The sequence below is a fragment of the Panthera pardus genome, unplaced genomic scaffold (assembly GCF_024362965.1).
Source record: "Panthera pardus isolate Hobbes unplaced genomic scaffold, ASM2436296v1 HiC_scaffold_8, whole genome shotgun sequence".
Lineage (NCBI taxonomy): Eukaryota > Metazoa > Chordata > Mammalia > Carnivora > Felidae > Panthera > Panthera pardus.
Window position 1 is genome coordinate 1771520 of NW_026527013.1, and position 138464 is coordinate 1909983.

The window sequence follows — 138464 nt, forward strand, 5'->3', positions numbered from 1 at the left end:
CCAGCACCCGGCCTGGCCACGGGCCCGCCCTCCCTCCTGTAGCACCTCTGGCGGCTTCAAGCCAGACACGCGGAATCCGCTGGGAAAGGCTGTCACCCCTGACTCCGTTCCCAGAGGCATGGCTCTGGGCTTCTGTGACAACAGGTTGCCACGGAGTGACGCCCAGGGTTGGCACCAGCCCCACACTCACCCGAGGCAGGTGCTGGCTTCATGTGTCTGTGCGTCGGGCAAGGTGAATGGCGTGTGGCCCTGCCCCCATAGCCCACGGAAGTCTGTCTCACTCCGGGGACAGGACTGACAACCAACCAGCCACGCTGGCCCCCGGCCCCACCTGCGCATCTCTCAGGTCCATGGGCCTCTGTTCCCTTAACCCACACGCTCACCCGGCCCACCAAGGGTGTGTGGGAGGGGGCACGCAGGAAGGCAGGGAGGAGGGGAGTCCTGAGGTGCCCAGGACCCTGCCCGTCTCCCAGGAGGCACGGCGTCAGGTGGCAGGAGTTAGAGCTGCCCTGTGATCCCCGGTCAGACGCTCCAGGCTGGCGGGCTCCTCTGTTAGGAACAGAGCCAGCTGGGAGCAGAGGACGCAAGTCTCAAGCCTCCGGCTGGGCTCAGTGGCTCAGATAGGCCATATTCCTGTCCTGTACACAGGTGGGAGTGTGCGGGGGAGGGGAGGGTCCCAGCCCGACCCCCTCTGGGTGCCCGGGCCCCAGCGCCTGTGCGAGTCCTCAGATCCCAATGCCAGAGGACGACATGGCCACACAGCTTTGGTAAGTAATTATAAGAGCAGTATTTTTAAAAGTGGTCGCGGTGCCTCGGGCTCAGGGCATAGGATCTGGGGCGCAGCCCCTCCGTGCACAGGCGGAAGCCCAGGGCCTGAGCACCCCCGCCTGGGTGACGGGGGGGCTGGGGGACCGCCTGTGTCCGGCGGGTGGGCGGTGGGCAGTTCACCACTTGAGGAAGACCATGCCGGCCAGGACAGCGTAACCCAGCACCAGGAAGAGGACTTTGAGCAGACGGTCACTGTTCTCCTCCAGCTCCTTCGCCAGGATCTCAAAGAAGGTGACGAAGAGGAACGTGCCGCCCGCCAGGCCCTGCAGCAGCACCGAGGCCACGCTACTGGGCACACCCTGTGCGCTCTCGATGCCCAGGCCGACGCCGATGCCCAGGGGAATCATGGCGCTCACGGTGACGGCCAGCTTGGCCGCGTCCCTCAGGGCCATGGAGCACCTGGCCATGCTGATGCCCAGGGCCACAGCCACCAGCGTCTCGTGGACGGCCACCCCCACGAACAGGCTCACCACCTTCTCGCCGTCCTCCTGCAGGCCCAGGGCCAGGCCCTCGAAGATGGAGTGCGCCGACAGGGCAAACACCAGGCTGAGGAGCCGCAGCGGGCTGGAGCGCGACAGCTCCTGGACGCTGAGCCCGTGTGCGTGGGGGTGGGGCTCCGCGTAGAGTGCATGGCCCCGCGTGCCCCCCATGAAGGGGCTCTCGTACTCCGAGTCGCTGCCAGCGTCCGAGCCGGCGTTGAAGGTCTCCAGATCGATGAAGGACGGCTTCTCCTTGCGGAACGTCAGGATGAGCTGCTCCAGGAAGACGGTCATGAAGAAGCCCAGCATCACGATGGTCTCGGCCAGCGGGTAGTCGGTGCTGATGTGCCCGAGACTCAGAACCTTCTGGAGCTGGAGCGGAGGATGTGTGAGGGAGGAGAAGGGGGAGAGGGGTTCAGAGGCGGGAGGCCTGGACACTCGCCACCAACACAACAGGGTCCCCAGATCTCACTGATCAGCTAGCAAAGCACAGAAGCCCCCCGTTCACACAAGAGGCTAAAAACGGGGGAAGGTGGACTCACCCTTTGGTAGATTTGGAAAAAACAGCAACAACAACATAAAAATAACCCTATTACAAAGGGGGTCGTGAGGCTTTTCGTGACATCTACTAAATCGGCCCAATAACATTAACTGTGCTGTCGGGGGCTGAACCGTGGTCCCTAAAGATACGTGCACGTGGAACCTCAGAACGTGACCTTCCCCGGAAGAAGGGTCTTTGCAGATGTAATTAAGGTGCTCCCGGCGGAGAGATTCGTATCTTAAAGGTTCCCAGCCTGCAGAATCTCCAAACTAACCCTACTTGGAGAGAGGCGATTCCGTGACAGTGAGGCTGTTAGGGTGGGCCCTGAGCCGACAGGACTGGAGTCCTTACAGGAACAGGAAAGACACGGGACCACCACATGAAGAGGCAGGAAGGAGAGAGGCCTGCGAGGGACCCAGGCCTGCCGGCATCTTGGTCTCGGACTTCCAGCCTCCCCACTGACCAAGAGTAAACGCCCATGGTCTGAGCTGTGGTACACGGCTACGGCAGCCCCAGGAAACTCACGCATCAGGATCTTGAGACGAGATCATCCTAAATCAGGGCGGGCTCTAAGTCCAGCAACAGTGTCCTTATGAGACACAAAAGGAAAGGACACACAGAGACACGGGGAGATGGGCATGTGACCACGGAGGCAGAGACTGGGGTGATGTACCTACAAGTCAAGGAATGCCAAGGATTGCCAACAAACCTCCAGAAGCAGGGAAAGGGCACAGGACAGATTCTCCCTCACGGTCTCAGAAGGACCCAGCCCTGCTGACACGGTGATCTCAGCCTTCTGGCCTCCATCACGGTCACAGCAACTGGCCTTTGCAGCCCTGGGGCCTGCGTGGGGTTTGCTTGCACAAGGCACCCCGACCTCCTGGGTGGACAAGCTGGGAACGAGGGAGACTCCTCAGACATCCACCTGCACCCCAGCAGATGCCTCGAGCTAGCCCCGTCCAGTAGAGCTTTCCAGTGACAGAAAGGCTTTCTGTCTGTGCTGATACCGATACGGAAGTCACTAGCCGCGCGTGGCCCATGCGGACCTTAGGCGTGGCCGGTGCAGGACGGGCATGTTGAACCGTGTTTCATTTTAAGTCACTGAAACGTGACTAGACAGGCCTACAACAGGCTGCCACTCCTCACAGCTGGGTCGGGTGGCCCCTGCTCACGAGGGTGCGTGCGCACTCCACGCTGGTCCGGCCTGGGGGCTGCAGGGTGAGCTGTCGGCCGTCTGGACCGCTCCCCCTCCACTTTCACTCACGGCTGCACAATGCTCACGTGCACACGCAATTCCCGAGGGCTCCACCTGAGCCAGGCGCTCCAAACTATGCTCGTGGCACCCCTTTCTTTCCTGTCACAGCCTTCGTGACAGCCCGGGAACACACACACACACACACACACTGGGGGCTATCCTGCCCCAGGGCACACCTGCAAAGTCTGAGGACATTTTGGTCGTCACGACTTGCGACGGGTAGTGCTGGCATTGGGGCCAGGTCATTCTCTGTCGGGGGCCGTTCTGGGCACCAGAGGGAGGTGGGAGAGGGTGTTGAACAGCATCCCTGGCCCCACCCACCTGATGCCAGGAGCTCCGCCAGTCGTGATGACCTCAGATGTCTCCAGACATCATCCAGTAACCCTGGGGGTAGGACGCCCAGGTGAGACCCCCTGACCCAGTGACCTGCCATCACTCAGTGTCCCCTGGCGGCAGAGTCGTCCCCCACAGGGGAACCCCCGCTGCAGCAGAGGCCGTGTTTTGCAGAGAAGCCGCTTCATTCATTTGCCAAACATCTCACAGAGGCCTGCGTGTGCTACACCTGGGGAGACACCAGCACGTGGGGAGCACTAACCCCCCACCCCAGGGATGAACACGGATCAGATCAGATCGAGGAAGACAAGGCAGACGCAAAAGCCACAGTGTGCAGCACTGCTCTCTGCAGGGTGACTGTGCCAGCTGAGGCTGGCCAGGGGCCGCAGGGGAGGGGCCTGACCCGCCAAGGCTCAGGTGTGGGCAGGCGTGCGGCATGGAGTGGCTCTGGGAGGACCATGGAAGGGCCACATGCACCATCACAGCAGTCTGGGCCTGAGGACTCTGAGATTTTATCCCCCCTGGACGCTGAGTGTGTGAGTCTCCCACACTGTGAACAGAGGAGCACGAGGTTAGCAGCGGAAGGCCACAGGAACGTGTCAACTCACAGCTCTGGACGCCCAAGTTGCAGGCACCGGCTGTGGCCTGCTGATGACACATGCGGCCGTGTTGGGGAGGCCCACGTGGCCAAGTCCTGAGGGCAATCCTCTGCCAGCAGCCGGGGAGAAACTAGGCCCCTGGGTCTGACAACCGGAAAGGGCTGAACTTGCCTTACCACCACATGAACTCAGAAACCGACCCGTCTCCTCAAACCCTGAGGTGAGACCACACCCCACGGATACCCGGAACGCTGTCTGAGAGAGCCCGGAGCAGGGGACCCAGCTATGTGGTGTCCAGACTCCAGCCCCACAAAAATTGTCATAATAAACACGTATCCGGTTAACTTGTTAGGCAGCAGCAGCTAACTGATACAGGTGTTGAAGAGAGGCCCGAACTCCCAGCTTCAGGACAAAGTGTATGCTGGCCATGGTGGGCAGTCTGCTCAGGTAGCAACGGGTGAGCTCGCCAGCGGGGAACCCTGTGTCTAGTTCAAACCCCCGGCTTACCAGACAAGGCCCAGAGAAGAGAAGCAAGCAATGTGCGGTCACACAGCAAATCCATTTCCTGTCACTCTTACAGCGTCAAGGCTCCACCCAGCTTGGTGGCTTTAGTGAAAAAACGTCAGTGACCCTTGGCCATAAGGTGCCAAGGGCGGCGCCTACCCCCGGGGACCCCTTACCTTTTCCCTCACGGCGGGCAGGAGGGCATTGAAGCACGTGGCCAGAAAGACCCCGCCTCCGAAGGTGTTGCAGAGCGAGAGGATCTTTTTTGAGCGATGGGCCTTCTCAAAATCCGTCTCGATGATCTTCACTGGGAGCAGGGAGCCAAGCAGCATGAAGAAGAACACGCCCACCATGCAGAGGACTTTGGCCACCAACAACTTCATCATGGTGGTGGCCCAGGCTGCTCCGGTCACCGCAGGGCCAAACCATGTGTGGGCGCACACTTCCGTCCCACGATGTGCTACTGGGCCCAGCCACGTGGCTGGGGGCTCATGCCTCGGGACATCCGCTGTGAATGCCAGGGGCAACCGCGTCAGCTGTTGGATCATCTGCCCAGCTCTAGTGACCAAGCCCATCACCCCCAGGACCTTGCTCCGTTCCAGGCCTGGCCCGCATCCCTGCCTTCCGCAGGAGTATCCACGGCTGCACTGTCCAGTATGGGAGTCACTGGCCACGTGCGTCTATTTAAGCTAAGGAGAACTGAATGAAAGGCAAAATTCGGCTCCTCAGTCACACCAGTCATACTGCAAGTGTCTAATAGCCACACAAGTGCCGTCGCCACCATACTGGACAGCGCAGACAGAGAACGTCTCCATTGCTGCAGAATGTTCTATCGGGTGGTGCTGCTCCACTGGTTTCCCACTGCCCGTACGTGAAACCAAGCACCACACCCTGTACAGAAGGCCCTGCACCATCGGCTTCACTCACCCCACATGGGCTTTTGTGGGCCTTGAATATGCCTAGCCCGTTCCTGCCTCAGGGCCTTTGTATGGGTTGTTCTCTTGTCCTGGAACATGTCTTCCCCCTGACCTCCCGATGATGTTTTTTTCTTTTAGGTCACTGCCTCCAGGATGCCTTGGAAGGGCCTCCCCTGGCGGAGCTGTGCCCTAAACTGTATGCCTTGTACCCACCGCGAGTCCTGGTGCAGAACAGATGCTCAGTAACCACTGGCAAGCAAACAGGTGAGCTGAATGAAGCATGTGGACCTCTTTACAGGACTCCACGAACCCAAGTGGAGCAGATATCGCCCTGGACTCAAAAGCGTCACTGTTAGTACGAGGGCCCTTGGCTGCTCCTCTGTCCCTTGGTTTCCTCCTAACCTCCCAGCTCTCACTGCCCACACCCCACTTCACTGAGGTCTTCAGGTCTCAGCTCGGATGCCACCGGATGGAGGGGCCTCTCCCTCCCCTTCCCTGGCATGAAGTTCTGGCATTATTTGTGCTACGGGAAACTGCATAACTCAGAGTCCCTGAATGCGCTCTCTTGCTCAGGGCTGCAAGCTCCGCGCGGGCAGAGAGCCTGTCTTGCTGGAGGCGGGCCCCCCAGCAGCACCCACTGCACAGTCAGGTCGACGGCGGGCATCGCGTAAATCCCTGCCGGGTGTCCAGATACCCCGGTCTGTGCAGTGCGGGTGGGGAGGGGGGCTGTGCGCTCTCAACCCGGGGGCTGATGGGGGTGGGACCAGGACAGCACAGGCGCATTCATTCATTCACTCACTACACACCGAGCGTCTCTTGTGTGCCCGCGCTGCAGCGGGGGCCCCGGGGAGGGCGAGGCCGAGGCCGAGAGGGCTCCGCCGGGGAGGGAGCAACTCGCGCTCTGCCCGGGGGACTCGAAAGCTAATTACTACAGACAGACCTCGCCGATCAGGGGGGAAACCAGCCTCGGGGCCGCAGCCGGGCCTCCGCTAACGGGCGGCCGAGCCGGCCAGACCCCGAAACGCCCCGCCCTGGCACCCAGGCCCCCGGTCCCCGGCCCCTGTCCGCACGCACCTCCGCCGGGCCCTCGCCCGCCCGCCGGCGCCTCCCGCCGCTCAACCGCCGCGCGGTCTCGACCCCACAAGCCGTGCTCCTGTCCGGCCCCGGCTCCGCGCGCGGCAGCCCACGCCCCGCCCACGCCGCTGCTCATTGGCTACCCCGAGCGCCACGGGCCGAGTGCATCGTGTCCATTAGCCGCTGTGGTTGCCACTCATCCTGTGGACCCCCCCCCCCCCCCGCCACCCCCGCCACCTCTCCTACCGGCATGGGAAAGTAGTTTCCTGTTTCTGAGCGGTAGGTACAGCCTGCAGGTGCCTCCGGCGGGAAACTCCAGCCCTAGAGGAATGGTTCCCGTACGACTTGGCTGCCAGAGCTGTCCAGGGGTGCCTGGTGCTGAATCCCGCTCTAGGGAGGTTTGGCCATTGATGGGAAACCATTTGCTACGGGAGACTGTCTCTCCCTGAGCGTCCACGACGATGGTGTCCTTCCCTTCAATTTAAGACGCAGATTCATCTGTGTCCACATCCCTGCCTTCTATGTGTTCCAGGGCCTCTAGTAGAAGAACATCTGTGAACAAACCAAGATCCGCCACCCTCCCCACACCCCGCCAACTTTGGAGCTTACATTCTAGGAGAAGACACAGAAAATCATCAGTAAACATAATAAGTAATGGAATTATGTCGGAAGGTAACAAGTGCCCTGGGATAAAAGGGCCAATGAGGAGCTATCAAAAGTGCTGGGTATGGGTTGCTATTTTAAGTGAGATGCTTAATGTTTGAGCAAAGGCGAACACGGAGAAGTTAGTCCAGCGGGTGTATGGAGGCAGACCGTCGCACACATAAGGGACTGAGAATACGGAGGCCCTGGCAGGTCTGTGCAAGAATGTCAGTGTGGCCAAAGCACAGGATAAGAGGACATGGGTCACAAGAGGCCTTGGAGGGAAATAGGGAGCGGTTGCAGTTTTGATCAGAGACGTGACAGATCCAGCATCTTTTAACACAATCATTTGGTTATTGTATCAATGCTGCTAACAGGCCAAATGAGATGAAGACTGAGAATTGTTGACAGTTTTTAGACAGAGAGAAGATAATACTTTTTTAAAAAGCTTGTTTCACTGCCCTATAAAAACAACCAGAGTTATGTGCTCACTTCGGCAGCACATATACTAAAATAATAATTAAAAAAATTTTAAAAGCAATAAGAGTTATAAAAGAGAAGACTGTATTCATTTGTTTACTGAAGTCTTGTCAGCATACTATGAGCCAGGCATGGAGAGAGCTGCTAAGAATAAAGCACAGAGTGCCACGGTGTGGACAGACCCAGAGGACACTGTGTGCAGTGACAGAAGACAGACACAGAAGGTATGTCCTGTGTGACTCCACTCACAGGGGGTCCCTAGAGGAATCCCATCCACAGAGACAGAGAGTAGAAGGTGGGATCCAGTGCTGGGACAAAGAACGGGGAGTCAGTGTTTCATGGGGACAGAGTCTCAGTTTGGGGAGATGGAAAGTTCTGGAGACAGATGGTGGGAGTGGCTGCATGACAGTGTGAGTGTTGCCTGATGCTGCTGAGCTGTGCCCTTAAGAGTGGTTAAAATGGTACGTTTAATTTTATGTATATCTCACCACAACTAAAAAATTTTAAATTTCTTTTTTAAATGTTTGTTTATTTTGAGAGAGAGATAGAGTGTGAGCGGGGGAGGAGCAGAGAGAGAAGGAGACTGAAAACCCCAAACAGGCTCTGCATTGACAGCTCAAACGAGGGGCAAAACCCCACCAACTGTGAGGTCATGACCCGAGCCAAAGAGTCAGATGCTCACCTGAGCCACCCAGGCGCCCCCCCCCAAATTTTCATTAATGGAGTATAAAACGAACCCTAGGTCCTCACAGTTCACGATGGGCAGATTTCTAAGATGGTTCCACGTGATCTCGACATCCTAGTACCCATGCCTTTGTGTGATTCCCTCCTTGACTCTGGGCTGCCCCTGGTGACTTGATTCTAACAAACAGAATATGGCAGAGGAATGGGATGTCGTTTCCCTGACTGGGTTACAAAACACCGACTTCCGTCCTCCTAGCACAACTCCATTGCCTTTTCAGCTTGTATGGCTTGACGAAGCAAGCTGAGATGCTGGAGAGGCCCACACTGCAAGGGGCTGAGGATGACCGCCGGCCAACAGTCAGCAGACCTTCAGTGCAAGAGCCTGTTAAATTACTGGATCCTGCCAACATCATGAATGATCATGGAAGGGGGTCCTGTCTCAGTCATGCCTTCCGATGACTGCTGCTCAGTGGGCACCTTGATTATAGACTTTGAGAGACCCTGAAGCTGAGGGCCTATCTAAGCTGCACCTGGATTCTTAATCCACAAAAACTATGGGATAACAAATGTTGCTGTTTCAAAGCCACTAAGTTGGGGGGGGGGGTAGTTTGTTAGGCAGAAGGTAACTAGGTAATGCACATACGTAAAGGAAAAACTACCGACTGTACTAAATGCCCTGAAGAGGGGGGCCTGGGTGGTTCAGTCGGTTAGCCATCTGACTTCAGCTCAGGTCGTGATCTCACAGTTCATGGGTTCAAGTCCCGCGTTGGGTTCTGTGCTGACGGCTCAGAGCCTGGAACCTGCTTCAGATTCTGTGTCTCCCTCTCTCTCTGCCCCTCCCCCACTTGCGCTCTCTCTCTTAAAAAAAAAAAAAAAAAAAAAAAAAAGCCCTGAAGAGAGTTTTGTGTGCGAATTAACCAAGTCCACTGTGGGTGTGGGTGTGTGTATGTGTGTGTGGAATGTAGGGCACCAGAGGACAGTTGGTATAAACATAGATAAGAACTTGCTGTATTTGAGGGACTGGGAAGCTGGGCTGTTGTATCATTGCCTGCCCACGTGGATACATAAAATTACAGGGGCACCTGCGTGGCTCAATTAAGTGTTTCACTTCTGCTCAGGTCATGATCTCACCATTCATGAGTTTGAGTCCCATGTCAGGCTCTGTGCTGACAGCTCAGAGCCTGGAAACTGCTTCAGATTTTGTGTCTCCCTCTCTGCTCCTTCCCCACCCACCCCCTCAAAAATAAACGTTAAAAAATTAACCATCATAACGTTATGCTCTAAGAAAATCTGCCCACCTCAAGTCATATTCTAAATTTTCTCCTATGATCTTTATAATTTTGCCTTTAAAAAAAATTCCATTTTACACACATTCAAAAACAGGCCACACTAACCCATGGCAATAAACACTAAGGCAGCGTTACCCTTGGGGGATATGAGGGGAGATGGGGGAGATGACTGGGTTCTGTTCTTGGCCCCGGTGCCGATGACAAGGGCATGCTCCCTGCATGAAAATTCATCAGGCTGTTTGCTCATGATGTGTGCACTTATGTGCATGTGTTACGCTATGAGGAAAAGAGTTAGCAGCCTAGTAAGGAGGGAGAGAAGAGTGGACCCCTACATCTACCTGACCTTACAAAGAGCTTCCGACAGCCACGAGCCGAGCAGAATCTGTGGTTCCATTCTCCGACCTGGGCACAGAAGGGATCTGTATCTCCAACCCTATATTGTACCAGGCACCCCAGGACGGCGGCCTTGTCATGGCACAGCGCCCAGCAGAAAGTCCATGGCTATGAGGATTTACAATCCTGAAAGGGAACCAGGTCTGAAAGCACAGCTCTGACCCCTAGGGCCATGGCAGTTTCTAGCCTCCCGCCCAGGTGGTTTCAGAAATGGATGTAGCCTCGTTCTTTCTGTCCAGAGGCCGCGCGCCAGCCCTGGGATGGAGGCACACGGGAGGCCGTGGTGCCGGTGCGCCACCTGGTGGCCCGAGCGTCTCACCCACGAGAGTCCCTTTGAAATCATTGCTTTTCAAAAGGGAGAGGAGGTGGAGGGGTGCTGGGAAAGCCAGCTCAGTTTGGGGTTTTCAAGTCACCCAGGTTGACGCACAAAGTTTGTACTGCAGACTTACAGGAGCCCTCTAGAGCCAGCAAACAGACTGATTTTGTGGGGGCAAACTGTTCAGGACAAGTTTACATAGGGCCCACCAGGTGCCGGCAATACCGAGGGTCGTCCTCTGGGGGTGTGCCGGGCACTGCGGGGGGCTGGTTGACATCCCTGGCCCCAGCCCCTTGAGCTGTGACAACCCCCCACACCCGCCACGTCCCCAGACACTGCCCAGTCCCCTAGGGGAAGCACTGACCGCAGGAGACCCCTCAGCGTCCTGGGACGGAAGCTGGGTGGGCTTGCAGCCCGGCACCCAGGAGCCTGGGGGTGCAGGACCGGGAACAGACCCCCATTTCCATCTGCTGCTGCCCTGCATCCCAAAGCTCCATCCACTCCCGGGAGCTTTCTCCAAGTCACGACTTATGCTAACTCTGTGCTTAATTGCCGTTTTTTTCTCCCCCTCAACGCACCTCTGACAGCAATGTTCAGAAAGATCCTATTTCTACCTCGTGTGGGATCGGGCAGTAATTAAGCGTGACACACTTCTTGTCAAGGCACACGGAGAAGCTGCCAGCTTCTGGGAGGAGATGTTGACAGCCGCTCCTTTTCTTCCCCTCATCCCACTCTGCCAGTGGTTCCAACACAAAGTTTCTGGAGCTTTCCTGAACACTTAGGCTGGGTGTGGGGCCGCTCAGGGACGGACACACAAGACAGAAGAAATGAGATTATGTGGGAAGACCGAAGACATATGTAGATGTTTCCAGAACGTATGGCTGGTATTCATGTGCCAGCCAGTGCTTCTGAACAGGGTTCTCCAAACAGATGCATCAGCACCACTTGGGCTGCCCACGTGAAGGCCAGAACCGATGGGGGCTGGCGAAGCAGCATCCCTGGCCCCCACCTGCTCCATACCAGGAGTGTGGTTGCCACGGCCACAGCCATCCTGACGCAGACCGGTATCCCCAGGGCAGGGCCGCCCGGGTGAGCCCAGAGGAGCCTCACGTGCCCTCGGAGATGCGTGCTAACCTCGTGCTCACGAGAGGGGTGCTCCCCAGGGCAGCCGCAAACCTGGAAACTGGGTCTCTCCACCCATGGATGGAGCAGGCCACCCGCAGAGTGGGGTCCCCAGGCAGTCCCTCCTGACACAGAGCACTGGGGTGGGGGCCGGGACGAGCCGCTGGCAGGACAACTTCCCTTGCCTGCAGCAGTTATAAAGGGAGGCCCCGGGGGTTACCCAAGGGAGAATGGGTGGACTCTCAGAACACACTAGAGAAGGAACATGGAATAGTCTCCCTGTTCTCGAGAGGCCAGGAGTCCAGGCTGGCCCCTCAGGGGAGGGTTATGGGAGATGAAAACAAGGGAGAGAAAATACAGAACCAGCCCAGAGATTCACTGTTTCTGGAATCGTCTGTGATCTCGGACATAGAAACTGCTTCCAGCCTCGTCACACCAGGCGTTGACAAGATTCACACCCAGCATGTGCCAGAGGTAGGAACTCCAGGCTGGGGGCTTCTAGAAACTGGGGGCAAGAAGGTAAGGGTGGCGCCAGAGGTCAATGCAGAGCTGAGCAGAGGTCACGATGTCTATTTATTCCCCACACGTTATGCTTGTCACCATGGCTAGCACTCAAGAGTTACGACACATCTTGCCAGACGCAGGACGGACCGCGGCGGCTGGCAGTGGCCCGTCTTCCTACTAGTTACCTACAACACACAGGGTACTGGGTCTGCTCGCAGACAGCCGACGACACCAGGGAACCTCGACCGATCCAGTTGTCAATGTCGCTGCTGGTACAGCGGGGCCAGTGGACCTGCCCCCCAACCCCCACCCGCCGCCCCCAGCAGAGGCCATGGGGATGTCTGAGGTGGCCTTGTGTCCTGGGCAGGTTGCCCACCCTGGAAGCAGCTCTGGTGGCACCAGGGCCCCCCGCCAGCCCCCAGCCCTGAACAGGACAGAACCTGCCAAGAACCTAGACATGCCGGCCAGCAGGGTCACCTGTGGGCAGAAGGGCAGTGGGGCTGGGACACCCAGCTGGGGACGGGCTGGAAGGTCATGATCTGCCCCCTGGGGTCTGTCGGTCACGAGTACTGGGATGAAAGGGTCAGAGGAGAAGAGATGCGTGTCCATCAAAATGCTCAATCGGAAGTCCCGGTACCTGGTCCTGTGCGCCCCAGGACGGTCCCACCCCTGCTCCCGCTGGGGCGCGAGGCAACGGAAATTGTCATCGAGGAAAATGCATCTGAAGAGCTCCTCACGCGAAAACCCGCAGAGGGGCAGGGCAGACACTGGCGCCCAGACCGCGGCTGGCAGTGAGCTCATCCGAGCAGGGCGCGGCTGGGGAGGCCAAGGTCGACTCAGAAGTGTCTTCTCACCGGGCTGCGGAGGCCTCTGAAGACAGACTGCGGGGGGCTGCAAAACGGGGCTCTGAGAGCCACGGGTGTCCCTGACGTGGCTTGACATAAAACTGGCTGCTTCCTGGACAGGGGCTCGAGAACGACCCCCGCCCTGGAACAGTCTAAAAAATACTTTAGTGACTGGGTTTTCTGGGAGCTGGTCTGCATTCACAGCTTGCTGGCTCTGTTTCGAGAGGGGTCTGGGGGCCATGGGAGACTACAAACAGGGAAGGAAGGATGAAGGGCAAAATAAAAATAATAAAAATCCATCTTAACATGCAGGTCCAATTTCTTTTTCTTTTTCTCTCTTGGGCAGTCCAAGGGGAGAAGACGGCAAAATGCGAGAAGGCTTCCAGTCGGTGGGAAGGAGCTGGCGATGCTGGGAGGGCTGTGGGGAGAGGACACGAGGGCCCAGTCAGGGTGTGGTGGGCACGAGGCCAGACTTCGGGGATGGGGGTGGGGACGGCTGCGGCCCAGGCGGCACCAGCCCTGTGACGCTTCAGCCTAAATCTCTGTGGTTCCGTGGCCCCACGGCCATGTTCAATGGGGTGAGGGGAGGCAGCACCACGTCAGCACAGACACAGAACTGCGCTGTAGGTTCTGAGGCCACAGACAGGGAAACATTGGCAGAGGTGTTGTGCAGATGAGCTTACGACATACAACAAATGCAAAATTGATCTTAACTATGTTTCGTTCTATTTTTTAAGAGTGCTAAAAAAAAAAAACCAAAAAAAACTGGAAAAAAGTGCCCAAATAACTAACATTAGGTGTCGTGGGCAGAGAGATCAAAGTTGTTATTCCTGCTTCTTAATATTTTTGTCTTTTAAAATCCTTAAAACTGTTTTTTTGTTTATTTTTTTAATAACTTCTACACCCAGCACGGGGCTGGAGCTCCCGACCCTGAGATTAAGAGTTGCACACCCTGCGACTGAGCCAGCCAGGCGCCCCCGTCCTTCAAAATTTTTAATAGAAAAATCACAGTTAAAGGAGAAATGGGATGATAGAAATGCCCAGGCCGCTGGACGGAAGCCCACTATGCCAGGAGGCAAGGCTAGTGGACACAGGTTGAGGCCAAGGGCCCCTAGGGTGGCCCCGGAGCCAGCCAAGGTGGCCAGGAGCCCTCCGGAACACCCCATTTGTTTTCCAGCTGTCCCTCATTAACATCCACTCACCACAGACACACATGCAGAGAAGCCCAGGGGAGCACGGGAAGCAAGGGGCCGGGCTGGCCTGTCATCCCACCCCTGGAGACCTCCCTGGCCATCGTGGTGGCCGCCCACTCTCTGCAGGCCCTCGGGCAGCAGCCCTGCCCGGGAGTGGTGGGCTTTCAGCCCCTCTCTGTATAAAACCCACCCACAGAAGGGAACTGGGAAAGGAGAGGCAGGATTCGAGCAGAAGCACCTCGGAAAGGGGCCCGATGGCCCCAGACACCACCCCCAACCTCGTGCACCCGGGTCGTCAAACAGAGGCTCTCACCCCTCACGGCCACAGTGGACTCGCGTGGGCCATCACTCCTGCTGGTCATCGTTGCTGGCACTGGGGGTCCGACTTCGGATCTGACTTCGGAGCTGTTCTATCAACTCTGGATTCTGCTGCTGCATCTGCTGGGCGAACTGCTGGCCGCTGCAGGAGGGGCGTGCCCGGGCTCAGCTGGTGGCCCCGGGGCACCCTCCCGGCCACTTCCTAGGCGCGTGCCCCCACAGGCAGTGTGGCTACTCACTGGGTCCCGGTAGCGGGGTCTTATCGAGCACCCAGGGACACAGCACTTGCGCTTTTGTTCTCGAGGGCGGGCCCCCACCACCCCAGAGTCCCACCAGGCACGTCTACTCACGCCTGGATGAGACTGGCCAGGTCATTCTGTGAGGGGCTGGTGCCAGGAGTCCCCAGGGGGTTGTGGCCGCCCGAAATCATCCCGGACATGCTGCAAGGAGAGAGCCCACGATGTGCACAGACAGCCTGGCCTGCCCGTTCCGGCTGGGCCCTGCTCCTCCAACGCGAGCTGCTCTCTGCCGCCACCTGGCGGCCCCTCGGGGCCCAGAGCTGCCCAGCCCACCCGTCCTCTGACAGCGGCTGCTGTGAACGCCACCGGCTCACTCGGGAACACTCGTTTCTGGCTTAAAGACAGTGGTCCTCACGACTGGGGGGCTCCTGGCAGTGAGGGGTGGGGGCTGACCAGGCGTGCTGTTTAGCCCCCACGGCACCTGGTACACACCCACCCCCGCCCCCGAGTGACGGCCCCAATGTTAGCAGTGCTGCGTTCAGAAATTTTGCTTTAAGATTTAACCACAGCCCGGCAATTCTTAAGTGACACAGAATCACCACACCACACAGCAAGTCTACTCCTGGGCGTTGGCCCAGAAGAACTGAACACAGGCGCTCACACACGACGCTCAGGGAGGGAACCAGACACGAGAGGCCACACGGGGTGTGAGTCCACGTGTGTGAAACGTCCAGAACAGGCTCGTCCACGGATGGGAAGGGGGTTTGTGGGGGCCAGGGACCACGGCGGGGGGGGGGGGGGGTGTTAAAATGCCTATCTTGGGGACAAAGACTCTTTTTGGGATAATGGAATGTCCCGAAATTAATCAGCGAGGATGGCTGTACAACACGTTGAATATGCTTAATGCCTCTGCGTTGTAAACCTTGAAACAGTTACAACAGGCAGGTTTTAAGTCACGTGTGTCTTGTCACAATGGAAAATGTAACCACAAGAAGGTCAAAGGCACACGGTTGTCACTTACAGCTGCTGAACTTGGGGGTTGTTCATCAGGTTTGACGCCTGCAGAAAGGAACACATGATCAGACACAGCAGGCGCCCAGGGGCTCCTGTGCACACGCTTCCCAAGGGCGCTCGGCCTTCCTGACGCGCTTCCATCCCACGTAAGACTTGTCTTTAAAGAGACTCCCAGGCACCTCGTCATCTCCTACTGGCTGCTTACTCTTTGCTGTGCAGATGTATCCAGATCCGTTTTTCCGCCCAACGGATCTGTCAGCACAGTTGGCCTCTTCTGTTTCCTCAGTTACTATTACTACCCTGCACGCCTGCGTTTAAACTTAACTCCCCCTGAGGGTTCTCTCCCTAGGACCGACTTCAGGACGCGGCTGAGTGGGCAGCTAAAGCGGGGTCTTCCTGACGTGGCTCAGGAGGGCTGGCTAAATTCTGTGAAGGGCCAGGGTCAAGGTTCTCGGCCTTATGGGCCCATCCCTGCCCCAACCAGACAGCCCTGTGTCGCCGTCACTGCACGGGTGTGGCCGTGTGCCGACAAAAATACAAAGTGATGCCGGGCCCATTGCCATGCCTGGCTGGCCGCCTCCTGCTGTAGTGGGGATGCTTCTGACCGCCGGAAGGCGCAGGATTTCCCTCCTCTGGACACTTGGAAACCCTGGGCCCTGTGGCCACTGTGAAAGAACTTGCATGTGTGGGACCAGCCCCAAGGACACAGGCGGGTGCCTGCCTTCAAAGGACAGCGCTGCACAGAACAGGTGCTTCGGGACTCAAGTCTCTGGCGTGGGAAGCTGGGACCTCCACCTTGGTAGCATCCCGGGCTCCTCGGTGTCTCCTCCTCCGAGGAGCAGGTGCAGCTGTGAGGCTACCAGGGTCTCCACAGTGTGAGGTGGAAACCGAGCTGGAGAGAGGGATGCTGTTTTCCTGGGTCACGCGACCGTGAGAGGCAGGACCCAGTCTGTCCTTTGTGCTCCATACTGAGGGGGTCTCACTGGGGGCGATGCTGCCCTAGCAACAAGGGCGGTGTCTGGGGACGTCTGTGCCTGTCACGCTGGGGGGCTCCTGGCATCAAGGGGTGGAGCCGGGGATGCTGCTCAGCCCCCAGCACCCAGGTCATGGCCCCCAGAGGAGCCGGAACCCACGAGAGAGGGGGGAGTGCGGATTACCATGCTCATGAAACTTGGATTGTTCAGCAGGCCAGCAATGTCAAAGCTGCCGACACCTCCTGTCTGTGGGGAGAAAAGCCCTGGTGAGTGGTCACAGGACCACGGTGGCCGGCCCCGCCCCCAGGAACCAAGAACTGAGACACAACACCCCACACGGGGCCTGTCCAAATTCTAAGAGGCATACGGCTCAGACATCCCACCAACCAAGCAGCCAGGCCTCGAGGCCAGAGAGCACTTCGTGAAAGGCACAAACCAGTTATGAATGTTTACAAGAGTGCCGTCCTTCACGTTCTAGCGTTCTGATGTCTTGGGCCCCCGTGAACCCTGGAGGACGGTCCCTCAGGGTGAGCAATTCCCAGAGAGAGTGAACAGTCACCTGCAGGCCACCTTTAGTGCACGAGCCAGTCAGCCATTCCCCAGGGCCTGGCATTCGGCCACCAGGGCTGGCCCCCATTCCCCAGACTCTGCTGGAATTGCTCGCCTAGCTGATCCTAAGCCTGCATCCCCTGCCTCCCTGCTCCTCCCCCAGAAACCACCACAGGGGCACTGGCCTCCTGGCCGACCCTGGAGCTCCTGTGTGTGGCCCTGCCTCCCGTTTCCGGGGCCTGTGGGGATAAACTTTTTCCTTTGGGACAGGCATTTCTGTGTCTTTGTCTCCTGCCGGACTGGATTAAGCCGCCAGCCCTGAGTGTCTCCCTGGCCTGCCCGCCAGGGCCCTCTCTTCCCCGGGGCCACTCACGGGACTTGGCGTCTCCCTCAACTTCAGCTCGGCTATCTTGAGGTTCGACTTGTAGGTCTCGTTGTCGGGGTCCAGCTCCAAGGCCTTCTTGTAATAGGCCACTGCCTCGGTGTGCTTGTTCAAACTGGAGAGCGCGAGGCTAGGGGGAGAGGCACCGCGACGTGGGGGAGGGTCTGGGAGGCTGCCCGAAACCCCAAACCGCTCCAGTGTCACTGTGGCCAGCGTCCGGTGGGAATGGCATGCGAGAGCCATGGGGGCCGAGAGTACAGGCATACGAAAATTCAAAGGCACAAGGGCTGGTGCCCCAGAGGGACCCACGCAAAGAGCTTGAAGGCCCGAAGCAGGGGGCCAGAGGGCGGGGTGGTCAGATGTGGCCTCTGTTCCTGGCACAGAGCTCTTAGAACCCTAAACTTCCTACGTCATAGGCGTCTCCTGTCCTTTGTAACGAGCCCCTTGAACCCCATCTCAGTTTATGCCAACGATGTGACTCAGGGTGGGGACCAAATTTCAGATCTGAGTTGGGGGGAATCTCATGGCCCCCAAACTTCTAGGAGGGAGAAGGCTGGAGAGGCTATACAACTCTTCAACAACGAGATCTGGAGAAGGTCCCCGCTGGTGAAGGTAACCACGTGCTGCGAGGGAGGCCACCCCACTCCAGGGGGATCCCCTGCACCCTGCCCTGTGGACCTCTTCGTCTGGCTGTTCACCCGTGTCCCTCGATCAAGCAGGAAGCACGGGCGTGCTCCTGAGTCCTGCGACCTGCTCTCGCAAACCACGGAGGCGCGAGAGCGAGAGTGGCAGGAGCCCAGACAGCGGGCGGATCAGAAGTATGGAAGGCCCAGACGTGAGTGGGGCCGAGTCCTGACCCTGTGGGGTGTGACACTTGGTCTGGGGAGAGTCAGGACTGAAGCGAACTGCAGGGGTGATGGGAAGAGGAGGAAGCGTGGGACGCAGGGGAGGGGTCTGGGAAGACAGACACCACACACCGTACGGGCGCACTCACCCCATCCGGCCGTAGGCTTTGCTGTAGGACGGGTCTATGCAGATGGCTCGCTCACAGTCCTGCACGGCCCCTGCGTAGTTCCCCAGTTTGCTGTAGGCCGCCGCTCTGGGGAGACAAAGCACAGGTCAGGGGTCGTGTGCCTGGCTCGCTGCCACAGAGGGGCCTCGGCTTCCCCGTCTGTCAGGCGGGGCGGACGCGGGGCTGCCGAGGCTTCTGCCTGCGGAGCAGCTGTGCCGGGGCCGCGGCAGCCTCCCGGGGAAACCGAGGCTGAAGGAGGCAGAACAGATCGGCCCCACCCTGCCCCGCACGGGGCGGCGCCACCGTTGGAGGGCTGGTGCCTGTTCTGCGTCAGGGAGAACCTACTAGAAAAGAACTGATCCGCCACGAGACCCCTGTCCACGCTCTCAACTTGCCGCATTTGATAGTTTTTCTCACTGGGCGTTTTTTAATATTTCCCCTTTACGCTTCCCCCAGTTTCTGAAGTACAGAAAGACATCAGCTAGAAAGCACGGAGCGGCTACGCTGGCAGAAGCGGGGTACAGGACTCTGTACGACATGCCTACCTTTTCTGTCCACCCGTTTGTGTGATCGCCCCAAAAAGAGAAAGACATTAAAGCTAAAGCAGTTTCACCCTGGAGACCACGCGGATGATGTCCGGTGCCCCCTCCGAGGGTCTCTGTTCTCTGCTGGTTCCTGTGCCTTTCACACGAACGTGCGATTCTGTCCCACGTCCCATCCAGTCCCTCTCGTCACCAAGAACCACTCGTGAGCAAGAAAGTCCCTACTGGGAGGCTGGGGTGATACGGCGTTCCCTTCAGAAGCACGAGCCAGGGGTGCCTGGGGGGCTCAGTCGGTTAAGCATCCTACTCCTGGTTTCGCCTCAGGTCATGATCTCACGATTGGCTGCGCTGACAGCATGGAACCTGCTCGGGATTCTCTCTCTCTGCCCTCCCCCCCCCCACCCCCCGCGTACGTTTTCCCTCTCTCTCTCTCAAAATCACTAAACATCAAAAAATTTAACTAAAGTACAAGCCAGATGCAACTCTTCACAGTTGGCGACAATGCTGATGTGAACACAGGAATGAAACGCCACCCAAGCGTTGGCTTATCTCTCGTCGCAACACCCGCATGGAGGATGGTGCTCCCTAATTTTAAGGCCGCTGTCAACGCTTACTGACGCACTCCTGGCCACCTGCCACTGACTGCTTCTCAGGGGCTGCGGTGTAACAACCCCTAGGGCACTGTTCGGACACCTCTCCTGGTCTCCCGGGGACACGCGAGCTGCCTGCCCAGGCCCCACGTGAGTCCCCGCCCCGCGTGAGCCCCGGCTGGTACCTGTTACAGAAATAGACGGCGTTGGCGGGGTTCAGCTCGATGGCTTTCCCGTAGAAGTGCACGGCAGCTTCAAAGTTTTCCACTTTCATCTGCTCGTTTCCTAAAAACAAGGGAAAACTGGTGACCCCCGCTGTTCACACGAGACCCGAGGGCTCTGACACGCGGGCTCCGCTCTCCCGGGCGTCTGTGGGAAGGCGTGAGGAGAGCCTCGGGCGGGACGCAGCGCTCAGTCGCTCGGGGCGGTGGCAGGGGAGAAGGGAGCGGCTGCGTCCGGCATCTCGGGGCTCATGGCCCAAGCCAGCACCGAGGACAACTGTCGCTGCTTGTGACATCTGGAGACAAGTCTCCGATACCCTCACTTCTGCTTCTCCCCTCAGAAACAGCCAAGTTTAATGAGATGTAACTCACGTAACATAAAACTCACATTTTCAAAGTGTGCAGCTCGGTGGTTTTTAAAATATTCAGTTGTCCATCACTGTAGTCACTTCCAGAACATTCCCTCTCCCCTAAAGAAAGCCCCGTCCCCATCAGCCATCGCCCGCTCTCCTCCCCCAGCACCCGCAAACCCCCCTCCTGTCCACGGATGAGCCTCTTCTGGACGTTTCACACACGTGGACTCACACCCCGTGTGGCCTCTCGTGTCTGGTTCCCTCCCTGAGCGTCGTGTGTTCAGGGTCCATCTGCTGGGCGGCGGGTGTGGGCGCCTCGCTCCTGCTGGCGGCCGAGTGATGTTCCTGACTATGGATGTGTCACGTTTTGTTTATCCCTTTTACTGCTCTGTGGACATATGGGCTGTTCTCCCTTTTTGCTGCTGTGGATACACGCCTGCATTTTTCCCGGGCCCACAGCTCTCCCCAGGAGACCACGCCATCGGGTGACCGCATACTGTCAGAACGCCTTCCACGGCGACGGCCCGCTTACGCCCCCACCAGCCGCGTCGGGGGCTCCACCCCGTGCACATCCTCACATCTGCGTGTTCTGCGGCCCCCGGCCCCCGAGCCCCTGTGCCGTGGTGCTGCGTGACAGCAAGCCCCCCGGCTGCCACACCCTGGGGACCGGCCCGCCTTGTCTCACCTTCGGTTTTGAGGCGCTCTGCCTCCGCCGAGTCCTCCTCTGAAGGCGGAGTTCGCTCAGGGCTCCTCAGGTCCTGCGGCGCCTCCTGGGTCCGAGGCAGAGATGAGCTGTCTCAGGGGCGGCCCTGCCATCTTCCTCCTCCCAGCCCCGCACCTCTGGCTGTCCTCCTGCTCAGGCCGCCTGAGAGGGCAGCTGAGCTCCGAGCGAGACGCCTTGGGCCAGGTGGCCGGGCCGAGCCCCCATCCGCCCTGCCCACAGGCCTGGCACTGGCGCTTGTTACACTTGTTCTGGGAAGCCCAGACGCTCACCCTGCCCGCGGCGGCTGCTTCAAATATTTCCGGAAGAGTCTGAGGGAGAGCGAGGTCGCTGTCCTCCACGGTCACCCCAAAAGCAGTCTCCAGGCACTGGATCGCAACTGTGAGGGAGAACAGAGGTGTTTTCTTCTGAACACAATCCCGACTTTGTGACTTTGGGGGTCAGATGGCCTCCCCACCCTCAGCCCCACGTGGCTTCCAGGCACCGTGGGTGCCCTACCCCCTCTTTCAAGAGAGCCTTTCTCTGATCGCTGGAGTCACACACATGCGGTAGTGGTGGAGAACGTTCTGGAACCTAACCTCGATGAAAGATGGGTAGTGACGAGAATACCTGCAGGAGACTAGGGTCTGCACGGCGGGAAGGAGGGAGGGCGGTGGCCCACACGTACCTTCCAAGCTCTCCTGGGCGTCGGACGAGAGCCCCCCGTGCCGCAGCTGGTCATGCAGGAACCGGATAATGGCGTAGGCCAGGCGCTTCTTGTTATCCATCTTGTGAAAGGAAGAGACAACGCCCGGGGGTTCTCGGGATCTGTGGACCGAAGCAGAGGGCATGCGGGCAGTGCCCCTCCCCCCCGTGCCTGGGGTACCTGGTGCTCTATGCCCCTGGACTGCTGGGCCCTGGCTCACCAGGCCTGGCCCTGAGGAAGCCGCTTCAGGCACACGAAACAATTTAATCTGAATGACAAGTGAGGGGAAATGGCTACGACCCCCATTTCACGGATGAGATGCTGGGGCTTTCATGGGCAGAGGACTGCTCCAGCCTCCTGCCTCCTTATTCTAAGTTTTTTTTCAGGTTTACTTATTTTTTGAGAGAGACAGAGACAGACAGAGAGACGATCCCAAGCAGGTTCCATGCTGTGAGCACAGAGCCCAACTCGGAGCTCGATTCCATGAGATCAAGACCTGAGCCAAAATCAAAAGCAGGACGCTCCAACAACTGAGCCCCCCAGGCAACCCTGCCTCCTTACTGTGAAGAAAGTGACGTGGCCTTAACCGTCACCACCCTTTCGCAGACTGAGTGGCACACGGGGGCTCCCAGGGGTGTGGAGGGCCAGACTGCCAGCACTACTCCTGCAGGTCTATGAACCCCGAGTTTTGAGCTAAGCACAAGGCGGACCACAGTCCCACCTGCTTTTCCATTCAGGCTGAGAAAACAAACTGACGGTTCTCCTAGTCCTGACACCCCCGAGGGATACGAGGGGGTCGGACAAGTGTTGCGGGGGGCAGGGAGCAGTGGGGGGATGGGCTGGGGTAGGGGGAGGGCCCAGAGGCACCGGTCCCTTTCCTGGCAGCCAGAGAGCCTTTTCTTGGTCCCTCCACGATGTGCTGGATTCCCAGGCCAGGAGTGACCCTGCCCCAGGGACTGTGGACCAGGTTTGGGGAAATCCGTGGCCATCACAACGGGGTGCTCCCAGTGTTGAGTGGTGAGGACCTGGGATGCTGTTTAGCCCCCTGGCACCGAGGATGTCCCCGTGATGGGAGAGCTCTCTGGCTCCAGCATAAGCAGTGCCCAGGGGAGAGCCCTGGTGTGGAACGATCTGGTGGGAGGGGTCCGCCACCTGGAGGCCTATGATGGGCCAAGCACTGTACATAACACCATCTCCTTCCCTCTGGACCATGACCTCCACGGTCGCTCCCACTGAGAAGGGCACCAGGTGGGGGGTGGGGGTCCACAAGGAGCAGCCGGCCCGAGGCGGCTCAAGTCCACCCGTGCAGCCAGAACCCGCAGCATGAAGCACCTTGGTCTCCCCAAAATGCCTCTGTGCCCCACAGAACCAGAAGAGTCAGTCATTAGGCCCCAGGCTCTACAAACTGGCTGGCATCAGACTCAGATGATGTGAATATGCAGACGGCTGGTCGGGGCAAGCGCTGTCAAGACCCCTGGCGCTGGCCGGCCTCAGAGACCTCTCTCTGTCTCTGGTTCACGGGAACCTACGTCCATCAACAGCTGCTTCGTTCGTAAAGGTGGGGGAACCAGACACGAGAGGCCACAAGGATGTGACTCCACGTGTGTGAAACGTCCAGAACAGGCGCATCCATAGACAGGAAGGGGGTTCGTGAGGGCTGGGGAGGGGATGGCTGATGGGGACACAGTTTCTTTTTGAGGTGGAACGTTCTGGACTTAGAAAAAGCTGATGGTTCCACAGCAGTGTGAATCTACCAAAATCCGCTGTTTTAAGGTATACGGGTTATATCTCAATTTTAAGTAAGGAAAAAACTTAAAACACTTGTTGTATAAAACTGGCGAGGGAATTAACACTAAGGCTGGTAATGAGTGCCCCCCTCCTCCCCACCCGCTCCCATTTCTGGACACAATGACCCTTTACCCAGCAAGTGCCTTTGGCTGAAGAGCCTCCCCAGGACTGCAAGGTCTGGGATCAGGATGGGCCGCCAGAGCCTGTAGGACAGCCAGCCAGTCCCGTCCCTGAAGACCTTCGGAGACACAGAGGGACCCACAGAGATCAACCACCACAACCCACTCATCTCGGGGGAAGCCTCAAAAGGGGAGTCACGCTCCCCAGCTAAGAGGGCACAGAGAGCAAACCAGTCTGCTGACCGCCAGATCTAAAAAGAACAGACACATGCTGCCAAAAACGTCAAAATGTTTTCATTTTAGGTATTTGTTTTGACAGCATTATTTACAATAGCTGAAAGATAGGGGCGCCTGGGCGGCTCAGTCGGTGGAGCATCTGACTTTGGCTCAGGGCATGATCTCGCGGTTCGTGTCGCGCCTGCTGCTGTCAGCTCAGACCCTGCTTTGGGGCTTCTGTCCTCCTCTCTCTCTCCGCCCCTCCCCCGCTCAAGCTCTCTCCCTCAAAAATAAGTTATCACACACACAAAAAGAGTAGACTGAGGAAGGAAATCCGGTCTTTAGCAGAAGTCTGCCCCCCCGGACCAAGTGGTGAAGCTGGGGGCGGGGGGTGCTGTGTACGAGACTATCAAGGCTCATGGAGGCAAGGGTTCAAAAAACTAAAAGACCAAGTCACCCTCCTTTCTGTGCCCCTGGCCCTTGGAACCTCAGGGCATTTGCACATGAGGATCCCTTGTCCCCACTGGATTTGAGGCACTCTGGCCTGATCTCCCCAGGGTGAGCTCTCACTGCCGGCTTCCTGGGCTTCACCTGGTCTGTCGCTTGATCTTCTCCCAAATGGTGGCCCCTCCAAAGGGATTCACTGTCAAGAGGTCAGAGCGCCCCCTGGAGCCTGCCCTGGGCCTGGTATATGGATGACAGGCCAGGGAGGACAAGGGCCTGGAGTCAGCCTCAGGCTCAGCCATTTCTGCCCCATGCCAGTTTCAGGCCACTTTCCCCACTCCTAAGCTAAGGACTGCTTTGTCCCAGCCGACACCCTCACTTTCCTCTCCCATGAGATGGGGTAACAGACATGTCCTTAACAGCTGTTCCAAGAACTTCTGACCTACAGGGCGTGTGGGTGGCTCAGTCGGTTGAGCATACGACTGGCTCAGGTCCTGATCTTGTGGTTCCTGAGTGTGCTGTCAGCACAGAATCTGCTTCAGATCCTGTCCCCACTCTCTGCCCCTCCCCAACTTGTGCTCTCTCAAAAAATAAATGTGGAAAAAAAAAAAAGACCTAACTCGGGTTTTCTCCACTATTGCTATCCGGGATAAGATCATTCTTTGCTGTGTGTGTGTGGGCGCGCGCGTGTGTGTGGCAGGGGGATGTCCTGTTCACTGCAGAGTTTAACAGCATCCCTGGTCTCTGTCCAGTGTACCCCGAGGCGGGGGGCAGAATCACCCCCCAAGGGACACCCCCAGGAGTCTCTGTGTTCTGTAAGCATCTGACTACTGAGGTCCTGGGATGCTGCACATAATAGAAATACGCACAAACAGCGGAGGGAGGGAGGGTGACCCACAGGCACCGGGGCGGCCCTGGTTTGTACCCTCTGACCCCTGGGGACTTACTCTGGTGTCTAGTGTGGGCAGGGACTAGCCTCAGTATTTTCCCAAATAATCAATGCAGGGTCTCTCCCGCTCAGCACTGCTGACCTTGGGAGCAGGTCGCTCTCCATGGGGATGTCCTGAACACGGTGGGGGTTCAGCAGCATCCCTGGCCCCATCCCCCTCGATGCCAGGAGCACCTCCTTCCACAGTGGTAACAACCACAGATGTCCCCAGACATGGCCAAACCCCCCAGTGAAAGTCACTGGAAGACTCTAAGTCAGTACAAGTCAGACTTTTCTGGCCAAATGACTTTGCCGCACACTTTCTGAAAACCTGCTTGCGCAACATTTTGGGTTTCAGGCCTGCAGCAGAGGGAGCATGGGTCCGCTACCGAGGACTACTTCCGCAAGGTGCGACAAGGACCCACAGGGCCTCTGACACAGGTGGTCCACGAAACTGTCGCTTCTTTGCGAGACAGTTTGCAAATCTCACTTCCACGCAGGGGTTTTGGGACGAACGAGCCTTCTGCTTGCCACAAAGTGAGGCCCAGCAAAACACAAGGACAGCACTTTCCCTCGACTCCTACCAGGCACCCGGAACAATCACGACTTGTAGGGTTTTGGCCACTGGACAAAATTCTCAAAGGCAGCCCGCTCTCTGAACAGTGAGTGCTTTATGAGCTCTCAGGAAGCACCACGGAGGGCCCAGTTCGGGTGAGCCTGGTGAGGGGGGACGGACAGAGTCCCAGGGTGTGGCAGGGTCCTGGGGCCAGCTCCGCTGGTGGTCCTCACCATCCTTCCGCCTCTCAGTCCACCTTTTCATTTCATCATTAAACGACGAAAAAATCAGCCTCTATTCCTTTTATTTCCGAGCCTAGATCTGGTGAAAGGGAAAAAAACGGCATGCCTCGCTAAAAGGAGCAAGGCCTTGGTGCGCCTGGGTGGCTCAGTCAGTTAAGTGTGCAACTTCAGCTCAGGTCATGATCTCGCGGTTAGAGGGTTCAAGGGTTCGAGGGTCACGTCGGGCTCTGTGCCGACAGCTCAGAGCCTGGAGCCTCTTCGTCTGTGTCTCCCTCTCTCGCTGCCCCTCCCCCGCTCATGCTCCGTCTCTCAAAAATAAACAAACGTTAAAAAAAATAAAAAGTGAGGCCTCCCCCCCACCTCGGGAGCTGAACCGCCCGCTGCCGCTGCCGGGGGCTTTCCGCCTCCATCCTGAAGCCAGAGCCCTGCTCACAAACAGCAGTGTGCAAAGTCAGTGCTCTACTCCTGTGTCTCAACCTAGCACACCTCCAGTGTCCGAGCAGGGCCATCTCAAGGCTTGACCCCACGACCCTCGCCGCAGCCCTGTGTTCTTCTAAAATGCCACCAGAATGCCCTGTATGCTTTAAAACCGTCAAAAGCCCCCCGAAATGTCATGCGTGTGGGCGTGAGGCCCTCTGCCAAACCCTCAGGGGCTCCACTCAAACACAACTGCTCCAACCCATCTGGAAACTCTAACTCCCTTCAATACCGAGCCGCAAGGTTGCTGCCTCAGAGCCAGACGCCCTCTTTTTCTGGCAAAGTCCAAGTACCAGTCTTATCACTGGCTTAGTAGGCTTTGAAACTCCTTGGTCTGTCATCTGTCCCCTGCCCTTGCCCCGACTATGAGCCACTGGACAGACACCTTCCCTTTGAACCCCAGCACTGAGCAGTGTTTGACCCATATAGTCTTGGGAAAATGTTAGATCCCCGTCAAATTCAGAGCCACCTGACCAAGTTCTTTGGGAAGAGCAGAAGAGACAACAAACCTTGGGTCTTGCCTCCCTACTAAAATTCCCTTTATTCCTTCAACCCTCTTCCCGAGTATTTCCCACAGGGGCCAGTGCTGGCTCTTGGCAAAAAAAATAAAATAAAATAAAAATGTAGGATCCAAGTTAAGACCCCAGCTCTCCATCTGAGGCGGAGCTTCTAACCCTATCTTTGGAGTTGGCTCATCCTTCCAATACGACCAAATTACAAGCCTCAGGCAAAATCCTTGGAGCGTTGAGCACCTTCCAAGCCCGGGCTAAGTGCAGTTCACACAATGGCTTATGGAGGGGATAGGTGATCACTTTCTGAAAAGGGCCCAAGTAAGCTTCCCGGGCCACAGGGTTTCTGTGGCAACCACGCAACTTTCCTCTTGGGCAACAGCAGCCACAGTTAAGGGGCCTGCGATGGAGGCGTGGCTTCGTTCAGGAAAACAGGCTGCAGCTGGGTCTGGCCCCCCAATCACAGTTTGCTGAGACCTTGGCTTGTCTACCCCATCCCCATTTTACAGAAAAAAACACGGACACTAGAAAGATGGGGTGCCGCTCAAGGTCACCCAGCTAAGACACAAACCCGGACTTTTGAACCCAGCAGTCCGACTCCAGAGCCTCAACTCCAAGTGCTCTTTCCTCTCCCCACAAAACGTGCACAGGATATCTTGGGGTTCATCTCACCAACCCCACGTACACAGCTCATGCGGGCGAAGACTCGCTGCTCTAGAGCAGGGCTTAACTTCTGCACCGAGGGCACGGTGGACCCTTCATGGACTGTCCTAGGCACCGCAGGGTGTTGAGCATCACCCTGGCCCCACCCACTCGGCGCCAAGATCACACCCAGTCGTGACCACAAATGTCCCCCAGACACCGCCCTGTGTCCCCCAGGGTGACAGAACCACCGGTCTGGGGAGAGGAAAAGCAGACAGAATAATCAGAGATGGAAAACTAAAGGGCACGGGAAGAGCCTGCAGCCTGAGGGATGCGGGCTGCGCACACGTTTTCTGACACCTAATAAGAAACCCAGCGGTTCTCCAGTATGCTCTTAACAAGCAGCAGGAGCCCGGTCACAGAATGTTCTGTTTACTTAACCTCAGAGTGACCCTAAGAAGCGCATTCTCCTACGGCCCCTATTCTAGAAGGAAAGCGCTGCTCAGAGAGGCAAGCGACTTCCTCAAGCTCACACAGCCAGCGAGAGGTGGTGGGGCTGATCCTCAGCCTGACTCTTCCCGCCTTTAGGTCAATATACAGAAGCCCCTGGGTGTGAAAGACCTAACACCTGCTGAGCCCACTGAGCTCTCGCTTTGCGCGGGTCCCCGTGGCTTCAATCTTCCCGAGGGCCACCGCCCCCACCCACAAACATCAGACAGGGACCGTGACTACACCCGTTTTACAGAGGGGGCAAATGAGGCTCCGGGAACCCAAGAGGCTGGCCAGATCAGCCAGGTGGAGAGTGGCGGCGCTGGGACAGGACACCGACCGGAGCCCCACTAACGGGATACCTGATTCAAAGGGACCGTATTTCCGGGCCGAAGACACCTTCGTTGCTTGCGGGGCACTTTCACTTGCAGTTTCACCTCGAACCAGCACTTGCCGGGCCTCGGGTCCGGGTGAGGCGGACCAGGACTGGCGAGGGCCTGCCCGACGCCGCCCTGCCTCAGTTTCCCCTTCGCGCCGCCCACTCACAGCACCCAGCGGACCGCGGCCACCCCAGCCCCAGCCCCAGCTCTCTTTACGGGCCTTTGAGCCCCGGGAGCTCCAAGCCGCGGACCCTAAGCCCGTCTGGCTCAGCACCGAACACCCCCCACTCACCTCACTGGCGGCCGAACGCCGACCCGCCGACGGCTGCGCCTGCGCACCGCAGCGCTACCCGGCCCCGCCCCCGGCCGCGACGCTTGCGCGGAAGGAGGCGGCGCTCGTTGGCTTTCATTCTGCGCAGGCGCGTCAATTATCAAGACGGGCGTGGGGAGAAGTGACGTCATTCAGACGTTGGGGGGGGGGGGGTTGGGAGGGGCTAGCTGGTCGTTAGGGCAACTGACCTCTGCGACCGATTGGAGGCCGGAAATCAGGACTGTCGTTCCCTCTCGAGCGGTAACAGCGCGGTGCATCGTGGGACAGTGGCGGACTCCCGCGCGTTTGGCAGAGCCGGTCACGTGGCACCGAGCCGGCCACGTGGGGTGGCTCAGTTTGGTATCTGGCGCCCAGAGCAGCGCAGGGGCTCTGTGAATGCCAGTGACTGTTACGCGCTATGTTTTACGTTTATTCAGCCACCCATCCACCCGCGCGGCCACAAATGCATTCTTTCATTCATTCCACCTATAAGACGTAAAGGAATACAGATATATTTGTTTACAGCAGGTGCCTAATAGTCTGCAAATGTTTTGCAAAGCAACTATCAAAACCAGGAAAGTGCCTGCTCTCGTTACTCCTACTGGGGTTGACGAACTCGTAAACTAGTATGTAAATTAACACCTTTCGCTTGATGATAAAACAGCGTGCGGTGATTATGATTGGGGAGGTAATCTGGCTGTGATGGTTAAGGAAGATCTTTCTTGTAGATGTGGATTTGGAGGATGAGGCAAAAAACTCCAGGTATGGGGTGCCTGGGTGGCTCAGTTGGTTAAGCATCTGACTCTGGGTTTCGGCTCAGGTCTTGATCTCATGGCTCCTGAATTAAAGCCCTAGGCTCTGGGCTGACAGTATGGAGCCTGCCAGGGATTCTCTCTCCCTCTTTCTCTCTTCACCTCCCTCACTTAAGCACTCTCTCTCTAAAAAATAAATAATAAAATAACCTTTAAAAAAACCCTCCAGGTATGGAGAACAGTGGAAATGATTATTAAGTAGGATAAAACTTGCTGTGCTTAATAGAGGGTGAGCGATGAGGACGGTCTCTAGGAAGACCCAAACTGACCACCGTTAAAGTTGCGAGAAGGGTTCTCCGAATTCACTTTTATCCTATTTAAAACGCATGCATGTTTAAAGCCCGGGGATTTAATTTCTTTTGCAGAAATAAGGGGAGTGTGTTTTTTGGCCATTTTAGTTCTGGTATGTTTTTCTTCCTGGGCGCCTTAGATCGAGATTTCGTTTTTCGTTTTAATGGACAATAGTTACAGGTTAGGATACTGCACCGTCTCAAAACACCTGTTGTTTGAACTGGTGGATTCATTTTCTGAAGCTTTCCCGATTTTTTTAAAAAAAGTGTGTTTAATTGATTCACCGGATTCTGCTGGTACTCGTGGAGCGCCTCATCTTCGTTAGGTGCAGGAAGCTGGGCAGGATGCTGGTTGGGATAATCTACAAAAAGAGCCTGAGACGAGTATGGTAAGGGATCACTAACGTGATCCTTAGGTGAAGGGAAAATCTGCAAAAGTAGCCAAATACACAACTGTAAGATAGAAAGGTGACAAGCACGGATTAACACTGAGGCTGGAAGCCCAGACAGAGAACTACCGGCAGAAAGAACCGCATGCACACAGATTTTGAAGCAACCTCTGTGTGTGGTTTCCATGGAAACGTCCCTCCCGGGCCTCCCCGGAGGTTCCGCCCTCTCGCCGCGAGAGCCAATGATGAGCAGGGAGGGCTCCAGCGCGTGCGCAGAGTGCGATAGCGTGCCAAAGCCCCTCCACGGGTGTGTGGGCGGTGCTGGGGGCGCGCGTGCGCTCTGTTCTTCGGCGCACGCGCGCTCCCAGCATTCAGCGGGCGCGCGGGCGGCGGGCACCTCAGTCCCGGCTGCTGCGGCCCCTGAGCGGACCGAAGCGGCAGGTCGCCGCGGCTGAGGCGGACCGAGGCGGACCAGGTGGAGGAAGGGATCGCCGGTGCACACCCGCCCGCCATGAAGCCCCCCGCAGGTACTGGCTCGCGCGAGGCGGGGCCCCGCTGCCCGGACCCCGGCATCCCCTCCAGCTTCTCGCCTCCCGGGGTCGCGACTTGGGCCTAGGACCCGAGCCCAGTGACCCCCGAGTGACTGGAGCCTGGCGGGGATGGGTCGGTGAGCCGGAGATCCTGTTCCCTCGGCGGCCGAATGAATGGACCAGCTTTCCCAGCGCTTCACTCATTCAACAAACTCCAGGTCGCGGCCGCTAAGGGCGGGTCGGGCCCAGGGGGTGCCGACTCCAGGGGAGACCCTGAGTTCTAGGCGGAGTTCCAGAGTCGGAGACAGGCGTTCAACCAGCAGGAAAGCAAGCGAGCGCCTTAGAGAGTGGTCAGTGGTGGGGCTGAGGGCGGTCCTGAAGGGCTTCTCGGAGGAGGCGGCGTATCAGCCAGGACCCAAAGTGGAGAAGCGGCGGTGCCGCCAAGACCTGCGTGAGGCCTGTCCCAGGTGGCCGGAGCTGCGAGGGTAAACGCGTTTGCGTAGCAACAAGTCATTCTGGCTGGAGCACAGCCCTGGAAGGGCAAAGGGCGTCGTGAAAGGGTTTTCGTTTTGGGAGGGATAGGATGTGCGTGTCGGATTATAGAAAATTCCCCGGGGGTCGTATGATGCCTCCTGGCATTTTCTCTTGCCGGTTTGTCTTCCCCCAGTTCTTTCTCCCAGCTGGCTGCGACGATAATTGCATTTAATGGTAAATCACAACTAGGGTTATTCGGGGAGTGTTGTCTGCCTTGTGTGCTGTAGGGTTGTTAGCTTGGAGACCCAGCTCGGGGGTGGGGATCTGTAGATGCTGCAGAACGGGAGCGTCTGCTCCAGCGTTTCCAATCCTAGCTCCCTCCGGGAAGTTTGGCTGACAGTTCTGGCTTCCACGGGTCTCCCACCTTTCCTGAGCGTCTGGAGCCCTCGGCTACCAGTTAACCCAGACCCACAGCTTCTCTCTGCGGTTCTGAAGTCCAAAATGCTCTGCAGGCACAAAGATTTTCCGGAAGCTCGAAGCAGTCACGTGGCCAGAATACCTGGCCTGTCTTGGCCTAAGAGACTTTTTTTTTTTTTTTTCTCCCACGTAGCAGATGTCAGTGGTCCTCAGCTGGGGAGATCGTGCCTCCCCAGCGGACACTGGGGCAATGTCTGGGGACATCTGTGGTTGTCATGACTCGGGGTGCTCCTGGCATCGAGTGGATGGGCACCAGGGGTGCTGTTCAACACCGTACAGTGCCCAGGGTGGCCTCCACCCCAGAGCGTGACCCAGACACAGGTGTTGATAATAGTGTTAAAAGCCCTGTCCTAGGGATGCCAAACACAGCACCCTGCGAAGATCCGCCCCCCTTTGTCCAGGACCACTGTGGCCCTGCTCCCCTCCCCGCCATGCTGGAAGGGGAAAGTGGGGCACAGGTGGGTGTTTCCTGGAACGGCTTCTGCGTATTCTGCTGGGGGCTCACACAGGACAGGCCTCTGTTCACTAACTCGACAAGTAATTGGGGGAAGGTGTAGCCATCTGAGCCCTACAGGTGCTACAGGGATGCCAGCAGGACATTCAAGAAAGGAAGATTGGCAGGGTCGGGGCTCCGGGCAGAGGGGGCAACCTGTGGGAAGGCCTGGGAGATACCTTGAAGAAAGCCAGTGTGCCTGAGCACAGGGAAGTTGGCAAAACCAACTGGCCAAACCTGCCGTGCAGGACCCAGTGGAGTCGGGATGATCTAGACCAGGGGTCAGCAGACCAGCCTGTAAAGGGCTAATTAGTTCAGTCTTGGCAAGTCACATAGTCTCCTTCTTCGTCACCTTTACCTTATGGGCTGTGCAGAGACAGACTTTGCCAGCCTCTGATATAGACTCCAGTAAAGGTTGGGCTGTAATCCTGAGTGTAGGTGGAGCCCTGGGAAGGGAAAGGGGCAGCCCCACCTGCAAATGAGATGTTTAGAAAGGCGGGGTGCACACAGCATACTAGTTCGCAGCGTTGGAGCTGAAGTCCGACTGCACGGGCTTGAGCCCCCACCTCTGCTGCTTGCTGGTGTGGGATCGTGGCACGAGACTTGCATTCTCCAAATCTCAGGACCCCCGTCTGTAAAATGGGGGCCACATAGGTCCCAGAGTACAGAGCTGTGAATTCAGTGAGGGAACGAAAGCAAAACATCTTTACCCTGAACACCACGTGACAGCAGTTCTAGACCATAATCTCTTATCCAAAAATTCTCGTGGTAGGGATGTTCAGGACTCGGGAATTCCCCTATTTTAGGTAAGTAATATGGTGCGAACGTCACAGTACGACAAGGGACGTCGGAGGTAGCAATCAAACAAATTAACCCCGTGGAGTGCAGATGTATGCCAAGCATCCGCCCCAGCCGGCCGATGTCGGGGCTGGGTCATCATGGGGCATCCTAGGTGCTTGGGGGTGTTGAGCAGCATCCCCAGACCCCGCCGCCCGATGAAGTAGCATCACTCTCCCATCGTGACAAGTGCAAGCATCCCCACAGGTCACCCGGTGTCTCCTGGGTGCAGAATCTTCGTGTGCTATAGAGGATCCGTCAACCTGTGTACCCCCATAGAGCCCCCGGTCCTTGTCAACCTGCATGGGGAAACGGTGCTCCTGGCCTTGCCCTCCAGCCCCTAGTTACTCTAACCCTAATTCTGCCCTCGAAGCAGACACATTCAGTGTGGGGTTCTGTCTTCTCTGTCTAGCCTGTGCCGGAGATGCCCTGGACACAGCGGCCCCGTGCTCCGAGGTGAACTATCTGCGGTGGGACCTGAGCGCCCAGCAAATAGGGGAGCTCACTGTGGAGCTCATCGAGCAAACCAAGCGTGTGTATGACCAGGTGGGCTCCCAGAAGTTTGAAGACGTGTCCTACGAGAGCACCCTCAAGGCGCTGGCTGACGCGGAGGTGTCCTACACAGGTAAATCCAGGTCAGGACCCAGGCGGGGAGGCGGCCTACTCCCCAGGGGCCGTAAAGGATCCCTCGGCCAGGCCAGGGGCAGCCTGGAGGGCTGGTTCTCCTACACACCCTACTGCACTCGTGGCCTGGCATACTTAGTTCTGGGCTGTGTCATCTGAGGGCCCAGAGCGGGACAGCACGTGTGACCACTCTTCTCTCCAGGAGTCAGCTCGGGTGCCAGCCCCGAAACCAGAGCCCCTTCTTACCCCTTTCGTGTCACAGGAGAGCTTTGTCTTCTCTCTGGGCGACTGAACTTGGACCCCTTTTCCTCTCCTCCCCGCTGCCTCCCCCCCTGTGCTTTGGGTAACCTGATGCCGTCAGGTGTCTTCATCACCACCCACCTGGATCCTTGTCTCCCCCTTGCGGTCTGTTTGCTCCCTTTGTGAGGGAAGAATGAGGTGCTCGGTCACATACCTACAGCCCTGCTTCCCAGAGCCCCTGTGTGGAGGTTGATGGCAAGGGGACAGAAGACCAAGCAAGTCTTGCGACGGAGAACTCCGAGCCCCCGGGTCTCTAGCACAAGTCCTTTTCCGGGGGGCCTTTGGGGATCCTGGCAGCGGGGTTCTCCAGGAGCCTCCTGTGCGGGGTGTGCCAGATGGCAGGGGCTGCTCCGCGCCTTCAGGCGGGTGTGCCTCAGGCTCCCCTCCCATCTCTTTCCAGAGAGGCTCGCGGGCATTGCCTGATGCTAATTCCTGCTTCTTGGGCGTGGCCCTGCCAGACATCATTTAGTCTCTCCCCCACTTCACTCCTGCAGGCTTTTGTTTCTGTCTCCTCTCAGTAGCCCACGGAATTTTAGAGGGAACTAAGACTGGATCATGGCCTTCCCCCCAGCCAGCCCCTCTGTCTTTCCACTGCCCTCTGGATGGAGGCCAGGGTCCTTGGTGGTGTTCTGTGTGCTGCACGGTTCCCCCTTTCTGACCCGCCTCTGCACTTTGTGCCTGGCCACGTGGCCTCGCAGTTGCTCACGCTGTCCCGTCTCGGGGCTTCCCACACCCCCCGCTTTGCAGGATGTTGGGCTTCTCTGTGATCACAGATTAACCCCCCGCAGGAGCCCCTTCCTGCACCCCCTCTGCTCACACAGCTGCCTGCGTTGATCTGACAGCATGCACTGTTTTGTTGTCGTGCTTGGTGCGATCACAGGCGCTTGTGAGCCTGTAAATCCCAGACGGACGGATGCTGTTTCTGTCTTTTCACTGTCCCCTCTCGGGCAGCCAGCAGTAGGCCTGCCCTGGGGCCCCGAGCGTGACCAAGCTGCGATTTGAATGCAGCTCTTTCCCAGAGTATGTGCTTTTTAAAACGTAAATGCTCTGTTGAGATCTGATTTATAGACCACTTGAAGCCTACGTTTCAGTGGTTTTTATAGTCACTTGTCTAAGCATCACCATGTTCTAATTCTAGAACATTCTGCCATCCCAAAGGGAAATCCTGTCCCCATTAGCAGTCACTCCCCATCCCTTCTTCAGCTCTTGGCACCCACCAGCCCCCTTCCCATCTGTGGATGAGCCTGTTCTGGACATCGTACACGCCTTGACTCACACACCTCATGTCTGGTTTGCTCTGTGTGTTCAGGGTCCGACCACGGGGCAGCAGGTGTGGGCGCCTCGCTCCTGTTTGCGGCCAAGTGACTTGCTGTGCGTGCCAGACACGTGTGTCTCCGTGCACTTTTGATGGGTGTTTGGGCCATTTCTACTATTTGGTCATTACTGGGCCTGCTGCTGTGCATTTATGTGATTTCTGTGTGATCATGTGTCCTCATTTCACGAGGGTGGGTGCTGGGTCAGGTGATACCTGTTAAAGCTGATGCTCTTATGGGGCGCCGGGTGGCTCTGTTGCTTAAGCATCCGACTCTGGATTTCAGCACAGGTCAAGATCTTGAGGTTGGTGAGGTCAAGCCCCCTGTTGGGCTCTGCACTGAGCACAGCCTGCTTGGGATTCTCTCTCCCTCTCTCTCTGCCCCTCCCCTGCTTACATGCACCCTCTCTTTTTCTCAAAATAAATAAGCTTAAAAACAATTAAGAAAGAAAATTAAAGCTTACGTTGTTATGGCTACTCATGCTTCCTTTATTTATTTACTTATTTACTTAAACGTTTATTTTTGAGAGACAGCGTGAGCCAGTGAGGAGCAGAGAGAGAGACACACACAGAATCTGAAGTAGGCTCCAGGCTCTGAGCTGTCAGCACAGAGCCCAAAGCGAGGCTCAAACTCATGAACCGTGAGATCATGACCTGAGCCAAAGTCGGACGCTTAACTAACTGGGCCCCCCAGGCCCCACCCCCCCGCCATGTTCCCTTTATTTAACGAAGTGTCAGCATGCTCTGTAAATTAGAAAATTGTTTATGAACGTAAGTACTGCTCTCAGCAGCCGTGGCTCTTTCCTGGGCCGGAGCCACTGGAGCCTGTCCCCATCTTGTCAGACTCCTCTGTTAACGGTCCTTCATGGACCTTGGAGTGTTGTGAGTTGAGTCTGTTCCCATTGGCCTCTGAGGTCCCCAAGAACATGGGTGACAGTGTTCCTTTCTTCCAGTGCCCACCCCAGGGCCCGGCGTGGAGAGTGTTCACGGAACACGGAGACACGCGGGTGGGCTACGTGCCGGGCCAGGGTGAGGTCGGTACTTGCCAGTTTCTACCCGGGGCCCGTTTTCACACCTGTCCTGTTTCCCTGTTTCAGTTCAGAGGAATATCCTTGACTTCCCCCAGCACGTTTCTCCATCCAAGGACATTCGGACGGCCAGCACAGAGGCAGACAAAAAGCTGTCTGAATTTGACGTGGAAATGAGCATGAGGCAGGATGTATACCAGAGGATTGTCTGGCTGCAGGTGAGGGGACAGCGACAAGCCCAGCGTCCGCTCAGCCCCGGGACGCGGCTGATGGGGCACGCACCAGGCCCGCTGGAGGTGGAAGACGGGGCGGGAGGTGGGGGGACAGACCGGTGTCCAGGTGGCACTGGAGGGTCAGAACCTCTCTAGATGTGATCGTTCTGTTCCTCAGACTCTAGAAGGTAGAGAGTGAGGAGCCCTGTGGGTGGCTGGTGGGCATCGCTGCGTGACAGTGTGAGTGCACTTAATGACGCTGAACCATGCGCCTAACAGTGGCTAAGGTGGTAAGTTTTACGTTGTATTTTACCACGATAAAAAACATGGAAAAAATGGCAGAAGTGGGGAGGAATGCAAAAATAAAATACAAGATGCCGAAAAAAACTTTTTTTTTTTAACGTTTATTTATTTTGAGAGACCAAGCGTGTGCTCACGAGTTGGGGAGGGGCAGAAAGAGACAGAGAGAGACAGAGAATTCCAAGCAGGCTCCTTGTGGTCAGCACAGAGCCCAACGTGGGGCTCAAACTCATGAGCCGTGAGATCATAAGCTGAGCCGAAACCAAGAGTCAGACGCTTAACTGACCGCACTCACGTGCCCTGTGCCTAGGACTTTCTAAGCCTTCCCTCCGTCCAGCACATCTTTTTACTTTCCTGACCTTGTTGGGTGCCCTGTAGGGCTATCGTCCTGCCTCCTGGGCCACGGCTGCTGATGTCGGAAGTGGACCGAGATGATTCTCTGCTCGTTGTCTTAGCACCTGCTGCCGTGTCCTCTCGATGGCAGGAAGGCACCCGAGTGTGCTTTGGTGCACGGACAGGCGGGTGGCCTGGGGAAGCACAAGCGGTGTCTTACATTCAATTCTCGTTTGAAGATCTTTGCGGGTCAGCGCGCAGTGGGAAGAAATAGCTCAGAGAGCGCCTGTCTGTACTTTGCCCGGTTTCCCCCACGTAACGTATTGCAGAACCGGTCAGTGTCACCACCGGGTTAAAGACCTTGATGCAGCCCCCCAGACTCATTCCCATGTAACTGTTCACCAGGGGAAGACCCTCTGGGCTGCTCTTCGTTTGGGCTGTTCCCCTCAGGCGTTTGTGAACAGGTGTCGTGTGACCCCAGTCTTCATTCTCTGGGATAAACGCCCGGAGCGCAACTGCGGAGTCGGGTGGTAGTCGCACGTCTTGTGCCAAACTGCTCTCCTGGGCGGCTGCCCCATTTCATGCTCCCTCCGGTGACGTTGGAGTGAGTGACCCAGTTTCCCTGCTGCCTCGCCAACATCCAGCAGCATCACGGCTTTTCGTTATAAACAGCTTTGATTTTCTTACTCCAGGAAAAAATCCAGAAGGACTCGTTGAGGCCAGAGGCAGTGCGGTACCTGGAGCGACTGATCAAGCTGGGCAGAAGGAATGGGCTCCACCTGCCCAAAGACACTCAGGAGGTGAGTGCCAGCTGGGGGGGGGGGGGGGGGGGCCTACGATCGCAGGCACCGCCTGAGTCCTGGTGCGCGCTCTGTTGCCTCGGTTCCGGGCAGGGCGGTCTACGTGGAGCAGCTCTCTCTTTGCGCCCGTTCTGCCTCGGATCCTCCAGGGTCCTGGTGAGGCTCTCCTGAGAGCGTGGCGCTGCCTCGGCCGCGGGGAGAGCGCATGGGGCAGGTGGCAGGGCTCAGGGGGTCCTCTCCGTGACTTGGGTGCAATGGCAGTAAGGAGAAGCTCGCTCTGGCTGTGGGTCTCCTGTTCTCGGGACTCTGCGGCGACGGCATGGCTTCCTTCTGACCCCACACGGGGGGGTGGCGGGGGGTGCCCGCACCATGCAGTCCTCCGTGACGCCAGCACTCAGTTCTGACCCGTGTACACGGAGGTAGTGTCAGAAGCCACAGCATCAGGGCTCGGCCCCTCCACGCCGCCCCGACCTGAGGCACCGGCCACAAGTCCAGGATGTCCCTTGGTTCTGACCGACCGGCACTCCTCCCTCGGGTTTAATTCATTCGACAGAGTGGCTCAGAGAACTCGGGAAAAGCTTACTTGCCCTTACTGATCTATCGTGAAGGGTACCACCTAGAACCGCCAGCTGGGAGAGAAGCACAGGGCCAGGTCGGGCGGGGGAGGCACGGAGCTTCGGTACCCTGCGTGCTTCGCCCTCACGGGCACCTCCACTGTTCGCCAACTGGAAACTCCCTTAACCCTGTGCCTTAGGGCTTCTGTGGCCGCCACATCACTTCAGCCCGACTAGTCACTCCATCCGTGACTGACTCCCTAAGTAGGCAGGAGGGACTTCCTTGGCCACCCGCCCCTATCCTAGGGCCTTGCCAAAGGCATCTCATTAGGTTGCACTCAAGTGTGGTGGAAAGGGCTGGTAAGAGATAGCACAGTGTTCCCCACACCTCATCTCTTGAGCTATTTCAGTGTCGTGTTGTCACTGATTCCAAGGGTTTAGGAGCCGTGTGCCAGGAATGGGAACGAAGACTGCATATACGAGTTGCTCATCAAAAGCCCCAGTCGTGGATGGCATCGCCTGCATTCCCTTCTGGGGCAGAGGGTGAGCAGGGCTGCACTTGCCCCCGTCCTGGGTTAATCGCTGGGGGTCTCTGTCCGCTCCACTCCCTTCCCATTTTCTCTGAAGGCCCCGCAGCCACACAGAGGGGATGGCCGGGGCGTGGGCTGTGGACTGGCTGGTTTGCACATGAGGCACACATATGGGTGAGCTGGGTACCATCCCCTGGAACTGGCCACCCTTAGGAGAAGCCCTCCCTTCGGGGTCAGCAAGGCCCCCGATAGGAAAGCACCAGGGCACAGGAGATAAAAGACACAGTTAAAGCAGACACCAGACCCACACCCAGAGCTCAGTGACCGTCTCTCTCTTGTCACTTAGAACTGATTCTACCTTCCGGTTGGAGAATCAGGGAAATGAGGCGTACTTGTGGTTAAAACCAATGCTGGTAAGACTTGAGTCGAATTCCATCTTGGAACTGGAATCCAGTGTGGCGTCTCAGCTTCTGTGGGCGCAGGTGATAAACTCAGCCAGAGCAACGGAAGCACAGTTGTACTTTTTTTTTTTTCCCTTAAGTAAACTTCATGCCCAACATAGGGCTTGAACCCGTGACCCCGAGATCAAGACTCTCATGCTCCTCTGACTGAGCCACCCACGCGCTTGCAGGGCTGTGCTTAAACTTTGTCGTCACGTTGTTGAAAGTCCTGACTGTGACTTGAGAGCCGCTGCACTGGGAGGGACACGGGGGGCTCCGTGTGGAGGAAGGACACTGGCCGTGGGCTGGATAGGGACCCTGAAGCCGAAGCCGTGCCTTGTTTCCTGGGGCACGAGCTGTTTTCATGCCTTAGAACCTTGATTGGCATGGCCGCGTTTGGTTTTGTGAGGCTTCAGCGAGATCAGGAAATAAGTGGAAGCACCCAGCGCAGGGTCATGGCCAACGGAGGCTCAGTGCACCCACGCGGGCTGGTTCTGAGCCCGGGTCTCACCCGAGGAGCCCCCAGTTCACTGCGCAGCTGTCAGCCACACTTGCCCGACACAGAGCAGCTGTTATGCCCGAGGCCTGGGCTGGGCTCCAGGGCCCCCCCTGAGGCAGTGGTGGGCAGATGTTGTGGCCCCAGGGCACCCCCCCCCCTTCAGAAGTTTCCTCCCTGAGCCTTAGCCCCGCTCCTCTGTCAAAATATCCAAATACCTAAGCTGCAGACTCTGAAGGGAATAGGGTCCAGAAGGCTCTTGGCTGGGGACGTACAACAGTAGGGGACGCAAGCCCGAGGTCCCCGGGGTCACCGAGGCCGCTCGGCATGGCCGGTGGGTATCTGCGTGCAGACGGCTCTGCCTGCTTTTCCCGCTTCTCCCACTTCTCCTTGCGGGGGGGGAGCCCCCAGTCCCGGAGGCTGTGCTCCTCACGGCTGTGCTCCTCCCTCCAGAAAATCAAGAGCATCAAGAAGAAGCTGAGTCTTCTGTGCATCGACTTCAACAAGAACCTGAACGAGGACACGACCTTCCTGCCACTCACTCGAGAGGAGCTGGGTACTGGCCCAGGGCCCGGGGGGCGGGGGCGGTGCTGACCTCCCACAGGCTGCCCAAGTCAGTGGGGGGGGGGGGGGGGCGGATTTGCGTCTCATCGCCCTGGGGAGGCGGTTTCTTCACTTGGAGCGCTCAGCACTTTGGAATCAACGTTTCCAGATCCTTCCTCGGGCAGTGGCAGGAGCGCTGAGTTAGGCTGAGGAGGTCTCAGCCGCAAGGCCCCTACCTGCTGCTCTTCTCGCTGTGACCTTCCGAGAGGGGCTGGGCTGAGTCCTGGCTGATTGCTGCTCCCAAATCGGGCCGGACGTGGGCATTTTGAAGGGAAAGTTCAGTTTTTACTTTTTTCCCCCCTTTCCCCAAATGTCTAGTTTTGAAAAATTTCACAGCTGGAGGAAAGTTGCAGGAACAGCACAGTGGGAAGCCCTGTGTACTCAGCCCGTGCCGGCCCCCAGCTGACGTCGCACGTTCTGTCCGTTTACGTGGACAGTGCTGCACGCATCCTTTTCGCTGTCAGACCCCTGTCCGCAGCCTCGTGAGCCTTCCCCAGGACTGAGGCCATCCTTGGCCCCTCCGTGTACATCTTGCACTTGGGAGGTGGAGCCCTGAACAGCAGACCTCCTAGGAGACCCGTCTGGGCTTCCTTACTCTGCTGTCCCAAGGACGTGCCCTTTTTTTTTTTTTTTAATGTTTATTTTTTATTTATTTATTTATTTATTTATTTATTTATTTTAACATTTATTTATTTTTGAGACAGAGAGAGACAGAGCATGAACAGGGGAGGGGCAGAGAGAGAGGGAGACACAGAATCTGAAATGGCTCCAGGCTCTGAGCTGTCAGCACAGAGCCCCACGCGGGGCTCAAACTCACAGACCGCGAGATCATGACCTGAGCCAAAGTCGGACGCTTAACCGACTGAGCCCCCCAGGCGCCCCTTTAATGTTTATTTTTGAAAGAGCCTGTGTGGTGGGGGGGGGGGGGAGGGGCAGAGAGAGAGGGAGACACAGAATCCCAAGCAGGCTCCAGGCTGTGAGCTGTCAGCACAGAGCCTGATGCGGGGCTTAAACTCATGAACAGTGAGATCGCGCCTGAAGCCAAAGTCAGATGCTTAACGTATGGAGCCCCCAGGTGCCCCCGAGGACACTCTTTGTATTTGCTTCCCAGTCAGAGTCATGTCAGGGAGCATCCTGTCTTTACAGGCTCCTTTCTTGTTGAACCACTCCTCAGCTGTTCATGAAAGTGTTTTCGTCCCACCTTTCCTGCCGTGGACACTTCTGAAGAGCCCAGGTGGGCGGGTTTGCTGCCACCTGGGAGAGCCCTGCCAGGGGCTCGGGGACCGGGTTTCCGACCCGTCCCCTGTGAGGTGGTGAAGTGGTGTGGCAGTGGTCCTGTAGCGGCCGTCTCGGGGATGGGGGGCCGGGGCCTCTGCCTGGCTGCCAGAGGCCCCCGAGGGCAGCTTTCTCTTAGGGGTGCCACGGACTCGAGTCTCCTGAACAGGGGCTGGGAGGTCCCTCGGTGCCGTCTTCTGTCGCCCTTCGTTCTGGTTCAGTCCTTCCTGGGGCCTCGGGCGGCAGGTCCCTCCACGTGGACCCCACGTTTAAGGACAGATGCCCGCCATGTTTCCCGGGCAGGGGAGGGTCCTGGGTCTCTGGAATTGGGCAGACGAATCTGCTCACCCACGCCATCCACTGGGCCGGCCTCCCGTAGGCGGCCGGGGACCCCCGCGGAGCTCTGGCAGCCGTGGGACGGGCGGGGCAGTGACCAAGGCTGGAGTCTGGTGGTGCTTGTTTTCTTCCGGTTGCCAAAGAGGGAGTCGGTGCTCAGTTACAGCAACACCGCCTCTCTCTCTATATCCCCCTCCCCGAGTCCCAGCTGCTCTCCCAGCTCACAGGCCCCCAAGAGGCGCCTTGGGGCTGCTGCTGCTCACGCCGCACCGTGAGGGGAAGCTCCTGTGGACAGGCTTCCGACCCCATCATTCCTTGTGTTTGTCCCTCACAAGTCAGCTTTCCCTCCCCCACTTACTAGATTTATCAGCAGTCGTCAGTGTGGACGGGGCCCGTCATTCAGTGGGTTGGGGTCTGCTGCTGTCTCTATTAACTCGATGCTCAAGATGGTCTCAGTGCAACCGCGAGAGCTCCTCCAGGTGGAGGTGGCCCTGTGTTTTCTTGAGCAGCTTCTTTGGGACTCGTGCCCCAGGCCGTTTTGTCCTTGCCCTGCCTGATGTCTAGAAACAGCTGTGGGTGCCGGTGTGCTCACTGCTCCCAGGCCCTGTGGCAGAGTAGAAATGGGCGTCGGCACGCCTCTGTTTACACGCCGAGCCTGGAAGCTGTGACCTCCCAAGCTGTGCCCTGCCCGGCACCGTCCACCCTGCTCCAGAGCGTCCCTTCCTCACCTGTGAGGTGAGGGCCCCAGCCTGGCCTTCAAGGAGGTGTGGGCAGGTCAGAGCCAGGGGTGTGAGGCCTTGGCCCCTGGAGATGTTCAGTGTGAGCTCCAGGGGTCTGAGGGGTAGGCTGTTGCAGAAGCGCAGCCACCGGGATGGCGAGGGCCGCAGGGGTCATCTGTCCTCCGCAGGTGCTGCTGTCCAGGGAAGGGTGAGGGAAGAGACTGCAGTCCCCAGAAGCCCTCTGTCCAGGGTTGAGCCGAGTGGCGCCGCTCCCCCCTAGGAGCCTGGTGGGAAGGGCCGTAGCACCACATCTTCCAGGAGGGGCTGAGGGTGGGGAGGCCGGGCGTGACCCCTGCAGGGCGTGTCCCCTGCAGGCTCCCGTCCCAGCCTGTCCTGTGGGAGGGAAGCCTGGCAGCTTGTCGGGCCCTCAGCAGCCCTGGTCTTGTTCCTGCAGGAGGGCTCCCGGAGGACTTTTTGAACTCACTGGAAAAGGCTGGGGATGACAAGTTGAAAGTCACCCTCAAGTACCCACATTACTTTCCCCTCCTGAAGAAGTGCCATGTGCCGGAGACCAGAAGGAAGGTGGAGGAGGCCTTCAACTGTCGGTGCAAGCAGGTGCGGGGGCAGCGCCCGGGAGTCGCCAGGCCTGTGCTCTGGGCCAGGCTCGGTGGTTGGCAGGCCGTCCGTGTCCACTGCTCCCAGGCCTTACGTTTGCTTGTCCCTGTGTCTGGTGGTGCTCCCTGGGCTCGAGCTCCCTTGTTCTGTTTTGTGTGGTGGCCTGGGCCCTCGAGCTGCAGCCCTGGGCGTCTTCACCGCTCGGACACCTGTTCCCACATGGACACTTGTGTTTGTTGTCCCCGCCCCAGCGTGGCCTCGGCCTCATTCCTCCTGCTCAGTGTCTGCAGCAGGTGATGGAGGGGCCCTTCGGCCTCCTTGGGGACACCATGGTGCTTGCGTGGCTGGGGGACGGGAGCCGCCGGCTGGAGGCTGAGCCCCTTACAGGGTGACAGGGAAGCGTGTGCTCAGGTCCCGTGTTTCCCGCTTCCCGGACTGAAGACCGACCACGCTGGCCTTAAGGAAATGATGTTTTCAGGTCGCCTCCCTCAGATCGAGATGTGGCCCTAGAGAAGCCCGCTCACACGGGCGGGGGCTGCAGGAACGGGGGTGGTGGCTCGTGGAGGAGCCAGGAATTCTGGTTCTGGTGGGGATGTGCCACTTCTGGGGTGTCAGCAGCAACTTTATACTGTTGAGAGCAGAGCCCGCAGGTCTGTGATCAGGACTGGTGGGGTCGACATCGCCTCGTCCTCGTGGCCTGTCCCACCCCCAGCCTCGACCCCAGAGCTCCGGGGGAGCTGGCGTGTTGTCTGGTGCCGTGGCCCTGAGCCCCCTTGTCAGGAAGGTTTCCACTCAACTTCCTGCCTGTGGACCTGATTGGTGGGAGCATCCTGATTTTTGTTTTTGTTTTTTTTAATATTTGGCGGAGGGGCAGAGAGAGGGAGGCAGAGAATCCCAAGCAGCCTCTGCGCCATCAGCGCAGAGCCCAGCGTGAGGCTTGAACTCATGAACTGTGAGATCATGACCTGAGCCCAAGTCCTGGGTCGGACGCTCACCCAGCAGCCACCAGGCACCCCGTGGGCGCTGCGTTCTGCACAACCCTCTCTTTCGCTTGGAAACGAGTCCCATGCGTTTCATTTTGTGTTGGTCCCGTGAGTTTGGTTGGCTGGGTCAGCCCCTCGGAGGTGCCTGGGGACAAGGGAGGGCCCTTGAGCCTGGGGCCAGGCCTGGACCGGTGGGGAGCTCCCCGTGCACACCCCCCGAGGCTCTCCTGCAGTCTCGGCCCCATGTTGCTCTCCGCTCACGGCCTCAGAACCCCTCACAGTTTACGCTCCTCCTGGGTCCAGATGAGACTCGAGGGTTCATAGAGACTCAGGTGTTATGGCAGGGTCACGTGGCGGGCACCGAAATCTAGGCCAGGGAAAGGAGGGAGGGAAATGAGCCAGCTGGGTCCTGGCGGTCCAGAACTGTGCTGGCCACAGGGCCCAAGTGGGAGTGGTGGGCCCGGCACCCACAGAGCTGGTTGCTGGTCGGTTCTAGGAGAACTGTGCGATCCTCAGAGAGCTGGTGACCCTGCGGGCCCAGAAGTCCAGTCTGCTGGGGTTCAGCACGCACGCCGACTACGTCCTGGAGATGAACATGGCTAAGAGTAGCCAGGTGGTGGCCACGTTCCTAGGTAAGCCTCGCCTCCCCTCAGCCTCCTGCCATGGGTTCCAGGAGCGGGGTTTAGGTGGTTCTTGACTGCGACGTGCAAACGCCTCGGAGAGCCGTGTCCTGTCCACCCCAGAGGGAATCCCAACACCTCCCTAGCCCTGTTCAGCCTCGAGGGGCCCCAGCCCAGCAGCCAAGCATGGGGCTCTGGGGTGAGGCTGAGTCCGCCTGGCCCTGTGGCTTCCTGGCATGAGCTCTGGGCCAGCGTCCCCACTGTGGCCATCCTTTCCCGCCCGTGGACGGGGCAGAGCCCCCCTGGCTGCTGAGGGCGATGTATCACCCGTGTTTGAGTCGTGCTGGCGGCCCGGGCCTTCCTCCCGGGTGGGGCGCCGGGGCCATCGTGCCGCGGCCTGGGGCCTGTGGGGGCGGCCGCCGCAGGAGGTATAGCCTTGCCTTCCCCTCTGTCCTCCCCAGACGAGTTGGCCCAGAAGCTGAAGCCCCTCGGGGAGCAGGAGCGGGCCGTGATCCTGGAGCTGAAGAAGGCCGAGTGCGAGAAGCGGGGCCTGGACTTCGACGGGCGCATCAACGCCTGGGACATGCGCTACTACATGAACCAGGTGGAGGAGACCCGCTACAGCGTGGACCAGAACCTGCTCAAGGAGTACTTCCCCATGCAGGTGGTCACCAAGGGACTGCTCAGCATCTACCAGGAGCTGCTAGGGCTGACCTTCAACCTGGAGGAGAACGCCACCGTGTGGCACGAAGACGTGAAGCTGTACTGCGTGAGGGACTCGGCCTCCGGGAAGGTCATCGGGAAGTTCTACCTGGACCTTTACCCGAGGTGCGTGTGAGCTGGGCGACCCTTCTCTGAGCCTCAGCGTTTCCATCTGTGAAATAGGTTGTGTCCGCCACAGCGCGGGGCCAGGTGAGGGGCCGGGAACGTTCACCGTCCAGGGAGGCGGGTGGGTGCCCGGGAGGTTCTGCCCGAGTGGGGGGGACGGGTGGTGGGGCAGGACCCCCGCTCCTGAGAAGGAAGCTTGAGCCTCTCAATCTGTCCAGTCGTCCGGGTTGATTAGGGGCTGCAGAGTCAGAGAGTGGCGGAATCGGGGACCCTTATGGGCCTCTCTGGGCCAGCTGGGGGATGGAGTAGATCCCTGGCTGGGCCTGACACTGCCTCCTTCCCCAGGGAAGGGAAGTACGGGCACGCGGCCTGCTTTGGCTTGCAGCCGGGCTGCCTGCGGCAGGACGGGAGCCGCCAGATCGCCATCGCGGCCATGGTGGCCAACTTCACCAAGCCCACCCCGGATGCCCCCTCCCTGCTGCAGCACGACGAGGTGGAGACCTACTTCCATGAGTTTGGGCACGTGATGCACCAGCTCTGCTCTCAGGTGGGTGCAGGGGGCGCGGGGGCGGGCGGTGCTGCTGGTTAGCGGGTCCGGAGGCAGCCTCCTCCCTGGTGGAGTCTTCCTCTGATGTCCCCATGGCCACAGTAATGCCCTGTTGTGCCACTCTCCGGCATGGAGCCCTACAGACGGCCGGCTTCATGGGTAGTATGTGCTCCCCCAGCAGCAGGGGCTGGGGGTCTGACATCAGCTGTCCAAGGGCCGGTTCCTCGTGAGGCCGCTCTCCTTGGGGTGCAGACGGCTGTGTTCTCCCCCTGTCTTCATAGGGTCGTTTCTCTGTGCATGTCTGCGTCCTCATCTATTTCTCTTTTTTAAATATTTATTCACGTTGAAAGTTTGCATGCGTGTGCACAAACAGGGGTGGGGCAGAGAGAGAGAGAATCCCAAGCAGACTCCATGCTGTCAGTGCAGAGCCCGGCGTGGGGCTCAGTCTTACAACCATGAGGTCATGACCTCAGCCGAAATCAAGAGTTGGACGCTCAACTGATTGATTGAACCACCCAGGTGCCTCCCTCATGTCTTATAAGGACAGCGGTCGTTGGATTAGGACCACCCCAGTGATGTCATTTTAAGTTGAATACCTCGGTGATTGTTCACCAAGGTGTGTAGCTGCCAACCAGATGTTTTGGAACATTTCCGTCGTCCAGAAAGAGTCTTCACGTCCCTTAGTTGTCCCCACTCCTCCCCCGGCCCCCATGAGCCCCCTTCCCGTCCATGGAAGAGCCTGTTCTGGACGTTTCACAAATGTGGACTCACACCCCGTGTGGCCTCTCGTGTCCGGTTCCCTCCCTGAGCGTCATGTGTTCAGAGATCCTTACGCCGGGCAGCGGGTGTGGGCGCCTCACTCCTCGTGGCCGAGGGACATGTGTGTGCGTGGGTAGAGCGCTGAGAAGTATCTTTTGAGCAGATGTTGACTGTCGTGTTTTTCTCTTTCACATTTTGCATCTTTGTGTCTTGTTGAAGAAATCATTTTGTAACCCAAGACACTAAGTTTTTCTAATTTTCTAGAAGTTTCAGTTTCAGCTCTTTGTGTTGGTCTGCCATCCACTGAGTTAAGTGTTGTATGTGGTGTGAGGTTGGGGGTTGGCCCTCACCTACAAGCAGCCACGCAGGGCACAGCCAGTGTCTACACAGCACTAGCCCCGTGCATCCTGGTCTCCTTGTCAGCCCTGCTCACGTGCCCTCTTCCTGCCTCCGCGCCGTGCTCTTACTGGTCATTTCCCAAAACTAGAACTCTCGTGGCTCCCTCATTTCCTTCAGGCCTTTTCGGACACACGTTACCACCATTCAGAGTTGTGTAAAGTTGCCGCCCACACGGAGTTCGCGGATACTGAGGCACCGCCCCTGGGGGAACACACAGGTCCCTGCGAGCCTCTGGTCACGACCCACCGATATGTAACCTCGCGCCACGTGTTTCTGTTGAAAGACCCCTTTCCTGCGTCGTGGCCGTAACGCTGAACTCACGGCCGACGGTGCTATAGCTCGTGCCTGAAGGAAGGGCCTCTGCCCCGTGTGCTCTCTCGGCACATCACAGCCTTCTTGTGCTCAGGAACACCAGACAGTGCTTCAGCGTGACAATTGGGATCCGTTTCAGGCAGAAACCTACAAAACCACCTACAAAAACAGAAATGCAAATAAAAAGGTGGGGGGGCTCTTGGTAGTTGATGAAAAGGACACTGGTTTACAGTCAGAGCTGAAACCCAAAGGCAGAGCATCAAAGGGTCACAGGGTGCCGCAGGTGTTGGTTTTTTTGGGTTGAAAAGTTTAGCAAGTAGGGGTGCCTGGGTGGCTCGGTTTAGCATCCGACTTCAACTCAGGTCATGATCTTACAGTTCATGAGTTCTAGCCCTGCGTCGGGCTCTGGGCTGACAGCTCAGATCCTGGAGCCTCCTTTGGATTCTGTGTGTTCCTCTCTCTCTGCCCCTCCCCCCACTCACATATGGTCTCTTCTCTCTCTCAAAAACAAATATTAAAAAAAAAAGTCTAGCAAGTAGGTGAGGTCACAGAGGTTGTCAGTAACAAGGGCAGCGTGTGCCTCCCCCAGCCCCCCACCGTTGCCCCGCTTCACTCTGGGCCGGGCAAGGACTCGCCCAAGGTCGTGTGGCTCATTTGGCTGCCAGAGCCAGGTTCTAGCACTACTTGACCAGGTGCCGTGTTTTTCAGGAAAATTTCAGACCAAAGTGGAGACAACACCGGGTGCCTTCCCATGCTGCCTTCCAGATCCCTTCGTTTCCGGGCCAATGCCTTTTGGAGTGTAGGGCTTTTTGAGAGCAGTGGCTTTATAGGTGGAAGAAGGGAGCATAGGTGGCCTTCAAGGGTGGGCATGCTCCCCGCCTCCTCATGTACTGGGCTGACAGCCCCCCAGGAGCCTCAGGTTTTGGGGCCTCGCGCAGCTGTTGTCTGCTCGCCCTGGTGTGCTTGTTGGGGGGGCACTGCATGCCCGTGTGCCCAGGCAAGGCCAGTGGGCAGGAGCGGATCGGGCAGGGTCCAGACCTTCCTGCGGCTCTGTCCGTCCATGCAGGCGGAGTTCGCCATGTTCAGCGGGACGCACGTGGAGCGGGACTTCGTGGAGGCACCTTCACAGATGCTGGAGAACTGGGTGTGGGAGAAGGAGCCGCTGCTCAGGATGTCCCAGCACTACAGGACGGGCGACACCATCCCCCAGGAGCTGCTCGACAAGCTCATCAAGTCTCGGCAGGCCAACACAGGTGCCCGCGGTGGGGGGGCCGCTCTCCTGCCCAGGCCTCTGGGAGGGGAGGGAGTCCTTCACGCCTCGCCCATTGAGGGCAGGCGTGTGCCCTCATGGGTTTTCTCCACCGCCTGGTCAGGAGCACAGAGCCAGCCTCCCCATCTCCTTCCGCCCCCCAGGTCTCTTCAACTTGCGCCAGATCGTCCTGGCTAAGGTGGACCAGGCCCTGCACACCCAGACGTCTGCAGACCCAGCTGAGGAATATGCCCGCCTCTGCCAGGAGATCCTTGGGGTCCCAGCCACACCAGGTAGCCACTCGCGAGCTGGGCCCACCTTGGGGGTTGGGGCTCAGCCATTCCCCGAGTTGGAAGGATCTAGTGATTTTTTTTTTTTAAATGTTTTTATTCCTTTTTGAGAGAGACAGTGTAAGCGGGGGAGGGCCAGAGAGAGAGGGAGACACAGAATCCAAAGCAGTCTCCAGGCTCTGAGCTGTCAGCACAGAGCCCAAAGCAGGGCCTGAACTCACAGACTGTGAGATCATGACCTGAGCTGAAGTCAGACGCTTAACCGACTGAGCCACCCAGGCGCCCCGGAAGGTTCTAGTGATGTTTGAAGGGAGTCAGGCCAATTTACAGGTTGCAGCTGAGGCCCAGGAGGAAGCACACGGCTTCAGGCCGGCCGCGGGTGCATGTGGGCAGCTCTGCCCTTTCTTGCTGTGCCTCCTACTGCTCAGGCCGCGTGCTGCTCCATCGCCCCTGGCACCTGTGCCCTCCGACATGCTGCTTTGGAACAAGCCCGGAAAGGTGCGGGAAGGACCAGGGATTTCACACCCTGGAGATAGTAGATAAAGTATTAACGCGTATGCTCGCCCGCCCGTCAGTAGCACAAATGCTCGGATTAACATGATTGAAGATAATCGGCATTTTGGTGTAGGGCATGTGGCGTTGGTTTATTCCATAGCGTGTAGAAAGTTCCTTCAAAAAGCTGTTTTATTTTTATTTTAGAGAGAGGGGAACAGAACGCATGTGCGCAGGGGAGGTGCAGAAAGAGAGAGAAAGCGAATCCTGAGCAGGCTGCATGCTCAGCACGGAGCCCAACGTAGGGCTCGATCCCATGACCCTGGGATCGTGACTTGAGCCAAAATCAAGAGTCAGACGCTCATCCGCCTGAGCCACCCGGCGTCCCTCCTTTTGCATAAACTGTTGAGCGTCAGCAGATAGTGGGCAAAGATGTATTTCCCCGGGCCAAGTTGTCCAGCTCCTGCTTTCTAGAAGTGTCGGGCCAGTTCTCCTTCCGGGTGTGTGGGGGCCGTCTCTCGTGGGGCCCGGGGGATGCCCGGGGCCGCAGCGAAAGCCGCACCGCATCTGTCCCAGGGACCAACATGCCTGCGACCTTCGGCCACCTGGCAGGTGGCTATGACGCCCAGTACTACGGCTACCTGTGGAGCGAGGTGTACTCCATGGACATGTTCCACACGCGCTTCAAGCAGGAGGGCGTCCTCAACGGCAAGGTGGGGGAAGGCTGGCCGCTCACTGGGGCGGGGGGCGGGGGCACACCTGCCCGTGGAGGGAGCAGGTGACCTTTCAGCTCTGCTCCCCGCTGCCCAGGACCAGGCGGGGAGAGCCGAGGCGCCTGCTGGTCTTTGCCGGGTGCTCAGCCGGCTTTCCAGACCTGTGTTCAGCCACCATGGGGGCTTGACCACCCGTGTTGTGGGGCTCGGCCTGGGCCTCGCTCCCTGTGCAGACGAAGGGCCCCGAGGAGTTTCTGAGGACGGGCTTCCTGTACACGTGTGCTCGTGCACAGTCACTCACACGTGCTCACGAATGCACGTGCGCTCGTGCCCACGCGTTCTCTCTGGTGCTGATTCAGGCGCCCGCGAGCCCGCTTGTGGCTGGGAGAGGGGAGGGGAGGGGATGTGCGAGGGCTGATCTGGGTCTACCCCCAGCAGGTCGGCATGGACTACAGGAGCTGCATCCTGAGACCTGGCGGCTCCCAGGACGCCAGCGTCATGCTGAAGCTCTTCCTGGGCCGAGACCCCAAGCAGGACGCCTTCCTCCTGAGCAAAGGGCTGCAGGTGGACAGCAGCGAGCCGCCGGCCTGCTGACATGCCAGGGCTCCGAGGGCCCCAGGCCGCGGGCTCAGCCCCGCCCCGGCTCCCGCCACCCGGGAAACGGGGTGCTTGCTGCTCAGGGTGGGGGCGGGGGTGGGGCGAGGGGAGGGGCTCTTCGCCCTCCCTGTTCGTTCCCCGCGTCCGGTCTCCACAGGCCGCCCTCGGTGGCCGGCCCGGGCTGGCGAGGTCTTCTCAACGTGCCTGGAGAACTCTGAGCAGTCGAGCCCGCCACTTTGTTGCACTAACCCGTCCCTTCCCGGGAAGTTTTCTGAGTGAAAAATGGTTCTTTGAAATGCTGCCATTAAAAAGAAAAAAAAAAAAAGAAAAGAGCGAGACTGTCGGCCCGGTCCCTGACTCTGTCCCTCCTGCCACAGAAGAGCGGGCTGTCACAGGTGGATGGAGCGTTTACTGTGCTCAGTAAGCCCTAGACGTGGTTGTGATCAGCCCCCGGGCCAGGGACAGCTGCTCTGCGTGAAGTGTTCTGGATGGTGACGGGTGTGGGTCTCTGGGAGCTGGTCGAGCTGTCACAGCGCGTGCGGGGACAGGCCCGCGGAGGAGACCCGCGGCACGGGTGTGGCCATACCGCTCTCCAAGCTGCTGCCGGCTGCCCCCTTTCCTGTGCAGCCCACGTAGGACCGGGCTCAGCCCTTCCTCGGAGCCGCAAGGCCAAGACCGCCCGCCCGCCTGTGCCCATGCAGGGGGGTAGCTGGAGCATGCAGCGAGCCGCAGCCCGCCCTCCGGCCCCTGAGCCAGCCTACTGGGCAGAGCTCCTGTCCCCACCCCTTGGACACACTCAGGGATTTGTGATGTGACGGTTTCTGATTAGCGGGCACAGTTGCTGGAAGCCAGGCTGTGACCTTCTGGTCCGTGTGACCTTGAGTAAGGCATATGTGTGGCCCTCTTGGCCCAGCCCTGTCTGGCTGGTGGCAACGCAGCCAAGTCTCGGTAATGGCGGGGGGCCTTCCTGGGGCCTCTGGTAATTGTTCAGAACGCCTTAGGTCATGCTTTCTGGTGGCAGTGGGAATTCGGAAGGGGTTCTTGAGCAGGACGGGTACGTATCCCGCCTCCACTTGGTCTGGGCCATCCCGTGTTTGCTTCCCTGGTCTCTGAGCTCCGTGGGAGCCCTGCCGCCTGCTCCTGAATGGTCCCCACCAGTCCTTTGCCCCTTGCAGAGGGACCGGTCAGGGGAGTGGGGAACCAGGTGGCTGTGTCTGTGGGGCCCCCTTGCCCGCCCATCCTCAGCAGGCCCGGGCTGGGCGGCTGTGGCCTGGACTGTGGCATCTGCCCTTATGCACACCCGGCTCGCTTCCTGCTCCCACTTCTGTGCGGGGACGAGGGCCCGAAGCTCGTGTGCCCCTGGCTGGTGGGTGAGCCCCTGGCGTGTGAGGGCTCTGCTAGGAGGGAGGGGGTGAGACCCATGTGAGGCTGCTGCTGCTTACTCTTAAACCATCTGGGGCCCAAGGAGGCGCAAAGACACCAACACAGATGAGCAGGGCTTGCTTCAGGGGCCTCTGGCCAGTGGTAGTCACGTTGGGGGGCTGGGGCTCTCTTTCCTGCACAGAGACCCCAGATGGCCGCTACCTGGTCCCTGTGCAAAGTCTAGGTGGGGTGCCGGCACCCCAGCGGCGTGCTGGGCAGTCGGGGGCCGGGGAGGGAGGATGCCCAGGCCTCGGGGGTCCCCGGGTGGGCAGATGAAGGGTTGGCACACGGGGCCCGCTCGGTGCTGCCTGCCGCCCGCTGGCTGAGAGCCGCTGGCTTTGTGCGCCCGCACCTGCTCTCGAGGTCCGTTGGGGACGCTGGGGAGAGAGAGCCGTTGGATCCTTCTGGTTGGTGGGCTGGAGCAGCCATCTTGACTCGCCCTCCCCTGGGGGCTGTTGCAGGTGGGGCGTCTCCGGACCGGGGTCGGGGTCCACACCTTCCCGGGCATCCCCATCCAGCAGCACCAGCCGGAGCCAGCAGCCCGGCGAGAGATGGCCCGGTGCGGCCTCGCTGCTGAGCACGGCTTGCTTGTCTGGGAACCCACAGGTGGATCCCGGGCTGGATCTCGGGGCTGCACTGTTGCGTGAGTGGGGCCCCAGGTGCACTTTGGGCACAGGCTGGGCCAGGTGGGAGCCCATGTGACCTGGGAAAGCAAGCTGACCTTGGCTGCTCACGCACCCCGAACTTCCCGTGAGCTTTCCTGCCGGCCCCGCAGCACGTGAGACGGGGTGGGGCTCTGCTTAATCCCAGAGGGGCCCCCGGGCGCCAGGTTAGGGTAAGGCACTGCCCAGCCCTCGGGCCAGAATGCAGTTCACCAAGACAAACAGCATCACTGGGCCGGTGCTGGCGCCCTCGTGACTTCTGTTGAAACCGGGAGGAGAAATTCTGTGTCCCCCGCCCCAGACTGGAGACCGGGGTCACAGGCTGTGGGCCGCGTGGAGCCGCTGGACGAGTGAGGCCGGGAGGCCCCGGGGGAGACCACAGCCTGCTCCACACGCTGCCTGGGCGCCCGCTTCAGCTTCACGCTGAGCCAGCGAGTTCCCTTTCCTGCTTTGGCCAGTTTGAGCAGCCCTCTGTCACTCGTAACCCAGAGTTCTGCCCTTGACCCCGTCCCTGCCGACCCTGCCCTTCCCCCGCCCCAGGTATGTGGCCGCTGAAGCAGGGCTCGCCAGAGCAGACCGGCCTCTCAGCCTCCGAGGGCTGTCCAGGGGCCCCCCTCTGACCGGGGGTGTTGAGGTAATCCGGGCGGGCGGGTGCCGGGTGGGTGGCTATTTTGAGGGGCGTCCATGCGGGTCCCTTGTGCGCCATGCGTCGTGTTCCCTTATGTGGGTGCGTCCGCGTGTTCATCTGGTTTGCTCTGGGGTTGGCCCCAGCTCGGGGCTGTTAATAAAACCGCGGACGTTTGTGTACCGCCCTCGCGGGGACGTGTGGTCGCGGGTTTACTTTGCTCTTTCTTGCCTCCTGGCGAGCGAGCGGCTCTCGACACGTGCGCCTGCCATCCGAGCTCCCCGGTGAGGCGTCCGGGTCTCTTACGTGTCTCTATCTACTGGCGGTTAAGTACTTGGGACCAGAAATAGTCGCGTGTTTGAAAGATGGTTATTGGTAATAGCGTCGAAAACATTACGCACCTGGGAAAAAGCCGGACAAAGACGTACGGCTGCTCTCCAAATACGGTGGAGGAAAATGAAAGAACCGGCGAGGGAGGGACACACAGCGCGTTCACGGAGCGGAGAGGCTGGGAAGGCGCTGCTTCTTCCCTCGGCGGATCGACAGACGCGACGCATTCCCAACTAAAATTCCAGCAGCCTTTTTTTTTTTTTTTCGGTAGAAACTGACTTGATGATTCTAAAATTTATATAACAATGCAAAGAAGCTAGGACAGCCAAGGCAGCCTTGAGCAGAAATTTGGGGGACAGTTAGTCGCCAAGACTTAGAAAGCTGCAGTCATGAAGCAAGTGTGGCTTGGGCACAGGGATGGACAAATTCACTGGTGGGGCAAAAGACACAGAAGTCCGGAAACGGACCCACACGCAGGAGACACCTGCATCCGCACCCAAGATGTCACGACGCGTCGCTGGGGGGAGGACTCCCCTTTTCAGCCGGTGGACCTGCAGGTAGAAAACCCCGAACCTTGATCCCCCCGCTTATGCCCCGCACAAAAACAGAACTAAATGGATCGTAAGGCTAGATGCCGAAGGGCAGCAAATATTTCAGATCTCTTCTCCCACCCCATGTACGGCCTTACGTGGTGCTGCACAGCGTCAACCCATCAGAGTGGTGGGTATTTGCAGAATTAATGAACCCGGCAGGCGGGCTGCAGTACGGGCTATGTCCACAGGGTGGCAGGGCCGTGCCCCATGCAGCCATTCAAGGCTCACACCTCAGAGAACGCTCTAGAAGGTCCCTGGATGGAAGTCCTTCTAAGGTGGAGGACAGGTGTCTCGATCTCCTAGACAAGTCCCCAAAAAAATACCAACAGTATTTCAATCTAGTAGTCAAACAGAACAGGCGAAGTTAATATTTTACTTAATGCAACGTATCCAAAATACCATTTCAATGTGTTACCGATAGAAAACGCCGTCAGAGAAACATTTTTGGGGGGAACAGAACCTTCAGAATCCAGCATCTTGTTTCATAACATGGCTCATGTCAGCACGGACTGGCCAGGTTTCAAGGCTCAGTAGCCACCCAGGGCCGATGCCTCTTGATGGTACAGTGCGTTACCTGGCCAGAAGACACCAGACGGGACCCTGCGTGGGAAGGCTGTCACTCCCGTTGACACCCTCTGTGCCCTGCTCCTCTTGTGACGTGTGTCTCCTGATCACGCCTGTGCCTCCAACCCGGTGTCAGAGAGGACCTTCCACACTCGGCCCGTGTTGTGGGCTCCCCACCTGTGACCTCAGCAAGCCACCGAGGTGGAAGACGGACGTGATGGGCTTGCCTCGCAGATGAGGCTGACGAGTGGGTGATACGGCTGACCCTGGGATTTGGACTTCTTCCCTATTTTCTGTGAAAACAGAACTTCCTCTTTACAAGGCTAGTTTGAATTGCATGTTCCGTTACTTGTAGCTGCAAACTAGAATCAAACAATACTGAATATTTTATCGATGACCTAAAGGAGTTGGCCTGGAATGATGCATCCAGAAATGCTTAGAAGAAATCAGCGTCCTGGGGTGCCTGGGTGGCTCCGTTGGTTAAGCGTCCGACTCTTAATTTCAGCTCAGGTCACGATCCCAGGGTCGTGGGATCGAGCCCCGTGTTGGGCTCCGTGCTGAGTGTGGAGCCTGCTTGAGATTCTCTCTCTCTCTCTCTCTCTCTCTCTCTCTCTCTGTCTCTCTCTGTCTCTGTCTCTATCTCTCTTTCCCCACCCCCCCACCTCTCTCTCCCCACCCCCTGCCTCTCTCCCCCATTTGCATGCTCTCTCTCTCTCTCTCAAAAGTGAAAAGAAACCAGGGTCCCCCCCTTTTTAAATTAATGTTTATTCTTGAGAGAGAGAAAGAGAGAGCGCGCGCATAAGGGGGGGAGGGGCAGAGTGAGAGAGAGAGACACAGAATCCGAAGCAGGCTCCAGGCTCTGAGCTGTCGGCACAGCGCCCGATGCGGGACTCAAACCCAAAAGCTGAGAGATCATGACCTGACCCAAAGTTGAATGCTTAAACCAACTGAGCCACCCAGGCGCCCCGAACAAACACTCTTGATATTGATTACAACATGTAGAACTCTAAGACCAGTTTTCTTAAGTGGGCCCAACCAGAGAGGGCCCAAGGATTGTGCTGTTGAACACCTGCGTCACTCCCATCCATACAGATTTAGGATCCCTCCTTTTGAGCGTCAGTTGCCAGTAGATTGTGGGGAAGGTGTCCCAGGGTTATGGGTGGTAGTGTCCAGTGGAGATTAAGGAAGAAAACTCTTTTAACAGCCCCAGGAGATTCTGTTGTTTGGCCACAAAGTAGGTCATTCAGATTTCCAACATGTAAAGTCTCGCAGTAAATCTTGTTGAAAGCGACAGAAATGTATGTGTGAACCCCCTTGCAAACGATGAAAGCTTATGCAAATAATGTGTCTCCGTCTTGTTGGTCCTGGGAAAGCCAGACCGGGGAAGATGAGGGTCCCTCTGCTTGAGAGTTCCAGTCCCTGGGGTGGCGTTCTAGAGTCCCAGGACTAGAGAGGTTTCCTGCGCAGGGGAGGCAGGGACGTGGAATACCCAAAGGGTATTCTATGCAAGCATGTGGGGCAAGACCAGGAATAGTTTCTGTCGCAATGTGTTTTAGAACCGGAGGCTGGTGACGGTCTCTGCCGTCCATCAACCCCTGTGAGGGAGAGCAGAGTCTGGAACCTTCCAGAAAAACCACCTGGCCTGGTGAAGGCAGTTAGCTCATATCAGCCGCATGGAGCTCTGAGACCTCTCCATCAGCCGCGGCTGGGGTCTGTCTGTCTGGGTGGTCTACCCTGGAGCTTATGTTGTGACCTAATTGCCAGGGAACTTGAATGCCAAATGCAATAAATACCCAGGCCTGGTGGGGCAGCAGTGGGTGGTGGCAGAAAAGATTTGCGCAAAGACCTTGAAGCCTGGGATGGTGCGCATCCCACGTGAGCAGCAGGGAGACCGGAGTTGGGTGGTCCTGAGAAACACACGGACGAATGGGCACTGACCTCAGTTTCCCTCATCCAGTCAAAGTGGAGCAGGATAAGGTCCCCAAATCCGAGCGTCTGGGGTCAGACGTGGAAGGCGGCCAGTTGAGTGGCCGTAGAGCCTACATACAGCAGGGCAGAGCCACCGTGTCATTGTGAGTGGGCAGGCCCCGGAATGCTTGGGCCCAGGAGAAGAGCCTGTGCTTTGGAAAGCATTGCGGCTTGGGTGGCACCAGGGAAAACCTCCGTGGTCCCTGGAAGTCCGGGGTGGGGAGAGGACTACGTCTTGTACCTGGCCATGAGCATGTCTGCAAGGAGAACAGACTCTTCGTGTCCTGGAGTAGGTCGAGGGAATAGTCAACCTTGATCGTTATCTAGAGGATCCCCTTGGATCCTGGCTGGGCTAAGAGACGGGATTGGGCTCCCTCGAAGGCTGGAGAAGCATCACCTCTCCCCTCGTGATGTCCCGCCCTGTACCCCATTCTCCCATCCCAGTGAAGGGCCCCTCGAGGAGCTGATGGGAATAACGATAGGAATGACAAGGGGGGCACGGGGGGCGAAGGCCGTGGACCTCCATCCTTGGTCCACCCCAGGGGCCATGGCGTGATGCTTCCACTCTTCCTATAAGTGAAGCCGACTTAGGGTTGATGGGGACCAGCAACATCCACTCTTTGGTTAAAACGTCACAAATACCTCAGGAAGCATTGAGATGATAAGATTTCAGTGCTGACACTTTCAAGATGAAGACATTCGAGGGTTCAGGGACACAGGGTGTAAAAGGCAGGAGGAGTGACGATTGCATTAGGAGGACAAACGTCGCCTTGGCTAACGACGTGCATCCATCCCAGCAAGACCACAACGAGCCAGTGGACAAAGAGCGTTCTGAGCTTGAGTCCGCTCTGGCTTGAGGGGTTTTAAGTAGGGAATGCCCCCCACCCTGTCCTTTCTGCCGCAGGTGTCTGGGACGCTGGCTTTCCAGGTCTTTGGTGAAACACCTCTATCCTGTTGCTTGAGTTAGCTGTGGATGCATAACCTTATCCCCCAGCTGAAACAACAGTAAACACTATCTTACGCTTTCTTTGGGTCAGGAACTTAGAAGCCACTCAGCTGGGGCTTCTGGCTTGGGGTCTCTCATGAGGTTAACATCATCCGAACACCATCCCGGGGCTGCAGGATCTAAAGGTGGGGAGCTTTGAGGGGTGGCGAGCGTCCGCACGATATGGTGGCTGCCTTTTCCCAGTTGAGTCACCTGGCCTCGGAAGTCACACTCTGTCATGTTCCCAACGCCCTGCCGGTTACCAGTCTCCAGGAGGTGCAGGTGGGAGCCACACGGGGCGTGAATAACGGGTGCGGGCCACTGGAGGCCTGTCTCCCCGACGTTCTCCACGCTCACAACACATTCTCTTTGTTCTTTCTAAAAGGAAAACATGCAAAAGAAGACAGAGTAACAGTTTGCAGTGGTCATTTGGTTCCTAGGCTAGAGAGGTGATTGGAAACACGGATGGGAAATGAGAACAGGGGCTCCTGGGTGGCTCAGTCGGTTAAGCGGGTGACTTCGGCTCGGGTCATGATCTCACGGTCTGTGGGTTCGAGCCCCACGTCAGGCTCTGTGCTGACGGCTCGGAGCCTGGAGCCTGCTTTGGATTCTGTGACTCCCCTCTCTGCCCATCCGCTGTTCATGCTCTGTCTCCCTCTCTCTCTCTCGAAAATAAACATTAAAAAGAGAGAGGGAGACAGAGTGTGGAGAGGGCCAGAGAGAGGGAGACACAGAGTTGGAAGCAGGCTCCAGGCTCTGGGCCATCAGCCCAGAGCCTGACACGGGGCTCGAACTCACGGACCGCGACATCGTGACCTGAGTAGAAGTCGGACGCTCAACCGACTGAGCCACCCAGGCGCCCCAGGCAGGCAGTCACTTTTTAATTGGGTAAGTACATTTCATTTTTTGCTCAACAAAACTTTTTTTCCAAAGTTTATTTTGAGAGAGAGAGAGAGAGCGAGCGAGCACGCGTGTGCGCTAGGGGCAGAGAGACCAGGAGAGAGGAAGAGAGAATCTCAAGCAAGCCCTGCACTGTCAGCACGGAGCCTGACGCAGGGCTTGAACCCATGAACTGTGAGATCACAACCTGAGCCGAAATCAAGAGTCGGCTGCTTAACAGACTGAGCCCCCCAGGGACCCTGCTTGATAAGACTTTGTGAAAAAGTATGATTTGTTGGGTAAGTGTTAGTCTTTTATCTGGCAGGCTTATTGTCCCCCAAACCTTATTCCGTACCCCTCTTGGGGTGTTCTGGCCAGGCCGCAGGGAGGATAACGTAGCCCCTGGGGGCAAAGACGCAGCCTTGAAGCCCCTCGCCGGAGGTGGGATGGAGACGATCTCCCCGGCCTCCATGACCTTGCCCTTGGTCGGGGAGGAGGGTGGCCTGGATGCCACAGAATGCCAGCGTGCCACAGAATGCCAGGATGTCAGGAACTTGGCTTTGCTGGAGGTGTCAGGAAAGCCACCGTGAAGCTGCCCGGGGCCCGGGAGCCGAGGCATTTCAGGACACAGAAGAGGGCAGTGACCGAGCTGGGGGCCCAGAGCCGAGGCATCCCAGCACACAGCAGAGGGCAGTGACGGAGCCCTTGCTGCACAGGAGGAGGACATACCCAGGCTCGGACTGTGTCTGTGTCAGGGAACGGGGCGAGGTTCCCAGCCGGAGCCCACAGGGAGCTGGGGCTCAGGGAGCCGCCCTCTCTTCCCTGGTGCAGTGACCCTGAAGACCAAGGCCACAGTGATGGTTTGGGCCGTAACAGTGCAAACAGCCACGATAGAATCCACTCCAAATGCGGTTTGCTGGAGCACGAGGGTGGCTGTGTCGGGACGGCCGATGAACTGTGAGGTGGGGGGGTTGAGCAGGACGTAGCCGAGGGCCCTGTTGCTGGCTTTGAGTGGGAGAGTGCCTCGGTGCTTCCTGAAGACCTCAGGACCACAGCCGCGAGGACAGAGAGGCGCATAGTCGTGCAGGCTGGAGCCGCTCCCGGGGTGGGGGGGGGGTGGTCTTTACAAGCTAGGAAGCACGCCCCCTTCCAGACACGGCCATCCGTGCGTACCGGTGGGCTGCACCCTTCACACATTTGTCTACATCCGATGAACGAAGCAGAAACCATCCCTTCCGTTCAGCATTTCTTACCGATTCCCGTGATAAAAATAGACACACTGTCTACCCGGTGGGGCCATGTCTACACTGCCCCCTGGCATGTGGTTTTATGGACAAAATATTTCCTCTAGCGTTTCACTGTGGAAGGTAGCCATTTCATTGTCCCTCGTTTGGAAATAATTTTGAAATTATAATAGACTCTTAGACCTTACATATTACTTCTCTAGGTCACATACCATATATGCAGCCTTAACCTGACCAGGATTATTATTTTTTTTCCCCGTAAGAACACAGGAAACTAGATCCAGAAAAAGACACCATACTTGTGGTTATACCATGGGCTGGGAAGGGGGGGCGGGGAACGGCGGAAGAAGTAGGTGGGGCTGGTCAAGTGCCCCTTTGGAGGCATGATCTACGGCAGGACCAGAGTGGACACCGCTGTGCGGTCCGTATGGAAGTCGCTAAGGGCGTGGATCCTAAGAGTTCACATCCCTTACGAGACGGTGGATGTTAAGTAACTGGGAATCCTCGCACAGTGTATGTGGGTCGTCATGCTGTATACCCTAAACTTCCACGCTGCCATGTGTCAATTTTAGAGTGGTAAAACTGGAAAAAGAAAATTCTCATCCCCAGAAAAAAATTGTACCTATGTGGGGTGGTGAATATGTTAACTAGTCTTACTGTGGTGATCATTTATATATATGTGTTTGGGTATATATTTGTGTATATACATGTATATATATCACTATATGTACATATCGTATACATATATCACTACACATATGTACTCTATGCACATACATAGTGATGCATATATAACACACATTTAGTGACACATATGTGGCGAGATATGTGTATACATCTCTCTATACATGTAAAATTACTATGTTGTACACCTGAAATTTATACCATGCCCTATGTCAATTGTATCTCAGGCTGGGGAAAAACATACTAATAATCTATTCGACATCAGGGAATTATTGTTAATTTTTTAAAAGATTTTGTAACGTTTATTTCTGAGAGAGAGAGATTGATTGTGAGAGGGGGAGGGGCAGAGAGAGAGCCCCAAGCAGGCTCCATGCACAGCACAGAGCCCGACGTGGGGTTCGATCCCACGAACTGCAAGATCATGACCTGAGTCAAAATTAAGAGTCAGACCCTTGACTGACGGAGCCACCCAGGTGCCCCAAATTATTGTTAATTTCTAAGGGTGATCATGATATTAAAACGGCATTGCCATTTAATGATGGTGATATCATTAAAACCTCTTTTCAGAGTTAGATGCTGAAGCATTTAAAGGTGAGATATTATTAAGTCTATAAACTATTTTAAAATGCATCAGAAATACAAAAATAAAATATGTATGGAAAAGTGTTGAGAGTTACTGACCTGGTTCAGAGGAGTAATATTTATCAAGAGTTATTAAAATCAGTAAGAATATAACAATACTGTAATAAAAACAGGCTATGAAGAGGTAGTTTGGGGAATATAGATAGCGAAGACATCCAGGAAAAGGTCTTCACCCTTAAGGAAAATCTAGGGATGTGCAGTAAAACGATGGCATACTGTTGGTCACCTAGTAGATTAGCAAAACTGTTTACAATTGCAAAATCCAGTTTTCAAACAAATTTTTTAATGTTTATTGTTTTTGAGAGAGAGAGAGAGAGAGAGAGAGAGAGACAGAGGGTGAGCAGGAGAGGGGCAGAGAGAGGGAGACACAGAATCTGAAGCAGGCTCCAGGCTCCGAGCTGTCAGCAAAGAGCCTGATGCAGGGCTCCAGCTCACAGACCGCGAGATCATGACCTGAGCCGAAGTCGGATGCTCAACCGACTGAGCCACCCAGGTGGCCTGCAAAATCTAGTTTTAAAGGGAGAAAGGAATGAGGTTTTTGGTAGATAGGTACAAGAATTTGAAAGAGCAATTTGGTAAAATGTGCCAAAGAGGCTTAAGGTCACAAGTATATGTGCATGCAGACAGGTCAGTACCACACCTCCAGGCATCCGTCCTACAGAAACCCCAGCCACTAGTGCAAAAACACACAAGGATATTCACTGTGCCCCTTCCTTTTGTTTGCAGTGGATTTCCAGGTGGTACCCACCTCCGGGTCTAATCCCCTCCTACAAGAGCACCACTAATGAAGTGACTGCTTAAGCGTGTAAATCTGATCATGAGTCTGTTTAAAACTGATCACGTGTGCTCTGGATGAAGTCTACACTCGTTAGCCTAGCAGGAAATGCACTCTTATAACTTGAAATTCCACAGATGCCCCAAGGCCTTTCACTTCTCTGTGCCCTTGCACATATTCTCTGACCTGAAGATCCCTCTCTGTTGGTAAGGGTGTTGTAGAAAGTGGATGGCACCCTCTAGGGGATGATGGAAGAAAGTTGAATGAGAGGAGTGTCTGTGAATGTGCAGATATGTTTGAAGAGAGCCAACAGAGACCCTGCAGCATTCTGCAAGAGTGGGAGCTGTTACCACCTCTGATCCGAAGGGAAGAGCAGAAGAACTGATCCCAGAACCCAGCACAAAGGGACCATACCTTTCACTAGCCAATCAGCCATGGACAAACCATGACCCAGCATGGACGGAGCCAGCAAGACTGCTCCAGGTTGGCCAAACCCAAATAGAAGTCAGAAGGCGGAGCTCCGTTGATGTAATCCATAGAAGTCCGTTTCCCAGCGCAGAGGGTGGGACAGAAACAGGTGTATGGGGGGGTCAGGAGGGACAAAAACTCAGCTCAAGCATCATTTCCTTTGGCAACCATTCCCAGATCTTTCAAGACTGTCCTGTTCATTCCCTGTGTCCTTGTCCAGCTCCCAATACAAGCTTCTCATACCGCCTTTCACAAAATGGTGAAGGACCCCGTTGATTTGCAACCCTTCATTCACTGGACTGTGACGTTCCAGGGTGGTATTACTGAAAGAGAAGGCAATTCCGAATCAGAGTTCAGAGTCAAATCTTGGCCCTGCGGTTTACAAAGGCATTTACTTTTCCACATGTTTTCAATTCTTTTAGTAAAATCATGGTCATGATAATACCCTATGGGGTTGCCGTGTGGGTTGAAAGCAAAAGTTTCCTCAAAATAACTCCCGCAAGAGAAGAGACTCGGTGTGTGATTGTGTATTAGATGTGTTCTCTTGATGGCTGGGCTTGATTTCGGGATTAACCTTCCTACGTGTGGAGAAAGTTACATCTCATGAATACTCTACCTCTGAGGTAGGACTCAGAGCTCACATTAGAGCTCTCCGCTGCAGCAAGGGTGCAGGCACCTGACCTTGGTCCCCTGGACCAGAGTACTCACCTGAAGGCTTCTCTTTGGAACCGAGCCCTTGGAGGCGTCACGTGGTTCTTACTTCCTGGCGTAAGTGGAGGCAACAGTGATTTCCTTTAGAATTTCTTGGGGTAGCAACAGTGGCAACAGTTTTTCTTTTCGTGTCTGCTCTGCAGTGTGTCTGGCTTAGATCGCTAACGGTTTTCTGATCTATGCTGTGTCCATTTAGAGCACAGTTTATTGCAACGTAAGACGATTCTTAATTGGCGCCTGTCTCACTCCGTATCTTGTTTCAGCACCTGGACAGCTCACCTCCGTCCAGTTGCTGTACTTTTCCTTTTCCTGAAACTTCTTAAACGTAGCTGCTGAGTTGCATTAGGGCTCAATGACCTTTCAAGGGTAGAGAGTTCCTGATTAGGCCCTAGGTAGGATTCTAGGCAGTGGTGAGGGCATTCCAAACAAGTGAAAGTGTCCTAATAGTTACTATGATGGGTCGACAGAATGCACTTCCTGAAGGAACGAGTGGTATAAGAATAAAGGCACGAGACACGCCCAGTCCAGTGGGCTGAGAAGGAAGGCTTGGGGGTGTTCAGAGAAAATGCTTCTGCGGGTGCCCATCTGTCTGACTGCAACCCTCCCCATGTGGACAAGGGGGTTGCGAGCAGTAGGCAGGCATCCTCTCCTGAGGGTTTTTCGTAAACCCGGGACCACAGCCCTCGCTGCGCACAGAGAAGGGAGTCTGAAAACGAGTTCTGCCAACAGACACGTGTCTTACTAGCAGCAGGGGGAGTGCCAATGGTTCACAAAGATAATGATAGTGTTTTCGCATGGACAAAAATTGCTGTGTTGCAGACCCGACAATGACAATACATATGATCGGGGAAATAACAGGTAAGTGAAAATAGGTCCATGGTTTTAGGGGTGGGGGGGAGAAGGTATACCAATCCATATCGCAAAGCTGAATGGAAGCCATATGGGCCAAATAACAATTAAATTCGCACTTCCAAAACACAGGAGATGTGGGTAGCACCAAAATATCTAATTAGATCACGCAATAAGGCACCCAGCAGATTGGAAGCATTTTTAAACATGTGATAATATCAGGATTGGGATAAAGAATGAACTGACAAAGCCTTACGGAGGGTAATTTGATATTATCTATTAAAATTTAAGATGTAAACGCACTCCACCCGAACATCCCGTATCTAGGGGTCTGATGAAGTACACACACATTTGGTCAAGCTGTACGTAACATGTTCATCGTAGCATTATTTGTAATAATGGAAAGTTCAAAACAACTCGAATGCCACCAATAAAGAAACAGTTAAATTAGATCAAAATATGTAGTTTAAACGTAGGGGCACATTCATTTAATGTGATACACGGTCTAGCCCCAGGTGTTTATCAGGTATCTGCACATTCAAACGGCTTAGTTTAAGAAGTCAGTCTATTTAGTTAATCTGTAGGAATCACAAGGTTCTCCACAGAATACTAGCTTAATAAAAAATTACAGAAAAATTATCTGTATGTGTGAGTGTGGTATTTCTTTAGCCCCTGGACGATGAGTAAGAAAGAAGTCTACGTAAATTGAAAGGTCTTTTCTTCCCCCTAAATCTGGACCTGAGATGAGACGGAATCTGTGATTGCACTGATGGAACGCTCTCCTCAAACAACTGTGTGAAGTATAAATCCGACATTGAAATGGCATCCAACCTCAAGAAGCCCCACGGCCCACTCAGTCATGTCTTCCTGGATGGTCAAGCCTTGACCGTGAGCTTGCCAGGGGCACATACTATGTCATCCCATCTCAAGTCCCAGTCCCAATGGAAAATTTCCCTAGTTAAGAAAAGAAAGAGACACAGACACAGAATCCGAAGCAGGCTCCAGCCTCTGAGGGGTCAGCACAGAGCCTGACGCGGGGCTCGAACCCACAAGCCATGAGATCATGACTTGAGCAGAAGTCGGACACCCAACCGACTGAGCCAACCCAGGCGCCCCACATCTGGTAACTTTTTTGTGTTTATTTATTTTTGAGAGAGAGAGAGAGAGTGTGTGCGCGAATGGGGTGGGGGGGACACAGAATCTGAAACAGGCTCTGGGCTCTGAGAGGTCAGCACAGAGCCCGACTCGGGGCTCCAACCCACTAACCGTGAGATCAGGACCTGAGCCGAAGTTAGACGCTTAACCGACTGAGGTGCTCCATCTATGCATCTGATAGGGATTCAGAAAATTCTGGGTTCAAATCCAGACTACTCTAGGACCTGGGAGCTGGTGTGTTAACCTTGCCTTTTATTTCTGGTGCTCTGATCTCTGAGACCTCCCTGATCCCGGAGGGGACAGCCCCTCCCGGGGCTAATTCCTAAAGACCGGTAACAACTCAACCTGCAGTGTCCCTTTCATATGCAAACCCATCAATTCCAGGTCGACGCCCCATCGCCTCCTATGTGGGGCTCTCACAATCTGGGTCACTCTCCCCCTGCCCTAACCATTCCAGGGCCAGTTTCCAGACGACTAGGGACAACACATACGCTCCCCAGGCCGCTGAGATTCTTCACATCAGTGAATCCTAAACGTGCTGTGTCTGATCGCCTCACTTGTTTCTTCCCACGGAAACCACAATGAAGGTCCCCGCCCGTGTTCCCCACACCCCTGCCTCCTGATGGATCCTGGTGCTTCCTGGAGTGCTCCCCACCAGCGGCATGCTCCCTCCGTTTGGGAAGTGTCGGCAACGAACTGTCTTTTCCACGGCAGCTCTCTCCTGATCCGTTGGCCCCACCATCCCTAGATAATAAAACCTACATTTTAGGGGCACCTGGGTGGCTCAGTTGGCTAAGCGTCCGACTCTTGACTTCGGCTCAGGTCATGATCGCTCAGTTCGTGGGTTCGGGACCCGCGTCAGGCTCTCCATTGACAATGCAGAGCCTGCTTGGAATTCTCTCTCTCTCTCTTCCTCTCTCTCTGCCCCTCTCCCGCTCTCTCTCTAAGTCTCTCAAAATAAATGAGTAAACTTAAAAAAAAAAAACTTACATTTTAAAGCTCCTGGGTAGTTGACCCTTTAAGAACCAATGTCTTCATTTGTTTTTTTTTTTAATTTTTTTTTAACGTTTATTTATTTTTGAGACAGAGAGAGACAGAGCATGAACAGGGGAGGAGCAGAGAGAGAGGGAGACACAGAATCTGAAACAAGCTCCAGGCTCTGAGCTGTCAGCACAGAGCCCGACGCGGGGCTCGAACTCACGGACCGTGAGATCATGACCTGAGCCGAAGTCGGACGCTCAACCGACCAAGCCACCCAGGCGCCCCCCAATGTCTTCATTTGTAAAAAAGGAGGGAGCAATAGCTTTCCCTTAAAGTGCTCGTAGAATTAAATTAAAAAATGGATAAACTCTTCTTCAGAGCAGTTGCACGAAGGGGGACTTGGTTCGTTTCACGCCATCCTTACAAGACATCATGGCTGGGAAATCCATCCCACTGACCAAAGCAGATCTGGCTGGTTATGAAGATTCTCCGGGCAGCAAAGGATAGATACTGAGTTCTGCTTTACGAAATCTCCTGCACCCAGAGGCACCGGCCACTTCAGGGCCATTTCCAGCTCAGGCGCTCTTTGTCCTTGCCTAGAAAACGCAACCACAGATATCCCCACAACTCTTGAGGAAAACGCCAGTTCATTAAAACCGAGCCCCTTTGGCCTTCTGAGGGCATATTGTCGCCGGCAGGCATTCTCGATGGACGGCGGTTTCTGAGGCTCCAAACACGGCGGTGGCGGCGGTCATACTTGGGGCACCGTCGGACCCTTCGAGTTACCCACAGACCCCGTTTGTGGCCGGGCGAAGAGCGTCTCGTGGAGGGCATGGGAGCCACACGGGACTCTGTCAAAGAAGTGCGGGCGTGTGTCCTCCAAAGACGCATCCCGGGGCCATCCCTCCAAAACGTTGCAGGCGGATCCTGGCGATGACCACCTGAAATAATATCGCCAGCGTTTCCTAAGGATGACGTCTTGTGGGTATTCAGGAGGGTTAACCGCCTGTATCAAACGTGAGAAACCAGGAATTTCAGGACTCTGGTGTGAAAAGGCAAGAGTCCCTTGGAAAGCGTCAAGCGTGGAGTCTCTCCCACCGGCGGTGAAGTCCCGCGGGGTGGCCTGGCCCGCACCTTCTGTGTGGTGACGGTGTTCATCCCACCTACGCTGAAGCTGATCGGAGAACTGGCGTCCCCACAAACGACAGTCACGTTGGCTGTTAAATCGTTGACTCTGGGAATCCATTCTGAGAGAGGTTGGAATCGCCCTGTGGCGGGAATCCCCTCCGTCCAAGGCTGTGCAAGATACCTTTCCTGACCGTTTCCTCTTCAAATCCCAGAGGAACTGCTCCCCTTCCTATCATTCAAGACACACGGCCCCACCCAGGTCCGGCCACCATGCGGCAACACGGCCACCGCGTCTAGGACCAGAACGGCATCCCTGGAGGCCATCTGATGCAGAGCTGGAAACTGAGCTTTGCCATTCAAGGGCAGATCCAAAGGGCCCTCAGGGATCTGAAGGGGAAGAGGAGAGTGGGGTCCAGTTTTCCCTCACTGGAAGCAGCGTGAGGGAGCCCAGTACCGTGTTAATACATCATTAGCCAATCACGCTTATTCTGTAGGACTTGAATCCTTTTGAATGTATCGAAGACAATTTTATGGCCTCGAATATAATCTGTCTTTGCATCCGTTTTGTGCACTTTTGGGAAGGATGTGTGTTTGGCTCTTGTTGGCTAGAGTGTCTCATACACGGCAGTCCCGTCAAGTTTGTCGATAGGGTTGATTAAATCGACACCTTTGCTGACGTTCTGCCCACTTGTTCTGTTAATTATTGAGAGAGAGAGAGAGGGGGGTGGTGATTAATTTTATGCATCTATTGGGGTAGGTTATGGTACCCATTGTTGGGTCAAACATCAGTCTAGATGTTGCTGCGGAGGTCGAATCTTTAGATGTGATTAACATTTATTTGTTTTTAATGTTTTTTTTTTTTTATTTTTTGAGAGAGAGCAAGAGTAAAAGTGGGAGAGGGGCAGAGAGAGAGGGAGGGGCAGAGAATCTGAATCGGGCTCTGCGCTGACAGCAGTGAGCCCGAATTGGGGCTTGAACTCACGAACTGTGAGATCATGACTCAAGCCAAAGTTGGGTGCTCAACGGACTGAGCCACCTGGGGAACCCAGGTGTGATTACCATTTAAATCAGCCCGCTTTGAGTGAAGAGATTACCCTCCGTCATGTCAGGGGGCCTCATCCAATCAGTTGGAAGCCTCAAGGAGGAAAGACTGGGGTCCAGCGAGGAAGAAGGAATCCCGCCACAGGACGACGACGGCCTTTGACGACGTCGGTCAGGACGACGACGGTCTTGAGCTACAACAGCTACTCTTCCCTGGTCTCCAGCCTGCCCTGTGGATGTTGTACTTGTCAGCCCCCGTAATCACATCACGCAGTCCCTAAAAGTTAACCACCCTGTTTACCTCCAGGAACTCTGATACGAGGAATATTGAAATCATCTCCAACGGTAAGTGTGCCCTTACCCATTTCTCCTTGCATTTCTGCTTTGTGTATTTTGTTTGTATTTATTTACTTAAAAATTTTAAAAAGTCTTTATTTTTGAGGGAGAGAGACAGAGCACGAGCAAGGGAGGGGCAGAGAGAGAGGGAGACACAGAATCCGAAGCAGGCTCCAGGCTCCGAGCCGTCAGCACAGAGCCCGGCGCGGGGCTCGAACCCACGAACCGTGAGATGGTGACCTGAGCCGAAGTCGGACGCCCAACCGACTGAGCCCCCCGGGTGCCCCGCTTTGTGTATTTTGAAGCTCTGTTAATAGACGCATAAATATCTTGGATCGTTATGTCCTTTTGATTTATTTTCTTACCATTTTATATGACAATCTATGACTTTGAATTTAGGTATTTAAACCAGTAACAATTAAAGTGACTTTTTAAGAGGAGATAGAAGTTTATTGAATAGACCACAAAGGAGTGGTCAGTAGAGGAGTAGGCTGTCTGCAAAGGGATTTTTTTTTTTTTTGAGAGAGAGAGAATTGATGCAAGAGGGAGAGGGAGAGAGAGAGAAGGGGCTCACCCGATGTGGGGCTTAAACTCACACTTAAACTCACTCACTCACCCGATGTGGGGCTTAAACTTCAGATCATGGCCTGAGCTGAAAAATCGAGAGTCAGACGCTGAACCGACTGAGCCACCCCGGGGAACCACTGCTACTATTTTTTATTAATCGAGGCTGAAAGCCCAGGACTGCCAGCAGCAGTGTGGAGGGGCACGAGGAGGAACAGGTCCTCCAGTCCTAAACAGGCAGTCTGGACAGCGTATCTTCCGCATCACGGGCTAAGACTGGAAAAACCAGACTGAAAAAGTGGGGTTGGGAAATTCTTCAACACCTTGAGTCTGTTCAGGCTGGTATAATAAAGGGTCCTGGCTCCGGTAGGGGAGAACCCCCTTCCAGGCTGCAGAGAGCCGACCTCTTCCTTGCGTCCTCACGTGGCAGAAGGGACGAGGGAGCTCTCTTGGGTCTCTTTCATAAGGGCACCAATCCCATCCGTGATGACTCCACCTCTCAAAGGCCCCCACCTCCTAATATCATCACACTGGCCACCAGGTGTCAACCTAAGAATTTGGGGGTGGGTTGGGGTGGGGAACGCATTCGGGTATAACACACATAATGTGCGTTGTTGCGTTGGCTTGGGCCATCTGTTACACAAATTCATCCAGCCCTTGGGACCTTCACCTGATGTTTATCCTACTTAAATCAAAGCCACTCGAGGACTAGATTCCCAATCTAGGCTTGAAACAAGTGAGATGCAACTCTGGAGAAAAGATCCTAATCCGTTCTGCCCCAGTGTCTGTAAATCGGATGACAAAGTCACAAGCATGATGTTTATAATTACGTATCACGTGACACACCATCTCCGGTGCCTAATGGAGGAAACACTGCCAACTTCTCTCCACTTCAGGGGACCCCGTTTCTTCTCTAAGGAAAACACGCAGCTCAGGGCTTGGGCATTGCATAGAGAGAAAGAGCGAGAAAGGCAAATAGGGGTGCCTGGGTGGCTCTGTTGGTTGGTTGCGCGTCCGAGTTCGGTTCAGGTCATGATCTCGAGGTTCGTGAGTTCAAGCCCCACGTCGGGTTCCGTGCTGACAGCTCAGAGCCTGGAGCCTGCTTCGGATCCTGTGTCTCCCTCTCTCTCTGCCCCTCCCCGGCTTGTGCAGTCTCTCTCTCTCTCTCTCTCTCAACAATAAATAAACATTAAAAAAAGAGAAATAATATTCAGAAATACATATAATACATATCACGATTTGGACCAATAATAAGAATTCTTTAAATGTAGAATTTATCACATATGTATATAATTTATTACTGTTTTATTACTAGATGGTTACATTTTTAAAAATATTTATTTTTCAGAGACAGAGCCAGCAGGGAGGGGCAGAGAGGGAAGGGAAAGAGAGAATCTCAAGAAGGCTTCCCGCTGCCGGTGCAGAGCCCCTGGCGGGGCTCAGACCCAATCAGTGATATCGTGACCTGAGCTGAAACCAAGAGTGGACAGAGCCACCCAGACGCCTCTAGAAGGTTGGTTACATTTACTGTACTATACAGAATATTATAGTTAATTACAACATCAGATATTACTAAGCTCCAATACATTAATACATTAATTATGGTAGTTTTATTGTTGCAACATATTATTGATAACACAAATCAACATATCGGTATTAGTAAGAAATAGTATCATTAAAACAATTTTACCAAGCAAAAAACGGATTATACGTTTCCATGATTTGTTAATCAATAGGCAAATCTGTATGTCTCTGGCACCGCGCCAAATGGAAGGCTGGCGATTTGCCCCTCATTTCAGGCCTGGCGGAGCTCTCCGCGCGCCTGCCCGACGGCGCGGGCGCGCGTTTGCGGCCGGCGGCTGTGCGCAGCTGCAGGAAGCTTCTCAGTTCTGCGGAGACACCTCCCGCCCGCAGATGGCGCTGTGACTCGACTCGTTGCCCCAGAGGGACGGGAGACCCCCCCCCCCCCAGCTCCACCCCCGAGCCTCCTGGGACTTGTAGTTCGCGGCTTCGTGGTGCGCAGGCGCACTGCGGAGACCGTCCTGGTTGCGCTCGTCGGGGAGGCGGCGGCAGCGGCGGCGCGGCGTGAGTTAACGGGGCGCAGGGAGGGGGCGGGGGCGCGGGCTCCGGGGGGCGGAGGGAGGCGGCGTCCGGGACTGGCCGCGGCGGGCCGGGGCGGGAGCCGGTGGCGCCCGAGCGGTGCGCCCCGGTTGGCACCTGCGCCCACCCCGGGGTCACCGCGCCTGAAGACGGGTGTTCGGGGCCCTGGGCGGGGGTCCGGCGGGAGGGGCGGCCGAGGCGTTCCCGTGGGCGTTTGCCCTGTCTGTCACTCGAGGCGACGGAGGCCGCCCAGCGCCCAGAATGGCACATCTGACCCTTGCCCGGCGGGGGGGCCCCCAGCGTGAGACCCAGGGGGCGCGCTCTGCTGTGAGGGAGGGGCCGCACTTGAAAGGGAAATGGAATAAACCCTATTTGCTCTTAAAGGCCGAGAGGGGTCGAACGCTCAGACTTGGGAATGTGAATTCACTAGGGCTCCTTGGCTGACCCGGGGTCTCCCCCAGACTATTCTGCCTGCCCCATCCCCCGGGAGACACTTGGCAGTGCTTGGGGTCGTTGGTGGTTGTCATGACGGGGCGGGGGGGGGGGGGGCGGCGGCGGTGTTTGGGGGCATGCCCCCGGCATCGAGTGGGTGGGGGCCCGGGATGCTGCTCAGCCCCCTGCAGTGCCCAGGACGGCCCCACCCCAGAGAATGATCCGGCCCCAGTGTCCACAGGGTTGAGGCAGAGACACCCTATGTTATTATCTGGAAAACCAGTTGAGTCCGACCCCTGCTCACTAGAAACCAGAATAAATCCCCAAAGGGTCAGACAGTAGGAACCAGAGTGACACCCACCCCCCCCCGCCCCGTGTGTGTATTTAATTGTGTGCAGCCTCCTGGGACCTCCTTAGAGCGGATAATGGTGGCACACAAAGTGTCTTGGGGGTGGGTAGACTCCCCTAAACCAGGGAGATCTCACTGGGGAGTGCCTCCGTCCCTAAGGGACCGTGGTGGTATCTAGGAACATCTGTGGTTGTCACCCTGCTGAGCCCTGGGGTGGAGTAGGTGAGGCCAGGGACGCTGCTCAACTCCTCCCAGTGCCCAGAAGAGCACCCCCCGCCCCGCCCCGCGAGAACGACCCGAACCGCCGTTCACAATGCTGAGGGGGAGATCCCGACTTAACACTTTATCCTGAGAGGAGTTCCTCATTGGCCTCATCAGGCCCTTCCTGGGGAGAAATGATGAGTTTCTGTGGTTTGAACATTGAAAGGGAAGGTCCCAAGCCATGTGGCACAGGTCTGGGTGAAGGAGGGGGCTGAAGGGACCACTGGCATCTGCCACAAGGTAGGAGGGTCTTCGAACCATCAGACGATGGGAGAGAATTGTTCTGCAGGAACTAGGAAGGGGCTGGGGGACCTGGACCCATTGCCCTGAGCTGTGGCTTCAAGTCCCAAAGAGCCGGGGGGCCTGGGGGGCTCAGTGGGTTAAGCCTCTGACCTCCGCTGAGGTCATGATCTCACAGTTCGTGAGTGTGAGCCCCACGTCGGGCTCTGTGCTGACAGCTCGGAGCCTGGAGCCTGTTTCGGATTCTGTCTCCCTCGCTCTCTGCCCCTCCCCCGGCTCATGCTCGGTCTCGTTCTGTCTCTCAGACATTAACAAAAATATTTATAAAGTCCCAAGAGCAGGGGCGCCTGGGTGGTGCAGTCGGTTAAGCGTCCGACTTCAGCCAGGTCACGATCTCGCGGTCCGTGAGTTCGAGCCCCGCGTCAGGCTCTGGGCTGATGGCTCGGAGCCTGGAGCCTGTTTCCGATTCTGTGTCTCCCTCTCTCTCTGCCCCTCCCCCGTTCATGCTCTGTCTCTCTCTGTCCCAAAAATAAATAAAAAAAAAAACGTTGAAAAAAAAATAAAATAAAATAAAGTCCCAAGAGCAAAGACGGAAGTTCACGCGGTGTGGGAGGCAGTGGTAGATGCCTTCGGGCGCTCGCACAGAATCCCCTGCGTGAGGCTCCCTGGCAGCAAGGCTAGGGGGGGTGGGGGGGGGGGGGCGGCAAGGAACGCTGCCCCTCTGTTTGCCTTTGGTGTTTGTGAGCGTCCCGGGGCAGACTGGGTGGCTGAAACGCCAGAAGCTTCCTCTTGCACACTCTGGAGGCCAGAAGTCTGAAATCCAGGGTCAGCAGGCCTCCGGGGGAGGACCCTTCCTGCCTCTTCCAGCTCCCTGTGGTCCTTCTCTACGCTTGGGGTCCCTTGGCTTACAGCTGTGTCACTCCAGCCTCTACGTCCATTGTCACACGGCCTTCTTCCTGTGTGTCTGCGTCTCTTTTAAGGACACCAGCCCGTGGCATCGGGCCCACTCTACTCCTCTATGACTTCATCTCATCTGCGAAGATCCTGCTTGCAAATGGGGTCACCTTCACAGGTACCAGAGGGTCAGGGCTGGAGCGTGTCTTTTAGAGGACCTGATTCAGTGTCATCAGCAGATGTTTCGTCAGGGTGAAGCATGCATGTCCTTGTAAAGACACGTCTGATGCCCTGGGGGCATGGCTGGGCACAGCCTGCTCCCCTTTGTAGCTGAAGCTACAGGGCAGAGCAAGGCAGGGCCGGCTCTCCGTGAGAACTCTGCATCACTCCGGCTCATCTTCTAGATTTTCAGACTTTTGTTCTATTGTATCTGTTTCATTTCATGAGTGGTTTGTAAAAGAAGTTGCCTTTACAGATCACGTCTTCCTTGGTAATTTCTTTTTTTTTAATGTTTATTTATTTTTGAGAGAGAGAGAGAGAGGGAGAGAGAGAGCATGCGTGAGCCAGCGGGGGAGGGGCAGAGAGAGAGAGAGAGAGGGAGATACAGAATCCGAAGCAGGCTCCAGGCTCCAGCACAGAGCCCGACACGGGGCTCGAACCCACGAGCTGTGAGATCATGACCTGAGCCAAAGTCGGACACTTAACCGACTGAGCCACCCAGGCGCCCCTTCCTTGATAATTTAAACAGTTATGGGGCGCCTGGGTGGCTCAGTCGGTTAAGTGTCTTACTTTGGCTCAGGTCATGATCTCAGGGTTTGTGAGTTCAAGCCCCAGGTCAGATTCTGTGCTGACAGCTCGGAGCCTGGAGCCTGCTTTGGATTCTGTGTCTCCCTCTCTCTTTGCCCCTCCCCGGCTCATGCTCTGTCTCTCTCTCTCTTAAAAAAGTAAACATTAAAAAAAAGTTTTTTTTAAACAGTTACATGTCCAAAAAAGAAAAAAAAAAACAAACCAGTTACACATGCTTACTGGAGTTAGCCATAGTATTTTTTTCCCAGGTTTGTTAGGTTTATTTTTGGCTAACAGCTTTATTTAGATATAGTCCACAAACCAATTCATTCATTTCAGGTATGCAGTTCAGTGATTTCTCGTGTATTCACAGAGTTGTGCAGTCATCATGTCTGTCTAGTTCTGGAACATTCCATCACCCCAGAAGAAACCCTGTCTCCATCAGCAGTCACCCTCCTTCCCCTAGTCCCCACGAGCCCCCTGCCTGTCCCTGGATGATCCCGTTCTGGACGTTTCACACACCCCGTGTGGCCTCTCGTGTCTCGTTCCCTCCCTGAGCGTCATGTGTTCAGGTCTGACCGCGGGGCAGCGCGTGTGGGCGCCTGGCTCCTGCTCGCGGCTGAGTGATATTCCACCGCGCGGCTGGACCACATTGTGCTTACTCGTTCATCCGTTGATGGGCACTGGGGTTGCTTCCACTCTTTGGCCACCGCGAGTCGTGCCGCCAGGCACATTCGTGAACAGGTTTTGGTGTGGACGTGTGTGTTCGTTTCTCTCGGGCAGACGGTAGGAGAGGCATCCCTGGGTCCAGTGGACACTGTTTAACCATTTGAGGAACCGCCAGACCGTCTTCCAGGACAGCGACCCACCTCCCAACCCCTTGCTCCAGGGTGGCCATTCCCCCCCCATCCTCACCAACACCTGTTCCTGTCCTGTGGCCTCCAGTTATCCTGCTGGGCGGGAGGGGCCTCCTCACTGTGGGTCTGATTTCCGTGATGACTCATGAGATCGATCATCCTTTCCACGCGGCTTGGTCGTTCGCGTGTCGCCTTTGGACAAGTGCCTGTTCTTTACGGGAGCTCTTTGTTAGGAAGTGAGTCGCCGGCTCTGGAAGAGGCGTGCGCGGAGGCCCTGAGTGCCTCGCCGCCGCTCCTCGTGCGTGCTCTCCGCCGGCTTCTTCCTTCAGCCTCACCCCAAGGAACCTTGTTCCCTGATCCCCCTTTCCTGGTGGGGAGGCGGCTGTTTTCTTAAGCGTTCAGCTTTGACTTAATTCTAGACTCATACAATGTTGCAAAAACGGGGTGGAGTCCCACCCACGCATCACCCAGCTCGCCCCCTTCGCCTGTCTCCTGACAATCGCGTAGGATCAAAGCCAGCACGTGGGTATTGACACCCCCCCCCCCCCCGCCATGAAAAAAATTTTAATGTTTATTTTTTTGAGAGAGAGCGCGTGTGAACAGGGGAGGGGCAGAGAGAGAGAGAGAGAGAGAGAGAGAGAGAGAGAGAGAGATTGAGAGAACCCAAGCAGACCACGCTGTCAGCGCAGAGCTCAAGAGTCGGCTGCTTAACCAACTGAGCCACCCGGGTGCCCCGCCCCCGCCATGAAAATTTCGCAGCAGAGGTGCGTCTGGGTGCTGGGGCTGCACGGCTCCCACAATGGACTAGTCTTCTCCACGTGTCTGTGTCCTAATCCTCTCTTCTTATAAGGACACTGGTTTTACTGGATCCGGGCCCGTTCCTAACGACCTCATTTTGACTTAATACCTCTTTAAAGGCCCTATCTTGAAATACAGTTACCGTCTGAGGTCCTGGGGTTGGGACTGGAAGGTATGAATTTGGAGGGGACACAGATTAACCTGTGACAACAGATATATGTGTACAGACATAACGTTGGAGATATTGCGGGTTCGGTTCTGGATGACCGCAGCGAAACAAGTCAGATGAATTGTTTGGTTTCCCAGTGCATGTAAAAGTTATGTTTTCGCCGTACTTGTGCAATAGCACTGTATCTAAAAGAACCATGTAGGGGCGCCTGGGTGGCTCAGTCGGTTAAGCCTCCGACTTTGGCTCAGGTCATGATCCTGCGGTTCGTGGGTTTGAGCCCCACATCAGGCTCCGTGGTGACAGCTCAGAGCCTGGAGCCTGTTTCCAATTCTGTGTCTCCCTCTTTCTCTGACCCTCTCCCGCTCTCTCTTTCTCTCTCTCAAAAATAAACATTAAAAAAATCTCCACTACTTTTTCAAAAATATAAATAAAAGAACAATGTAAATATCTTAATTTGAAAGTACTTTAACTGCTACAAGATGCTAATCATCATGTGAACTGTCAGCCAGTCATATCACTGGTCACAGATCACCGTAACAACTGTAAGAATAATGAGTGCAGACCCGCCTGGTGGGCTCGGTCAGTTAAGCATCCGACTCTTGGTTTTGGCTCAGGTCATGATCTTGCAGTTTGTGAGATCGAGCCCCACATCGGGCTCTGTGCCGACAGGATGGAGCCTGCTTAGGATTCTGTGTCTCCCTCTCTCTCTCTGCCCCTTTTCCTGCACGTGTGCTCTCTCTCTCTCTCTCTCAAAATAAATAAAGTTAAAAAAAGATAATGAGTTCGTGAGAATCACCAACGCATGACCCAGGAACACGCGGTGAGCAAATGCTGTTGGAAAAATGGTGCCAACAGGGTGACGCAGGGTTGTCACAGACCTTCAGTCTTAACGCGGTGGCGGTGAAGTGCAATGAAATGAGACATGCCCGTATCTGCCTCTGTTCTGCATGCGTGTAAAAGGATACTTTCTACATTCTCCCCTCCCTGTCCCAAGAACCGATTTGTGCTACCTCAGGGTTAACATCGCCGTAGTGGGAACGCTTCGCCTGATGTTGACATCTCACTGTGGGACATTTATCACAGCCAAGACGTGACCCCCGAGTGGTGCCGCCAGGGGCCGAGGGAGGGGGCTGGGCAACATCAAGTCTCAGTTACTGAAGATGAGCACGTGCGAGAGGGCCGCCGGACGATGTCGTACCTATGGTCAGCAACAGCGCCTTCTACGCTTAAAATTTGTTAAGATAAATCTCATGTTAAGTGTTCTTACCACACACCGTTTTTAAAAACATCAACCCACTGGGGCTCTTGAGCGGATCAGTCGGTTAAGCGTCCGACTCTTGATTTCAGCTCAGGTCGTGATCTCGCACTTTGTGAGATCGAGCCCCATGTCAGGCTCTGTACTGACAGCGTGGAGTTTGCTTGGGATTCTCTCTCTCCCTCTCTCTCTGCCCCTCCCCTGCTCTCTCGCTCTCACTCTCTCTCTCTCAAAATAAATAAACTTAAAAAAAGCCACATCAACCCACCAAGACATCAACCTTGGTTCAGAATATTAATCAGACTGCAAACTTCATTTAGATTTCACCAGGTTTTCCACTAGCCCAGGAGCTTCATTCTGGCCCAGGACCGCATCCAGGGTCCCACATGACATCTCGCCATCTCGCCATCTCGCCTTGTTTTCTGGGGCTCCTCCAGTGTGACCTTTCCTCAAACTTTCCTGGTTTTGCGTGGCCTCGACGCTTTTGAAGAGCAGTGGCCAGGTGCTTTGTAGAAGGTCCCTTGGACTGAGTTCATCTGATGTTTTCTCATGATTACACTGAGGTTACCTTACACTGAAGGTAGCCCAGAGGTGTCCTGTCACATCAGGGGACATCACAGCAGGCGTCCTGTCCACATCGCAGTGACACTGATCTTCATCACTTGGCTAGGGCGGGGTCCGCCAGGTTTCTCCAGGAATAAAGTTCCCCTTCTTCCCTCTATCCGCACTATTTGCTGGAAGCAAGTCACTGAGCGAACCCACGTGGATGGCGCGGGGGAGGGGAGGCTCCGCGTCCTGGAGGGAGGACCAGGGAAGAATTTACAGATGCGTTAACACCATGGCGGTAATTAACAAGTATTTTGGAGGTGTGACTTTTCAGCTACCCGATGTCCCGCCTCTCCTTGGAGTGTCCCCAGTAATGACGTGTGCATCCGTGGGCCTTGTCTGCGGGGATGATCACCAGGGTGTTCCCATGAAAATCCCATGGTGATTTTCTATTAACGGGGCTGGGTGGTGGTTTTTGAAGTTTTCGTCCAGGAATCCAGACCACGCCCATCATAAGTATCCGGTAACTGGCCTCTATTCATTCCTCATGAGTCTGCATGAGAATTTGCGTTTACAAGAGACTTCACGCCTACGACATCACCCAGAGCAGGCCGGTGACTCACGTGTAGTGAGTGGGGACAGAGCAGGACTGCTCCAGGATGCCACAGCCAGACAGTCCTTCGAGCACGAGAAACAGTTCAGGACCTGTTGCAGTGGGGAAAGACCTCTGGTGCACCTGGGCCCCATCCCCGATGCGGTGTGGACAAGCGGGGGTTTATAGCAAGGGAGTAGGTGGGGGTCAGCAGACGGGCACTTGCCGTGAGGACGCATCACGGGGGATTCTGGCTGAACAGACCTGATAGGATTGCCGCTGCAGGCATTCTGGGTGATCCCCAACCCCCCCACCCCCCCGCCACCTGGGTGGGGCAGGAGGAAATTGGCCGGATATCCAGGGTGATCAGACACGGGGCGGGGGCTTCGAGCTGAAGTGACTTAGCAGGGCTCTGGCTAAAACAGAGCATCTGAGCTGAACTCAGAAGCCCAGAGGTCAAGGCCTAGTTGGACGGAGGGCTCAGAGAGGCGAGAGGGTCCTTGGTGCCACCAGGCAGCACCAGAATCAGCCTGGAAGGGAAGGGAGCCTCCCGGGAGTGTGCAGGGCTCACAGTCCGGCCTGTGCCTTCCGGGGGACAGGCGCATCTGGATCCTTCCTGCTGCAGAGCTGGGGTGGTCCGGTAGGAGAGTCCAGGGCAAAGGAGGGGGCCCGGGAGAGGGGCCCCAGGGAGCCGGCTGGGCTGTGGGAAGGCAGAGATGAGTCTGGGAGGCGCCAAGGGTGGGGGCCTGTGGGCTTCGAGGCTGGGAGGTCCTACTGGGTTGAATGGGGTTCCCCACAAAATTCGTGTCCACCCGGAACCTTGGAATGTGAGCTTATCTGGAAACGGGGTCTTTGCAGATGTAATTAGTTAAGATGAGGTCGTATGGGAATGGGTGAGTCTAATCCAACGACTGGCGTCCTTGTAAGAAGAGAGACACAGAGTCAGAAGACAGTCACGTGACCACCGAGGCAGAAGCTGGAGGGATGTGACCACAAGCCCAGGGGAAGCTGGAGTCCCAGAACCTGGAAGAGGCAGGAAGGACCCTGTTCTGGGGCTTTGGCCCTGAGACCTTGATCCAACTTCTGGCCTCCTGAACGTGAGAGAATAAATCTCTGCTGTCTTAAGCCCCCAGCGTGTGGTCGTTTATTTCAGTGGCCCCAGGACACTTGCACAGACTCCTCCGTGATAGAATCGGTATACTTTGTAAGCTTCCAAGACCTTCAGTATTTTGGTCCATGCATGGGTTAAGGGGCCATTCAGGCCTGTGGCCTCTGTCCTGGCTTCTGTTGACCACACTGTGTGTGTGTGTGGGGGGCGGGGGGGGGGACCTGGATTGTGCCAGAGGTGTCCAGGTCCAGGATTTGGGGATCAGGGACAGGCCTGGGCCTGGGCTTCACGGTCCCTTCTCCTCCCGCAGCTCTGCCTGCCCCGGATCCTGCTTTTCCCAAGAGAAGAGGATGGCTGCTGGGTACGTGTCCCCCGGGCCCCAGGTGAGTGGGACCTTCCTCTTCCCCTGAAAGTGTCCAGTGTGCCCAGAGGACGCACTCCTACAGGAAGTGCATTCCCAGATAGGGAAGGGAGCCCCATTGCTGTGTGGGAGCTCAGGGAGCCTTCCCTGTGAGCATCTGGGTCCGAGAACCTCTGCTTCTTGTAAGCAGAAGCACAGGCTGGTGTCCAGTGCGTGTTTCCCTGCAAGACAGCTGAGCTTCTGTCCCCGGCAGGGAGCACTTCCCCCACCGCGGCGGGGGGCCGCCTGGGAAGCACCGTCTCGTTACTTCAGTTGTGGTAAAAGATTCACCATCGTAACCTTCTCTAAGCACACAGCTCAGCGGCACCAAGCGCACTCGCGGTGTCGTGCAGCCGCCCCCATCACCCGTCCCCAGAACTTTGCATCTCCCCAGACTGAGACCCTGTCCCCATGAAGCACCAACGCCCCACCCCCCGCCCCACCCCTGGCTCCCACCATCCGCTCTCTTGTCTCTGTGGACGGGACTCCTCTGGGGAGCCCCTGTGAGTGGGGTCACGCGGGACGTGTCCGTCAGTGTCTGGCCTCTGTCACTGCGCACAGTGGCCTCCGGGTCCGTCCACGTGGTGGCAGCTGGCAGGACATCCTTCCTTCCCGAGGCTGGGCCAGTCTTTGTAAGCCTGGAAGAGCTGTGTTTAATGTGAAGCTGCCTTACAGGCCATGAGCATCAGGACAGCAGAGGTCACCATCCACTGGGACAACACATCTGTGGGGACTGGTAGATGGGGTCCCTGTCCCTTAGCTCTCGGCTTCGGACGACAGCCACGAGTCTGAGAAAGTGATCAGTGTCTGCACCAGAAATATAGGGCCGACTGACAGCTCAGGTTCAGGTGGTCCCTGGGAGAACAGGCCCTTTCCTGTGGACATTTGCAGGCGATCCAAAGGGTCCAGTCAGTGTCCTGGATGTTGTCCTTGTTGGAGCCCCCTGGAGAGGGGTACTTGATCTGCTCTGGCCCCTGCATGGAAGTCCTGGTCATCACAGGCACACCCACTTTCAGCCCAGCCTGGTGCTCGCTGAGGCTGGCACAGCCCCCGGGGACACTGTCAGGTTTCAGCTTGGAGCCCACGCCGCCCCCGGGACCTGTGGGGTCAGGGTTCCAAACAAAGCTGTGGCTTGTCCCTCGGCAGCAGGAGAGCTGAGATGCCACGAGGCCAGGCAGGGTCCCTTCTTATCTGTCTTCGTGTTAAGTAAACAGAGCCACCCAGACCTAGGCGGTCAGGCCTGAGGGTCATCGCCTGTCCAGGCCACGCAGGATTTCACGGGAGCCCCTTAGCAGCTCAGGCCTGCATCTTTATTTATTTATTTATTTAAAATGTTTTTTTTTAATGTTTGCTTATTTTTGAGAGAGAGAAATACAGAGCGTGAGCAGGGGAGGAGCAGAGAGAGAGGGAGACACAGAATCCAAAGCAGGCTCCAGGCTCCGAGCTGTCAGCACAGAGCCCAGTGCTGGGCTCGAACCCACGAACTATGAGATCATGACCTGAGCTGAAGTTGGACGCTCAACCGACTGAGCCACCCAGGCGCCTCAGGACTGTGCTTTTTAAAAACGAAACAAAAAAACCACCTTAACTTCAGCCAGAATGGCCAAAACCAGCCAGCGGGTCCAGCAGGCCTGCTCGCCTGGGGTGGGAGCCATCGCTTTCCAAGTCCATAGGTAACTTTTCCCCTCACGACAGACAGCAGCCCAGCTGCTGGTTCCAGCCAGGACGGCTGCAGTAGCCAGCCAGGCGCCACACATTCGCCATCCCCCCTCCACGTGCCCTTCCTTTGCCCATCGGCGCCCTTGCCACATTTCCCCGCTCGTGCGGATCGGCAGGTGTGGCTTCTGGGTTCTCTGACCGCATCGCTAGCGGACGCCCCGACCGGCGTGAACTACTCAGCCTCACTGCACCCCGTGGAGCGGAAAGCGTGTCTTCCATTTTCCTTCCATTGAGCAGATGAGGAGGCCACGTCCTGGAAAGCCAGTAATACACGTCCGATCCCACAAGCTACCTCTTTCTAGAATAAGCGGGGGGAGATTCTCAAGTGGGAATGTCGCGCTCACAGATCCAAAAGTTGGACTCACCAGTTCAGTAGGAAACGGGCCATGTGTTCCCGCGAGATCTGAGTGCTAGCAGAATCTGACCTCCGGGCTTCACTCCCTGCTCCCTGTGGATCTCCTGTTGGCCACGGCCTTCGGCCCTCTTGTAAAAAGGTGGGGGGGGGGGGGCCTTTCTTGAGCAGAATCGATGTGATATTTTAGGAGTTAGTGACCTTTGAGGATGTGGCCGTGGCCTTCTCCCGGGAGGAGTGGGCCTTGCTGGACCCTGCTCAGAAGAGGCTGTACAGAGAGGTGATGCTGGAGACCTACAGGAACCTGGCCGCACTGGGTAAGACCAGCGCCGTGCACGCACCTGCCCATCGGTTCACACGCACGTAGCCTCCGCGGTGTGTCCAGAGCCATGTTAGGAAGTGGGGGTTGTTGATGAATAAGGCAGCTGTGTGGCCCCTGCCCTTGTGGGGTGCGTGGTCCACTGGTTTCTTCAACACCGCAAGTGACCCGATTTCTCCCAGAGCTGCTGCCGAGCCGCACATCTCACCTGAGGCTTAGATAATGTCCCCGAGTCCCCTCGGGTACAGAGTCGTCATGAAACATGTTTTTGTATGTGTGGCAAAACATGTATAACATAAAATCTACCTTTTAAACCATTTTTGGGTATACAATTCAGTGGCAGTAATTACATTCAAAATGTGCAGTCACCCCCACCATCTGTTTCTAGAACTTTGCATCTCCCCAGACTGAGACCCTGCCCCCCACAAAGCACTGACTCCCCGCCCTCTGCCCCGCCCCTGGCTCCCACCGTCTACTCTCTGTCTGTGGACGGGACTCCTCTAGGGACCCCCTAGTGGGGTCACGCGGGACGTGTCCTTCTGTGTCTGGCTTCTGTCACTGCGCACAGTGGCCTCTGGGTCTGTCCACGTGGTGGCAGGTGGCAGGACGTCCTTCCTGTTTATTTTTTATTTATTTATTTAATTTTAAAAGAATGTTTATTTGAGGGGGGAAGGGCAGAGAGAGAGAGAGAGAGAGGGGAACAGAGGATCTGAAGTGAGCTCTGTGCTGACAGCAGACAGCAGTTTGTTTAAATGTTTATTTTTGAGACAATGCGAGAGACAGAGCATGAGCGGCGGAGGGGCGGACAGAGGGAGACCCAGAATCTGAAACAGGCTCCAGGCTCCGAGCTGTCAGCACAGAGCCCAACGTGGGGCTCGAACCCACGAACTGTGAGATCATGACCTGAGCTGAAGTTGGACGCCTAACCGACTGAGCCTCCCAGGCGCCCCTGCCCTTGGTTTTTATTTTTTTTATTTTTTTATTTTATTTTTTTTAGGTATGGTAACAGGATACTAATGAGGTTAACATTTTAATGTTTATTTAGTTCTCAGACAGAGACAGAGCGCGAACAGGGGAGGGGCAGAGAGAGAGGGAGACACAGAATCGGAAGCACGCTCCAGGCTCTGAGCTGTCAGCACGGAGCCCGACGTGGGGCTCGACCCCACGAACCGGGAGATCATGACCTGAGCCGAAGTCGGACGCTTAACCGACTGAGCCCCCCAGGCGCCCCTGCCCTTGGTTTTTAAAGCCGAGTAATATTTCAGTGTGTGGATGGACCCCATTTTATTTATCTGCACATCCACGGGTGGACACTTTGTAGCTGTTGAGAATCATGCTCCCGTGAACACAGATGTGCAAATAGCACTTTGAGTTCCTGCTTTCACCTTTCTCGGGTGCACGCCTAGGGGCGGACTTGCTGGGCCACATGGAGACTCTGTGCTTCCCTTTGTGAGAAACTGCCAGACTGTGTTTCACCATCGTACCAGCCACACACAAGGATTCCGATTGGCCCACATCCTCTCTAATCCTTATTTTCTGTTTTTGCTTAAAAAAAAAAAAAAAAATTACAGGGCGCCTGGGTGGCTCGGTCGGTGGAGCGGCCGACTTCAGCTCACGTCGTGATCTCGCGGTTCATGAGTTCGAGCCCCACGTCAGCCTTTGTGCTGATAGTGCAGAGCCTGCTTGGGATTCTCTGTCTCCCTTTCTCTCTGCCTTTCCCCTCCTCACACGTGTGTGTGTGTGTGTGTGTGTGTGTGTGTGTGTGTGTGTGTGTTTGTGTATGTCAAAAATAAATGAACATTAAAAAAATAATAGCTATCCTAGTAAGTGTGAAATGGTGTTTCACTGTGGTTTTGATTTGCGTTTCCCTGATGCCTAATGATGTTGAGCATCTTTCGTGTGCTTGTTGGCCATTTGTAGATCTCCTTGGGGAAATGTGAGAGCCACAAGGTTTCTTTAATTAGTATTTTTTACCGTTTGCTTAGTTTTGAGAGAGAGAGAGAGAGAGACAGAGCATGAGCAGGGGAGGGGCAGGGAGAGAGGGTGACACAGAATCCCATGCAGGCTCCAGGCTCTGAGCGGTCAGCACAGAGCCCGACGCGGGGCTCGATCCCACGAACCGGGAGATCATGACCTGAGCCGAGATCAAGAGTCGGGTGTTTAACTGACTGAGCCCCCCAGGTGCCCCGAGGTCTGCAAGTTTTTAATTAGGAAAATAAAATCTTCAGCTTGGCCAACACGCCATGTCTCCAGTGTGCTCTTGTCTCTTCCAGAAACCTTGAAGACCCGAAGTGCTGGTGCAGGCATTGAGTTTGGTGTGCTGTCCGCAGCCCAAGCCTCTCAGGCCGCCGGTCCTTCCCCGTGGGTGGGGGGTTCGCTCTTTCTACCAGTGGTGCCTTTCCAGCTGGAGCAAGGAGCAGCTGTGTGGATGGGGGGGGAAGGAACTCCCCAGACCTCCTGTTCAGGTGAGAGCCAGGCGGATAGAGCCACTGAACGGGGGCGGCGTCTTGGGGACTGCAGGTCACGGGTCTCTCCACAGACGCCCTCTTGCATAAGGAGAAGGTTGAGGTCTTTGGTTGCAGTGTCTCAGATACCTTCATTCATTCTCCAGCAGGCTTGTCCTGTGCGCTGGCTTCTACAAGCCTTTGGGTGCAGAGGAAATATATCTCATTTCTTTCTTTTCTTTTTTCTTTTTTTTTATTTTTTTAATGTTTATTTGAGGGAGGGAGAGAGAGAGAGAGAGTGCGAGCATGAGTGGGGGAGGGGCAGGGAGAGAGGGAGACACAGAATCCGAAACAGGCTCCAGGCTCCAAGCTGTCAGCACAGAGCCCGACGCGGGGCTCAAATCCACGAACTGTGAGATCGTGACCTGAGCCGAAGTCGGACGCTCAACCGACTGAGCCCCCCAAGCACCCCTCATTGCCTCCTGGAAGCTATTCTACCTGTGTTTCTTGTTTCATATGTTCCCTCTCTGCCTTCTTGATAATTCTTTCTCTTTGCCATTCTCATCCCCCCTCCTTTGTAGGGCCATCCCTTCCACATTTACATTCCCCCCCGTTTTCCATCATCGGCAAACTTCTTACACTGCATCCTGGCCTCGGGAGCTTTTCCTGTTTTCTCCCTGTGTTGAGTGCTGACACTTGAACGCGGAATCACATGTACCTCATGCATGTTGGAAGTACTTTTGTGCCGCCATTATTAAGTTAAAAGTTTCTTCTCTTCCCCCCTTTCCTCAATTTATTTCAGATTTGGCTGCTATACTGAAAAGCCAAGAGTCATCTTGTAAGAAGGTGGTTTGGGGGGAAGAACCACCCAGTGGTATAGTAAAGCTTCCCAAAGGAGACTGGGGCTGTGGTCAACTTGAGGAGAATCGCGAAGTCCTGCACAGGCTTTGGAGGCAGCTGGCGTACCCCCAGGCGGAGGTGTTTGCTCCAAGGGAGACCACTGCCTGGCATGAGTTTGGGGAGGCCTGTAGTATGAGCTCAGACCTTGCTTTGTCTCAAGGAGGTTCTGTAGAAGAACATTCCCACGACTGTGGTCTAGATATTGAGAGTTTGGTAGCTAATCCATTCTTAAACCATCATCAGATGGCATATACAGATCAGAGACCCTGTGAAGGGAGCGAATGTGGAAAAGACGTCGGCCACAATAGTGCCTTCAGTCAACACAACAGAGCCGCCGAAAGCGGGGAATCATTTCCTCACGGTATGGCTCTCACAACACACAACACAGTGAATACAGCGGGGAAACCCTTTGAGTGTCACCACTGCGGGAAAGTGTTTAACCGGAGGCATTCCCTGAGCGAACATCAGAGAATCCATACAGGAGAGAGACCATATGAATGTCAGGAATGTGGGCGAGCCTTTACGCACAGCTCAACCCTCACACGACACTTGAGAACTCATACTGGAGAGAAACCCTATGCGTGCGGCGAGTGTGGGAAAGCCTTCAACAGGATTTCGTCTCTCACCCAACACCAGAGGATTCACACAGGGGAAAAGCCCTACAAATGCAAAGACTGCGGAAAGTCCTTCTGCCAGAGTTCTTACCTGGTCTTGCACAAGAGAACGCATACGGGCGAGAAGCCCTATGAATGTAACGAGTGTGGAAAGGCCTTCAGTGATCGTTCCTCGCTTAACCAACACGAGCGGACTCACACCGGTGAGAACCCCTATGAATGTAATCAGTGTGGAAGAGCCTTCAGTCAGAGGTCTTCCCTCGTTAGGCACGAGAGGACTCACACCGGAGAGAAACCGTACGGCTGTAGCGAATGTGGGAAAGCGTTCAGCCAGAGCTCGTCCCTTATCACACATCAGAAAACTCACACCAGTCAGAAAACCTATAAAATAATTGATTGTGGGAAAGCTTTCTATCAGAGCAGCAACCTCATTGGGTTTTAGAGACCACTTGCTGCCTGTAAGGTACCTTTTAGCTCTCTGCTACAGAAGTATGGTTAGATTTTGCCCTTCTGATGGGACTGTTTGAAAAGAAGTAGGCTTCTGCACGTTCTTTTTAAAAAATTTTTTTTAACGTTTATTTATTTTTGAGACAGAGACAGAGCGTGAACAGGGGAGGGGAAGAGAGAGAGGGAGACACAGAATCTGAAACAGGCTCCAGGCTCTGAGCGGTCAGCACAGAGCCCGACGTGGGGCTCGAACTCACGGACCGCGAGATCGTGACCTGAGCCGAAGTCGGACGCTTAACCGACTGAGCCACCCAGGTGTCCCATGCACGTTCTTGAAGAAAAGCTCCGAGGTCTAGATCTGAGAAGGGACCTTTTAGTGGGGGAAATTGCCATTGAGCTATGCCGAGTGGGGCGTGTCCTTTTGGAAAAGATTGATAAATGTGAACAGCAATGTGGAAAGGGATTTTGCTGAGAATCGTCTAACTAATTTAGTTGTTGAAACAGAATACCTTTTGTTTCAAAATTCAGTATTAAAAAAATGTTTATTATGGGAAGAGATGCTAGCAAGAGAGGGGCAGAGAAAGACGGGGAGAGAGAGAGTGAGAGAGAGAGAGGGAGAGAATGAGAATCCCAAGCAGGCTCCGTGCTGTCAGTGCAGAGCCTGACATGGGACTCGATTCCACAAACCCTGAGATCATGACCTGAGCTGAAATCAAGAGTCAGATATTCAACCAACAAAGCCACCCAGGTGCCCCATCAAAATTCAGTATTTTTTAATGTTTATTTTTGAAAGAGAGAGAGAGAGAGAGAGACAGAGCATGAGTGGGGGGAGGGGCAGAGAGAGAGGGAGACACAGAATCAGAAACAGGTTCCAGGCTCCAGGCTCTGAGCTGTCAGCACAGAGCCCGACGCAGGGCTCGAGCCCACCAACCACGAGATCACGAGCTGAGCCGAAGTTGGACGCTTAACCAACTGAGCCACCCAGGTGCCCCTTTCACATCTATTTATTTTTGAGAGAGAGAGACAAAGTGGGATCAGGGGAGGGGCAGAGAGAGAGAGAGACACAGAATCGGAAGCAGGCTCCAGGCTCCGAGCTGTCAGCACAGAGCCCGACGTGGGGCTCGAACTCACGAACCACAAGATCACGACCTGAGCCGAAGTTGGACGCTTAACCGACTGAGCCACCCAGGTGCCCCCCTATTCAGTACTTTTGTTTCAATAGTCTGTTTCAGTATTTTACTTAGTCATCCTGCCCCTGTCGGTCCCTTAGCTAGGTGCTAACTTGTTTCGTGCCCGGCTGTGTCAACACAGAACGTGTGCTAACACAGAAAGAGCTTTGGGCGCACAGTGAAAAATAAAGCGTGCAAAATGGTACGTGTGACTCCGTCCGGTGTATTCTGAACATGTACATAAACGGACAAAGGCTGGGCAGAGATGTGGAGGAAGTGGACAGAGTTTGTTTGTCAGAGTTACCTGATGATGTGTGGTTTCCTGCCTTTTGTCATTTTGTCTGGCGTTGCTATAATCGTTTTGACGGTAGGTAGAAATCAAACGACCCCAAGGGATACCGGGTTTCTTTGATCAGGATTGCCGATGCCATGGTGGGGAGGGTGCAGTGCAGTCGGTCTCGGGACGGGGGGCAGGGGAGCAGCCTTTGACAGCTTGGGAGAGATCCCACCTGCGAGGCGGACTCGCCTGAGTGGAGACCGAGAGCTCTGATGTGCACCAGCACCAGCGTCACCTGTTTCCAGCCCTTGTATGTGGTTCATCGTTGACTCTCACCAAGCTCAAGAGGTAGTAGCTGTTCACCCGCCGACACTACAAAAGGGCAAACAGAAATAAGGGAGCTTGTCCAGAGTCAGACGACTAGACGGTGCCGGACCCAGGATTTGAACCGGAACGACCTGTACAAGGGCCCATGCCCCATTTGGATGCAGGGGGACTGTGCTTTCTAAATTCTCCCTTGGAAGTCATTTGACCTTTGTCTAGATCTTCCCCTTTCTCTGTGGCTGATGAGGAAGGTTGCCTGTCGGGTCTCCTCTGACCTAAGTGGTACCTGATCACGTCGTTTGTCGCTGCCTTTCTCTAAAGTAGGGATCCCTCATCTGGGGTCTGTGTAGACCCTACTGGGCTGATGGATACGTTTCTTTAAGGGCTCCACGAACAGTCTTGTGCTCGACGCAGGATGTATGTTGGGGCATAGCGCGTCATCTGGGGAAGCATCTGTAGCTTTCATCCAGTTCTGAGGGCTGGCTGACGTCGGGGTGTCACAAGCGCAGTGTTTTCCGGCCTCTATCCCTTGCTCCCTCCGACAGTTGTTGGGAACTCCTTGTGCTAGGTGGCTGTGCATAAGGTGGATGAGGTGTGTGCCCTCCTGCACATATATTCGAGGAGTGGGGAAGCAGGATGGCCTCGTCAGTTGTGATGTGTGCAGTCACCCAAGTGTGTCTCAGAAAGGTCCTGTGATTAGTTAAACACTCTAGTGTATCCATATTGATATTCTTTTTTTTTTATGTTTATTTTTGAGAGAGACAGAGCATGAGCTGAGCAGGGGCAGAGAGAGACGGAGACACAGAATCCGAAGCAGGCTCCAGGCTCTGAGCTGTCAGTACAGAGCTTGACGCAGGGCTCGAACCCACGAACCATGAGATCATGACCTGAGCCGAAGTCTGGTGCTTAACCGACTGAGCCACCCAGGTGCCCATATATATATTTTTTTTAATGTTTATTTTTGAGAGAGAGAGCACAAGCAGGATACAGGCAGAGAGAGGGAGAGAGAGAGAATCCCAGGCAGGCTCTGTGCCATCAGCATAGAGCCCGACACAGGGCTTGATCCCACAAATCATGAGATCATGACCTGAGCCAAAATCAAGAGTTGGACGATTAACCGACTGAGCCGCCCAGGTGCCCCCCATCTTGATATTCAGAGGATCCCCCTGCTAGGTTTTCATTTTGCAGTGAACTCTGCTCATTGTATAGCCAGATCCATGATGGAGTGAGGGGCAGGGACAGATGTGAAATCGCTAACCAAATACTTTAAATAATTACAGATTTTGGTAGTGCTCTTGGGGACGTAAACAGGATGATGCTGTGATAGATAAAAAGAGAGTGACCTCGGGGCCTTTCTGACAACCTGATATTTAATTTGAAATGTGAGTCACTGGAGCTTCCAAGGTGAGGACTTTAACCAGAGGAAAGCTTTCGTTTAGCTTTGTTGTCACATATTTCAAAACTATTTAGAGGGGCACCTGGCTGGCTCAGTTAGTAGAGTGTGTGACTCTTGATCTCAAGGTTGTGAGATTATGGACACGGAGCCCATTAGGAAAAATATTTACAACATTTTTTTTTTTATTTATCTCACTCAAAGTATTTTGAGAGAGAATGTATATATATACTTTAAATTTCTTGGTGTTTAAATTCCCATCTCCCTCTCTTTAAAAACAAATTCTTTTTCTTGTCTGATTGCACTGGCTCAATCCTTTAGTACAATATTGAACAGGAGTGTTGAGAACACACCTCCTTGCTTTATTCCAGATCTTAGGGGAAAAGCATTCAGTCCTTCACCATGGAGTATGATGTTTTCTGTGGGCTTTCTGTAGATCCCCAGTATCTTTATTATCTTGTTAAGTTTCTGCTTTATTGTGCTGTGGTCTGAGAATGTGTCTACTGTCCTGAATCTTTGAAACGTGTTGAGTTTCACTGTGTGGTGTACCCTGTGATCAAGTTTTAAAATGTTCTCTAGATCTTGGGGAGAAGCTGTGTTCTTTGTTTTTATGCTTTGGAATCTGGCTTGCCTGCTACATCAACCTTTTTAATCATTGCTGTCAAATTTCACGTCAGGACGTTCAGATTTAACAAGTGAGAGTTGGTGCCCAGTAATGTGCATTAAAATTTTTTTTTAAATGTTTATTTATTTTTGAGAGAAAGAAGAGTGCTAATAGCGGATGGGCAGAGAGAGAGGGAGACACAGAATCCGAAGCAGGCTCCAGGCTCTGAGCTGTCAGCACAGAGCCCGAGGCGGGGCTCGAACCCACGAACCGTGAGATCATGACCTGAGCTCAAGTAGGATGCTTAACCGACTGAGCCACCCAGGCACCCCACCTCTGCTTTTTAAACAAAACTAGCCTTTAATTTTGGAATAATTTTTCACCTCCTGTGAATTTCAACCTTTAAAATTCCTTGCATCTCTCATTTTTAGTACATAATTGAATTTTGCTTTAGGATTCAAAGCAGAAAATCCATTTGTTTTTAAAGGACACATTTATGCCAATTATTGCTTTGATAAATGTTGTTGGCTTTAATTCTGATGTATTTTATGTCGTTTTTCTTATTTTTGAAGCTTTTATTTTCTGTCTTCTACTGTTGTTTGTATTGGTGGAGCGTATTTCTTTGCTGGTGTTTTTGGAAGGTGTATTTCCTGCTTCAGTTTCTTTTGGCATTTTATTTTATTACATTAAACCCTATAATGAAACCTGTAGTGATTATCAATATTAAGCAGCTTTTGTAGGATAAAAAGGTCGAGTCACAGAGTGTGTATAGTATATAAGGGCACTTTAAAATTGAAAGTCGGGAAAATGTTATATATAGTTTGTGGATCCAAATGTATGTCATGGCAATAATACGCACTAAATTTGTGATTATGGTTTCCTCTGGGAGGACGTGGAAGGGATCTTGGGATTCTGGAGGTGATACACAGGGCGTTTCAACTCTATCTGTGATGTTTTCTTTCTATTTTATCTTATTTTATTTATTTTTTATGTTTATTTATTTTTAAGAAAGAAAGAGAGAGAGAGAGAGAGAGAGAGAGAGAGAGCGGGCAAGGGGCAGAGAGAGAGGGAGACACAGAATCTGAAGCAGGCTCCAGGCTTCGAGCGGTCAGCACAGAGCCTGACACGGGGCTCGAACCCATGAACTGTGAGATCATGACCCGAGCCGAAGTCGGATGCTCAACCCACTGAGCCACCCAGGTGCCCCTGTAATGTATCAGATTTCTTTCAAGAAATCTGATAGAGGATGGTAAACCGATAGGATTTCATACATCTTGGCAGTAGATACATGAGTATTGAAAATGTTGCGGCATGTTCTGTATGGTTGAAATGTTGGGTGACGGGTTGAAAGTGCTCCCCTTCTCCCCATGTTGTGGTTATCGTTAGGAGATACTTCTTTGAGGAATGCAAAAACCAGCCCTCCCAACGCCTTACGAATGGATGCTTACGGTTTGGATAAAATCTCTAGTCAGAATATCATCTATCTGAAAAGTGCTACCTTTCAAACACAAAGATGCAAAGACATCGTTCTCTAAAAAACGGTCAGATCACTCCAAGATGTGCCGGTGTGGGAGCAGAGTCATGTTGAAGGAGCCCGTGGAAAGTTCAAAGTCGTCTCACAAAAACTCAGGCTGGCAAGAGGCGTTCTTTGTGCCCCATGCTGAGCCATTTTCCTCTGCTTCAGAGCCATCTGGTGAACTTCCTGTCACTGCTGTAACAGATTCCTGCATACTTGGTGACTTAACCAATTTCTTACAACAGTTCTGGAGGTCAGAAGTCTAAAATCAAGGTGTTGGCAAGGCCGTCTTCTTTTTGGAGACCCTGAGAGAGAATCCCTTCCCTCACCTTTATCTGGCTTCTAGAAGCCACCCAAACTCCTTGGCCTGAGATCCCTCCGACATCGTCACAGCCAGCAGCTGGGGGTCTGACCATCTCTCTGACTCCTACCCCCTGCCTTTGTCTCCTGAGGACCTCCTGAGGACGCTGGGCTGCCTGGGAACCCAGGGCCACCCCCACCTCAGGGTCCTTAATCACTTCTGCAAAGTCCCTTTTGCCGTGCGCGGGGCCATGTTCACAGGTTCTGGTGATCACCACGTGTGCACCTTTATTCTGCTGGCCACATCTTTCATACTTGGCTTTATGATGCGGGGTTGAAGTGGGCTGAACATGCAGGAAACCACATTTCTACTTTGCCAGCGGCTCCCCGAATACTAGAACCTTCTAACCGCAGGGTGGATGGAGGCCGCAGGAGGGAGAAGGGGTCTGCTCCTTCCTGTCCTGTCACTCTGGGCGTTTGAGAATGCCTTTGTTACCTCCATACATGAATCACATCTCAAATAACTTGACTCACACTTCTTCCCCCTCAGGTTGCTACACTTTTACTTTCTTCTCTGTGCAATGAATGTTTTGTGAGGGATTCCGAGATCAGCCTCATTTTTCACCTTAGTGAATGAAATGACATGTCCTTTGTGAGTGATGCTTACAGGGTATTTATCTGAACACACTATGGCAGGCAGACGGTGCTGGAGGTTCATGCCAGAACCCAGTCTTAAGACAGACTTCTAAATCTCATGCTGATTTATTGAAATTTCACTTTCATTATTAATCCATATTAAGCGAAAAAGTATATAATCGTACTTTAAATAGCTTATGAATCCAACAAGTCATTTATTTTTAACTCGAAGCTTTTTATGTGTTAATTTTCTAAACACTAATTTTTATGACAGCGTATAAAACCTTTTTGCAAACCCCCCATAATTTTTTTTTTTTTTTTTTAATTCTGTTTGTAAATCAAGTAAGTGGTACCAAGAGTTTGGACGTCCAGACCCAGCCTGGGCACAGTTTTCTTAAGCGGGTAGGCCTTATTAGATACCTTGGGTGTTAAGCCCCCATTTATTAAGTGTTTTCAGGTCCGTCCCATAGCTTTACAGAAGCTTTCCTGTTGTTTCAAATCAGTTAAGATAGAAACTCAATTGCCTCGGGGACATCACGCTTTCAGGCTGCAGAATTCCTGGGGACACAACAGAAACCTGATTCGAAATACATCTCTCTGCAGCGTAAAACGCACACCTGCGGGTTTCAAAAGCTGCCCGCACTGGGGCGGGGCGCCAGGTCCCGATCCCCCGCGATTAGCGGACCTCCAGCACCGGGACGGGGCCGGAGCCTCAGATGTCAAAGGTCACTCCTGAACCCCGAGCCCGACCCGGCCTTCCGTGCGGTGACGTCACTGCGTAGGGTCTTTGTTCTTGAACAAAGAGTACTCGTCCACGGTCACCTCGCCTCCGGGCCTTGCGGCCCTGTCTTCTCGGTCCCGGCTCCGGGCAGGGGACACTCTGCGGGGAAACCGAGTCAGGAGGTCAGGGCCTGCCACGCCGCGCCACCCGGAGGCTCAACTCCCCGCGCACATCCGGAGCGCGCGGGTCAGCCACGTGTGTCGGGACGGCCTGTCACTCAGGTGCAGGGGTGTGGTCACAGAGAACCGTCCAATCAGAACGACAGGGGCGTTTCTCGAAACACAATCAGGGGCCCCCGGGGGCGGTGCCTGGAGGACTAGCCAATCAGGGACTTGAGTGAGGAGCACTGTCCAATCAAGGGCGCCAGAGGCGGGTCTCGGAAAAGTATCCAATCAGGAGCCCTGGGAGAGGGAGGACCCCGAGCACCATCCAATCAGGGCGCGGGGGCCCGGAACACCGTCCAATCAGGCGCGGGGGCGGGCGCGCTTGCGGCCGCGTGGACGTGGCTCCGGGCAGGTCCCGGGGGCTCCTGCGCACCTGCCCGCGCGGACCCAGGTGTCCTCCTCTCACCTGCCCGGCCTTCGGGCCCGCGGGGAAGACGTCTTCCCCGGAGAGCTCGGAGCCGGGCCCCGACATGGTGAGTGCGCGCGGCCCCGGCCGAGACCGGGAGTAGCTGGTTCCATCCGGCCGGAACCCGCTCCCTGCGGCCGCGGCCCGGGTGTCCCCGTCCCCGGGGCTCCCGACCCGAGTCTCCGCCTTCGGGCGAGGGAGGGGGGGATGTTGGGGACTCGCAGTCTTGGGTTGCCCCCCACCTCGGGGGGCGGGCGAGGAGTGTGGGGGGACCTGCCGGGGGCCCTGGGATCGGGGTGGGGGGACCCCCTGACAGATCATTGGCCCCAGGTAACCGCTCCTGGGAGGGACGTGGCACACAGCCGACTGGATCTGGGGCTGAGGGGAGAGGCGGTTCCGGCGCCTGGGTTCCCCCCTGCGGGGGGCTGGTGCGGCCTCCTGCGAAGCGTCATGCCCTCCCCTCAACACCTGCAGCGGGCCCGGGGTCGGCGCCCTTTGTTCCGGGGTGCAGTGCGGGGGCCCTGCACCGCGCCTGCCTGGTTCGTCCCCCTCCCCCCCCACCCCGAGAAGATGTATTCACTTACCGGAACCTCGGTGTTTTAGCAGATGTCAAACCCGTTTAGTTAATAGCGCGAAGGCGAGCGAGCATGAAATGTTTTCAAAGGAGTGGATTTCAGAAAAATAAGAAAATGTCTTACATTCCATTTGTTAAACGTTCTCTGGAAGTCCGTCCCCGTGTGTAGTAAGTTTCGCAGGTCTGTGCCTTTGGGCGATGACAGGTGGGATCCCGGGCCTCCCCGGGAAAGCCTTTCTGGGGAAAAGAGTGTCCGAGGAATAGAGAACATCTCCCTTCCCGTGGGCTGCGGAGGAACGAATACCCTTCCGCAAAGCGTGGTAGGTCAGTTGGTAAATTAGAAGGATAAAGCAGTCTGTGAGATTGGTTGGCCAATCTCGTTGAGTGGGCCGCGTGGAGCATTTGTGACAGTACCCTTTCCTTTTATTGCTGATACACTTTGCTGTAATGTGCAACAAATTAGTGTCCCTGGAAGGGGTAGGAATGCAAGCATCTTTGTTATTTAGAAGTCAGCCTGTCCCTGTCTCATGAATTAAAGTGTTCATCATTTCTGCCTCCGCTCTTCAGGGGCTGTCCCGCCGTGAATCGAGTTTCCCCGTAGGCCTGGACCCGTTTCCCATTGATTCGGCCGTCTTCCATCATGTCGGAGTGCTGTTGCCTTAAAATCCCGATCGTCGGCAGGCCCTGCCTTGTTATTTAGAACACTTTGCCTGTCCTTGGACATTTGTTCTTCCTGTTAGATTTGCAGAATTACTCTTTGTCTAGTCCCCCCAAAAAACCACACTTGGGCTTGTGGGTTTAATAGAATATTACGAAGACCGTAGGTCTGTCTTGGGAGGGTTGGTATCTTAGTAACAGTGAGATCTTGTCTCTGTGCTTTCTTTCCATTTATTTCTTTTTGGGTATTAACCCTTAATGGTTTCAGATTTTTCCATTTGGCTCTTTCTATAGCTTTCATTTTACTTATTTGATATTACTGAAATTTGGTTTTCACCATGGTATGTGGTATCTTTTTTAAATGAATTTTTGACTTGCTGTTAATGAAATTTGGTTTCATATTGAATTTTTATCCTGGAATCTTGTTAAAAATCTTATTTTGTGACTGTCATTTTTGTTACGTCAGTGTCCCGTATATAGTTTTAAAAAAAAAAATTTTTTTTAACGTTTATTTATTTTTGAGACAGAGAGAGACAGAGCATGAACAGGGGAGGGGCAGAGAGAGAGGGAGACACAGAATCTGAAACAGGCTCCAGGCTCTGAGCGGTCAGCACAGAGCCCGATGCGGGGCTCGAACTCACGGACCGTGAGATCGTGACCTGGGCCGAAGTCGGACGCTTAACCGACCGAGCCACCCAGGCGCCCCCCCGTATATACAGTTTTTAAGCTTAGGCACGAAGACCAGTGTTTGTTTTCTAGTATTGGACCTGTGTTTATTTTCTGGTGGTACCGGATCAGATCTCTAGTATAATGTTGATTAAATCAAGAGTGAGGTGCTAGGCATACCTGATTTGTACCCAGTTGTTTTGGAGGAAACAACGAGCTTCATACCGTTTTGTATCATCTTTGTTCTCTTTTGAACCTTCTTTCATTGGTTTTCCTTGACCAGGTTGGGCATGTTACCATCATTTCCCAGTGGTAAGATTTTTTTACGTATGATTGCTGAATATTATAAAATGGCTTTTGACGTCTCTTGGGAGCATTACACGTAAATCACACGAATTGGTTTTAGCATATTCTGTTGTGTAATATAGCACTAATGCAGGAAAATGCATTTGACACAGGTTCAGTTGACAGATACCTTAAAAAAGAACCCTCCGTGCAGTGAAATTCAGCCGTAAATGTAGAACAAGCCTTCACACGAGAAGCCCCACTCGAAGTGAACCCCAGGCAGGCCCTCTCCCTCTCCAGGGGTAACGAATACGTAGAAGTATATGAAGACTTGTATGTGTATATTTGTGGTTCTGCCCATAGAGTTCCGTACACGCATATCGTTACATGTGTGTATGTAACACGTACACGTGTGTATGTTTTTTAGCGATTGAGGTATCCAACTGCAGTATAATCAGAAATGATTAATTTTCCTGCTCTCCTCTCCTCTGCCCTGCAGCCAGCCATTCATATGTATCTACACAAACACACACGTCAACATATATACGTTCTTCCGAACCCGCTCGTGTGGCACATTTCCCGTAGTACGGCAACTTGATTTTCTTATTTATCATTTTCCTCCCAAGAGAATTTAAAATCCACGTGGTTCAGAACTCTTGTTTTGTTCAGTGCTGCAGCCCCGGTGCCCGCAGGTTCTAGGACCCAAGTAACCGCGACCTGAATACAGTTCACTCCGCGGAAGAGCCAGAGGTAAGGTCCTCAGACAGAGCGGTCCTGCAGGGACACAGGGCTCTGCCACGAGCAGGAGCGTGAGGGCACGAGGGCAATAGGAGAGGTTCCTGTTGCCTCCTCACCCTAGTGCCCGGCAGAAGTCAGTGCATTCTTCTTACCACACTGGGAAACAGCAGTCACAACAGAGAAACCACCACACGGTGTGTGTACAAGTGCAGGGGTTGGAGGAGTTTCGGGGATGTTACCGACCGGCCTGCTCTTCCTCTGCCGTGAGCCAGTTTTAATAAGACCTGCTTTGCGGAGTTTTTAAGAATATACGAGCTAATGTCTACGAGGCTTTTGGCAGAATCTTTTGCATATACTGGGTTCTGCATGGCACTTAAACAATTAATGTCATAAAGATGGTGCGTTTGAGCCAGGTGTGTTGGGAGTCCCTGTCTCCATCTGCTGGGGCTGCTGTAACAAAAATGCCATAGACCAGGGGCGCCCGGGTGGCCCAGTCGGTTGATCGTCCTACTTCGGCTCAGGTCATGATCTCACGGTTTGGGAGTCCGAGCCCCGCATCGGGCTCTGTGCTGACAGCTCAGAGCCCGGAGCCTGCTTTGGATTCTGTGTCCCCCCCGGTCTCTCTCTGCCCCTCCCCAGCTTGCGTTCTGTCTCTCAAAAATAAACATTTTAAAAATAAAATAAAATTGAGGCGCCTGGGTGGCTCAGTCGGTGAAGCGTCCGACTTCAGCTCAGGTCACGATCTCACGGTCTGTGGGTTCGAGCCCCGCGTCGGGCTCTGGGCTGACGGCTCAGAGCCTGGAGCCTGGTTCCGATTCGGTGTCTCCCTCTCTCTCTGCCCCTCCCCCACTCATGGTGTCTTTCTTTCTAAAAAATAAATAAACATTAAAAAAGTGCCACAGACCAGGCGCTTATAAACAATACACGTTTGTCTCTCACAGTTCTGGAGACCGAGAAGTCCAAGGTCAAGGTGTCTTGATGTCAGATTTGGCAGATTTCTGGCAGATTTTGTGTCTGGTGAGGACCTTCTTCCTGGCTCACAGACAGTGGTCTCCTCACTGTGTGCTCACGTGGCGGGAGGGACGAGGGAGCTCTCTCGGGCCTCTTATAAGGGCACTCACCCCACCTATGAGGGCTGAAGCCTCATGGCCTAATCCCCTCCCCAGGGCCCCACCTCTCAGTACCCTCACACTAAAGGTAGGATTGAACATGAATTTTGGAGGGCACAACAACATTTCAGTCCGTAGCAGTCCCCAAGACCACCCTTAAGTTCAGAGGTCCACTAGGAGGACTCCCAGGACTCAGCACATAGTTGTGCTCACGGCCCTGATTTATTACAGCGCGAGAGAATACAGCACCAGGTCAGCAGAGGGGAAATGTGCCTGGGGCCAAGTCCCGAGGACACCAGCCACGGGGTTCCAGGTGTCCCCTCCCGGGACATCATGCAGGATATGCTCAGTCCCTCCAGCAGCCCGGAGTGAGGGCACATGTAAATGGTGTCTACCAGGGAAGCTAACGAGAGACTCTGGTACCGGGTCATGGAGACACCCTATGCCTAGCACGTACCAACATTCTAGACTCCCAGAAGGAAAGCTGGTCTTCAGCACAAGACATTACTAGCATAACAAGACATAGGGAGCCTCTCCTAACAGGGTGGTGGGAAGCCTTCCCAAATCCAAGTTCCTGTGAACCAGCCAGGGGCCAACCTTGGGAGCGGGACTCAGGCCTATTAAGTTAACACTTCTGAACAGCCCGTTCCGGGGCACCTGGGTGGCTCAGTCGGTTGGGCGTCCGACTTCAGCTCAAGCCATGATCTCACAGCTCGTGGGTTCGAGCCCCACGTCGGGCTCTGGGCCGACACTCGGAGCCTGGGGCCTGCTTCAGATTCTGTGTCTCCCTCTCTCTCTGCCCCTTCCCTGCTCATGCTCTGTCTCTCTCTGTCTCAAAAATAAATAAAAACATCAAAAACAAATTTTTTTGAACAGTCCGTTCCTTTGGCCCTTGGACAAGACATCTTTACAGCAAAATTATTATCAGTGGCACCCCGTGTAGCCGAGTGAGACCAGTCTGCAGTATTGGTTTCGGTTATGCCCTTTATGGGTCCTGACTTGTCCAGTTCAAGCAAATCCCGTTGATCATAAAGGTAAAGGTCTTAGAACATTAGGAGGCTTCATCCTCAAAATTTCTGTATTGTTTTATTTTCACCTGGCCTCAGGTGTCCGTTCTGGCATGGCACAACTCTGGCTGACTCGAGTGTCTTTCAGGGATAAGATAGTGTCCTGATGGGATATGCATTAGGCAGCCGGGTCAGCGGGTCCCCACTGTGGACTCTGGGGTGGGGGGGCTTGCCCTGGAGTTTTCAGTGCAGCCTATTTATTATTGTTTAAAAAAATATTTTTATTTATTTTTGAGAGAGGGAGACAGGGTGTGAGTGGGGGAGGGGCAAAGAGGGAGGGAGATAGAATATGAAGCAGGCTCCAGGCTCTGAGCTGTCAGCACAGAGCCCAGTGTGGAGCTTGAACTCACGAACCTTGAGATCATGACCGCATCCGACTTTGGCTCAGGTCATGAGTCGGACGCTTAGCCAGCTGAGCCACCAGGCGCCCTCAGTGCAGCCTATTTGAAGTAACACAGTCTGGTCCCTGTTAGCAGGGATGCCTGCGGTGGTCACCTTCGGACACTTTTGTGACCCACAACGCTAGTTCGTCCACCTCACCAGTGGGGACGGCATCTGGGGGTGGTCTGTGATTTCAGATTGTCTCATTGGAGAACAAGGCCTTCATCACCGGCAACCGCGAGTGACCCAGATGGACCACCTGGAGGTTTTCGTGGGTTAGGACCTCAGACAAGTGTCCTAAGTTTGCAGGGTTCCCAGTCAGAGTCCTGTTCCTGGAGCTTGCACCTGCTTTCAGAACAGCCCAGCGTGCAGTGAGGCTGAAACGGCCATTGTGGACACCGCGGGCCGTTAGCTTGCAGTCAAGTTCAGGCGGTTCGCAGTTCTCCAAATCACCAGGGGCCTCTTTTAGAAGCAGCAGAGCTGAGACGCTGCAGGGTCAGAACTGTGTGTTCCAAGCTGCACGTGCGGTCCCTGCTCTCATCCGAGTCCACGTGACGCACTGCCGGACCGTCGTCTGCCTCTAGCGGCCATCAGAAATGGGTTTCGGTGGGGCGCCTCGGTGGTGGTTCAGTCAGTTGAGCATTTGTCTTCAGTTCAGGTCATGATCTTGCAGTTTGTGGGTTCGAGCCCCGCGTCGGGGTCTGTGCTGACAGCTCAGAGCCTGGAGCTGCTTTGGATTCTGTATCTCCCTCTCTGCCCCTCCCCTGCTCACGCCCTGTCTCTCACCCTCTCAAAAATAATAAACTTTAAAAAAAAAAAAGAAAGAAAAAGAAGTAGGTTTTTGTAAGAGCTCTTTGGCAAGCTGAAAACTTGTACTTAAAATTCCCAAAGCATCTCTCCATTTAGAGATTGCCTGCTTCACTGTTTCCCTCTTGTTGTGAACATGCGGTAGGTAAAAACCCAGTAAAAAACCTAAACTTGTTCTACCAGTTAGGAGTTTAAATTCCACCCCATGCACCAGTGGCAACAAGCAAAGGGGTCATGTCCTGTCCACACTGTTTCCCTGCACTGATTGGGATGATTCCTTTAGCATTTATTACATTACAGGCATGTGCGTCCCTTTTTATCTTACTTGCAGATGCAGTAGCCACGAAACAAAACCAATTTAAGTAAAAAACCCACAAAACAACCTTTTCCCTTTTTCCTCATCACAGACTTATTTGAAGCCGTTTGAGTCCTGTAGTGTTGCCGTAACAAGTGACCATAAACCGGGTGAATTCAGAACTCTCTCAGATTCTGGAGGCTGGAAGCCCAAGATCAAGAGGGCGGAGGGTTGTGCTTCTGTGTCATCCTGGTGTCTTACGGCCTCGGGCAGCCCCGGGTGTTCTTTTGTTGGTGACAGCACAGTTCCAATCTCTGCACCCCATCTTCACGTGGCTGCCGTCCCTGCGTGTCCTTGACCTTGCATTGGCATTCCCCCTTCAGGATGCCACCAGCCGGATTGGATTCGGGCCCATCCTACCGACCTTGTCTTAACTGGGTTACGTTTGCAAAGATCTTATTTCCAAGGAAGGTCACATTCATAGATACCAAGGGTTAGGATTTCAGCATACCTTTTTGGGAGACAGCGTAACCCACGATGAGGCCCTCGAAGTGAGTCCAGCATTTACTGGGTAACGCTCCAGCTGCCAGGGACGATCCCCGCTGCCATGTGAGGGGTGGGCCGGGAGGCTGCGGCAGCCCAGCAGCAACCAGGCAGAAGGATGGGGAGAGGATCCCCGCCCCTGTTCCCTTGGTTTATCTGAAGTTCTGCTCCAGTCCTGGAAACTGATTTAACTAATTTTTTTCTCCCAGCGCAATGCAAACTTTTCATATATTTTGCCCATCCATAGTTTACCCTTGGGAACCTGGGGGCCCTTTTCTCCTCCTGCCTGGAAGAGAGGACAAAAATGAGAGACCTCACCAGAGCTGTGTTTTGTTTGAGTCTTCTCGCTCAGATAGTATGGCCCAAAGCAGCAGGATACCCAGCGCGCCAGCCCCCCTGGGGATGGACCTCTGTCATCTTTACCTCTGTCAACTCTTGATTCATGACAGACTGCAGCTCAGCTGGCTCTCCACACCTTCTCTCCATACACATGGCTTCTGCTATGTTTCAGTGAGCCAGGGGTGTTCTAGCAGATTCCATTTCCGATCCCAACTGTGTCCGGTGTCCCCCAAGTCCATCCTTGCGTCCTGCGAGTAGGACCCTCGTGACATAGCGTATAGTTTTACTCGTGACTGTGATCTGTTACAACAAACGGAGACACAGCAGAGTTAGCACAGGGAACAGGCACGTGGGGAAAAGTGTTCTTTCCCGGTGGAGTCACACGGAGTGCGCCCAGCAGTGAGTCTTGACGACGCGGGAGGTACCGTCACGCAGGGAGTCTTGGTAGAGACCCAGCGCCCGGCATTTTGACTCCAGACTCCCAGAAGGAAGGCAGGTGTTGCGTATTAACATGTCACGTGCACAGCAGTTTAGACACCGTGGGTGAGATCAGTCAGGCTGGCGTGAAACCTGAAACCCAGGTTCCCAGACACCAGCCTGGCCAGGAGTTGTGTCTACGAATAAAGTTAAGGCCCCTGATGGCACGTTTCCTGCACACTAGGAGTGGGGATTCACTGGAAGAAGCATAAGATAACTAAGAACAGTGCAGCTGACTCAGGGACCGGTTGCTCCCTGTGCCCGTCACGGGGATTTTCCCATTCAGCTGCTACCCTGTTGAACAGGTAAATTCTGGCAGCAGAACTGCCGACTGAGAGTATTTTCTCCTGCTCATAGATGTCAGTGGGCCAGTGAACTTTTTAAAAGACCAGGGTTCAAGGGAGGCATGCAGCTCAGTGGGTCCTGTGCTCTCAGGGGTTGGCCTGACATGCTCACGTGCCCAGCAGGGGAGGGACAGGGGGAGGAGGGAAATTGAGAGCATGGCCTCTGGGATGACGTATGGAGGGGGGAGCTTTTACCTGCAACTTGATACGTGGGAGGGTTTCCTTTGTAGGAAGGCACTGCCTAACCCGATCTGTTTTTATCATCAAGGGCAAGTTCACGGATGGGTGCTTTTGACTTCAGGTAACCCCCTGGTGGGATGGGACTCAACCTTATCCTCAGTACTCTTCCATGTTTCTGGTGGGAAGAGCTGCTTGTCACCAGATAACACTTGTCTGGTGGGGGTCCGGTGGGCAGTCGCACGGAGACTCGGCAGTGTGGGGAATGAATGGATGCAGGTCTGAGTTCTCATGCCTGTTTCCTCTTCCCTGAGCTCTGACTTCTCAACAACTTTCTATCCTATTCCTGTATGACACAAATACATAAACAGTACTTCCTCAAGAGAATTTTGTCATTTAGCCAGTAGGACCTGTCTACTTAGGGCCTGGAGTTAAGATGCTGTGGTCAGTTGGCCCCTGCTGCGAGTCGGGTTCCACCAAGTCTCTCAGGAAGGAAAAGTCCCCAATCCTCGAGTGTGTTCTTATTTCATAAAACCTCACCCACGTTTGACCTGGGGCTTGACATGGTGCGCAACAGGGAAGGAGCGAAAGTAGTTTGTATCACAAAGGACCGGTGGGTCTTAAAATGCAAATATCTGATTCATTTGGAGAGCTGTTCTGTGAATTCTCCATTGTGGTCCGAACCCTTTGGTTAAAGGAGAATGAGATTTGATGTGGTTGCAGTAAGAGTGTAAAGATAAGTTCAGTAGGGTGAGTGGGACTGTTAAACTTGTGAGGAGGATGTAAGTGTGGACAGAGTGAGAGATCTGATGATTGAGTCATAGAGTGGATGTTGGGTGACCACAGGGTCTTGTCTGAATGTCCCATGAATGGAATTGACTTGCTCTAGAGTCTCAACTTTCCTTCTGCACATATGTTGGGTGTTTTAGGACTCAGTGGTCTTTGAGGATGTGGCTGTGGACTTTACCCTGGAGGAGTGGGCTTTGCTGGATTCTGCTCAGAGGAAGCTCTACAGAGATGTGATGCTGGAAAACTTGAAAAACCTGGCCGCAGTGGGTAAGAATGACCTCATTCCTTCACTTGGTTGTTTGGAGAACAAGCCTTTCTTACACATCAAGCCTGTTTCAAGATTTTAAATGTGGAAAGGGAATGCTTATTAATTAGTAAGCCAGGGTCACAACCATCAGAGAGCTAGAATCGTATAATGTCTGCATGAGAATGAGAATCTTTGTATTAAACTGATTTTTTTTTCTTTCTATAAAGCAAGCTCCCTTTGTGTCATCAGAAAATATCGATTTCATGGGTCATTAAGGAGCCCAATGAAGTTTATGTAATCGTATGAGAATTCAACTGCCTTCGTTCAATTGCTTACCGTTTTGAGCCCTCGTACTTGTATCGGTGAAGTCCCGATACAGCTAAAGTCCTCAGTGTCATTTCAACTAACAGGTACCTTCTTCCTTTAAAACTTTTGTTCCCTTTTTGCTTTCAGATGATGAGACTCAATTGAAGGCCAATGGGTCTGTTTCTCAGCAGGATGCTTATGGGAATAAAATATCCAAGGAAAACAAATTGGCAAAGTTCACCAGAAATGAATCCTGGGCCTCCGTTTTAGGGAAAATTTGGGAAGAACTCAGCACGGAAGATCAGCCCACAAACCAGGGGAGACATCTGAGGTGAGCTGCACTCACAAGAGAAAGCAGTATTCCAGGAGAGAATCCTAGTATGTCATGAAATTTAAAAAGCAAAGAAAACAAGTCACCCACAGGAGCCTAGATCAAATTTGTTTACTCAGAATTTTTACAAAAAAAATTTCCTTAAGTAGGATGTTGATGTTGAGTGTTAGAAACATAATTCAGTTGGAAACAATTAGGAGGAAAAGCCCATGTTTAAGAAACTGTTTTCGGGGAGCCTGGGGGGCTCAGTCCGTTGAGCACCCGCCTTTGGCTCAGGTCATGATCTCATGGTTCGTGGGTTCAAGCCCCGCATTGGGCTGTGTGCTGACATCTCAGAGCCTGGAGGCTGCTTCAGATTCTGTGTCTCCCTCTCTGCCCCTCCCTCCCTCACGCTCTGTGTGTGTGTCTCTCTCTCAGAAATAAGTAAACATTAAAAAAAAAACAAAAAAAACTGTTTTCATCATGCCTATGGTTCAATCTCCTCATGATATTGTTTACTCTGCTTTATCAGATAGCCTACACATTCACTGAAATTGATGAAAATGTAATCCTTTTTTTTTTTAACGTTTATTTATTTTTGAGAGACAGAGACAGGGCATGAGCAGGGGAGGAGTAGAGAGAGAGAGGGAGACACAGAATCCAAAGCAGGCTCCAGGCTCTGAGCTGTGAGCACAGAGCCCGACGCGGGGCTTGAACTCACAAATCATGAGATCGTGACCTGAGCCAAAGTTGGACGCCTAACCGACTGAGCCATCCACGCGCCCCTAAGAATGTAATCCTGATACTTATTAGTAAATATTAAATCATTAGTCCAACTGTTGATAACATGCTGCTTCTTCTTAACAGAAATCCTGTGGTGGAGAGACTCTCTGAAAGTAATGGTCAGTGCAGGGAAGGCTCCAGTCAGATTCCAAATCTTAATCTGTGTGAGAAAACTCTTTGCGGAGTTAAAGAGGATGAATGCAGTGAGTATGAGAAAGTCTTCGGGCGTCCCTCCCTCGAGAGTCACATCGCCATGCACGCTGGACACAAAGCGTATCGGTGTCAGGAGTGTGGGCGGGCCTATAGCTGTCGTGCACACCTAAGAATGCATGGGAGAACCCACAACAGAGAGAGAACCTACGCGTGTAAATTATGTGGAAAAACCTTTCCTCGTACCTCTTCCCTCAACCGGCACGTAAGGATTCACACTGCTGAGAAAACCTACGAGTGTCAGCAGTGTGGGAAAGCCTTCATTGATTTTTCAAGTCTTACTAGTCATGTGAGAACTCACACTGGAGAGAAGCCATATAAGTGCAAGGAATGTGGGAAAGCCTTCAGTTATTCCTCAACTTTCCGGAGACACATGATAACGCACACTGGAGAGAAGCCCTATAAATGTAAGGAATGTGGGGAAGCCTTCAGCTACTCCTCAACTTTTCGGAGGCATATGATCTCACACACTGGGGAGACACCACATAAATGTAAGGAATGTGGAGAAGCCTTCAGCTACTCCTCAGCTTTTCGCAGGCACATGATCTCACACACTGGAGAGAAGCCCTACGAATGTAAACAGTGTGGGAAAACCTTTATTTACCTGCAGTCCTTCCGGAGACACGAAAGGATTCACACTGGAGAGAAACCCTACGAATGCAAACAATGCGGGAAAACCTTCATTTATCCCCAGTCCTTTCGAAGACACGAAAGGACTCATGGTGGACAGAAGCCCTATGAGTGCAGCCAGTGTGGGAAAGCCTTCAGCCATCCCTCGTCCTTTCGAGGGCATATGAGAGTGCACACTGGGGAGAAACCTTATGAATGCAGTCAGTGTGGCAAAACTTTCAACTGGCCCATCTCCTTACGAAGACATATGAGGACACACACCAGAGAGAAACCGTACGAGTGCAAACAGTGTGGGAAAGCCTTCAATTTGTCTGCTTGCTTTCGAGAACATGTGTGGATGCATCCAGGAGACAAGTCCTATCAATGCAAGCTATGTGGGAAAGCGTTCTATTGCCACATATCCTTACAGAAACACATGAGAAGGCACACCGCAGAGAAACTCTATGAATGCAAGCAGTGCGGGAAAGCTTTCAGTTGGCCTGAACTCCTGCAGCAGCACGTGAGAACACATACCGCGGAGAAGCCCTATGAATGTAAGGAATGCGGGAAGGTCTTCAAATGGCCGTCATCCTTGCCGATACATATGAGAGTGCACACTGGAGAGAAACCCTATGAATGTAAGGAGTGTGGGAAGGCCTTTAGTTGTTCCTCATCCTTAAGAAGACATGTAAGGATACACACTACCGAGAGACACTACTTATGCACTGCGGGAAATTCTGCAGATGAATTCATGCCCCGTGCTTCAGAAAATCCACACCAGGAGAGAAATCTGATAAAAGTTGTAAATATGGTACTGCCTGTGTGAGAACCCCATCAAAGTGGACCCATGGGGTGTGCATTTCTAGTTCTTTTACAGATAAAAACTTGGGTGCAGAATAGCTCTCCAAGTACTCTTAGCTTTCATACGAAAGTTTGCAAATACTATGTTTCCCCCTACATTTCAGTAAATAAACCTATCTTTACAGTTTGTTGGACTCCTGGTGATTTGAAGTGTGTTTTTAATATGTAAGTAGTTTTAGTTTTTTAGTTCTTTAAATTCTTTAAGGGGTTTTTGGAACAATGACACTTTGGTATTTCTTGGGATTTTCTTACTAGCTTGTGTGGCAGATCCTGGGTATCACCTGTTACGTATTTTCTGCCACACTGAGAATCTATTTAATTTGGCCAGAGGAGCCTTATTGCATTTGCTTTACAAATAGTTTGCAGAAATGGATAATTATGCAGAGTTCTTCAAAGCATAGTCTCATGTGAATTGTCACTTTCAACTTTTTCCCTTTGCTCCTTGCCCTTGAGTGTGATTGGAAATTGGGACAGTAGGCTTTTACTTGAGAGATACTTTGCAACCATGAGATATAAGATACAGAGTTTGAGGTGGTTCTTCCAGATTGTATTATGTCAACGTGGGCAGTGTTGGGAACTACATTTCCCAGAAACCCTTCCCTTTACGTTCAGATTTACCAATAGCCTAACTTGGCACGAGATTTGGAAGGTGGAAGTGAAGAAGCCATTTCTGGTTGGAGCCATATTAAAGTGTGATAGATGCAAAGGAGCTTTTTTCCCCTGATTTTGGCCCTGCCAATCAAGAGTATCGTGCAAAAGAAATGCCATGTGCTTGATTCCCATTTTTCTCAGAGTTGCAGGCTTCCACGAATATCTTCCTGAGCTACGTATAAAGGATCCATTTGTGTGGTCTTGCACTCACGGTTTGGATATTCTTACAAACTCTGATGTGTCCTCTAGACCACTATTTCAGACTCATGGTTAGTGATCTTTTCTGATACTATGATTCCACTCTTCTCTAGATCTTCACATATAAGGTCTAATTTGTATAGTGAACGCCTTATTTTCAATACTTCTAGTGACTCCGTGATCCTGATTCTGCCATAAAAGCTACAGTGTTGCTACAAAGCAAAATAACACATGGGACTTAGTTAACCTATTACATCTTATAGTGTGCTGAGTCAGTCCTTCAACGTGAGAAAAAAACACCTTCGTATACTAGATTTTGGGAGAGCCAAATGCTGTTTCTTGCTAAGGATTTTACTGTTATGTTTGATGATGTGTCATTAAAAACAGTATGTATTTTATCAAGGGAAATCTTTTGTAGATATTTCCTAGAAATACACAACTTACAGTGTTTTTATATCATCTGTGCACTTACTGCATTACTTTTCTGGGGCTGCTGTAACAAAATACCACCGTCGGGTGGCTTAGGACAACAGAAATTTTGGTCTGATGGTTCTGAAGGTAGAAGTCTAAGTTCAAAGTATTGGCCAGACCATGCTTCCTCTGAAGGTGCTAAGGAGGGGTCTGCTTCAGCCCTCTCCTAGCTTTCGGTAGTTCATTGGCTTGTGGCGATATAACTGATCTTTACTCTGCATTCTGCCCACATGCATGTTTATCTCTTCATCTGGTGTTCTTTTTATAAGGACCACACATATCAAGTTAGGGCTCATCCTATTCCAGTATCACCTCCTCTAATTATATTGGTGGTAACTCTGTTTCTAAATAAGATCACATTCTGAGGTGCCGGGGATAGGACTTTGGTGGACAATTCAACCTGTAACTCTACCAAATGCTATACTCTTTTTCATTTACTGAGAGAACACATTAAAATATCCCATGGCAATTATGCATCCCAGATCAACTGTAATTTTGGTAAGCATTATACATTCTAAGTCAATATTTCCAGGTGCATACAACTTAAGACATTTTTGTCGTGTAACTTTTTTTATTGTTGCATAAGAATTTCCTATTAAACTGATTTCTTACTCATTGCTAATAAAACCTTAAATAATTGTTTTGTCAAAGCTTTCTAACTCAAACCACTGGGAACACACTGGTAGTCAATGAAAATTGGGTGCGTTGAATTCAAGCAATTTGAGTGAACACATGGACAGTGGGATGTATCAGTCAGAGGGTGTTTGGAAGGATATATTTTCAGATTTTGGCTTGTGTTTGGTGATTGTAGAAGGCAGAAATAACTGAATTTAGCTAACTAAAATTGGTAGAGCAGTCATTGAGAAGAAGGGTTGTTTTTTAAAAAAAAAGTTTTAATTTTAATTCCAGTTAACATAGTGCTATGTTAGTTTCAGGTCTACAGTATAGTGATTCAACATTTCATACAGCACACGGTGCTCATCACAAGTACATTCCTTATCCCCATCACCTATTCAACTCATCCCCCTACTCTGTCCCTTCTGGGAACCGGCAGTTCTCCTTAATTGAGAGTCTATTTCTTGATTTGTCTCTTTTTTTTCCACTTTTGCTGGTTTTGTTTCTTAAATTCCACATATGGGTGAAACCATATGGTATTTGTCTTTCTCTGACTGATTTCACTTAGCATAATACTCCAGCTCCATCCTTGTTGCAAATGGCAAGATTCCTTCTTTTTTTATGGCTGAATGATCCATTGTGTGTGCATCTTCACATCTTTATCCATTGATCTATCAGTGGACACTTGGGCTGCTTCCATATTTTGGTTATTGTAAATAATGCTTCTGTAAACATCGGGCTGCACGTATCCCTTTGAATTAGTGTGCTTACATTCTTCAGGTAAATACCCAGTAATGCGACTGCTGGATCATAAGGTAGTTCTATTTTGAAGTTTTTGAGAAACTTGTGCTTACATTCTTCAGGTAAATACCCAGTAATGCGACTGCTGGATCATAAGGTAGTTCTATTTTGAAGTTTTTGAGAAACTTATATATTGTTTTCCACAGTGGCTGCACCAGCTTGTATTCCCAGTAACCATGCACGAGTGTTCCTTTTTCTCCACATGCTTGCCAACACTTGTTTTTTCTTGTGTTGTTGATTGTAGCAATTCTGACAGGTGTGAGATGATACCTCACTGTGATTTTGATTTGCACTTCCCTGATGATGAGCGATGATGAGCATCTTTTCATCTGTCTGTTGGCCATCTGTAGGTCTTCTTTGGAGAAATGTCTGTTCATGTCTTCTGCCCATTTTTTAATTGGATTTTTTGTTTTTTGGGTGTTTGAGTTTTATATATTCTTTATATATTTTAGATACTAATCCTTTATTGAATATGTTGCCTTTTAGTTCTTAAAAAGTTTTTTTTTTCTGTTTATATTTTAGAGAGAGAGAGACAGAGTATGAGCCAGCAAGAGGTAGAGAAAGAATACACCATCACTCTCGACCAGAGGTGCCCATTTGTTTTCAAATCCCCCAAACCTAGTCAGTGATCTTAGTTCCCTGTCTTTGTCATGTCTCACAAAAGGAATGCCTGTATATAGTCTTAGAAGTCCGTAAAACTTGATGCCATTCGGACGTCACGGCAGCCCCACCGGGCTGAGAGCACGTGCCCCATGGCCACAGCAGCCCCTATTCCCGCAGGAGCCCCTGCTCATCGCTCCCCACCTTGGCCGTGTGAACAGTCTCAAACCCTCAGTGAAGTCACTAATGGATGTTTGGTCAGGGCCCTCAGGTAGGTGCATGCACACTCACACCTGTTGTCCCTCACTCACCTGCCCAGTGTTCTGGAATCTTCTGGCCTGAGGACTGAGGCTGCGGCACAAGCACTGTTGGCGCCGGGACTCCTCACCACAGCTCATGCCTACCCGCCGCCCATCCGGGACCACAACGCCACCTCACCAGTGCACATGCGCATTTCTACCAACGCCCGTGCTCTGCGTTCTGGTTCCGCGTAGTCTCAGCCCTGCTGCCTGTGAGAAGTGGAGGTCTCGGGCAGAGACTCCACAGAGGCCCAGAGCGCCACCCTTCAGACTCCTCCCAGCATGCCGTGCGCCTCGTGAGGAAGTACTCCTCAGAGCCACCTGGGATTGAAGCCCACGCGGAAGTACGCAAGCGCGTGTGGGCGGGGCGGATGCGCACGCGCACGCGCGGAAGACACTAAACAGCGAACAGGTAAGTGGAGTCCCCGCCCCTGGGCTTCAGTTCCCGTGGCTGCCTAGCTTCTGCTATGGGTGGCTCGGTGGCTGGGAGACGTGTGTGGGACGAGCTCCTGAGTGCCCAAGGTGTCCACCCGCGGAGTCTTGGGAGGAGGTTGGGGCCGCCCAGGGTGGATGGAGCAAGGTGTGTGGGCACATGAGACCAGGAGAGGGGAGTACTGCCAGGAACACCGCAGTATAGGACACGGTGGCTGCCGGTCCACGAGATGGGCACCGTTATTGCCTTCACCGAGCTTCCAGTTGGAAAGCAGTGACAAGAGGTCAAAGTAGTGATGAGCGCACTTCTCAAAGAATCCTAAAAGCAGCGTGTGGAGCTGAAACACCATAACCCCAGCCATATAGGGTCCCTTCCACTTCTTCCTCGGATTCCTGTGTAGGGGTTCTTATCGAGAGAGGTTTTTCCCTACCGCACAGATTCAGAAAGTGTGAAGTCCCCGTTCCAGGAGGAGAGACAGCAGTAAAACGTGTAGTGTAGCTGATGCGGATTAGTCTGGAGTAGAGAGCTGTTGGCTGGGTGGTTTTCAGAGGGCCTGTGTATCCCTGGGAGTGAATTCGTTTTCTCTGGAGACATCATCTTTGCCAATGTGTCTGAGTTTCTGTGTCTATCTGGGTATGTCCACATGTGTGTCCGTCCCAGTGACAGTTTTTGTGGTTTTGTCGCTGTAGCGTGTGTATATGTCAGAGAGTTCAGGTGTTTGAGTGGTGGTTCCTGTGCTGGCAGGAGTGTCTGTTATTGTCCGCGTATCTTACTGCATGGCTGTAGTGTTTTCTCTGGGTTTTTGCGCAGTTGTGTGTATGGAAACCCAAATACACAGTAAAAACAGATGGTTACGAGTCACTTGTGTTTAACTTTTTAAGAGTCAAATATTTACTGTAATAAATTCTAACGAAATATTTAAAAAGAGAAAGCTTCACAATTGTTTTTAGTAGGTTTTCATGAGCTCCAACATTCTACAGAGTGCTTAGTCCTAGATTAACAGCATAGCACCTGCTGGCAGTAATTTGGACTTCTCTAGAATTTCTCACACCTAAGTTTCTTTCCTTATCTGTTGATTTTTTACTTCAAGTTTCTAACACCAACGGTGGTTCAGATAAACTCTTGAATGATAATTGTCATGTGATGAAGTATTTTAGATTGTGATCATTCTTAAAGTAAATGAACAGGTGACATGGAAATGGATCTCCAAAGGGCAAATAAGGTAATATGGTTGACACAATGCCATCTTGTTATTTGGTTTTTCCTGTAGATCACTACATAGAAGAGAAACTTCTATGTGGCAAGAGGATAATAATTTGCACTTCAGTTTGAACTTAATCTTAGAAAAAATTAAATTCTGTATCATTTCAATAACATTTTGTTTCCAAATATTTAAAATTCATATCATCTGATTCCACAAAATGGGAAAATGCAAGCACTCACTAACCATTCCTGCATGAAGACTTTCTTGGTTCTTTGTCAGTTGTATAAATTTCTTTTCCTTCTCTGACCTTCCAGAGCACATCATTTCTATTTATAAATAGCATATTTTGTCCAACATCTTGCTAATTGTGCAAATGTTGTAATTAATTGCAATTGTGCAAATAACCATTAGTCAGATTTTGCTTATTACATGCTGTAGTAAGTGTTTATTTTCATGTTCATAGGTCTGACTTGGGTGGGTTGTGACAAGTGGTGGGTTTTCAGGAAGCTGTACTGGCTCTGATCTGAGATGTCCATTCTGGGGTTGAAAGTGAATGGATAGCACCAGCTCAGGGAAGCTTCTTCAAGATGAGGCACTAGAGGAACAGAGGAAAGCCAAAAGCACATTTTAGGGTTTCTGCCATAACATTTGCTCACATAGCACTGGCTTAAGTAAGTCACATGGTTCAAAATGGAGGAAAAATTACTACTGTGCTATCATGAGGACATTGCTAGATTGTTTCACAGGGGATTGGAAAATCTACCACACAATCTGAATATCCTTTTAAGAAAGGGGTTGCATTAGCATAATTATAGAGACCATACCAAAACTTCCTTTTATAGTTTTCTTTCTTTCTTTCTTTTCCTTTCTTTCTTTCTTTCCTTCTTTCTCTTTCTTTCTTCTTTCTTTCTTTCTTTCTTTCTTTCTTTCTTTCTTTCTTTCTTTCTTTCTTTCGTCTATTTATTTTGAGACAGAGCTGAGAGAGTGAGTAGGGGAGAGATCCATAGAGAGAGAGAGGGAGAGAGAGAATCCCAAGCAGGGTTTTGAACTCACAAACCATGAGATCATGACCCAAGCTGAAACCAAATTAACTGAGCCACCCAGGTGCACCTTAATCATTTATTTTATTTTTTTAATGTTTATTTATTTTTGAGAGAGAGAGAGAGAGAGAGAGAGGAGGGGCAGAGAGAGAGGGTAACACAGAATCCGAAGCAGGCTCCAGGCTCTGAGCTGTCAGCACAGAGCCCGATGTAGGGCTCAAACTCATGACCTGAGCCGAAGTCGGTTAAGCAACTGACTCTTGCTTTTGGCTTGGGTTATGATCTCATGGTTCATGGGTTCGAGTCCCGCATCAGGCTCCATGATGACAGTGCCAATCCTGCTTGTGATTCTGTCTCATTCCCTTTCTCTCTGCCCCTCCTGCTCACTCGCTCACTCTCTCTCAGAATGAATAAACTTAACAAAATTTTATTTTGTAAAAATTCAAACTCTGTAAATGTAGAGAGAATGGTTTAGGAAAATCTGTTATACCTGTTACCTGCCTTCAACAATTTCCATCAGTTTTCTTTACAACACTTGGCTTCCTCTGGATAATTTTGAAGCAGTTCTCAGTATATCATTTCAATCTTAAAATTTTTGGAATGAACAGTTATCCTTAATGTATTCAAATAAATAGGCAGTGGTCAATGTTCCTAGTTTTTTACATAATTTTAAAATTTTGCTGTTGGATTGTTTGCATTGGGATCTAATGAGACCCATACATTACAACTTAATATCTCCTTTGTATCTAATCTATAGTTCCCTTAGCATGTATTTCTTTGTAATGTAATTGTTGAATAAATCATGTAGAAATTTTCATAGAATGGGTCTTCTAATTATATCTCCATGCTGTTCTTTAACATCTTCTGTTCTTTATATTTGCAAGTAATTGCAAGTTAGATCTACAGGTGTGACCGTATTCAGGTCTGATATTTTGACGAGTATAATTTAGATATTATTTCAGTATTTCTAGCTGGAGGCACATAGCATCTGGAGGTTCTGTATACATGAGACAAAGATGGCCTCTGTATATTGTCCCTCCGTGGTTTATTTCTTCATTGTAAACCAGTGGTTCAAAAGCCCAGTGGTGCCAAACTCAATTTTTTACTTATCTGTTTTAAACATAGCTCAAATAAGTGCATTTTTAGCTATTTAGAGCCTGCTAGCTTTTCATGCCTACCCCATGAAACTTTGCCCAACAGCTGCTAGCCATAAATAGGGTAATCCCTGTAGCTATGAAAGACCCAGGCTGCTGCTGCCCTTTGGAACTCTCTGATCCAAAGACTTCCATCTGGGCTGCAGAGCGACCTCACCCAACCATGTAAGTCTCTGATACCCTTCTTCCCTGGGAGTTCTCTTGTGCACCTCTCTTTCTGGGTAGTAGCTCCCTTGCCATTGCCTCTGGACGGCCTCATGCTGTGAGGGACTTTCCCTACAGGCAAACCTGACAGAGTATTGCCTGAATAGAGCTCATGTGTGCTACTGCATTCTGGGCTCACATCCTTTTTCATGGATCACCCTCAAAATGTCAAAAAGGAAGTGATTTATCTTTTTGTGATGGAAGCCAGCTTTGATGACTATTACCTGAAGCAATTAAAACTCTTGTGAAGGGTTACATGAAAAAGAAGGCATGCATTTCCAGAATGTAGGGCAGACCATCCGAGCAAGTGGCTTAAATTTATTCTCACAGTTTTGGAGACTAGATGCCTGAAATCATTCTCAGCAGGGCCATGCTTCTTCTGTGACTGTGTATAGAATCGTTCCTTGTCACTTCCTAGCCTCTGGTGCAAGTCCTCAATCCTAGACATTCTTTGCCTTGATCTGCGTCACTCCAACCTCTACCTCTGTTATCACATGGCATTCTCCCTGTGTGTCTTTCTTTTGTATGTTTTATCCTTGCCTTACAAGGACACAATTCATGTTGGATTAGGACACACTCTAATGACTTCTTAACTTGATTACATCTGAAGACCCTATTTCTAAATAAGGTCACACTTTTCATTGAGGTGTTTGTCATTGCTTTGCCAGAATTCATGTGTTTGGGACACACATGTTTTATCAGCGATGTGATTTGAGAATTTTTTCTTGGTATCTGTGGCTTACTGTTCTCAGTGGTGTCTTTGGGAAAGTAGCTTAATTTGGATAAATTCTAATTCATTAATTTTGTTGAACCTTGTTTTTGGTGTCATCTCTTAAAAATGTTTGCTTAGCTGAGGTCACAGTGAAATTCCTGCTTTTGTTTCATCTAGAAGTTTTATTGTTTGTATCTTGCATTTAGGTCTATTATAAGTTTTGAGTTTTTTTTGTAAACAGCATGGGTTTTTTGTTTTGTTTTTTACATATGGATATCTGATTGATCCAGCACCATTTGTTGAAAAGACTACACTTTCTTTATTGAATTACTTCAACACTTTTGTAAAAAAAAAAAAAAAAATCAGTTGACTTTAAGTATGTGTGTTTATTTCCAAACCCTGTATACTTTTTCATTGATTTACAAAAGGATTGGAGTACAATTAATTTTTGCCTTTTGATCTTGTATCCTGCAACATTGCTGAAGTTGTTTATCAGTCCTAATTAGTGTACAAGATTTTCTACTGACAAAAATCATGCCATCTGCAAATAGACTTAGCTTTAATTCTTCCTTTCTTATCTGGATGCCCTTTATTTTCTTGCCTGTCTTCTCTGGATAGAGCCTTCATTACAATGGTGAAGAGAGGTGGCAAGAGCAGACATATTTATCTTGTTTCTGTTATTAGGGGGAAATCATTTGGTCTTTCAGTATTAGGTATGATGTTAGTTTGGGATTTTTAAAAATCAGGTTAGGAAAGTTCCCTTCTCATCTTAGATTACTGAGTTTACTTAGTCCACTGAGTGCTTTTATCATAAAGTGGTATTAGATTTTACCAAAGTGCTTTTCCATGTCTATTGAGATTATCATGTGATTTTTACCTTTTATGATGTTCATATGGTGTATTATCTTTTCTTAAAAATTTTTTAATGTCTATTTATTTTTGAGAGAGAGAGACAGAGACAGAGCACGAGTTGGAGAGGGGCAGAGAGAGAGGGAGACACAGAAGCTGAAGCAGGCTCCAGGCTCTGAGCTGTCAGCACAGAGCTCGACGTGGGGGTTGAAGCTATGAACTGTGAGATCATGACCTGAGCTGAAGTTGGATGCTTAACTGACTGAGCCATCCAGGCGCCCTAAGTTAATTTTCAATGTTAAGCCAATCTTGCATTCCTGGGGTAAATACCATTTGGTAATGGTGTATAATCATTTTAAGATGTTGGTAGTTTTAGTTTGCTGGCCTTTTTTTTTTTTTTGTGAAGATTTTTGTAACTTTTTCAAATTGAACATTATAAATTCTTAGTCAATATTGCCAGATGCATACAAGTTTAGGCATTTTTCTTTCAGATAAACTTTATTTTTATATACTTCAAGTTTTTGTCATTAAGATAACTTCTTATTAATAACAGTGAAACATTAATGGTTTGTTGGTGTCCTCTAGAGAAAGACCACCAGGATCACACCTGTGGTAAAAGATGTTGGGTGTACTGAGTTCTAGAAACACACCATTAATGATTGTGGGTTAAACCAGTGTTTAAAAAAGACTTATCATAGGACTTCTGCTTGTATTAGTTGATTTGGGTTATGTTCAAGGAAGCTGAGATTTGCTCTCTATTGGATGCTATCAAGAGTTGAATGTAATTTCATCATTGGGAATTTTAAGTTTCAATCCAGAAAGCAAGAAGAATGGAGTGGTGATAACACTAATTGTTAAAGAAGCAGCAGTCAGTTTTATTAACAAGAAGAGGGGAGTTTGGGGACTTTTTTTTTTTTACAGACTTATTTAGAGTGCATTTGTTTTTGTTTTTGTCTTGATCCAGTTTGGTCACCAAATGGTGTTGTCTAATGATGGTGTTGTGTGAGATTCTTTATTTTGCCAGGCCAACTCTGGGTTGTCTGGGCTGCTTCTGTATACACTGCAATCTGCATCGGACACTTTTTAGTATTTTTCATTGAGTAACTCATTTTACATATAGAAATTCAGTTACTCCTCAGCAAATTCTGTGAGACAGGGAATATACTATGCCCTTTTATGAGTTAACTGAGAAATACAAGTTTACATAAATTACCAGAGATCTCAAAGATAGCAGGAGACAAAGACATAATCAGGTTTCAAGCTCTTACTACTCAGAGACCATACTATTTACTTGATGCTAATGTTGAGCATCCATATATACCATGTGCTGTAGGCTCAGTATTTAAACAGCTATAGTCAAAAGTAACCAATGTACTCTATGTTGTTTTATGTTGAATGGAGAGGCAGGAAACACACACAGGTTGTTGCAGTCTTCGTGTTTATGTTTTTATGGGAAAAAAAGTAGTGGTTAACAAGTGGTAAAACTTAGGCTCATAAGAAGTTTGGGAAGGAAACAAAGACAAGGGAGCTAATAGAGAATGCAGGGATTCCAGTGTGTAGTTTTTTGTGGGGGATAAGAAACTCATTGAGTGAAGATTTCATCATTAATTTATTTATATTTCCATCATCTAATAGGTCTTTAATAAGCACTGTTTCAAATATTCACTGTTTGTAAATAGTGGAGAATGATATGGACAGTCGTGCGTTCATGTAGTTAACCATAATGATTCTCCATAAAAATAAAGGTATAGGTCTGGTTCAGCTTAATGTTTGTAATGGTTAATGTTTTAAAGCATGTGATATGTTTCCATGAATTTGGACATGGGTATTTGGGGCCAGATTCTTCCCAGTTATGCAGAGTATAGGGTGTGGGTGTTTAATACTCTTGTGGGGAAAAAAAGGTAAGTTGTATTATATACTTGAAATATTTTTGCTGCTACTGTAGACTGAATCACACAATTTGTTCCAGAAAACCATAGGTTGCACTTAATTTGATTAAGCATTATGGTCATCTGCACAGTTCTACCCCATCATGGTCTTATGAGTATAGTGAATTAACGCAAGTCGATTGTAACCTTCTGGCAGAAGCAAGGTAAGCTATGAGTAGGGGGACAGTTATCTATGAAAAACTGAGATGATCTGCAGTTGGTACCATTTTGAATAATACTCCAATTTAGTAAAAAAGGTATACTTGATATTCTCAAGCAGGGAAAATTTTAATGCTTTTTATAGAAGGTGGAAGGTTTTTGTTTTAATGATCCGCAAAGTCCAAAAGCCCCATTCTACTTTTCACAGGTGTAAGTTCTATATGGATATATTTCTAGCACGTTAAAGAGAAAAAAATGTGACAGCATTTTGCTTGATTAAAGAACAAATAAAGTCTAATCTGTCCATTTCTCCATGTTAACTTATATTTTCACAGTGTCACAGAAATTAATGTGATTTGGGGGTTGGGTATCCAACTCTTGATTGTAGCTTGGGTCATGATCCCAGGGTCATGGGATGGAGCCCTGCATGCTTAGCATGGAGCCTGCTTAAGATTCTCTCTCTCTCTCCCTCCCTCCCTCTGCCTCTCCCCTGCTTGTGTGCACATGCGCACTCTCTCTCTCAAACAAAAACCTCTTAAAATAAGGAATTAGTGTGATTTGATAATCATTAGTATCTCATTTGACCCCCACCCACCTCACATCATCTCTATCATCGTACATATGAAAAAAGTTGAGCAACGGAGCACAGTCTTTTCTGATCTCACATGGTTCATAATAATAATGAAATCTGTCACTTTGAATGTATAATATAGGCCACCACCATGATGGGTATTGTTCAAAAACTTAAAACTCAGAATACCTCTGTAAAGTAAGCATACATAATTTTACAAATATGACACCACAACTTACACATAGGACTGAAAAGGCAACATAGTGTTCCATTTATGTGCCATTCTTTGGGAAAAGGCAAAGGTATAGAGATTTGGAACAGATGAGGGGTTAAGGGTGCGGGTGCTGACTACAAATGGGCACCATGAGTTTTTTGGGTGGTGATCAAGCGTTCTGTATCTTGATTGTTGCAGTGCGATTGTACATTTTGGAAAACTGATAGAACTACACTTAGAATAATGAATTTTGATATATGTGTATTAAAACTGAATTACTAGAAAACGAACAGCCACCAAAGCAAAACAAAACAAACCAAAAAACAAAACTGCTTTCATATGCTTAGAGGAAATTTAAAACTCTCCTCAACCTTGATACATAGGTGTACAAGACATTTCCATCACGTTGGTATCTTGGGAAGAATTTCATAATGTGGAAAGGACTTGTCAGGCCCTTTTGGGAAGCCAGTTAGTAGTTAGAAAACACTGACTAGGGTCCTCGCCTCACACACATACCTGGAGGGAAGTAAGACCTCGTCTGGAATCCATCTTTGATCTGACACCAGGTTCTTTGGATCAGACCTTTAGCAACGCTCTGGTTCTGAAACCTGAAGGTGGACCTCTCAGTTGTTCCCCAAGGAGGACCCTACCTGGGGGCGTCCTAACCCTTGGGCACCAGCATCGTGACTCTCCGGGGCCTGTCTGGAATTCTTAGGCATCAGCATCACGCCTTTCCAGCTCTAAACCTGCCATCAAGCGAGTCCCGCGCCTTCTTGCTGGGAAACACCAGTATTCATCCCGACAACCCTTGGGACCACTGCAGCAGCCCCACGTGGCGGCGAGCTGAGAGGGAAGAAGAAGCGGTGGCAGAACACACGCTGTGGGTACAAAACGACTCCCACCCATTGAACTCCTGCAGCCCCATACACATCTCATTACCCGCAAGTGCAATCACACCTCTCAGGGTCTCAAAACTGCTTGTCACACCCACTCCCCCACAGTCACCGAAGGGACTTCTCCGCTTGCTCAGGTCTGACACTCTGCGCCCCCAAGACGCCCACTACGCACCACCGCGCGTCCCTTATCCTCAGGCTCCAGGGCAGGTCTTCCGGGCCTCCAGCCACGGCGCACGCGCACTTCTTCTCGAGTGGAGCCTCGACGGCACAGGACGCAGCCCATTGGCCTGTGGGAAACGTAGTTCCGAAAGGAGGCCCCTCGGATGCTGGGAGTCCAGCCACTCAGGTTTTTCCCAGCATGCAGCGCTGGCCTGCGTGGAAAGCGTCCTGGAGACTCGGGGGAGTGCGTCTTCGCTGAACTGCGCAGGCGCACCCACTGGAGGTGGCGACCCACGAAGGGGTTCAAGGCGGGTGTGGTAACGGAAGCGGTGGGTGGGAGTCCCGCCCCCCGTTCCCCAACCCCGGCTGCTGGTGGGCCGTGAGTTAGTGGCGGCTGGCCCGGTGGCCCTAGCTCCTGAGGCCTCCGTCCGCTCGCATCCTCCTGTGCTCGGACAGCGCCGACTGTCGGGGAAGGCCCCTGAAGTCCGACGGAGTCCTCGCGACGGGTGCAGGAGGACGCTGCAGCCGAGGCGATGGCGTCAGAGGTGACGGCCGTGGAGGGCCTGTGGCTGAACGAGGGGACAGACGCGAGTGAAGAAGGGCCTGTTCCTGGAAGGATCGCAGCTCTCTGGGAGGGCCTGGGGCATCGTTGTCGCAGTCGTGCCTGACCACGGAGCCTCAGGGGCCCAGAGTCCCCGTTCGTCAGTTCTTAGGTGGCCAGGGATGGCTCAGGAACGCCCCTCTGCACCAGGCTGGTTGAAGCACCTGCGTTTGGGTGTGGGGGCCTCTGCCGCGTGGGCTGGGCGCGAAAACCAGTTCACTTCCGGAAGTTGCAGTGGGTGTAGCTCGACGACGACGGTGGTGCGCCACCACCTGCGTTCTTGCGTCTGTTGGGCCCGGACAGTCCATGGGTGTTTCTTGATTTTTCCCCTGTAACCGATCGTAGTATAGGTTCCGTCGTGAACAGAACAGGCAAAATATCACAATCCCCTCGAAGCGGACGTTCCAGGATACAGAAAATACAAAGGATGTAAAAAAATACGCACTGTGCGGATGGTGGTGATTCCTCAAAAGAAGAAACAAAGCGAGGGGAGGGGTGTGCTGAGGGCCTGAGTTGTGTGTGCCTCTGGGAGAGTCTTCCTTCCTCCGGGACCCTTATCTCTGAGGGTGTGCCTAGGATGTGTGCTTGGGGGTGCCATCGGTATTTCCAGTGATGAAGGCTGGGTGATTCTGTATTTTTGTCTGCAGGGCCACATGTGTCTGTCCGATAGGTTCCATGTGTTCCATCTTCCTGGTGATGATGGTCCCTGTGTCCAGGCAGGAGTGTCAGTGCCTGTCTCCCTGCATGCTGTAGTGGTTTTTTTGTGCCTATCTATGTATGGGCTCCCCAGTCTGTGTGTAATGAAAGATAAAGGCCTGTCAGGTGCAGATTTACAAGCGGGTTCTACTTAACTTCTAAGAGGCACATAATTATCATGTATTAAATTCCTACATGTGAAAAAACTGGAAACCTTTACGATTATTTTTAGTAAGTTTGTGCAAGCTCCATACTGCATGAAATGGAAAGGTTGGGATCAAGCCAACTTTTTAGGTTTATTGAGTAATCAGTTAAATGAAATAAAATTCAGATATATAAGTAAGTTTTAAAGTTTCTTTATTTTGAGAGAAGTGTGGGGGCAGGGCAGAGAGAGAGAATCCCAAGCAGACTCTGCTGTCAGCACAGAGCCTGATGCGGGGCTCCATCTCCTGAATCAGGAGATCATGGACCTGAGCTGAAATCAAGAGTTGGATGCTTAATGACCGAGCCACCCAGGCTCTCCTTATGCATAAATGCTTTGATACATATACGTGTCCATGAAACCATGACTGTGATCATAAAAAACTAGAAAACTCAGTTTTGAATGAGGACTAAGTTACAAATGGGATATTGGACAGTATAAATTCTCAATTTATTAGATACCTACCAAAAACTGGAGCTCGTTTCAGGGATAAAAATGTTTCCATGTTATAAAATACAAATATCATCATATTTTACCAAGAAGACGAAGCAGGCATTGCTGCCCAGTGGTAAAAATTATGGATACGTTAACACATGGACAGTAACCAAGGATTCTTTAAAAGGGAGCAATAAATCTGTCAACTCCATGTATGATAATCAACTTACTGAAGATTTACGTGAAGGAGGAAGCTAGAACACTCTTAGAAGTTACGGCAAGTTTTTGTGACTTTGGAATATGGGGAGTTTTCTTACGTAAGAAAAAATAGTAAGCTACAAAGGAAGAGAATGAGAAATTATTTTTTTTTTAAATTTTTTTTTTTAACGTTTATTTATTTTTGAGATAGAGAGAGACAGAGCATGAACAGGGGAGGGGCAGAGAGAGAGGGAGACACAGAATCTGAAACAGGCTCCGGAATCTGAGCAGTCAGCACAGAGCCCGACGCGGGGCTCGAACTCACGGGCCGCGAGATCATGACCTGAGCCGAAGTCGGACGCTTAACCGACCAAGCCACCCAGGCGCCCCGAGAATGAGAAATTATTAAAACTAATTACAGGCCACTGAAATGTAGACTAAAGGGGGTACAAAGATAAACCACAGTCTGGGAGACAATATTTGCAATACGTACAAATGAAAAAAGATGCATATCCAGAGTATATGAAGAAATCAGAAGAAACCAATACACATACAAATGAATTAAAAGTAAGAAAATGATAAAGATTACACAGACGAAAGACATACAAAGTGCTCAATATCATTGGTAATTAGTAAAAAGCAAGACACACGAGGCAATCCTGTTTCACATGGACTATATAGGCAAATATTCAACAGTTGCAGTGTGGTCAATCATCTTATGCAAGAATAGTGGGAGTGTTGATTCACACATCCCATTGGCATTTCCTATAAATTTGAAATTATCCATAGTCTCCAGTAGTTTTTCTCCAATGTGTAGAGAATTTGTTATGAACTGCCACTTGGAAATCGAGACAAGAATGATAGGAGCAGCATTTTCCACGCCAGGAAAACACACATGAAAGAGTCCCGAAACTATAAGCACTGGAAAGGATGAGTAAATTGGGTCACCCCCAGCCACAGATGCCTGCATGTGTGAAACAGACTGAGGCAAGGAAATCAGTGACGACCGTGTTCCAGGTAATTCTATTCCTATCTTTTCATGAAGAGCTCAAAAAAGGCAGAGTTTGACAAAACACTACTTAGTGATGAGTCATAGTAAAGCTCTGAAGAATAACTATAAAATTCCAAATACTGGTCACATCTGGGAGTAGGAGGGAAATGAAGGGTGGACACACTGGGGTCTAATATCTGCCCAAAGTCTATCGATGATTGTTCCAAACTACAGAGTTTATATAATATTAATATTTATTTTTTTAATTTTAGAGAGCATGTGTGCAAGTAGGGGAGGAACAAATGGGGGGGGGGGTGGGGAGAAAGAGAGAGAGAGAGAGAGAGAGAGAGAGAGAGAGAGAGAGAGAAATCTCAAGCAGGCTCCATGCTCAGTGCAGAGCCCCATGCGGGGCTGGATCCCAGGTCCCTGGGATCACGACCTGAGCCAAAATCAAGAGTTGGGCCATCAACCAACTGAGTTACCCAGGCACCCCTACAATATTAATATTTAAACTTAAGATAAAATTGGGGCACCTGTGTGGCTCAGTTGGTTAAGCAACTGACTCTTGATTTCGGTTCAGGTCATGATCTCATGGTGGTGAGATTGAGCCCCAAGCTGGACTCCATGCTGAGCTTGGGATTCTCTCTCTTCCCTTCTTCTTGCCCCTCCCTCTCCATCTCTCTCTCCTCTCTCTCTCTCAAAATAAATAAATAAATAAATAAACTTAAAAAAATAAACTGAAGATAAAATGTTTTATGCAATGTTTGCAAAGTATGAGACACGCTACACAAATTTAAAGAATTGTTTACATGTGAAAAAAGTACAATTTAAAGATATTTGTTTTACTGTATTATCTGACCACCTACCTAGTTTTGGTTTCAGTCTGTTTGGAAGGTATTCACAAGTCTTTTAACTGAGCCCATTTAACTTGTCCTTATATTCATTTGAGTAGCAACAGATTAAGTATGAGCCCAGTGTCTAGAGAGAACTGGTTACACGAACTTATACCGTTGTATGCACCTTGATAGGAAACGAGCTGCAGGAATTTATTTCTAATTGAATAAAGTCGAAGCATATACCAGTGTGTAACCATGTTACCTTAATATATCTAAGAGGAGAAAAAACGTAGCTGAAATTGCTTCTCTTTACATAAAGAAACACTGGTCATATGTACAAAAACTAATAAAATTGGAATTTGGAGGGGGCAAATGGACACGAATTCTGGAGAGAGTTTTAAGGCAGATTTCTAAACCTCGTGCTGATTATTTAAAACTTGGTGTTCATTTATAAACAATAAACGAGTATATTAACCATATCTTATTTTTAATACTTTATAATCAAATAAGAAATATATTTTTAATGAGAAGCCTCTTTTCTACATGCTACTTCTCTGAGCTCTAATTTTTATGAAAGTGGGCAATACTTTTTGCAAACCATAAAATATGAATTTCTTCAACTTTGTACATAAGATATGCCATAGAGTGTCCTTCCACTAGCTCTTAAACTGGGAGGTATTTTCAGAAAAGGGAAGCATATTAAATGCACTAGGAATTTGGACTCAATCTGTTCAGCATATTAAACTTCTGGGTCCATTCCAAATTTACATAAGCTTTTGCTATTTTCTTCTATCCGTTAAATGGCCTGAGGGATATCATAACCGTTCACATTTCAAAGTTCTCTAGGGATGTACTAAAAACATGGATCTGCAAATAATTTCCTTCTAGTGTAGAATGTGAAGCTGAGGATTTTAATGAACATGTCCGGTAACTTGTGGTCCTTCTGAGAAAAGATCTTGAGCCCAGTTTCAGGCTGTGGGGTTCAAATTCCTCGCTAGCACCTGGCACTTGCAGGCTGCAGTTTCCTGATCTAAAGCAGCAGATGAGGGGGGTGGGGAAGCATGGGTGAGGCCACAACGGTGTCAAGGGCCAAATATCAAAACGTATCCAGACCCTGCACTGCACGTGGTGAAGTCACGATCAAATGTATGTGTGTTAAAAAAAATTTTTTTTTCTTTATGGTTTGTTGTTGTTGTTGTTGTTGTTGTTGTTGTTTTTTAAGAGAGAGACACAGAATCCGAAGCAGGCTCCAGGGTCTGGGCTGTCAGCACAGAGCCTGATGTGGGGCTCGAACTCAAAAGCGGTGAGATCATAACCTGAGGCCAAGTCAGACGCTCAACCGACTGAGCCACGCAGGTGCCCCCAAATGTCTGTGTTCTTAAAGAGCACAGACCCAAGGGTGACCTTGCAGTCCCAAGCCAACCTCTGACCCCTGGAGGACACGAGGGCCTCCTGTCCTGTCTTGTCCCAGCCCAGCCGGGATTGGGCACCCCTCCTTCTCTGGACAGAGAGGTATTGCTCGGTGGGGGAGATGGGAGTCTGGAAACAGGAGGTGCCACAGACCTGCGGGAAGACGCCGAAGTCCTTGGGGGAACTAGAGCTGGTTCTACGTGTGCCCAAGTGTCCCTACTGTGACCAGCCGGAAGGGGCCAGCCACTCGTGTTGCGGTCGTGCGGAACCGTCCCGTCAGGGGCCCTGGGGCGAGGGTGGTGGATTATCTGATTGGGAGGGCTGGGGCGGGGTCTGCAAGCCCTGTCCAATCAGGGTCCGCGGTCTCGGAGCACCGTCCAATCAGAACCGCGGGCGGGCTCCCAGCCGTGTGGGCTGGGCTCCCAGACCGCCAGAGGCGCTAGTGTGCACCTGCCCCGTGCGGCTGCAGGTGTCGGGGTCGGCGTCGCGCTCACCTGCCTGGGCCGTGGAGCCACGGGGAGGACGCCAGGAGAGCCTGCAGCGAGGCCGCGAGATGGTGAGTGCGCGGGGTCGGCCGGGACCGGGAGGGGCTGGTTCAACAGCCGGTACCGTCTGGAGGTGGCCGCGGCCCGCGTTCCTCTCCCCAACCCCTCTCCAGGTTCTGACCCGAGTTTCTGTCCTTGGCCGCGGGGTTGGGTCCCAGCGTCCTGTCCCATCCCCGCGCGGGTCTGGGGTTCTCAGGACTGCCCGGGGTGACCAGATGAGCACAGCTTGCTATCCACCCGGGGGTCGGGGAATCTCAGCCCGGAGTTAGCTCCTCCTCCAAGAGAGCCTTAGGGGACGAGTGAGGAGTGTGGGGAGACCTGCTTGGGGTCCTGGGCTCGGAGAGATCCTCTGGTATGTCCTGGATCCCTAGGTGACCCCGACCCCAGTTCTCATTTCCTGGAGGGACGTTAGTTGTCAGTTGACCAGATGCTGGTATGGAAGGGAAGAGAGGAATGGTTCCTGCCCCCTGGATTCTCACGGTGAAGGATGAAAAACCCGAAGGACAAAGGAAACCCAGTGAGTTGGTGCTGCAACCTGCAAAGCAAAATGCACGGCAGACCCGCAGTGGGACAGGAGCCAGTGCCCTTTGGGAGGCTGTTCAGCGAGCATTTCAGAGAACAGGTGTTGGGGGGTGGATGTCCCACGTGGTAGGATGGCCGTGCTTGACCCTTGAGTCATCTCAGTGTTCCCGTTCTGCACTGCCCCGCCCTGAGTCCGTCACCTTGCAAAGATTTATTTGGTTATTCGAGCCTGAGATTTGTCAGTAAATGTAAAATACATTTAATTAATAGAAAGATTAGATAAAAATAATTCCAAAGAAACGGGAAGGTTCAAGTTCAGAAATCATAATAAAAAGATCTAGTCTTACATACCATTTGTTAAAAATTCTTTTGTGCCTTTTTTTTTTTTTTTTTCCTCTCCTTGAGCATGTGTGGTTAAGTTTCTCACATCTGTTGTTTTCTTTTTGGTGACGACAAATGGAGTTCCAGGGCTTAGCCTCGAGGATGCTACTGGGGAAAAGAATCTAAGAGAAATAGAGAAGGCTTCTCTCGCATTATGAATGCATAAAAATGAATGCATTTACACACACACAAAAGCTTGGCCTATTAATTGGTGAGTTACAAAGGCTCACCAAAATGTCAGCTATTTTTTGTTTACTGGGTGGGGAATTTATGACTGTGGATAATTTTATTCTGTCTGGTATTATTGGATTTCAGAGATTAATGCTAAATCCTATTTCGTGAAATTTACATCACTTGTTGAAATGTGATTGTTTATAAAGCACTTTATTCCCATGGAAATAATAAAGTGACATCTTTATTTTCTCCGAAAGGAACAGATACTTGTGGGTTTTCTTCTTGAGTCATTTAAAAAGTCATTAGACCCATTGTGGGTTTTCTTCTTGAGTCTTCCCTCTCCTTTATACATAAACACTGGGTTTGAGTGATGTTGCCGGATTCCTCAAACACTGAGTTTGTGTCATTTAAATCAATAGGGTCCAACAAGAGTCACTACCTCGAGTGGGGATAGGAGCCCTGCCCAGTGACTCCAAGCTAAGTAAGGCCAATCATGAGATATCAGAGAGAGAGAGAGAGAGAGAGAGAGAGAGAGAGAGAGAGAGAGAGAGAGAGAGAGAGAGAATGAAATGGTTTTTTTCTGGAGCTTCTCTTCTGTGCTCACCTTCCACAAGAGGAATGTGTGTACCTAGAAATGCTGCAGGGCACTGAAAAATGTGCGTGGTTGGGGGAGAAAGAGTTATGAATTTAGGGGTTCATTTGGGTTAGAACTTTAAACTGGCTCCAGCCAAGAGTTTCCTGGTTAGTGAGAACTGAAGCCTGGAGAGGGAGCGTTTCCGCACTGCAGGGAGGGGAGTGGAGGGTGTGTGGAGCTCCAGAGTTCATCCCTGTGTCTGCTCAGGTCACCCTATCTCCATCGCTGGGGACTGATCCAGCAGAAGGCTGGTATTTCTGCAGTGAGGTTCTGGACCCCAAGCCTGTGGGTGTGTTTCACCTTCTGAACCTGGTGGGTGTTCTTTGGGAATGGTGGATAAGTCAGTGGCTCTATCTGAGCCAATGGAAATGTTTGATTTTCATCCCTTCTGATTTCTGTACTGAATGTTGCTGCCATATAACTCCAGTCTCCCTAAAACTTTGGCCTTTTTATTTCCCTATTTGAGTGTTGTAAGATTTTTATTTTCTTGGGTGAGTAGAAATGGATTGAGAGATACAATAGAAGAGAATTCTGAAAGCATACAGAATTTTTCTTCCTTTTTTTTTGACAAGAGGACTTCCAGATAGGAGATGGGTGTATTTAAACTCTCAGGTTAATTTTTCACTTTTTCCATAATTTTTTATATCAGTGATTGTCTCTATAGAGTTATGAAGTTTAAAATGTACTATTCCCAAGACAATTCTTATTTTAATTGATACGAGGAAAATTACCTTTGGATGTGCAAATCCTTGAAAATCCTAGTGCATTGAATAGGTTGGATCCAAACCCCTGATGTGCGAAGTATTCTACTCATTTTTGAAAATAGTTCCTCAACTGAGATGGAGTGGAAGTGCAAATAATGATGGTGTCACCTGTCATTTTAGTTGTAAAGATGTTTGAGATATTTCATTTTCATAAACTTTAACTTTCAGGGGATTCTTAACCTTAAAAATAAGTCAGTTATTTTATCAGCAAAAATGGATTTATTTGGAATATAGAAAATTGCAATTTGGGACCTGCGAGGACAGCAAAACCCTAGGCACACCCAACAAACAAAAGAACAACATTATTTTATGGACAAGGAGGAAGTTGGGAGGGATTGTTTTGGACAAAAGTCCATTGGGCAAAGGCAAGAGTTCAGGGTGATGATAGTTTCTCTGAGTTGTTGATGGCAGTTTTTTCTTGATGAATTATAGGGGTAGTCAATTTCTTTTCATTTTCTGTAAAGGATCCTCCATTCTTATTTTTTACTTCATTTTTAAGATTTTTGTAAGTAGGCTCTTTGCTCAACGTGAGGCTCAAACTCACAATCCCAAGATCAAGAGTCTGATGCTGGACTGCCTGGGCCAGCCAGGTGCCCTAGGGGTAGTCAATTTCTTTCTTTCTTTCTTTCTTTCTTTCTTTCTTTCTTTCTTTCTTTCTTTCTTTCTTTCTTTCTTTCTTTTTTAATGTTTATTTATTTTTGAGACAGAGAAAGAGTGTGAGCAGGGGAGGGGCAGAGAGAGAGGGAGACACAGAATCCGAAGCAGGGTCCAGGCTCTGAGAGGTCAGCACAGAGCCCAACAAGGGGTTGGAACTCACCAACCATGAGGGCATGACCTGAGCTGAAGTCGGAGGCTTCCCTACTGAGCCACCCTGGCCCCCTAGGGGTAGTCAATTTCTTATAGGAGACGCAATGGACATCTCTCGGGCCTGTAATTGACAGTTCTTTCCTGTAATTGATGTGGAGTGGTGTGGTTACCCCTTCTGGTCTCCTGACTCCATTTTATCTTTTATTTTGTTTTGTTTTTCTTTTGGGTTTTTATTTTTTCATTTATTATTATTGTTTTTCTCTCCACTCCATTTTAGTGAGACTTTGCTCTATTAATTTTCACAGGATTAAATCTTAACATAACTTCTTATATGGAAAAGTGGTTCCCAAATAAAAATAAAAACCATTAAAAAGCAAAATATAATTGATATAGATTTCTCTTTCTGTAAAGTAAATAATGGATGCAAAGGTTAAAAAATCTGTAAAACATTGAAAATCTAACTTAAGACAATCCCCTGCCAGCATATTGTGGTCCGTGCCGGTCCTGCCCCAGCCACCTTCAGACAACTAGTTTTAATGATTTCTTGTGCATTTTTGTCAGTGTTTCTTTCTATAAAAACGATTAAAAGTGCAAGAGTTTTTCTTTTGTTATAGGAAAGGTGACATGATGTACACGTGCAGCACACTTTTCTTATTTGTTCTATTGCTAATTCTGCAGACCTTTTCGTAGCAATGATAGATGTCTTTGATTTTCAAGTTTATGCAACCAGTTCTAATTAGGCAATCGATCTGCATGTAATATTTTTCTACTAGAGTTCATTAATCAAACTTTTTCATGTTACATGGTAAGCAAACACACAAAAAGCATATAATTTTCCAACCTTAATTGATGCTTTAAGTTTTATGGTGAAATTTATCGTATTTGGCACACATACAAAGTTTTATTGGACGTTTTAAAACTAATCATGGTGTAAACATCCATAGACTCACCATCTAGATTCATAAATCGGTCTTGGGTAGAGACTCCTGACATGACCCTCCCTAAATGACCGTCTTGTCCCATCGGTAACTACTTGTTTCTTTGGTTAATCTTCATGCCTTTACCTTTTATGTTTTTTTACTAAGCAGTGTTCTGCTTACTTTTATCCCTTCGGGACTTTGAATAAATAAATATTAACGGAATTACGCTGAAAAGGCTTCCCCAGGGTTCTTTGCCTCAGTTTGTTTCATACATGCTGCTGTCTGAAACTGCCATCATTCTTCCTTCCATTCCAGTGCTTATGGGATTTGGGTTTTTGAAGTTTGTTTTTTTTTTTTTTTTTTTTTTTTTTTTTGCTTTTGTGAAAAATGCCACTCCCACGAGTCTTGTTTCACTGTACGAGTGCAAATGCATGGTACATTTATGACATACTGGAGGAAAATCTCTAGACTGTGGATCATGGCCAAGTTCAGATTTATTAGGAAATTCCAATGGAATGTACCAGTTGATTCTCCAAACATCTGTACATAACTGCTTATTTGTTCCATGTGACCATCAATACCCGACATGATCTAATTTAGTAATTTTTGCCCTTCTTGGTATGAAACAAGATTTTATTCTATTTGCTCACTGACAACGAGGTTGACTCTTTTCTCATATGTAGTCTTACATCTTTTATGATACATGTTTTAACCATTTTGTGATTTCTCATTCATTTGTTTGACCATTCAGTTTTGCTTTACACACACATTTTTATATTTGTATGTGTTGCAAGTATATTTATCTCGAATTGTGGTTTACCTTTTCAGTTTCTTAACTTTAGTAGGGTTGTAATCATCAATTTCTTCCTTTATAGCTTACTCTTTTTTTATTATTTAAGGAAAGTTTTATATGTAAACATTTTATGGTTATAATTTTAATTATAATAATCTTTTATACTTAAAAATTTTATTTAAGAAAAAATCCCCTATTCTTACATCATAAAAACCTTTCCCTTTAACTTCTGAAAGAGTTCTAGTTATGTCTTTTGCATTTAAATCTAGAGTAAATTGATTATTGCCCATGGACTAGATGGCAATACCAAGCATTTTTCCTAGTTGGATGCTAATTTCTCCCTGACCTGTATATTAAAGTATACAGCATTTCTGCCACTGCTTTGCGATGCCTGTTCTGTCATTAATCGAATTTCCATACGCATAGGGTCTCTTCAGGATTCTTTCCCTTTCCATGAATCTATTGGTTTATCCCCTACTAATAACATATTGGCCATATTACCGTGGTTTCAAATTCCTTCATGTATTTGGAAAGCCCCTATCGTGTTCTTAAGAAACTTTCCCCCCCCCTTTTTTTTTGACATTTGTTCTCTGGAGAACTTTAAACTTTCGAGACGTTGTTTTTGTGAAGTTCTGGAAAATCAGGTCTGAGGATTTAATGGAACTTTATAAAGACTACTACGGGTTTCTTTTGGGGGAGCTGACATCCTCATGGCATTGAGTTCTTTCAAAGAACATGTGCCGCTTTTCCATGCATTTTACTTTGATATTATCCAATAGAGTTGAAGGTTTTTGTCCATTAGAATCTTTTTATACCCTTCATTAGAATTCTTTATTATGCGCTGGCTTAAAATGACCTTTACCGAGATGTAATTTACATACTATACGTACCCAAAAATTCACCAACTTAAAGTGTACAATTCAGTGGTCTGTTTATTCATAGTTCTCACCAGAGTCAACTTTAGTTCATTTTCATCATCTCAAAAGAAACCTCAGACCATTTATCTATCACCTTCCTTCCTACTCCCAGCCATAAATAACCACTAAGGTACTTTTTGCTTCTTGAGAATTTCTTAATTCTGGACGTTTCATGTGAATGGAATAACATACTTTGTAGTTCTTTCTCTTACAAGTTCAAATCTATGGTTGAGTGTCTCCGATGACTTTTTCAATTATTGTGCCCTTTCTTTCTTTCTTTCTTTCTTTCTTTCTTTCTTTCTTTCTTTCTTTCTTTCTCTTTTCAAGTTGTAATTTAAATCCTGTGTAGTTAACATATATAGTAACATATAACTGCAGACTTTAGTGATTCGTCCCTTACATATAACACCCAGTGCTCATCACAACTACCCTCCTTAATGCCCATCACCCATTTAGACCACCACCGTGCACTTCCATCCACCAACCCTCAGTTTCTTCTCTGTAGTTAAGAGTCTCTTATGGTTTGCTTCCCTCTCTCTTTTTTTCCCCTTTCTTCCCCTGTGTTCATCTGTTTTGTTTTCCACATATGAGTGAAATCATATAGTATTTGTCTCTCTCTGACTTATTTTGCTTAGCATAATACACTCTAGCTCCATCCAGGTCATTGCAAATGGCAAGATTTCATTCTTTTTGATGTCTGAGTAATATTCCATTGTACATATATACCACATCTTCTTTTTTTTTCAATATATGAAGTTTATTGTCAAATTGGTTTCCATACAACACCCAGTGCTCATCCCAAAAGGTGCCCTCCTCAATACCCATCACCCACCCTCCCCTCCCTCCCACCCCCATCAACCCTCAGTTTGTTCTCGGTTTTTAACAGTCTCTTATGCTTTGGCTCTCTCCCACTCTAACCTCCTTTTTTTTTTTTTCCTTCCCCTCCCCCATGGGTTTCTGTTAAGTCTCTCAGGATCCACATAAGAGTGAAACCATATGGTATCTGTCTTTCTCTGTATGGCTTATTTCACTTAGCATAACACTCTCCAGTTCCATCCACGTTGCTACAAAAGGCCATATTTCATTCTTTCTCATTGCCACGTAGTACTCCATTGTATATATAAACCACAATTTCTTTATCCATTCATCAGTTGATGGACATTTAGGCTCTTTCCATAATTTGGCTATTGTTGAGAGTGCTGCTATAAACATTGGGGTACAAGTGCCCCTATGCATCAGCACTCCTGTATCCCTTGGTTAAATTCCTAGCAGTGCTATTGCTGGGTCATAGGGTAGGTCTATTTTTAATTTTCTGAGGAACCTCCACACTGCTTTCCAGAGTGGCTGCACCAATTTGCATTCCCACCAACAGTGCAAGAGGGTTCCCGTTTCTCCACATCCTCTCCAGCATCTATAGTCTCCTGATTTGTTCATTTTGGCCACTCTGACTGGCGTGAGGTGATATCTGAGTGTGGTTTTGATTTGTATTTCCCTCATGAGGAGCGACGTTGAACATCTTTTCATGTGCCTGTTGGCCATCCGGATGTCTTCTTTAGAGAAGTGTCTATTCATGTTTTCTGCCCATTTCTTCACTGGGTTATTTGTTTTTCGGGTGTGGAGTTTGGTGAGCTCTTTATAGATTTTGGATACTAGCCCTTTGTCCGATATGTCATTTGCAAATATCTTTTCCCATTCCGTTGGTTGCCTTTTAGTTTTGTTGGTTGTTTCCTTTGCTGTGCAGAAGCTTTTTATCTTCATAAGGTCCCAGTAATTCATTTTTGCTTTTAATTCCCTTGCCTTTGGGGATGTGTCGAGTAAGAGATTGCTACGGCTGAGGTCAGAGAGGTCTTTTCCTGCTTTCTCCTCTAGGGTTTTGATGGTTTCCTGTCTCACATTCAGGTCCTTTATCCATTTTGAATTTATTTTTGTGAATGGTGTGAGAAAGTGGTCTAGTTTCAACCTTTTGCATGTTGCTGTCCAGTTCTCCCAGCACCATTTGTTAAAGAGACTGTCTTTTTTCCATTGGATGTTCTTTCCTGCTTTGTCAAAGATTAGTTGGCCATACGTTTGTGGGTCTAGTTCTGGGGTTTCTATTCTATTCCGTTGGTCTATGTGTCTGTTTTTGTGCCAATACCATGCTGTCTTGATGATGACAACTTTGTAGTAGAGCCTAAAGTCTGGGATTGTGATGCCTCCTACTTTGGTCTTCTTCAAAATTACTTTGGCTATTCGGGGCCTTTTGTGGTTCCATATGAATTTTAGGATTGCTTGTTCTAGTTTTGAGAAGAATGCTGGTGTAATTTTGATTGGGATTGCATTGAATGTGTAGATAGTTTTGGGTAGTATTGACATTTTGACAATATTTATTCTTCCAATCCATGAGCAGGGAATGTCTTTCCATTTCTTTATATCTTCTTCAATTACCTTCATAAGCTTTCTATAGTTTTCAGCATACAGATCTTTTACATCTTTGGTTAGATTTATTCCTAGGTATTTTATGCTTCTTGGTGCAATTGTGAATGGGATCAGTTTCTTTATTTGTCTTTCTGTTGCTTCATTGTTAGTGTATAAGAATGCAACTGATTTCTGTACATTGATTTTGTATCCTGCAACTTTGCTGAATTCATGTATCAGTTCTAGCAGACTTTTGGTGGAGTCTATTGGATTTTCCATGTATAATATCATGTCATCTGCAAAAAGCGAAAGCTTGACTTCATCTTTGCCAGTTTGGATGCCTTTGATTTCCTTTTGTTGTCTGATTGCTGAAGCTATACCACATCTTCTTTATCTGTTCATCAGTTGATTGACATGTGGGCTGTTTCCATAGTTTGGCTGTTGTCGATAATGCTACTATAAACTTTGGGTTACATGTGCCCCTTTGAATCAGTACTTTTGTATCCTCTGGGTAAAAATCTAGTGGTGCAATTGCTGGGTCATAGGGTAGTTCTATTAAAAATTGTTTTTAATATTTTATTGATTTTTGAGAGACAGAGAGTGTGAGTGGGGAGGAACAGAGAGAGAGGAGGGCAGAAGATCCGAAGTGGGTTATGCGCTGAGAGCAGCAAGCCTGTTGTGGGGCTCAAACTCATGAACTGTGAGATCATGACCTGAGCCCAAGTTGGACACTCAATCGGCTGAGCCACCCAGGCATCCCAGTTAGTTCTATTTTTAACTTTTTGAGGAACGTCCATACTATTACCAGAGTGCCTGCACCAGTTTGCATTCCCACCGACAGTGTGAGAAGGTTCCCCTTTCTCCACGTCCTTGCCAACATCTGTTGTTTTCTGAGTTGTTAATTTTAGCCATTCTGACAGATGTGAGGTGGTATCTTTTCATGGTTTTGATTTGTATTTCCCTGGTGATGAGTGATGTTGAGCATCTTTCTATATGTCTGTTAGCCATCTGTATGTCTTCTTTGGAAAAATGTCTGTTCGTGTCTTGTGCCCATTTCTTAACTGGATTATTTATTTTTGGGGTGTTGAATTTGATAAGTTCTTTATAGATTTTGGATACTAACCCTTTATGAGATCTTTATCTGATACTAACCCTTTATCGTTTGCAAATATCTTCTGTTCTGTAGGCTGCCTTTTAGTTTTGTTGATTTAACATAGTACTGAAAGTACAATCAGACAACCGAAAGAAATAAAAGGCACCCAAATCAGCAAGGAAGAAGTCAAACTTTAACTGTTTGCAGATGACATGATACTCTGTAGAAAACCTAAAAGACTCCACCAAAAAATTGCTAGAACTGATACGTGAATTGAGCAAAGTTGCACGATATGAAATCGATAGAAATCTGTTGCATTTCCTTTTTTTAAAATTTTTTTTAACTTTTATTTATTTTTGAGACAGAGAGACAGAGCATGAACGGGGGAGGGTTAGAGAGAGGGAGACACAGAATCTGAAACAGGCTCCAGGCTCCGAGCTGTCAGCACAGAGCCCGACGCGGGGCTCGAACTCACGGACCGCGAGATCATGACCTGAGCCGAAGTCGGCCACTTAACCGACTGAGCCACCCAGGCACCCCTGCATTTCCTTTTTAATTATTATTTTTTATTTTTAGAGACAGCATGAGCAGCGGGGAGGGGCAGAGGGCAAAAGAGAGAATATTGAGCAGGCTCCACGCTCAGCACAAAAGACCCCAAACAGCCAAAGCAATCCTGAAAAAGAAAAGCAAAATTGCAGGCATCACAATTCCAGACTTCAAGCTATGTTACAAAGCTGTAGTCATCAAAACAGTATGATGCTGGCACAAGAACAGATACATAGATCAATGGAAGAGAATAGGAAACCCAGAAATGGACCCACAACTGTATGAAGACCAGTTAATCTTCAACAAAATAGGAAAGAATATCCAATGGAAAAAAGACAGTCACTTCAACAAATGGTGTTGGGAAAACTGGACAGCCACATGCAGAAGAATGAAACTGGACCACTTTCTTTACACTATACACAAAAATAAATTCAAAATGGATGAAAAACTTAAATTTGAGACAAAACCATCAAAATCATAAAGGAAAACATAGGCAGCAACCTGTTTGACCTCAGCCATAGCAATTTCTTACTGGACATGTCTCCAGAGGCAAGGGATACGAAAGTTATTGTGCTTTTCAACCCCAGAATTTTCATTTGGTTCATTTAGAATAATTTCGATCTCTTTTTGACATTATTTGGTGCATCATTGTTATCATATATTCCTTTACATCTTTAATCATTGTTTCCTTTAGTTCTTTGAACATATTTATAATAGTTACTTTGAACCCTTCTGTAAACCAACATCTGTTTGCTATTTCTGTTTCCTGCTTATTTTTTCTTTTTTAAAACAATTTTTAAAAAATATTTTCATTTATTTTTGAGAGAGACAGAGCACTAGCAGGGAAGGGGCAGAGAAAGAGGGAGACACAGAGTCCAAAGCAGGCACCAGGCTCTGAGCTGTTAGCACAGAGCCTGATGCGGGGCTTGAACTTGCGAACCGTGAGATCGTGACCTGAGCTGGAGTCGGGCGCTTAACCAACTGAGCCACCCAGGTGCCCCCCGACCCCTGCTTATTTTTCTGCTGTAAGGGTCACAGTGTCCTTTTTCTTTGCATGCCTTGTAATTTTTTGTTGGAAACTGGACACTATAGATAATATATTGTAGCAACTTTGGGTACTGGCCCCTGTCTTCTGGGCTTCCTGACTGTTGTTTATTTGTGTTTGCTTGGTGACTGGCTGGATTATTTTAGTCAAGTCTATTTCACTCTCCTCCCAACCCCTTCAGAGGTAGGCCTCTGATGTTTCTCCTCAGTCACCCTGGGATGGCAGTAGTGTTGGCAGGGTTTTCTTCGTTTCTTTCTCGACCAACCGCTGTTAGCTGTTAATCTCCACTAGTTGTAGGCTGACTCTTTTATTGTTTTGAACATGCCATGGTGCGTACATGCTCTATCGACTAATCCAGTCAAATTTGGACTCCTTTGAAGGAATGGCTGCGCAGGTTAGTGTTTGTTGATCGTTCGGACCCCTGAGGGGCTCCTCCCAGCTTCCTCTTTCCCTATTTGTCCCCTGAAAACAAGGGGACCACAGTTTTGCCTGTATCTTGAATCTCTTCCCTGTTGCCTTTCACTACAACTTCCACTGTTTTTGAGAGCAACCTTAGGCTTGGGAATCTTCATGCTCTGTTGTAAATGAAGTCAGTTCTTTGGGGGGAAGGACTAGGAGCTATCTGTTTTACAGCCTGCGTTTCCTCCTCGTCAAGAATCTCTGAGCCAGAGGGCTGCGTTGAAGTGGGGACAATGGCACACCTCCACCTGAGTGACAAGTCCACTTTAAGAGCTGAACATTGGGGTGCCTGGGTGGCTCAGTCGGTTGAGCGTCCGACTTCAGCTCAGGTCAGGCTCTCGCAGT

The 138464-nt window shown here is 51.9% G+C and overlaps 6 protein-coding genes and 2 long non-coding RNA genes across 18 annotated transcripts in view; 5 read left to right on the forward strand and 3 right to left on the reverse strand.

The window, feature by feature from the left end:
- Positions 1–763: 763 nt before the first annotated feature.
- Positions 764–6885, reverse strand: SLC39A3 (solute carrier family 39 member 3). 3 transcript variants are annotated; one of them, XM_019439275.2, is made up of 4 exons: positions 6531–6646; positions 5670–5787; positions 4716–5047; positions 764–1679 (listed from the first exon to the last, which is right to left on the reverse strand). In XM_019439275.2, the coding sequence occupies exons 3-4, from the start codon at positions 4923–4925 to the stop codon at positions 945–947; spliced, it is 945 nt and encodes a 314-aa protein (XP_019294820.1). In that variant the 5' UTR covers positions 4926–5047; positions 5670–5787; positions 6531–6646; the 3' UTR covers positions 764–944. The 3 variants fall into 3 exon arrangements, with proteins under 3 accessions (XP_019294820.1, XP_019294822.1, XP_019294819.1); XM_019439277.2 differs by lacking the exons at positions 5670–5787; positions 6531–6646 and adding an exon at positions 6777–6885; XM_019439274.2 differs by lacking the exon at positions 5670–5787 and having other exon boundaries at positions 6531–6735.
- On the forward strand, positions 6875–9200 carry LOC109260822 (uncharacterized). The gene is made up of 3 exons (XR_002077164.2): positions 6875–7202; positions 7767–7876; positions 8615–9200. It is a non-coding gene; the product is annotated as an uncharacterized LOC109260822 (long non-coding RNA).
- A 2810-nt stretch (positions 9201–12010) lies between these two features.
- Positions 12011–28809, reverse strand: SGTA (small glutamine rich tetratricopeptide repeat co-chaperone alpha). 3 transcript variants are annotated; one of them, XM_019439259.2, is made up of 12 exons: positions 28681–28809; positions 21581–21720; positions 21186–21292; positions 20878–20962; positions 19804–19903; positions 18469–18573; positions 17466–17604; positions 16727–16789; positions 15577–15614; positions 14667–14756; positions 14336–14458; positions 12011–13223 (listed from the first exon to the last, which is right to left on the reverse strand). In XM_019439259.2, the coding sequence occupies exons 2-11, from the start codon at positions 21678–21680 to the stop codon at positions 14344–14346; spliced, it is 942 nt and encodes a 313-aa protein (XP_019294804.1). In that variant the 5' UTR covers positions 21681–21720; positions 28681–28809; the 3' UTR covers positions 12011–13223; positions 14336–14343. The 3 variants fall into 3 exon arrangements, with proteins under 3 accessions (XP_019294804.1, XP_019294803.1, XP_019294805.1); XM_019439258.2 differs by having other exon boundaries at positions 14312–14458; XM_019439260.2 differs by lacking the exon at positions 28681–28809 and adding an exon at positions 28371–28569 and having other exon boundaries at positions 14312–14458.
- A 1746-nt stretch (positions 28810–30555) lies between these two features.
- On the forward strand, positions 30556–51599 carry THOP1 (thimet oligopeptidase 1). Of its 2 annotated transcripts, none has more exons than XM_019439256.2 (13): positions 30556–30716; positions 33413–33625; positions 36334–36482; positions 37802–37909; positions 40383–40485; positions 43317–43477; positions 44957–45092; positions 45542–45908; positions 46254–46455; positions 48992–49178; positions 49339–49467; positions 50533–50669; positions 51105–51599. In XM_019439256.2, the coding sequence occupies exons 1-13, from the start codon at positions 30701–30703 to the stop codon at positions 51261–51263; spliced, it is 2067 nt and encodes a 688-aa protein (XP_019294801.2). In that variant the 5' UTR covers positions 30556–30700; the 3' UTR covers positions 51264–51599. The 2 variants fall into 2 exon arrangements, with proteins under 2 accessions (XP_019294801.2, XP_019294802.2); XM_019439257.2 differs by having other exon boundaries at positions 51108–51599.
- A 20310-nt stretch (positions 51600–71909) lies between these two features.
- ZNF554 (zinc finger protein 554) lies at positions 71910–88130 on the forward strand. Of its 5 annotated transcripts, none has more exons than XM_053897044.1 (5): positions 71910–71957; positions 80570–80620; positions 82921–83047; positions 85323–85514; positions 86296–88130. In XM_053897044.1, exons 3-5 carry the CDS (start codon positions 83014–83016, stop codon positions 87447–87449), a joined length of 1380 nt encoding a protein of 459 aa, XP_053753019.1. In that variant the 5' UTR covers positions 71910–71957; positions 80570–80620; positions 82921–83013; the 3' UTR covers positions 87450–88130. The 5 variants fall into 5 exon arrangements, with proteins under 5 accessions (XP_053753019.1, XP_019294813.1, XP_019294815.1 ...); XM_019439268.2 differs by lacking the exon at positions 71910–71957 and adding an exon at positions 73844–74326; XM_019439270.2 differs by lacking the exon at positions 71910–71957 and adding an exon at positions 73845–74326 and having other exon boundaries at positions 80570–80642.
- A 116-nt stretch (positions 88131–88246) lies between these two features.
- Positions 88247–88837, reverse strand: LOC128775505 (uncharacterized). Its single transcript, XR_008420210.1, has 2 exons — positions 88604–88837; positions 88247–88399 (listed from the first exon to the last, which is right to left on the reverse strand). It is a non-coding gene; the product is annotated as an uncharacterized LOC128775505 (long non-coding RNA).
- Positions 88838–94935: 6098 nt separating this feature from the next.
- ZNF555 (zinc finger protein 555) lies at positions 94936–113688 on the forward strand. 2 transcript variants are annotated; one of them, XM_053897042.1, is made up of 6 exons: positions 94936–95091; positions 104413–104539; positions 104973–105156; positions 106003–106121; positions 110857–110923; positions 111254–113688. In XM_053897042.1, exons 1-6 carry the CDS (start codon positions 95089–95091, stop codon positions 111426–111428), a joined length of 675 nt encoding a protein of 224 aa, XP_053753017.1. In that variant the 5' UTR covers positions 94936–95088; the 3' UTR covers positions 111429–113688. The 2 variants fall into 2 exon arrangements, with proteins under 2 accessions (XP_053753017.1, XP_019294810.2); XM_019439265.2 differs by lacking the exons at positions 110857–110923; positions 111254–113688 and having other exon boundaries at positions 106003–107725.
- Positions 113689–126246: 12558 nt separating this feature from the next.
- Positions 126247–138464, forward strand: part of LOC109260823 (zinc finger protein 556) — a 19134-nt gene continuing 6916 nt past the window's right edge. Inside the window, exon 1 of the mRNA XM_019439278.2 lies at positions 126247–126681. Coding sequence (XP_019294823.2) covers positions 126247–126681 — 435 coding nt within the window. The remainder of the gene's footprint in view (positions 126682–138464) is intronic.

Excerpts from the sequence above, each read along its gene's own strand:
- SLC39A3 (XM_019439274.2), bottom strand. The coding sequence starts at position 6,666 with ATGAGCAGCGGCGTGGGCGGGGCGTGGGCTGCCGCGCGCGGAGCCGGG. Across the intron at positions 5,048-6,530 it reads CGGGCGAGGGCCCGGCGGAG|CGGATGTCCCGAGGCATGAG; the intron begins GTGCGTGCGGAC and ends TGGCATTCACAG. Across the intron at positions 1,680-4,715 it reads TGCCCGCCGTGAGGGAAAAG|CTCCAGAAGGTTCTGAGTCT; the intron begins GTAAGGGGTCCC and ends CCTCCGCTCCAG.
- SGTA (XM_019439259.2), bottom strand. The coding sequence starts at position 21,680 with ATGGATAACAAGAAGCGCCTGGCCTACGCCATTATCCGGTTCCTGCAT. Across the intron at positions 20,963-21,185 it reads AAGCAGCCGCCGCGGGCAGG|GAGGCGCCGCAGGACCTGAG; the intron begins GTGAGCGTCTGG and ends CCTCGGACCCAG. Across the intron at positions 14,757-15,576 it reads AACCCCCAAGTTCAGCAGCT|CATGTCCGGGATGATTTCGG; the intron begins GTAAGTGACAAC and ends CTCTCCTTGCAG.
- THOP1 (XM_019439256.2), top strand. Across the intron at positions 37,910-40,382 it reads TGCCCAAAGACACTCAGGAG|AAAATCAAGAGCATCAAGAA; the intron begins GTGAGTGCCAGC and ends TCCTCCCTCCAG. Across the intron at positions 49,468-50,532 it reads TGGGGTCCCAGCCACACCAG|GGACCAACATGCCTGCGACC; the intron begins GTAGCCACTCGC and ends CATCTGTCCCAG.
- ZNF554 (XM_019439268.2), top strand. The coding sequence starts at position 74,273 with ATGACTTCATCTCATCTGCGAAGATCCTGCTTGCAAATGGGGTCACCT. Across the intron at positions 80,621-82,920 it reads GAGAAGAGGATGGCTGCTGG|GAGTTAGTGACCTTTGAGGA; the intron begins GTACGTGTCCCC and ends GTGATATTTTAG. Across the intron at positions 83,048-85,322 it reads CAGGAACCTGGCCGCACTGG|AAACCTTGAAGACCCGAAGT; the intron begins GTAAGACCAGCG and ends TGTCTCTTCCAG.
- ZNF555 (XM_019439265.2), top strand. Across the intron at positions 104,540-104,972 it reads GAAAAACCTGGCCGCAGTGG|ATGATGAGACTCAATTGAAG; the intron begins GTAAGAATGACC and ends TTTTGCTTTCAG. Across the intron at positions 105,157-106,002 it reads AACCAGGGGAGACATCTGAG|AAATCCTGTGGTGGAGAGAC; the intron begins GTGAGCTGCACT and ends TCTTCTTAACAG.